This window comes from Tympanuchus pallidicinctus, unplaced genomic scaffold, assembly GCF_026119805.1.
Source record: "Tympanuchus pallidicinctus isolate F22 unplaced genomic scaffold, pur_lepc_1.0 scaffold22, whole genome shotgun sequence".
NCBI lineage: Eukaryota > Metazoa > Chordata > Aves > Galliformes > Phasianidae > Tympanuchus > Tympanuchus pallidicinctus.
Window position 1 is genome coordinate 6,923,218 of NW_026294739.1, and position 121,896 is coordinate 7,045,113.

The 121,896-nt window shown below is 43.9% G+C and overlaps 1 protein-coding gene across 5 annotated transcripts; it reads right to left on the reverse strand.

Annotated features, from left to right (window-relative positions):
• Window positions 1-31,979: 31,979 nt before the first annotated feature.
• EPHA4 (EPH receptor A4) lies at window positions 31,980-121,003 on the reverse strand. 5 transcript variants are annotated; one of them, XM_052685790.1, is made up of 17 exons: window positions 120,878-121,003; window positions 120,274-120,341; window positions 115,850-116,513; window positions 85,343-85,498; window positions 71,861-72,199; window positions 53,310-53,434; window positions 51,982-52,141; window positions 50,831-50,942; window positions 45,607-45,665; window positions 44,736-44,849; window positions 44,369-44,554; window positions 41,253-41,314; window positions 40,488-40,697; window positions 37,824-37,973; window positions 35,309-35,502; window positions 32,736-32,891; window positions 31,980-32,455 (listed from the first exon to the last, which is right to left on the reverse strand). In XM_052685790.1, the coding sequence occupies exons 1-17, from the start codon at window positions 120,984-120,986 to the stop codon at window positions 32,341-32,343; spliced, it is 2,979 nt and encodes a 992-aa protein (XP_052541750.1). In that variant the 5' UTR covers window positions 120,987-121,003; the 3' UTR covers window positions 31,980-32,340. The 5 variants fall into 5 exon arrangements, with proteins under 5 accessions (XP_052541750.1, XP_052541751.1, XP_052541753.1 ...); XM_052685791.1 differs by lacking the exon at window positions 85,343-85,498; XM_052685793.1 differs by lacking the exons at window positions 120,274-120,341; window positions 120,878-121,003 and adding an exon at window positions 120,091-120,191.
• Window positions 121,004-121,896: the final 893 nt, after the last annotated feature.

Here is a 121,896-nt window from a genome sequence, read left to right on the forward strand (position 1 = left end):
CACGAGTCTTAGAAACTAACAACCACACGTGAAGATTCTGTGCCAGCCAAAGTATCTGAATCTTAGCAATTGTTCTTTCCCTATACACTGAATGTTTTCTGGGTTTCCTTCTTGTTTCCACCCTCCTTAGTATTTTTCCTGCTCATTGCTACTAGTTTCTTAACTATTGAAAAATCTGTCCAACTTCTTTGAAGAAGTCACAGTCTGTATCCCCTCCATTTGTTTTGATCTTACTTAATTCAACTCTCCCAACCTTTGCCTCTTTCACACACTCAAGATTCTTTCCTTGTTCTGAAAGGTGTTGTTTGCAATTGCCCTTTATATAGAAAAAGCTTTCTAGAGTTTATCAGCTATGACACTGTGCCAAAAGAACTATTTGTTACACCGCAGAACTTAGTAACAGAAACTTAACAATGAATTTTACATGGTTAGATTTAGGGATGATTTGTTTAAAAAAAAATTTGTTTTCCTCTCTAGAGTATCATACAAAGTAGCTTATGTCACCTTTCTGATAGAATCTTTGTACCTTCTTGTCAATAATATGGCTGCACACCACTGGTATTTAGCATGGCACTCAGCAAGCAAAGAGCTCTGTTTCATAGGCATAAGATGTATATGCAAAAAAGAGGATGCAGCAGCTGCTAGAAATGCAACACAGGCTAGGTCTTTTGGCAGTGGATCAGTGACCCTACTTGCCATGGTTAGGTTTTGTTTCCTTTCAAGTTTCCTAAGACACCTGCAACTCTCCTCAGATCACATTGTGGACCACTGGAGAGCAGAACATAGGAGTGCTACCAAGCAAAGTTGACTCAATGATCAACCTTAATCAGGTTTGCAATGTGAGAAAAGTGCTACAATATGCTCTCTTCTCTACTGTCTCTTGAAAAACAGTCATGTTCTTTCAACTAATTTAGTCGCAGCAGAGAGGTATTCTCAAAAGAACATTTCCTGCAGATTTCTGTCAAGTTAAGAAAAAAGAGGAATGTTCAAGACTTCATTCTGAGAAAGGCCACATCACTGTATCTCCATATTAGACATTAGTGAATATACAGAATGCACAGAAACTTTATTAATGCCCAGATATTTAAAGAAATCGTGCCAGATATCAGACTAATTTTTTCCATTTTGATCCTAAGTTAGTTACTATTTTCATTCTCCTTTAATTCCTTTTATTAAAAAAAAAATAAGCAAAATCCCACTGGTCATTTTTTGTACAGGGCTATGTCACACTATTTGAAAAAACTCCATTCAGAAAAGAACTGTTCTCAGTACACTTACTAGTACCTTCCTGGTTATTTTATTCTATAGATAGAGGCAAAAAATACCTGAGGAACAACTTCTGTGGGTAAAAAAAATTGCCAAGTTCAACCTTCACCCTTAACAAATGGGAAAATGGAGTGAGATCTTAGGATGAGCTTTTCAGTGTGCGTTCTTCACCCAGTGCTATCAGTTTTGCTTTAGATCACACAGGGACAAACATTAAAGCCAGTAAAAATCATTCATCTTCATCTCCTTCCTTGTTTTTCTTTCCTCTGTTCACAATAGCAGCATCCCTGGTGTGGGATAATTCCCTATAAAGATCTGTCTTGCTCTCTGCGCCCTGTGCTGTTTTCCCCCCGCTTTTCACACCACAAGCCTCCCTTGAGTGGAATAATGCCCTGTAAAAGCTTAATAGGGCATGTGCTACACATTGTCTATTTGTGTTTTAAATGCCTTCCCTAGTGTGGTATAAGACCTAGTAAAAATCTGTCCTGTCTTTATGTTCAGCACTGTTGTTTTCTGTTACCGCTGAATTCTGCAGCCAAGCAGCATCTGATCCTTATAAACAGCAGCAACATAAAACAGGTACTGATGTCAAGAAAACAAATCTTATTCTTAATTGTAGAACAAAGTATGCAAGTACTTCAGCTGGAGGAGACCAAGAAACCAGCATGCTATGAATTCTGAGGCAGACATTCAAGTAGCATAGGCGTACAGAACTCACACCTTCCCTCAGCCCAGCTTCTGCAAATAACAATAAGCAGCAATTAAACACACAGATGTGCTTTCTCCACCTAGAGAAAAGAAGAGCATCTGTTCTGGGATGGCTACATCTATCTGCTATCGTTTCCAGCCTGCTGCTCAGGGAATAGACAAGTTAATGGCAGGACTGTACACAGAGAGCTCTCCATAATCCACGGTAACAAGAAGCCTGGATATGGTAGATAATGGTAAAGTATGAACTATACAGGTGCTATTTTTGCAGAACACAGTATTATGATGCCAGGCAAGCTCAGGTCCAAGCTGCTCAGCACTTGCTCAGCTACTCCTCATGTCACTTCCATCCCACCTTGCTTTTTCCCCATTGTCAGCACTGTTCACGCTCATTCCATTTTAGCCAGAAAAGTGTCATCAACCAGAATCGTAAAAAACAAATCCCAGCAACACAGGAGCTCGATGGTCATTTTTAGTCACATATTACTGCTTTATATATTTTCTGTGGCAGACCAGCATTTATTCTGAAGTAGCTTTCTGGCCTAAGCTAATGAGGACTGAGTGTGACAAATACTGCTGTTAGTGATTGTGCATTTTAAGGCAATTTTAGAGAGCATGATCTCTGTAGAAATAGCCAAGCACATTTTGCTTCTCGTATATATAACTTCAATCTCAGTCATCGAGTCCCATTAAAGATATCCTACCCTCTTGACTGGGGTTTTTTATCTTTGCTAATGTAATGCTAGTGGCTCTGATGCAATGTGAATGTCCTTGGACTGATTTAATTGGGCAGAAACCTTTGAAATATGCCACAGGCTAATTCATTTTGAGGGTTAAAACAATGAATCCCTGTAGAAAATAATATATTAGTGGATAAAAAGATGAATTAATGGCAGTACTCTACAGCAACCAGAGCAGCTGAATTAATAACATAACAAGGTTTTATTATGGCTTGAAAATTACAGCTGTGATGACACTGTGAGTAGGCCAGCCTTCCCCTTTATTGGACCTCTGTAGACACAGTAATCCTTTGGCCTCTGCAGAATTTGTTCTCTCAGCATGATCAGGCAAGGTTACTCCATTTACAGGATCATCTCCGCCCTTTCTGAAGCACCTGTCCATCTCCATTTCTTGCATTTCTATCCCTCCTCCCTCCATCGAGCTCACACATGGGTTACACACCAAAATACCCACATTATACCTCTGCTCGTGCATATCAGTAGCTTGGAATTTGATCACACCAACTTCAAATTACAGTTTTCAAGGGAATAAACAAACCGTCATTTCTTGTGGCAAAATAAACAAGTAGAAATCATGCAATAAATAAGTAGGCATAAAAAAAATCCTACATTATACCAAGAAGTCAGAAAGCAAAATCTTCTGTCATATTCTGCAGCATAAAGCTGGAATGGTTCTCCATACAACAAGGCAAAAGATATCAGATTTATATTCAAGTGACAGTGGACAGACTGCATTGCGTTTCTGATTTTTCTATCTAATAACACTATTCAACAAAGACGAAGGTCTCCAAGCTCTACTTGTGGACATCTGATTGAAATATTCATCTTAGCATACCTCTTTTTGTTTTACAGCAAGAATTTCAGGAGGAAAAAAAATCAGCTACAACTTCCTAGGATAGAAGCGATATTCTGTATCATAGAACCAAGGATAATTTTTTACCAGCATTTCTACAAGTGCAAGATGAAGCCGCTGAATACTGGACACATACACTAGTGTTGTCCATGATGTTCTGACAGCGTGGAAGAGCTTTAGAATGTTCTATGAAAAAATGGTTCAAATGCAAACAAAAAAATCCACACAGAACATAAGGCTCTAAAGAGGTTCTGATCAACACAAGGGAGCAAAGTAGAAAAAAATTCACCTATCATGCTTTTTAAGCCTCACTTGTTCGGTCTGATGGAGAGCAGAAGGACTCCAGGTGGGATTAAAGGGACTACTACGCTTGGCTGGTTTTCGGTTCTGATTTCAAGTTTTTATTTATTGTTTTTGTTAATGTAATTAGCAATTTGTGTAACTATTTTTGACCAACTCTAAATAATAATAAAAACTGACAAAAATCAACATTCAGTTTCCAAGTCCCTGAAAGAATGTAACTGGAAAAGAAAGATCTGTAAAAAGAAGCAGGTACCATGGTGAAAGACAACAAACAGGACAGGCAAAGAATTCAGTGCAATAGCTTTATCCTTAAATCTGAAATTGCTTTCTACCATACTTGAACTTTCTTTACCTCACACACAATGATCACTTGGCTGCATTTTCTGGATATTTCTATTCTATTTCATACACATTTCCTGTAAATGGGGATTAGGCCATTTCAATCATGACCTGCTCACACAACAATTACTCAGGCAAAAGAGCTATTAAAATCAATGGGATAGCTTGGCCCATTTTAGAGAACACAATAAAATTTATTACTGCTGGCATTTTCCTAAACCTGTATTGTTACACATACTGAAAGGACTCTTTTGCTGTGCAGGCATTCATAGGCCATAATCTCATCTGTAAAAAATTGCTATGTTGGAAAAAGATCAAAATGATTTGGGCAAAAGCAAGGCCTGGAGCTCTCAAGGTGAGAACATGGAGCCTTCAGGCTGTTTCAGATGTATCTACAGTGTCACTAACGTCTCTCCACACCTGGATCCCTGCCTGCTTTACACCAACTTTGCTCACTGGGACTGGGACTTCAGTCAGAACAGTGTTTGCAGCGTAGATCAACAGGCAGAAGTTTGAATCATGCATAGAAGTACCCACACTTCCTTATTTACAGGGGTGGAAAGGAAGCACTGGTAACAACTGCAGCAAAAAGAAAATTAAAAAACAAGTGAAATGCAAGGGCTAGAAACTAGTAATTCACTTAATTTAGACTAGAACAAAAACGCATATTTTCTAACAAAGAAGCTAATTAAGTCATTAGAAGACATTAGCAAAGAATGGTTTAGTTTTTCAGTCACTTAAGTCTTTGAATTCTTTACATTTGCATATGTTTCCAATATATTCCCTAGTGTACCAATCTTTCCAGATGCAGTATCACTGAAACAGTGTGGTAGTTTTAATGCCAAAATTGCCAGTTCAGGTGGCAACATCAACATGATGTCAGATGCATATTAATGAAGATCTTCTCTTACTTCAGAAACTAAAAATCTCCTGATTCATTCCCAAGCAATATTCTGAAGATCAAGCAGAAAAACACGCAATTGAAAATTTTCCAATTAAAATTTTCAAATTTTAATTGAACATTGCTTCATGTTTTGTCAAACTATCAGAACTGAGGGTGTTGACGTTGAACATCACTTTAGCAAACATCCTTATGCAAGGAAATACCTAGTTAATTTCAAAAAACAGGATCAGTTGAGTTGGAAGGGACCTTTCAAGGCCATCTAGTCTAACTGCCCTGCAATGAACAGGGGCACTTACAGCTCCATCAAGTGCTCAGAGCCTGGTACAACCTGATCTTAAATGCTTCCAGGGACGGGGCACCCACCACCTCTCTGATCAGCCTGTACCAATGCTTCACTACCATTACCACAACAAACTTTTTTCTCATGTCCAGTCTAAATCTCCCCATTTCAGTTTGAAAACATTTCTCCTTGTCCTATCACAAGAGCCTACAAAAAAGCCTATCCCTTTCTTTCTTACAGCATACATGCATGTGACTCAAAACTTAGAATTGATAGTAAAAGCCCAACAGAGACAGTAAGAAAACAAGTCCCTTACTTGAGATGGAGCAACAAATCATTATTGCTATTGGAAAAACTGTTTGTGTCAAAGCAATGAAATTATATACCTTGAGCAGAAATGTGAGTTTTCATGAATCTCCCTCAGGCCAGTACACTATGAACAGTGCATTGTCAGTTCCCAGAGTGTGGTAGGAGCCAGTAATCTTCAGAGATTACAGGTGAGGGGGCAGGCCTGCCATCTCATGCTAAGAAAATGCTTGCTTTCTTTAACTTACACTTCTCCACAAACACTACCTCACATTCGTTTTCAAGCCATCATAAATTGGACCCCCAGAATCAGGTTTTTCTTTGAGGTTTAAAGGTTGAGTTATCAGCACTCCTTGGGGGAACAGTTGACTAAACTTTTGCATCAGAGTAATCTGGAGTGTTTTGCATGCTGCTTTCAGATCAGCTAGTTTGTCTAATGAATGAGATGTGAAATGAGTTCCTAGGGCTCAGAAGAAAGCTGAAGGAGGATTTCCCAGTCTCTCTGAAACTCGTGGCATTAGCCTTGCATACCCTATTGCATGTCAGAGTGTAACAATCACCTAGACAAACCAATCCATCACCAAACCTTCTGCTATGCATTAGCAGCCAAAAGCAAGGGAGAGGGCTGGATGAATGTTATTTGAAATCCAAGAATTTTTAAAGAAAATAGAGGCTGACACATTAAGCTTTTGCCAGCATCTGCTGGAGTTCTAGTTTTCTGTGCTGAGAAAAGCCCAGTACAAATGCAAGGTAAGATATCCCTAGGGCTATTGGCTGTTTCTAACCCAGAACCATACAAAAGAAACTGGCAAATGCACTTTTCTACCAGTATAAAGGGAGTCCAGACTTACGTCTGTTTGCCAGCACAGGCATGTCAGTATTGCTAAAAAACACTGAAGGTGCTTAAAACTACATTCACATACCATAGTCTGGACTTTTGCCACAGGTAGATCATTGCAGGAAATGAACACAAACTCAGATTAAAGGAAAAAAATAAATGTTTCTCAGTTGCAAACTGCAAATGTTCTGTCACTTATTTGCATACATAAATGTAGAGCAGAACAACCGGGTGCCACCCTAATATAAGTGCTTTTTATAAGCTATAATATTATGATTTCCATATATAATGTCCCATACGTAAGCTCTGAAGAGTTTCCCCACAAATTTCCCAGGCCTGCCACTACCAGCTGAGCTGAGCTCTTTCCTGCTCATGCAAATACTCCACAAAAAGGGTGTGAATAGAGCAGGGACCCACAGTAGAAAGCTTCCCCAGGCCAAACTGGAACTTTGCTAACCTCTAAGACAACCTCTAGTTTTATGCCTGTAACACTCCCCATGTTGCTGTTCAAAGATGCACACTGTGTAAGAATGGAGGCCTGCTCTGGGTTATTTCTCCAGGGCTAACACAATTGATAAGGACGAAGAGTTTACAGAATTCATGGACAGTGCAAATGAGGGAAGTCATCAGATGTGTGCAAAGGCTCATTTTTCACATAGAACAGAAGAAACCAGGCATTCAAAAAGCAGAACAGCATAAGCTTTTGGAGAAAACAGAGGGAGCCAAAGCTGAGCCAAAGCCTCAGGTGTTGTGCTTCTAATTACCAGAGAAATTCTTCCTATTAAATGCCATCAGTCATATTTATGCATCTATATTCCTAGATGAGGGAGATAGCCTACTTGACTTGGGCAGCATAATAAAAACAGACTGTGTCTTCACAGTAATACAGATGTCTAAGAAAATGTTTCACAAATAACAGATGATGATGAAAACTTAAAAAAAAAAAAAAAAAAAAAAAAAGTCACTCATTATCAAAAGTCCATCTCAAGAAGAACACTCAGAGCTCCCAGTGATCAGCACTTTAAAAAAGCAGAAGCAACAGTAACTGCAACTATTCAGAAGTTTCCCAGCATCTCAGATACACTCGAGGTTCAGATCAGAGATTCTCTCATGGCTTACACAGTATTTTAGTGAGCTGCATTCTGATGCAGAGCTCGAGAGGAAACAAATCACATCATTCTGTGAGCAAGCCTGAAACCAAATCCTTTGAGCATTGCCCAACATGTGAACTCTCTCACCACATAGTTCTTCTGCAAACAGCCTCTGTTACTAAAGTCACAGTTAAATAGTGATCCTATTTGTCATTTACACTTCATAGATATAAACAGATATAGATAAAAATCCATCAGTACTGCGTGGCACCCAACCACTATTCACTAGCAGTAATTAAATCCTGATGTAAAACTGCTACAGATATTTTTCAAAAGAATAGGTTTGGTTTTGTTTTTTTGCAACCACACAATGATGAAAACATGACAAGTTCCACAAAACAAAGCAGCATGCATTTCACAGAAAGCTTCCTCTACAATTTAAAACCATGCTATCTCAATTTACCAGCAGCATTACAGAGATAAAACATAACCATTTTCTGATATCACTATTCTTGTCTATTTTTGTCTTCAGTAACACAGCATGTATCAGGTGAACTGTGGAGTAAAGAACACAAGGACTGTGATCATGAAAGAAGGCTTAGTAGTCTGCATTTCTGTTTCCAAATCATAATAAATTAGCATAATCACATTGACTTAGTTACAATTCACAAATCATATCCTCTTGTGTTTTTTTTGTTAATAAACTATTACTCTAATTACTATTTGTACTTTAAAGCATCTCCTGGTTATTCAGTAGCATCATTTCTTTTTGGGGATAGGTATTTATATTCAGTTACACTCTGAGTTGCTTTAAGCTGTTCCTGAGCTATGAAATAGTTCAAGGTATTTGAGTGCACGAGGGGGATACATTCTGATTTTTCCTGGTTTAGGTCTGCTGCAAAGAGAACCCATATCTTCAAAACATGCTACTAGCTATCCTGAAAAAACTGCTTTACAAGGAAGAAAACCTCCCCTTCAGTCCCAGAGTATGCATATTTACCATGGAGTTGGTCATGATAGCTTGTCAGTATGACTGAGAAGAAGAGAGCTATTTGGTCTGCAGGGGCATAAATTGATACCAGTTACCATGTTCAATCAAGAGTCACAGTGGCTACTGGAAAGCAAATTCTCCGTCAAGCTGGCTTTAAACCAGTGAAAAGCAGTTCCAACTCAGGGGGAACAGACAGACCAGATTTCTAAGAATTCTCCGCACCCCTGGCTGAGGGGTGCTATTTTTAAAGAAACAGCCTGGATCTCAGATAAGCACCTGTGAAAACAAAGACTTTTCCTCAGTGTCAAGAATTTATGAAAACTGGGACATTTGGACTAAATTTCTGAACAGCAACTGAGCTGCCTTGAATATCTGACACATAAATCACCCAGGAAATATAGTGCCTACATAGGTTCCCTACCAAAAGCACAATGACACCAGCTACCGCTTACTTAAAACCACTGCATATCATTATGTCAGAGCAATTGCTACCCTGGTACATCTCTTATTAGCGCTTATTTATTATCAGTGTTAAGGAGGGTAACTGCAGCGCTGTTTCCTTTGCTACTGGGCTTTATTGCATGTCTGAGGCACAGAGTTCCGAGTAAGCTCAGGCAGCAAAGGAAATAACAGAGGCTGTAGCTCAACAATAAATATCCTCTAAAGGAATATAGCAATCGGGCAGGGAAAAACAAAGCAAATTTCTTCAGGGGAATATCAAGAGAGGAAAACTACAGCTTTTACTTTGATGAGGATTAGATGAATAACTCACAAGGGTCATTTGCCTGAGAAATTTAATTTTTCTGTTGCAGAATAACTGTAGAGGGTGTGATCTTCTCTTGTTTGGCAGTTTCCCAGAATTCTTCCATTTAATGTTATGGGTTGATTGTTATCAGTTGCTGTGGAAAGTCATTTCTCATTGTACAGGTAACATTAATTAGTTGCTGCCTGGTCAGGAAAGTTACCATGTAGTACTGCTGATCTATCATTGCATTATCTCAAAAGCATTTCCACTACAGTTATTCATAGTCAATTGGAATGTTCACACATTTAAAAGCTTTCCAATCTCACCTTCCAACACTTGCTGAAGTGATTAGCAGGGAAAGCGGTATCAATAGGAATCAATCTCTCAGAAAATAACTGCATAGCAAGAAAAGAAAAGGTGTTGCAGCATTCACAAAGATATTCCTGCATTATTCAGCCACTTACCTGAAAGTCTAGTACAACAGTACAATATTCAAGCTACCTGCACACCAGTAAAGATGCAATAAATAAAGCATAAGGAATGGAGAAAATTTAAGTGGATAACTATGATGCTAATCAAACAGCAACCAAACAACTGCAATTTTCTGTGCATTTCTGTCATTGCGTGTACTACAGCCCCAGAGAGATGAGGGACAAATGCATCTGCACTCAGCCAAAATACCCCAAATCAGGGAAGAGAAACACCCTGGTAGACTGAGATAGCACCCAAGCAGTGCTGCATCTCTCTTGCTCTCATGTACAACTCTGTTTTGCCTCTGGGCTGCTTGATTTCCCTGTGAGTCAGAACAGTTTTGTGGCATTAATTTGACCTCCCAAATAGCCCTTACTGACTGAAATTGTTACCAAATAAATAAAGAGGCAGATGCGAGGAGGTGGATGGTTTGTGCAAGTGAAATTGCCTCTGACCTTTCCTTTGCTTTTCACGTACTTTCAGCAGCTTGGACAGTGCCTTCTGAAAAGGCATTTGATTTCTGAGGGAAGCACTTCCCCAACCTCCAATTGCTTTTTTTCTAAACCAGAAGTGAATAATGTACTTGTGAACCCCAAACCAAAGAGCTTCAGCCATGGCCTGTTACAGCCCAGCGTGCAGGAGAGAACAAGGTGCTGTGGGAACAGCTGAGCTTCTCATCACCCAGCCTGCGCAGCACCTCAAGCATAGGCCTGCAGACCCGGTCTGCCTCACCTCCACCATTACTTTTCTGACAGAAAACTCTCTCCCCTCAGCTTTCTTTCTCCAGGGTAGAACAAATTCTCTCATTTTTGCAACAGGCAAAGTTCTATTCTCATGCTCATCACTGCCCTGCCCTGGTGGGAGGGGGCTGCCATTGGATGCTGTCACAGCACCTGGGAGCAGCCCCCCAGACCCTGCTGCCTCTGCTCCACTGTGCTCTTGGTCCCTTAGTGTAGCTCATGGTGGAGCACCACATTTGTACATTAGGGTTTTTTCTACCCTCAGATGCCTCTTTTCTCTTCCTTTTCCTGTCAGTCCCTACAGGGTTGCTTGACCTGACACTTCACTGATGGAAGGTTGCATTGGAGACATTGCTAGAGCTTTTCATCTTCAGCCTGCACAAGCCAAAGGTGGTAGAGCCAAAAAATACTGCACAGATCATTAGGGTAATCCTTCCAGGAAATAAAAGATTGCAATCTATTGCAGGCTTATTGTTTCTTTAATTAACGTCTATCAAATCAATTTTCAAGAGTCCCTTATAACCTCATGTAAGATACCATTTGAAAGCTTAAAACCAGACCAGAAGATTTCCCCTAATATTCAAATTACTTTTCCTTTTTATTTTCAGTCTACTGCTTCAAATTGTATCTTCTATGGAGTAACTGAATCCCTGTTCTCCTTCTGTAGCTATCAATTACATTATCTTGCTTTCATACCCTCCTTAGCTGCTATCTTGCTAAGCGCACGTACCTACAAATACACCATGTGCTTACTTCTATACAGCAGTCCTTCCAGTCCACTTTAACTCTCTGCTATTAATACTTTTCAGGTCACCAAGATCTATACGGTAAATTCTCTACCCTAAACACAAGTAAAAATAGCTGCATTCAGAGATACCAAGAACCCAAGATGCTATCATGACAGACTGAGGGCAGCTAATCTAGGGAAAACCAGATGGCACTATTCATCCATAGACAGAGCTGGAGCAGGGTGGGTAATGCAAAAAGTATTCAAGAAATATAGCAGTCCCATGGGAAAAAGCATAAAAAATTTAAATAAAAAGATGCTCCGGTCACATTTGCATCTGTAATGCCTTCACTTTCTATACATCGAGTTTTATAAATTTTCTTTGAATAATTGAGCTCTGAACTTTCCTCTACATGACCATTCCTACTGGAATCTGATTACGTTCACTCCATTACAAATTAAATATAATACTGTCTTCTTTGTAGTAATCTGTGCTGGAGATCCATGCAGAGCTGTGTGGAAGTCAATTCCCTTAACTGCAGGACTGAATGCAAAGTGAACAAAACAGCCTGATAGGGACTGCTGAATATGGAAATAGTTAAGCGCAAGTACAATTCATAAAACATTTAGTCAAATATTTTAAAATATGAATGAGCTTTAAAAGTAATCAGAGATTGCATCCAAACACTGTGAAAAAGGGAAAAATAGATGTTGGAAATATACAGTTTTTGCTTAACATCTTCCATGTGAGATTAAGTTGAGTTACACAGCATTGGACGACAATTAAGGGAGAAAAAATATGAGAGGATGAAGTTGGAGAAAAATAATTTGATTGACTTTATTTGGATGAAGACAGGAAGTTAAAACAGATGGGAGGAAAATCCTACTAGAAGTCTGGACAAGCAGCCTGCAAGTAGCTTTCTAACCACAGGAGATGTCCAGCCAAGCACAGCAAACTTTGCTAGCATTGCAATTCCTTTCCAGCCTCAGATGTAGGAAAAGGGAAAAATCTGTGCTCTGAATGAAAACATCTCAAAGTTCTTTCTAGGTGCAGGACCTAGACTTCTAAGCGTCTTCTCTTCAGGATGCCTATGCCTTTTGTATCTCATCAAGCCGGCCGACTTCACAGTTGTTTGCTGCAGCTGAAATCCTGTTTTAAAGTAACAAATCTCTTCTGAAATGATGCAATAGAAAAACAAATTTGGATGAAAATTGCTACAAAGATTCAAGGTTTTTCTTTCAACAGAAGCAGCCCAGCTGTATCCTGAGTCCAGGCGTACAGACAGATTGATCGTATTACTTTGTTCTCCTTCCCTGTTTAAAACGGACACTGGATATGGCAAACATATCTCCCAAGCCATTATGGATACTATAATCTGTAACAGAATACTATTCACATTATATCTCAAAGGGGATAAGAGATAAGACTTTCTTACTATTCTTAGGTGACCATTGTTAAATAATGTATAGGCAAATGGATGCATTGTGATACAACAGGGGAGGAATTTTTTTTTCTATGACTTCCAGAGTTACACCAGTGGAACACTCAAATACTTAGGTGCTTTCACCTAAGTGAAAGTGCCCAAACTCCAACAGAAAAGGAACAAACCAGCATCCTCTGGAAAAAAAAGCTCCTGAGCTATAGGGTAATGTCAACTTTAATGGAGTTATGCTTACGTTCACTATGTGTCCTGCAATTTTCTGCCTTGCTCTCCTAGTGGGAGTGCTTTGCATTGTCATTCAGCTCATTCCAGGTTTGATTTTCATTTCTCCTTCCCCATGTCAGATGAAGGTGCCAGATCTCCTTGAAGATAGTAATCAAAACCACATTCTCACTCCCAAACCAAATTCTTGTCTCATTCAGCCTTAAAAGATCAGCATACCCTACTGTGAGGTCGAATTGGCACGGTTTTTAGGAAAAGGCCTGGCAGGATGAGAAACACCCTGTTCATAATAATCCAGAACCTGCCAGTAACAGAAGCAAGAAGAAAAGCCCAGGAAATCCGTAGCAGCTCTCAACTCTTCTCAGGACTTGTCTTGCACTGTGCAGTGCAGAGTGGAGGAAATGCTTGCTCGGGGGCCCAGCTGATAACATACAGATTAATCACATGGCAGTGCAAGAAAACAAGCAGGTGCATAAATTCTTTAGCTATGCTATGCATTTTCTAATGCAGACTTCTTTCACTTTCATGCTGACAAGCTGTTGATTTTTCATTTTCAATTATGAACTGAAATTCCTTTTCCTATTAGTTATAAATATAGCAAGCAGTCTGCTGTTTAACTTCAGATACCATACCACTCATACTAGTTGCAAGTTTAGTCAGCTTAGTTATCACTGCTATAAAATATGTGCCGGCAGGAAAATGAAAGGTTATCTTGTATTAAATAAATACAGAGTAACATGACTTCCTAGTGAAAATTCCTGCCAGATGACTACTGTTAATCTTGTAATACCATTAAACAAACCCACATTCAAAAGGGTTTCTCAGCCTATTTCAAACAGTAAAGATGAAGAAGGAAATATATCCTTGTATTTAAAGCACAGGTTTACGAATCTAACGATCTGACTTCTGTTCCCAGCTTTGTCACATACCATCCAGGTGACCTTTAATCAGACATCCATGTCTCAGTGTACAAAGCAGGGGCTGGGGCTAACTGGGAATTATACAGCATTCCCTTTTTATAAACAGGTGGGTGTACATTTGGCCGAAGAGCTGTCACCTATGTGCTTAAATAATACAAGACAGACTGAGATCTCCTGACATCCTAATATGACTAACCTATAAAAACAGGAAAAAAAAAACCCATTGTTTTCACCTGGAGAGCAAGGGGTTGCTAACTGTAGATGCAAGCTGCTAAATGACTTCTTCTGCTCAGTGCATCCCCAAATGTCAGCCTCTCAGGCAGGCTGCTCCATTCTGCAGCTATGGTGCTCACTTCTGCCCTGTGCCAGGGTGCTGCTCTGAGAACCAGCCCTCCTCCTGCACCTTTCCCTGCCCTTCCCTCAGGACTTTCATCTCTTTCCCACCCTCTTGTTAGCTCTTGTCAAGACTGTAAAGGCTACAACAGGTTCATTTTGGACAATCTCTGACACTCCTAGAAGTCATAAAAAGGTGCCTCATTTCTGCAGAGAGGCAGATTATTCTTTGTTTTTCTTAGTACTGAAGTTTTATAAGAACTTGCTTTAACAAACCTTGCCAGCTACAGGGATCAACAAATATTTGTTGTGACCAAGTATGTCTGACTGGCCTCTTTTTCAAGGAGGAAGAACAACAGGAAGCCCAAACTTACTGGAAGGAAGAAAACACCTCAAAAAATTAAGCCCTGCTGAAAGACAGGGCAACACCTCACAGCTACAGCAAGTCCAATAGTCAGCATGCAGGAAAACAAGTTTGTCTTGAACTCATGAATTGACAAACTGGTTTCTTACAATAATTATGAATCATTATAAACTTCAAACTTCTAACTCATTATTATATTATTAACTGCTAATTCAGCTCTTCTTTCTTGTCTTCTGTCTCTTGAGAGAAATGGAAGGCATTTCAGTGCTTGGAACCCATCCCTAATGGTTGATTATTTCAGTGCTTATCCCCAGGAGTGTCTAGTTACCATCTCAAATAGCATTATTACTCTAATTTAGAATGGTATTAGAAATTCTGTTAATCCAGCAATCCTGGGGAAAAAAAACTGTATGCAGATACTAACTGTCCACGCTGATAAGGAAGCGCTCATTGCAGAAATATGCTTGCATACCTCTCATTCCATTCTGAATATTCTTGGGCAGTGTAAAGCTGCCGCTTTGTTATAGCCTTGAAATGGGAAATTCAATATTTACTAAACAAAGGCAGGTCTTCCTGGAAATACACATTTATCTTCCAGCCTCGCCCTACCTCTGGAAAATCAGTGTCACAGAGCAGTTGAATTCTTATTTGAATGAGAGACTTGTCAGGTCCACCAGTCCTTCTATAACCTCTGCAACATCTGCAGTCCATAGCACCATACAAGAGCTGCTCCAAAAGTAATGCCTCCTTTTTTATTATGTTGTCCCATGACATTGGAGGCTGCTGTTAGTGGTATGGCAGTAGCATTCACACCAGTATCCCATTACATTTTGTTGCCACGTGACAGATGACAGCAGAGGGGCAGTATGACAAAACGGCGCCTGACATGGAAGTGTGTACAAAGCAAAATTGTGTCACTGAACTCCTCCATGCAGAAAAATATCACCCAGTGCCATTCATCGACTTTCACTGAATGCTTCAGGAGAGCCAGCAGCAGATGTGGACACAGTGAGCTGGTGGATGGAGTGTTTCAGCAGTGGTGGCAGCAATGCAGTCATTTCCACTGGTGCAGAATGTTATGAATGTAACATGCTGGCTGCTGCTCATCCCTGGTGAAAATGCATAGCTAGTGAAGGTGACTGTGTTGAAAAACAGTGTTTTGTAGCTGAGAATTTTTGCTATCAAACAGTGTTATCGTGCTCTTTGCATAGAATGTAGATTCCACGGAAATAATTAGGAGGCATTACTTTCAGAGCAACCTACACAAATGTACAAACATACATAAACAAAACCAATTATTTTTAGTAAAAGTGAATTTATTTTCTTTAAAAAACTGTCACTTGTAAGTTGAAAGTAGAATCTGTAATTCTTGCACTTCAAAGAAGCGCCACAACAGATACACACAGAAGGCTTTTCTGCCACCGAAGCCAAGAAAAAGAATACTTTCCAGTAACTTCTGTGAAGGGAAAGCATGACTTAAGAGTGAATTTCAGCATCTATCCCCTATACGCTCACAAATCCAAGTTCCCTAGAAATCATGCAGGCAATCAACCTGAAGTCATGGATTTATAAAGGAACATTTCTAATGAGAGAAGCCATTTGGGTTCTTCCACTATTCGTATTATTTTGTAATGCTGTACTTGGTGCAGACCTGGTTAGAAGGAGACAGAAAGAGCACCACTGACTTGATTTCTTTTAGTTTTTAATTCTTTTTTACTCAAGATTGGACTCCTGCAAACAGCCCATTTAGACAACATTAAACTTAATTACAAGTGCTTCTCCCCTCCTTTCAAAATGAGCAGTAGCAGGTAGTCCTTAACCCCCCAAGCAAAAAGCAAAATCAAAAAAAACAAGCCCTCCTCAATTCCAAAATCTCCATTTTCAGTGTAACACACTAAATTGCAATACTAATATAAACATATCAATTGCAACTCAGGTACAGCTCTTTGAGCAACTGGCATAATTATAGCTATACATCTACAGATTAAGCATTAGAAAAAAATGCTTTATGTGCTACTGGGCAGGCAATTTCTGTTGCAGCACATCCAAGATCAACCTTTATATTTCACACGATATTCATCAGTGTGTTCAGGTAATCTACAGCACAGGCCAAACAGCGAAAGATCAGCAGCAAGAAACCAGTGCTCATTTAAAAGCGTTAATGCAATTTGTCATACTTCTTCATTTCCAGCACTCTGTGTATTTATACATCCCTGAAACAAAGTAGCTCAAGTGGCACGCAACAAAGTGCTTTGCTTATAGTGAAGCTGGGTGAAAACAGAGAGGAAATGAACCTAGTTTATCTTGTTATGAGTGTGAGCCTCAACTGCATCAGGTCACAGCCTTGCCCACCTGTACCAACATTTCTGTAATTGATTCCTACAAGTCCTCATACACTATGGCTTCCAGCTCCATTTAAATGCAGATGTGAACTAATGGAAGGGCTGTACATTTCTGAACAGGGGCTGAGGGAACACATTACTCGCCAATTCAGTGATCTGAAAGCTTTTATTCTTTTCCCTAACAGCCTTTATTTTGTTGTGTGCATTTATTATTATGATTTTTTTTTTTAAATTTAAACAACATGGGGCTTTCTCCATGCTAAGTTAAGAGAGGAAGGGGGAAAAGAGCTAATTATATCTGAACTGAAGTGTAACCATGGCCCTATTAAATAGGTAGCAGTTATGGGCTATTGATCGCAGTTCACAGGAAAAGCTTGTCATGTAGTGTCAAGAGGTTAATGTAATTACAAGAGCGGGCAGCAGGATCAGCTGTGTCCTCAAATAGGCAAATAACTAAAAGCTGCTTTAGAGACATATAATGTTGTCAAAGCATAAATAATTCATCCCAGCATTCGAGAAGAAATTACTGCTCCGTTTCAGCGTATTATTCAGCCATTAAAATCCTGCCCTTGTAAAGTCTTTTGATGTACTCATATTTTCAGTTCTAAGAGCAATTTTGGAGGATTCAGCTTTTATTAAGCCCTATGTAGTGCAGTTATCGAAGTATTAAAAAGGATATGAAACGGACTCACAATTTGTTTAATAACTGTGTTGCAATCCAGATAAGAAGGAGCGAGCCCTGTGGATTTATGGAGTGCCTGTGCAGTGCAAAGCCATGGCACAATGTGATGGAATTCTCCAGCTCCCGTAAGCTGGCCCAAATTAAGTGGGCTTCGGCTATTTACTAGCACTGATAGCTGCTGCAGCCTTCAGAGCATTTGGTGATCTATTTCTCAAGATCCAGCTAATAGAAGAACTGCAGGAAGCATCAACATGCCCAGCTATTCTCCCATTACAGCCTCTCAACTCTTTGCTCGCCCTTCTGAAAGTCTTTGGGAATTCGAAATTGGGTGGCTTTCACTTTTTGCATCTGTAATTGAGCTGTGCCTTGTAGCTGTTTGAATGTCTACAGTTGTCTACATTTGCTGTCAGGATTTGTGATGTTAACATATGTTAAATTACAGCAAGACCCTAAGCAGCTACCAGGCAGCTAGCCCCAACAAGAGGGGCAATTCAGCAGAAGGACAGAAAAGAGAGAGAACTGACATTGTGCTCGGCCCACCTACCCATAACCTAAGGTTTGCTGTGGCTTCGGCAATATAAGTGAAACTAAAAAACACCGAGTCTGAACAAGTCACTTTGGTATCTCTAAAAACTTTTCTTCTTTTTAAATAGCCAAATATAAAAAAAAAAAAAAAAAAAAAAAAAAAAAAAACCAACAGCTACCAAACAAACTTCACAACCAATTACTCATCTGAGAGCTTTAAGAAGAGATGTGGCTTGACAGAGAAACAGGCTCTCATTTCAAGCTGACCAAAAGGAAAGCAGACCCCCAAAACACAAACCCAGCCAAGCTTCCCCCGCAGTAACTATTTGCCCCACTTTCCTGCCAGAGGCTGCCTCATCTCCTGCCCAGCTGGCATGGCCAGGGCTGGAAAATGGAGACACCAGCCCTCTGCTCTGTGAGCAGCACTGCTACAGGAACACTGCCAATATCCTGAAGCCTATCGTGCGCTTTTAGATAATGACGACTGTGAACTACTGAACGTTTCTCATAAAATAAAAAGACAGGCTGTGTTTGGTGTACAATTACAGAAAACAACCAGAATGAAATACGACAGCTCTCAGATCACCACTGCCTGTGATTGGCAGCAACCTGACCAAGAAAGGAATAAAAATTTAGTTACAGAGCCATTACAGGAGAAAAAGGGGAATAAAACAGAAACTGAAGGTGAAGCTGAGCAGACCACTGTTGCAAAAAGAAAGAATTTCAGGGAAAAGATTCATCAGCAGAGTAGAGAGAAAATATGAAGAAAGCAGAAAAAACCACCTCGCCTTATGGAAGTCTTTAAAGCACCACAATTCTGACACAGCAGTTATCCTTCTGGCTTGTTGTTGAGAAGAAAAAAGTAAAGTCCTCCCAAAAACTACTATTCAACTTATGAAAAGGCCACCCCCAAAAGGAAAGTATTCTGATAACAGCACTTAAAGTGATAAAAAAGAGCTATTTTCTCCCCAGATAACCTCTCTTAAGCAACAAAAATAAGAGAGTTCTCAGGACAAAATCTCAAAACAATCAAATTGGTGCTCGCTGTGAACGTCCTCATCTTTGAACTCTGTGCACTGCCCTTCCTTTTCTACTTCCCAAGTTTGGTGCTCAGATGTTTGTTGTGCTGTGAAGGGAGTTTGTCTTGGCTTTGTGTGTACACACAAGTGTTGACAGTGGAATTCTGATGTTTCTCACTGTTTCATTCATAACCTGAGGAAGAGAGCCCAGTTTACTCCTAAAGGAAGTTGAATTCAGTATCTTAAATTCACCGCACATAAATAAGATCATTAGGAGTGTGTCAATATTCTGTATACATGATTTACACCTCCATATAATTAAATAACAGAGGAAACAGTGTTTGAAACCACTGAAACAAACACAGCTTTCTGATGGCTCCACAGTTCTGAATTTAGAAAAAAGTAAAGGAAGAAAAAATAGGAGCTTTCCTACACTATTTTCCTGTTCTTTAGCATTTGCATGGCCTGCCCTGTGGTAGCACTGAGACCTCAGTTCTGAAATCACCATGCCATTGATTCCATCAGGTGGAGGTTTATTCCAGCTTGGGGCTGTATTTGTCCTCATTCCTACCAGTAGAATCAGCCAGCCCATTTCATGACTTGCAGCCTTTGTCTTCTGTGAACCTACCCTGTGATAAGCAAGGCTCGATGCTTGCTTTTCACATGTGCCAAGTGGTAAAAATGAGATTGATGCACATGCTGCTGTGTTTGCTTAGCAGTAACTCAGTGGTCTGCCATGACTACATGGAACAAAATTTTTCATTGTCTCAAAGCCCTTATTAGGAGTATAGTGAAAACCTGAAGTTTTCACCTGGCTTGGATTAGAAAAGTTAGCAGTTTTGCACTTTGGGTTAATATCTTTGGAAAAACATAGATTACCAAAATGAAACAATCTTATTCAAAGGGTTTTTGTCCCTTTTCCAGAAAGCTAGCTCCACATCTCTGGTTGATAAAGCAGTCTGAACCATGCCTCCTGCAGGAAAATGGTGCTTAGCTGAGCTCCTTGCTGCCAGGAGCTTCTCTCAGCAGTTGGATAACAAAACAGGCAGGTTGAAATCTCTCCTCTTTGAAGGCAATGATAAAACTCCCAGTGAGGCTGGGATTTAACTTGAGGATTACAGCTGCTGCGGATCAATCCTCTACCAGGTTTAGAGAAGTTAGGCCAATTAACACCAGCCAAGGGCATAGCCCCTTCATCCTACCCAGAAAGTAATAATATCCATTATTGCGCTTCCCAGCCAGTGCTCTGCTGTTCTTCTTTACCACAGTTTTCCTATCTCCCACCTTTTCTAGTTTCCCAGTTCTGACCCTTGGCTTGTAGAGCCCTCTGAAGCTTTGAAAATATTTGTTCTCTGAGAAGTAATAGAAAGAAAAACGTTCAGATTGTTGGCTTTGTCAGAAAACTGTTTTATTCGTGTCCAATTAAAACAAAGATAAAAAGTAATCCCTTCATCTTTAGTCAGGAAAGAGCTGGGTCCTTTTAAATATACAAATCCAACGAAATAGCACACAGACTGCCAGCCCCAAATCAGATGTGCATGGAGGGATGTATGCAATGCATTATGAACATCTGCCCTGCATCTCAGGTCACAACCAGGACTTCTCAGGGCCACTGTCCGTGTTCTGAACTCTTTAACACACAACAGACTGCACATTCTTAGCTTATTTTTTGCTTCAATAATTAGTTGTCGGTCCTTGGAAGCAGTAAGACTGCTTCTGGTAAGTTCTTTGTGATACCAGGCAGTGTGTCATTAGGAAAATAAATCATACGTAGCAAAAAGTTGACTCACCCAACTAGCGACGAGGGTCTCTGGCCACAAAACACTTCTCTGAAAGCAGCCTTTGTCCAGGAGATGTTCTCCCTTCAGAGGCCAGCCCTTAAATGAGCCCAGGGAGGGCTGGACCCTGGGCCCACTTTGTCACATGGGAGCACAGGTGAATTGCTGCACACATGCTAGCCACCTTCTCACCAGGTGCTCTATCAGCAGTTCAGGTCATGACAGAACAGCTCCCCTACACATAGCTGTGTGTGCTTTTAATTCATGAGAGCAGACTGAATATTGTTAATGTGACTTCACTTTTCATTATGACAACTATAAAATCATGCAAGGGCTCTTTGATAAAGTTCTCTTTTCGATATCCTTACATTACCTGCAGCTCCTCTCCTCCTTTTCCCCTCCTCTTCCTCAGCTCCTGTTTCCCTGCTGCGCTCCGCTCTGCCTCCCTTTGCTTCCAGGCAGAGCTGCTGCAGCACAGGACGCAGCACAGGGCGCAGTGCAGCCCCCTGGGGCAGTGCAGATCTGTACCTGCTTGCCAAGCTGGGGCTGAGCCCACGCGCAGGAAGACAAACCGAGCCAGATTTGCGCTATTCAATACCAGGCAAACCCCGGCTGACTTCTTAAACCATCTTTAAGGCTGCTTTGCACTTACAGAAATCTGTCCCTTGGAATATGAACAGGGTTTTTTGTTGCTTTTTCTATAAGTGATGGTTTCTTGCTGGGAAGGTTTGATTGATTGAGGCAACGTAAAAAAAATCCCGTGCAACTCAGTTGCCCAGTCACACACTGGGTTTCAAATAGCAATACATCAAAGAGGACAGTTCAAGAGCTGAATGCTTGGCTGCACTCTTCAGCAAATCCATTAAAACAATCCAGTTTGCTTTATGAAATGATACATAAACAAACAGAGCAACAGCGTATATATCATATGCCATCCACAAATGAACACAGCTGAAACTTGGCTTCTTCAGCTGCATTTCACTTGAGCTAAAGCCCCAGAATGTAACACAGAGACCAACGAGAAAAGAAAAAGGCACCAAATGGAACAGACGAAGCAACGTAGCTCAGCTCACCCCAGCCCAGTACTGCCACAGCTAAACACACAACTGCAGTTCACCTCATCCACAGAGATAAATGCTAGTTCACAGCAATACATATGGAGGAGGCATGCTTTTCTGCACAGACTCAGACATCACTATGGGCACAATTTGTTCACAAATAGGACCTCCAGTTGCTCAATTTAAGATTCCATATGTTGTTCCTGCTAATAATGAGATTTTAAAGATTATGAGATAAACTAACTTGTCATTCTGATTCAAAAAGGTAAGCTCATAAGTCTGCAGAAATCCCTTTTTAATGCAAGCAAAAAAGGCTTAGCCTTGACATACATATTCAACAGCAAATAAAAATTAGAATCAACAATGAAAAGGACGGATGGACACAAGGTTTGTATGCCAGCAGGAAAACAAGGCTTGGTGCCACGAAATCGGCCGGTGACTTGGGACACTGAGAAGCCAGGAGCACTGAGCTGCTAACAGCTGATGCCACAGATTTCTTGGGAGAGGAGAATTTCAGTAAAACCTGCAAAGCACACCAGTGATTCTGCTGGCAGCTGAGCCAAGGCCCTTGCTGTACTTACTTGTCTATCTGGTTCCTTTGATCAACGCTGTACATATCTAAACATGGGGCCCAAATTGACTGTATGTACTTGTGGAAGACAAAACCATTCTGTTGAGCTTTTTCTCCACCGCTGCAAACAATAAAAACTTGTTTCAGTTGGCTCAGTGTTTGATAACAAACAACTTTAGAAGGAGGGAATGCAGACAGTATCATTTTATAACATGCAAACTACAACCTGTAAAAACAACATATCCCTCTCCTCCCGGCCAAAGAGGCTGCAGCTGTGGCTGGCACTTCAATGAGATGTGCAGCAGATGGGTTACACCTGGAGTAATTCCTGCAGCTGGCAATGCCTGGGTACGCATTGGCCATTAGCAGCCAGTTCACCTGCAAAGGCAATGCTGAGGGTAACTGGTAGCATTACCCCAGGTGCAAGCAAAAATAACGTAGCTGAAGGCAGGGTAGAAGAATGATGCAGTGTCAATGGAGTGCTCATCTTTTCTCCTTAATCAAACTAGCCCTATGAACAAATAAAAAGCAGACTGATAAATCAAGTTATCAACCAGATCTTGTAACAGTTGTAATTGTCACAAGCAGTGATTTCATCCACGACCCAAAATGCACAGGTAATTTATAAAGAGACTACATGCTTGCAAGATGATTCACATAAAGATAACTTAGGGGTAAATGATGCGAAGGTGCAACGACTGAGAAACTATTTAAAAACAGTAACAGAAGTTACAATTAAGAATAACCATCAGCCTCTAATGCAGCAGGCAAGGCTTCTACACTGAATGAGAAACCCAGCTCCACACCAACACCAAGCAGCTCTCAAGTTAGGGGATGAATTCTCCCAGAGAATTCATGGGAAGTTCTTGAATTTTCACTGAAGAACAATGTAGGGAATTTTCTTCTGAGAAACTTAACTCATAGCAAGAGGAAACAGTGTATAATTTTCTACATGGCAAAGCACTGAATATCCCAGTAGCACTGCTCAGCTGTTCTCCAGTGAGTAAAGTTTCAAACCCATGTTGTCTTGGACAAAACAAGGCTACCAAGAGATACAGATACAGGAAAATACATAAATTCAAGAAAATGCAATACTTTATCAGAAAGGTGCTCTCCATGCTTCTGAATTCAAGCCCTGAACTTTTTATCTCTGTAGAGCGCTTCATATATTACCAGTAGAGCAAGCAGCTGCACACGTCTCCAGGGCACGGCTAACACAAGTGGCTTTTCCTTATTTATCATCAGCATCATCACACCAGAAATGACGGGCACCACACGTAACTGCAGCACTCCCAGTGCACCCATCCCCATTCCTTCTTTCTCAGCCACCCAGACACCCTGTGTCCCACACTGCAGTCAGCACAGCCCCAATGCTCTGAGTTCAGCTTGAACCTCAGGGGCAGCTGGTGGGACTTAACCTTAGGTTCCTTTAAATAAATAAGGGGTTACTTCAGAGAAAAGTTTTCCTCTTACTGTTATCAGAGGAACGAGGCTGAACCAGGCAGAGGCCTGTGCTTCACAAGGAAGGCAGGTGAAAGGAGCTTCCTTCCAAAAAGCCATTGCCACACGCTACAGGAGATAGCACAGGAGCCTTTCAGTGAGGAAGATTCCTCACAGACTTCTCTAGGGATCCATAATCTTATTCCTCTCATCACCGTTATTAAGCAAGAGGTAAAGACGTCCATTCTAATCCAGCACAGCTCTCATTTGCTCGAATGCACAGCACCATTGAACTCAACCACAGGTTTAATACTCAACTTGCAAGTTGTTTCAGTTCAAGACTTTGTGCCAGAATAACGAATAACTCCTTCACAGAAATCCCACAGTCAATCAATTAAGAAAGCTTAAAGTAATCAGTCACCCACAGCCGATTGGATTTAGCAGTCAGTGAATGCTTTTTGTTCTTGGATCAACTACACCCACTTCTAAAGCTGATTAAAAAAAGGTTGATGATCTCTTCCACCTGGCTGGGATGATAACCTGGCTGCAGCACTAATGAGCTCTGAACTCTGCAGAGGCTGCAGCACCGGCAGGTGGAAGTGAAGCAGCACCTGTGCATGGAGAGTTTCCTGACATCAGTTTTAGAAGCCAGTGGCACTTGGAAGGCAATATCCCTGAGCCTGGGAGGAGTGGCTCTCCTGCCCGACGGTACCACAGAGAAATGGTGCTGTGGTGAATCCTCCAAACACGGCAACTGCTCTCCTGGCATCTCTGGGAAGCAGCACCCAGCTTTTCAGGTTGTTCGTCCCTTTGTATGTGGTCACAGCCCAGTACAGTACAGGCCCTGGTCTTGGCTCTGCTGCTCTTGGCAGCCCCATGCAAAGCAGAGTGCATAGTGTCCGTGCGTCGCTGCCCACCTGGCACTCACTGAATGGAAGCAGGGGGCTGTGGAGTTTTCCATTTATTCTCTCCATCTGTGCATAGCAGAGATCAGAGGTCAGTGAGCACTACGTGGATATCCAGAGGCATCCTGTCTCTTCCACAGACACAGTGCAGCATTCTCACACTCTTCAGAAACGACAAGAAATGTCTCTGAGGACACAATGTCATGTTGCAGTCCTAAGCATCTGGCCAAAAAAACCCATCATCTACAGCCATAATATAAACCAGAGAACAGAGCTGGCAGAGAGGAGCAGTGGGACTCCACAGAAGCCTTTGTGCTGCTGTTGGTACCATCATTTTGTACTGTTAAACATGTACTGTAATGTTTGAGGGTAACGGCCTTTTAAAAAATACAACAGATGAGAAGACCAACATGAATGTGCAATCACCGCTTAATCACTGCCAAACACACTTCTAAAAAGTTACTTTTGGGGAGAGAAGGGACCTTAAAGGTTCACATAAACACGCTGCTAAGATCTTCCAGGTGATTCAAATCCAGACAGCTCCAGTGAGATCAGTTCAATACCACTGGGGAGCCCAGATCTGCTCAGTTATCCTCACTGCTTATTGCCAGTGCCACCTTTTCCATGCCTTCCACACTACACTGCCTCCATCAGCTCAGCAGCCTCTTCAAGCATGGAAGAACATCATTCAGTTTTAACCCTTTTTTTTTTTTCTCCCACTCCCTGAGAGCATTTTTTCTAGGAGAACTTTAACCAGTATTTAAAAAAGGATGAAGAAAATGCTCTCCAACTCTGGTCGCACAATGCTAACCTGCATGCTGGAAGCTCTGGGTGCACTCAGCAGATGTGCTGGGCACTCCCCTGCCCTCCCTTAGGATTCCAGCACTGAACTGTTGAGTACCCAGGTGATCCCATTGGTACACAGCAGTGAGATGGCACCAAAATGCTACCAGCCATTTAATTCATGATGAGGTTTCATAGAACAGAAGCTGAAGTTCAAGAGCACCATAAAAAGCAAGGATTTCACTCTCTCTTGTAGGTCTGGTTAGAGGTTAGTCCACAGCAGAGTACTGACAACAACTACCAATATATATAGGTATAGAAGAAATTTACTGTAGTGCATTCCTATGGCTACTCCTTCCATCTACCCATGGAGAATGCATTTTACTAAGCTGATTAAAAAAGCATGCTTTAGCTTCTTGTTTTTTGTTTTTTTTTCTTTAAATAAAGTTTCTACATATTCACTTAACTTTCTTAAAGGCTGCTGTAAACAAAGAATTATGTTCAGGGCCACAGCCAGAAATCAAATACATCAGAGATCTGTAACCCTGCCTGATTCTCTGTAGAGTATGGCCCAAGGGTACTTCCATACACAAGAAAAAGTAAAATAACTGAGGTCAAGGCCTCAAACACAGCTCTAGTTTTAATCATGTTGTTGATTTAGAGCATAACAAGATTGCTTTTCTTTTTTTTCTTCCTTCCAATTGTTAAAACCCATTTTATTTTTCTTGACATGTCTAAAGTGGCCCCAGTGTCACTGTATGAATGATTCCTCACTGCTCCACGCTCAGTCCGTGGGCAGCTACATACATTGACATCAGATGCAAACATAACTCCCACTAACTAGAATCTCTATCCTCATGCTGTCCTGTAAATAGATGGACAAAGGAGGAGTAGAGAGAGAGAACAAACGTCTTTCCGTAAGGGAATACTTCAATAAAATCCATATCACTTGAAGAAAATGGAATAGTTGTGGTAAAGCTTGTAATGGAATGACTCCCAAGGTTTGGAAACAAGAACTGGAAAAGAACAGAGAGACAAATACCCTGACAAACAGCCTGACCCCTGCCTGGACATTTTAACAGCGACTTCTGAAAGAGATGTGCAGGTTTTGCTTTCATTTTGCCATAAAGCTGAACTATTTGTAAAAGCTTTTCTTGGTGTGAAACAGAGTCTGTTTTTCCAGCCAAGTCATGTTTCCTCTTAACACTCAGCCTGGCCAAATAAAGGCACCAGAGGAGCACGCAGACTGCTGCTTTTCCCAAATACAAAAGGGCACCGTGAAGCGCCTTTAAAAGCACACTGCTCCCATGCCATCCGCGGGGCCTCCCGGTGACCGCGGCCGAGAGGGGCAGCTTCATCGGATCCATTGGAATCCCTACCAGGAAGAAGAACTCGGTTCAAAGCGTTTGTTGAATAGACGAATACAAAAGCTTAAGGAAACATCCAGAAGAGCCACCATCCCTTCTGCAGTAACTCTGGGCCGCGTACGTACATAATTCATACAATTGTAGTGCAAGAGTCCATCGGCCCTCAGTTAAGCAGGGCTGCTCAGGACGGTTTGGTTAAGAGCACAGCATCCCGGGCGCTCCCATCACTCAACAACGCCTCGTACCCAACAGCCGCTCCCAGGTCCGCTCGCAGCGCTCAGCGTCCCGCCCAGCGCTCCCCCTCCGCTCCTCCTCTCTGCCACCGCGTCTCCCCTGAGCACCAGCCGCGTGCCTTACAGCCGAGAGAACGCCGCGATCCTGCAGGACGCGCCGGGACGGGAGATGGCCGATACCCGGCCTTTAACCAGTTTCGGATCGCCCCAAAAAGTAGCGGTGACGCTTCAGTAATAAAGAAGGAATCGCTTACCCTTTCTGAGCAGTAGGGCTTGCCGGAAACCCCAAAGGGAGGCAGTCTCCAAGCGGAGATGTTCCCCCTTCGGCTGCAGCCCCCAGATGAGGTGAGGATGGGCGGCGCGGCTCGCGCCTTTCGCTGCACCTGTGCCGGGCTGGGCGCGTGCCTGCAGCGCGTGCTGCCGCTGCTCCGGCACCGAACGGCGGCTGGGCGGCACGGAGCGGAGCGGGCGGCCCGAGAGCACGGCCCGCCGGTTCACGTGCAGCGGTACCGCCATCCTACAGCGCTTTGCTCAGCCGCAGCAGCCATACGCAGGGCGGGCTTCACAAGGAGAAGTCATGGAAGTTATTAACGAGGTCAGGCTGACTGCAGCACCCATCCCACATCCCACTCGGAGGTGATCCTGCAGGTGGTTTCCAACGAGCCGTGTCTGTGGCGTGCACGTGGCGCGACCCGCGCCGTGACAACAAACTAACGCGCATGGGAGCTGCACGGCTCAGACAAACGTGGAAGCACGCTGCAGTGAGAGCTGCTGTAGCGCTGATCGCTTTGGGGCAATGCCACAACTACTGCTTTGAGTTTTGGATTCGTATTGGATGTGGATAAGTGCTACATAATAAAAAGATGCGATAATTAGAAATAGGTTTGTACAGCAACTACTTTATTATTTTCAAATGCAAATGTTTGCACTGTTTGCTATTTTACAATTTTACAAACTAGGTATAAAAGACCATAAATAAATGACATAAGTTATGTGTACCTAAAATTCATGGAGGGGAAAAACATTACAAATTAAATCAAAATAGAAAATCTATCTAACCCAGAGATCGTTCAAATGCACGAACCAAGAAATGCTGTTAGATTTTTTCAGTATGAACTAAATTATAATATGCCTCATACATTCTAATTTTAACCACAGTCCTTGCATATTCCAACATACTTGCAGTGATACAAAAAAATAAATGCACTCTCTTTTTATTCGTCTGGTTAGTATTTCAGGGTTTTTTTGTGTTTTTTTTTTTTTTTTTCTTTCTTTCTGGTTATGAAAATGTCACATAAAAAAAAATACTGCTTTTTAAGTCCCGTTCACTGGTCGCTTCCAGCCTTCTGTATTTTATACATACATATTTTTAATACATGGAGCCATCACAAAATGAGTACAGCAGGAAACCCGGACCAACGCGACCGCGCAGGGGGCGAGCAGGACAACCTCCTCCCCAGCAGGCAGTGCTGCGGCCGGCCCTGCGCTGGGCCATCAGCTGGCAGCAGTCCTGCACCAGCTGCACCAGCACAGCCCCGGGGCGCTGCGCCCAACCCCAGGCCCGGCTCCTCCTGGGGATGGTCCCGAAAGGGCCGGCGAGAAGGGGAGAGGCTTTGGGATGGCTGCCGTGGCTGCGGCCTGTGCTGCGCTCTCGTTCAGAGCGGCGCACCCATATCCCTGTCCCAGGACGTCTCTGTGCTGACCAGTGGGGCGCTGCAGTGTGTGGCGGTCCTGCCCCCCTCAGAACTGGCCTGCGTCTCCAAAGGCAGAAAGCTGTGGCAGGCAGCATCAGGGAGCAGCAGCACTGCTCCTCGGCACTTCCCGTGCTCCTACGGCAGCCGCAGCTCTCTGGCTAATGACGGCAACCTTGGAAGTGTTGTGATTTCATTCCTTAACTGTGCAGGGAGCAAACTGGTGTTTGGGTTATTAACTTACAATTTTCACAGCTTGCACGCAGAGCAAGGTGCTTCTGTGAATGGAAGAACTGCATGTATTTGTTCGCATTCAGCAAGTCTTTAAAACCCCACTTCTGCAGATAAAAAAGGCTACTTAAGAGTTCAGGTCAGGGTTATCACTGGATGGATATGCAGGTGCTGCCTCCATCACCTTGTCACTGAGAAAATGGTTGCTCTGGATCATGAACAGAACATCGGGAAGAAGAAAAAACATTTAAGAAAATCTTTAGCACCCTTATGGATCCTGTAATCCACAACTTCAAAACTAACTTGAAACTGTCCCCATTTTAGGCTGCAGAACAACTCATTACACGTAGCGTGGCAGTTACAAGCACACCTACAGACACAGAAATTTCAACACTTCTTAATGCGTGTTCCTGTCACCACTGCAGAGCTGAGCTGCTTGGCCGTGCTCAAAAGGCAGAGGGATGTCACAAGGCTCCCGGGGATGCTTTGGGCACATTCACAGGCAGTTGTACACACAAGGTGATTTGCACACACGCACGCACACGAACACACATACGCACCTTTCAGAGGAGATAATAATCCATTATCCATTCAAGGAAAAAAAAATATATTTATATCACTGCAATGGCACGTTTCATGTAAAATGTCACGTCAGCAATGTATATAGGCAGCTCACAGCAACTGGGTTCTCCACTGTGGCACCTGGCCCGGCGTCCATAGTAAGATGTGTGATGTTCTGCCACCTGCGTCCATCTCAGATGAAGCAGCAGCAGGCAGGGGAGTGAGGATAGAGAATAACAGAATATATAAATAAAATCCAAGGTGGGAATAGAAAGCAGAAGGGAATAAAAAATCAACAAGTCTGCGAGGCTCTGACACAGTACATTCCTCCAGTGACAACTGGGTGCTGAATCTTACTGAGTTAGCTATCTTTCAATGAAGCAAAATTGGAATGAGTGGCAAGGAAAAAAAAAAGTAAAAGTCACACTCTTTTCAGGGCCTGACGACTGTTCAGTGCGTGGTTTCAAGAATCAGTGCTAGGGAAGACGCAGCCATGGATTCAGAAGGCTTCAGGATCCAGTCTGCGTTCCTCCATGGTCAATGAGATCAACAGGATGGGCTAGGAGGCCGTGAAGGCAAAATGTAATTTCCCTGCACAAAAAGAAAGCATTAATATTAAACAGTGCTACAAGACAAACACGTACATCTGCCCCACCTCCCCAAGATTTCCCAAGAGAAGCACAACTGTATCTTGGGCCAGCCAGCATCTCCTTGGCAGGTGCAATTCCTAATTCATATCAGTGGAAAAGAGCTGAGATGGGAGCAGGCCGCGGAGTTAAATGTCTCCCTGGAGAGGGGAAGGATTTCCTAAAGGACAGGAGAAAGCAGGAGGAGAGGCAATTCCAACATGAAAGGGGGCTAGATGGCATATGCCACAGGCTGCAGCCTCTGCTCTCCAGGGTGCTCAAGGGGAGCCCTTCGCCCTTTCAAGTCTCGTCTTCATGACACGCCTAAATGGGGATGTCAGACACATGCATGTGCCACCTTCTATTTTTCAAACCTCTCTCCTCCAGCTAAAAAGACATTCAAGTGCACGTCCTCTCAATGGATACATTTTGCAACAAGAAAGGCTTCACTAGCAGTGCTGAAAATCAGCCACCTGTGCAGCCTTCTGAGTTTTCACTGTCTATGGAGAAAACTGTTCATTTTGTTTGGAAAATATTGGAGTGGTTTGAATTACTGTTACTAGACTTCCAACAAATCATTTTTTTTGCAAATTGGCCAACAAATTGGGCGTATTTTTTGTCTACGTAAAGGGATAATCTCAGCAATAAGGCAACATGTTTGCAGCAAGGGAAAACTTAGAAGTATCTCTGCGCTTAAGCAGAAGAATTTTTACTGCTGCAAGTACAGGTCTTTAAAGTGATGTCTGCTGGCAACAGGACATTAAAACATGCTGGTTTAAGACATTTTTTAAAAGAAATATTAAAGTTCTGCAAATGGTAAAGCTCTTATAAGTAATACTGCAGAACAGTTTTTACTAAGCTGTCATGCGATGACAGGATCTGAATTTAGCATTCCATGTTCTGAACAAGTTGTTTTCTAAGAAGGTTGGGGGTGAGGGAAAGTTATGGCTAAAATCAGCAAGTTATTGTTAAAAGTGAGAGAAGTGATGTGAGCAACACTGTGGGTACGCTACGTGTGATTTGTCCAACTGAGGGAACTGTTGGGGATTCAGAATGACAGCAATGATTAAAAAGAATTATATGACATACAAGGCCCCTAAATCATTTCTGAATTTGCTCTCAGGTGCAGTATGTGACCAAAACAATACCACAGCACCACGAACATGTTGGACACTGTAGTTTCACTGACCTTCTCCATGTGGCAAGTTGAACCGCTTCTTGACAAAGAAAACTCTGAAAGCTCCACAGCCATGACTACCACAGCTGACTGCTGGCAAGATGGTCATGAAACCTCTCTAAGTGGCAGAATTCAGCACAGCAATAGCCAACAGTCTTCCCAGAAGTCCAGTTCTGCCCAGTAATCCATGAGGTGTGTCATTCCATGGTCTCAAACCCATAAATGGGTAGATTGCTAATCGCCAAGCACTGATTAGCCAAATGATATTCTCAGTGAGGTTTCTGCAAGGTATCAGCGTTGCATCGAGTCTGCAAAAAATATCCTAGGGCAGATTCTTCATTCCAGTGAAAGATGCACAACTGTGGTTTCACCCACAAATAAAACACTATGGTTGATAATCCTACAGGTCACAGGGAGAAGAAAAGTAATTTTGTTTTTTAAGCACAGTATCTGGCAGCAAACATAGCATCAAAACTTGACTGTGACATTATATTTATATAGATACATGTATTTTACATATCGTTGATCAACAGAGAAGTATGTTCCAAGAAACAATTTGTTCCAGGTCTGGTTTAAAATGACGGCTTGTCATTTCTGGAGGCCCCCCTCCCAACACACGCTCGGTTTCCACAATCTGTACATCAAGCAATGCTGCAGATCTTTATTTCAACGGGCGAGGAGACGAAGTAAAAAAAGTGCAGTTCTTCAATTAAAGTGCATGGATGAGGTAAACTAATTTCAAGAGTTTTGAGTTTATTCAGTACTGGCTCAGACGGGCACCATCCTGCCGTGCATCTGTTGCATTTGGGTGCGCATGGCTTGAACGCTGCTCAAGATCTTGTTCTGGTGCGCGATGGCAGTGATCCCAATCCTGGCCAGGTCGCTGGGAAAGCAAGAGAAGAAGGCTGAGAACTGTGGGTCAGATGCTGATGCAGAGACAAATATTAAAAGTCAGCCACATGCAACACAGCAAAAGCAAGGCAGATGTACAGAAATGTTTAATTAAATAAGTGAAGGCATTGTGGAGGCATTTTAAAGTCATACTCCGTCCAAATGAAAGGCATTCCATTCCTTTAATGAGTGTAATGATATGCAGCACAAAGCAAAGGAGGCTGATTAAATCCAGATTTACCAGTTTTTTTGTTATTGCGCTGAGTACTTACTCCTGGTTCATATGCACCACAGCCTCTAGGGTGGTATAGCCAGCAGCTGTGAAGTTATCCTTGTATCGCTCCATTTTAATGGCTTGGAGCCAGTCACTGACAGAAACAACCGCCGAGAACTCCGGGGAGCTGGGATCCAGCAGGGCTGTGCTGGGTCTGCATGCCAAACAGTGAAAGGACAGACAAACCATGTCAGCTGATCATGACTTTCAACCCCAAGTCTGGGCTCTGCAATGATTATTCACAGTGACTAAGAAAAGTATGGGCAACGAGTCGTGCCTAGAGAAACTCGTGGCTCTCTGCACAGCAAAGTGTATCAACTGCAAGAATCTCGACCAAGTGCAAGGTAACAGGCCAGCTTTAGCCAAGAAAGAACTCGACCCTAGGCTTTTTTTTTTTTTTGCTTTCAGGTGTGTTTTGAATCACAGCACTGTCCACAGTTTCTACCTCAGTCACAATCAGGTTCACAGAATTGCTTTTCTTTCAAAAAGCAAAGATGGCAATGCTGCAGCACGTTCAGCCTACCAAGTCCGCATCTCGCAGGCAGCAATGGAAATCCATGCCAATCTTGCATATGTCAGACCTCAGCTCAGCAGCTATAGAAACACCACTCAAGTATGTGCAGAGGGAGGGTGAGCTCACACAACCCGCCAGACGGGTTTGGAGAGCAAAATTCAGGGTGGGTTCAGATAAGCCGTGTTTCTAGCCAGGTTCACAGGCAATCTCCTGCATTCAATACAACTCAGGACAGCAGGGAGTTAATCCCTGCTTTAATCAACCCATTCCTGACCAGCACATGTGCCAGGACTGGTGGGACTGATGCGAGCTTTGATCTTTCTTCGCACTGTGGAATGTGCTTCTCGTTTTCTCTTGCACAATTTGCAAACAATTATTTTCACAAAATTCACTCCACTTATTAGTATCTCATTTATTATTTCACGTATATTATAAATCACACTGTTTCATTAAACCATTAAAAATTACTACTGTCTATCTAACCAAAACAATTATCATCCAGCAATTCATTTGAAAACGCACATCATCAAAGATTAGGTGTGCAATAGCATAGTTATGTGTTGCCTAAGGCACTGGCTTCACAGCAGTACCTCTTGGTGCAACTCCTACTGTACTATCTAACACAAGACCAATGATAGCAACCTAATTATATACAATTACGCTTCACTTATAAAGCCATATATTAATAATGCTATATGCAAATTTGAAATTCACATTCCAAAGGGAAGAATGAAACAGCCATTAATATCCATTCATATGGAATGACCTCGAATAGGCCTTGAACTTCTAAAAGATACATTTATTTTCAACAAGCACCTCTAAATTGGAAACAAAGCAAAATGGAGTAGGTTCAATCAGTGATTCTTAAATCAAATTATCACAGCAGATCCATATTGCGTTCTCACCGAATGAATTATTTAAGCCTCAAGGGTGGATACATGTTTTCCAGGCTACCATTGCAATTAGGGCAGTCTGGAAGATACGCAGTGACAGCAGCCTCACAGGATTAATAATCCCTCTTCTGATAATGTAAATTTTAAGTAAGAGCCACAAAGGGACCTTGACTTTTAAAACTGCAAATACCTTTTTCTGGTACGTGGCTCTGTCGGAGGCTGAATCAGAACCTCTCTTACTCCTTCAGTGCCATCAAAAACCATAATTTTGTATTTCCCGGTGGCTATCTTTGCACCCTCCCTTCTGCTGAAAAATATTTTCCTCTTGTTTCTTTCTGTCCTGCTAAGTTTTATTTCCGTAATTCACTTTATGAAGCCAAGTTATTTGAAAATAAAAGAGCAAACTTAGTGTAAATTAGTAAAGCTCCTATTACTTCAGCAGCATTTCGCCAGCTTAAACAAACTGCTGAGCTGTCCCAACAAAGATTTGTTGTTTCTCAAACTCTGGGAGTTTCCTTCCTACTGTGCTTCTTTTGCACGTACTGGGTATACTGTGCTCAGCAAACAAAACAAAACACAAATGCAACGCGGGATCAGTGCAGACATGAAGCTGGCTTTCCACAAAATTAAATTCAAATTCACATAAAAATTAATCCACACCTTCCCAATGCCCGCGAGGCGTTGGCTGTAATGCCGTAACGCTCATTTGCAAATCCTACACAAATCTAGGGTTTATAAAACTTGATGATGTACTTTTCCTGCAGAAAACCACATCACTTTTGTTAGCTACACTGCATTAAGGAAACCTCTTGAAGCCTCTTTGCTGAGGTGGGAGAGAGAAAGATGCTGCAAACAGGGCTTGCCTGCATCAGAACCTTTTTTGACATACGACTGTATTATAAACCTGGTCAGCTCTGGTGCGATACAACAGCAGCTCTGCTCATTCATTCTCCTTCTCACAGAGCTAGCAGTCTGGGGTACCCAGCTGGGTTCGGCAGCGTGCCAGGATGACTTCTGCTCTCTTGCACAGTGCAATGCCTGCTGTGCAGTCTGGCTCCGCAGAGTACACTTTAATTTCAGTGCAGAAGCTTAGGTGACACGAAGCTCTGCCTGTCACCTCCGCTGTGCTCCCTCATAAATCACCATTATAAAAGTACAGCTGACCTGGAGCTCTCGCTGCCTGTCCTCTTCAGGCTGTTAGGGTTGCGGATGAGTTTGTCCAGCATGTTGACAATCTGTCCAAATTTAGGTCTGTCGCTGCGTTCCTTCTGCCAGCAGTCTAACATCAGCTGATGGAGAGCAATGGGGCAGTCCATTGGGGGTGGCAACCGATACCCTTCCTCAATGGCTTTAATAACCTATAAATGGCACAATTAGGAAGACATTAGAGAACATCAGACACTACTCTCATCTACCATCTGACTGTCATTTATCCTACGGCGATCTGAAGTATGGAAACAAATTCGCCATTAAATGAAACAATATGAAAATTGCACTCTGAATCAAGCAGTTGGTGGTCTCAGTACTGCCATTTCTCCTTAACAATTCAAAACTAAAAGGGTAAAGCATCCAAAGCAGACATCAGATACAGCAGGGCAATGTATCACAAAAGAGCACAAGGGATAAAGGAAAAGACAAAATAAAAAAAAGAAAACCATCCTTGACATTCTGAAGGTTGGCAGATCTTTAACATCTGTCAGTTTTAGGTAAGGTATGTTGAGATGAACATTTCCCATCAGTCCTAGGGGACAGCAGATCACCTCCACCCTCCCCTCTTGGGCTAGTCCACCTTTGTCACAGGCCTACAGAGTACCTGCTCTCTCTCTGTTATGTCCTGAACTGCACAGATGGGGACCCTTTTTTGCAGCTTTATCAAGGAAGCTTGCTTGTGCATCTCATACTTAATAGGAGCCAGAAAAACTGCAAGGTGAAGCCATTTGAAACCCTCCAAAGACTGCTCCGAAACTCAGTATTCTGACGGCTTATTAGCTCTCTCAGGAGAACAGAACAGAATCAGGACTCAATTCTGAGACAACAGGGCAGAAGCTTTCCAACTTTAATTAATTAATGAGAGCCTCACAGCAGGTCTCACCAGGAGACCAAAGACCAGGAGTGCATAGAAACTGAACTGAACTAAATTCTTTCATTCTGGTCTTGTCCATCAGTAGCTAAAATCCACTGGGAGAACAGGATGCGGGATATGCTTGCACTATGACTGGCTCATCGGAGACCACAAAGAAAGTGGTTCTCACTAATTCAGGAAGTAAGATCCTTTTTGCAGCCTCCTGATTTAAAAGACATCCAGAACAATTTAAAATCCACTTCTGCTCTGATGTGAAAAGCACAGCTCTCACTATTATAAAGGAAAAAAGTATGGTCTGTCTACGCCAAGTACTAAAGAGTGGATGCAAAGACAGTATTATTGGCTTTGACAGCCCTGTTCAAACTAGCCTTTTGACACTTCTAGCATTGTACATTAGCAATGTGTATTGGCCTAGTACACTAGCTCTGCATTTGTTGCACTGAGGTCCTCTGGGTTGTGTAGACATGCCTGATACAACTCAGACACATCTGGTGTTTTATTTTCTTGCTAAGTCTTGATGACTTCCTGTTAATAGAGGAAGGCAACACTGGGTGCCAGAACAGACATTTCACATCAGAAGGAAATTAAAATTATATCCTCCTGTTTAGATTAAATGCCATGCACATCATCTAGACACTCTTTGAAAATGTTCAGCTCTACATAACAAAGCAAATGACTTGTCAAATCACTTAATTGCTCTCATGACCATATATTCAGATTAACATTTCCCTCTTCCTTTGTATATTTGTAAATCTCCTGGGAAAAAGTATTATAGATAATCTATGCCTCATTTTAACTGCTGGGGCTTTTTTTGTTTTGTTTTGTTTTGTTTTGTTTTTTTTTCATTTTAATAAAAATTCTATTAGCAGAAGCTTATTAATAGTGTTATTAAATACTCTTCTGGAGTAGAAGCCATTGTGTACAGTCCCTCTTGGAATACAATGAAGCAGTCCAGATGGTACGCTTAAACAGGACATACATAATTTAAGAATGGTCATTTAGGAAAGCTGCTCCTTAATGTCCTCGGGGGGCACCTATGCAATTGTCACAAGGATGCTCTGACTGATAATCAGAACTGGATTTCATATATGTTGTTTCAGATAACAAATTTCTCTCCAATAAAATCCTCTCCAGGCATATTTAGGTTTTAAGAATTAACTATTATAAGGAAGCCCTATTAAAATTCAAGTGTTTTTTTGGAATAGACTTTCAATAAAGTTGAGATTTAGAGTCAACATTCAAATTTTCCTTCCTTTTGCAGTATTATGATTTAATAGTTTAAATACATTCCTTTCCTCCATTCTTTGCCTTACCTATTGGTAGGTACGGCCCTAACTTGAGAATCCCCTATTCCCTGGACATAGAGGAGGGATGAATACATTTGGGGTATTCAGTGCAGTATTTATACTGGAGTGGTTCCCTGGCAAAACAGGAATCCACCACTCATGATAACCTTTTAAAAACCAGGAGTAAATGTCTTGCAACTATGTAGCAAATTAACATGGAAGAACATCAGCAGACATGTAAGGGAAAAGCCAAAGGCAAAAGGGAAGAAAGGGAGAGAAAAGGAAGAGGGAACCCCAGAGGAAGACTCACGTCTTGATTGGACATATCCCAGTAAGGTCTCTCTCCATAGGACATCACTTCCCACATGACGATGCCATAGCTCCACACGTCACTAGCTGATGTAAATTTACGGTAGGCAATTGCCTCTGGTGCAGTCCACCGGATAGGAATCTTGCCACCCTGTAATAAATAAAAGAAACCACAGGCTAGTGAGTTGCTGACCCAGTAATGTGCATGGCTGACACTGTTCTACAATGCCATTACAAATCTAAAATGGCTTCCTGCACACCAGTCCAGCATCCTTCTTAAAAAGGCCTTTCCTTCTTCTGTGCCATAAAACTGTCAGATACAACCAGGAGGCAATGCTGCCCATCTGTTTTCTTAAGCCACAAGGAGGGGAACCAGTAAATTGTTAAGTGTATTTTTATCAGTCCTCTACTAGATCACTGCTTAGGGCTATATTGAAGCATGAGAAAAAGACAGGGATTTTACAAAGTATATTTCAGAGATTTGGTTGACAAAACAAATAAGTATATGCTGTTAATTACTATTTCCTTGCTTGCCTGTCTGGCCTGTTAGGCCTGTTTCAGAAAGAAATGGGATTATAAGCGTTTTGTTTTTCAAAAAGTTAAAGAGAGGATAAACTGGGAAGATTTATGAATACCGTGCTGTTTCCCATGGGCAATATCCCAATTCCTTTTAGAGAAGTGTGAAGGCAAGCAAGCCTCTGGGCTCTCCCAGTCTGGCTAGGAGGAGCTCCAGACCAGACCACACTTTCAATACCTGCTGGAGAGAGCTGCCTTTTGCTGCAATACTTCATTTTAAAAGATAAAAATGCTTGGGCACCTGATCTGGGCCATTGAGGTCCTGTACTCTTTGAAAAGGAACTCGCTCCATCCAGTTCATCTGATTTTGCCTCAGCTGAGCAGACCCCAAGCCAGAGATTTCTCCTTTTGTTTACGCTAGCACACAAGGTGTTTTTAATTGAGCTTTTGGATTCCTGCTGTTCCATTTGGGAAATGGCTTAAAGAGAACAAAGTTTTTAGGGTTTTTTCATTTGCTTTTTTGACTAAGTTTATTTTGATCGGCTTTTTCTCAGCAATCCTGTAGACAGTTTTTATCCATAACTGAGTGCAGCATGTGCATACTTAATGGTTTACTGTCCCAGTAACTCTCTCAAGTATTTAATATGGACTTGTTCCAAAGGCAACTGAAACCAAAAGGTGTCCTCCTTCTGGCTCATCAGGCCCTTTGTGAATCAGTTTCTAACTGATAAGTAAGTGCCTCAGGGGGCTCACTTTAATGAGCTATACTGCTAATGTGGAGAAAAACATACCATTCTCTTAAGAAGGAATGTTCTAACAATTGCATTTTACTGCATTATCTCTGGTTATGAAAAAGCTCTATTCCTCCTTTCAGAAACAGATGCACAGATACTGCTTATACGTGGCTGTCATTCTAAAAACTGTCAATAAGTTCTTTTTATTTAGCTGCTTGAGTACAGTGGAGTTTATCCAAAGCTTCCTGATCCTTCATTACTGATAACACATGAAGACAATGCACTGTAATGCAAATGCATCGATTCCCTCTAGTTTACTCAAGAAATAGCGTCATACTGTATCTGCACTCACTGAATTCAAAGGGAAGCTTTTCAATCATTTCTTTCTTGCCTTTGTACCTTTTTTCTAAACTTTTATTTCCCTGAATTCATCTTCCCAGACCTCTGCTTATGCTTTTTCCACTTGCCCACTCTTACGAGTGAGAAATATCAAGGTTGGCCAGCATTTAATACAACATGAGTCTATCATTCCCCATAATGAATGTGAAACCATTACAGGATGAGTGTTGGAATTAAACTGCAAAATGTGAGCACTGCAAACAAACTGTGCTAGGGAGAACAGATGGAGAATAGTAGATATGTAAAAATGAAGAAAACAAGGAATTTTAAAGAGAGACTTTATAAACTCTGACTCTCTTTTCCACAAACATTTTAACTACAGGGATATTGGTACAAAGCTGGTAATGGTCAGGATGTTGTTTTGTGGCCAGAAGTACTTGCATTAAGCACTATTCCACATGCAGCATATTAAAATGTCTTAGCAAAATTAGTAACAGTGGGATGCTGAAACACAGGCAAAACAGGAAAGAAACAAACAAATAAACAAAAAGTGAGGCAAAAAAGCATGTACCAAATCTACTCTTGGGAATGCAGGCCCCATACTTTTTCCAGCCCAAATTATTTGGGGTCAAACCGAAGACCAGCTATGCAATGGGCAAAAGTGGATTTTTTGGGGGATAGCATATCTGCCCTTGTTGTATTAAATCTCAGTGAGACCACACACTTGCAAATTATGCATGTCTGTAGATATCATAAATATCACAAGAAGGAACAGAAGCCCAAGCTCTAATTCCTGGAATCAGATTCTTGTCACAAACTCCTTGCACACTAAAAAAAACAGAGGAGCACATGGGTCATATTCTCAGCGAAGAAATACCAATGCTGCCACTGATGGAGCAATAACACTGCATCAATTCATGCTAGCTATAGAGTCCGGACTGATGTTTACTTTTATATTCCAGTATACGTTTTCATTTATGACTGAGATTATTTTAAAACAAACCACTGTTATCTCCCACACAGAAAAAATATCAGTAGGCAAGAAAACTCACAGGGCACTTCCTTCCCCTCCTTACCCGTGTGGTATAAGCTGCCTCAGGGTCATCTTCCAGGACACGAGACATGCCGAAGTCAGACACTTTGCAGACCAAGTTGCTGTTGACCAGTATGTTTCGAGCAGCTAGATCCCGATGCACATAGCTCATGTCAGACAGATACTTCATTCCTGAGCCGATGCCACGAAGCATCCCCACCAACTGGATTACTGTAAATCTGCCATCATTCTTCTGTACATGGGGAAGGAAGAAAATCACAGAGCATTAAGCTAAAAGCTACATTATTGCCACTGCTGAAATTGGCAAAGAGCATATCTCTGGTTCCCCATCTTATCTCAAATAAAATGCAGTTATTTCCTCACTCTCCAGACTGGTGTCCATAATTCACCAGTAAAGTACAACTCAGAGGTTTTGTCACAGCTTCTACTGATGCGGTATCCGGTTTGCAATACATCCAGTTTTAATGAGCCTACAGCACTGCAATGCTTTCAGAAATGGAACACATCAAAACTGTTCCCATTAAACATGGATTATTTAAGGGCTTGCTATTTTAAACATCTTTAAACATCACATTTGTTATATATCCATTGACATTACATTTATTCTGTATTTTGATAGGAACTGTATCAGCAAAGAAACAGAATTTTCCAAGTACAAACATAATTTCTTTTAAAATACTGACTTTTCAGCATCTCTTTGTAAAACGGAACCAGAAGAAGAAAACAGAAGACAGAAGATGCTTCCCAGTATAAAATTTCCTTGGCTTATTATGAAGAAATCACCTACCCGGAGGAAGGCATCCAAGGAGCCGTTCTCCATGTACTCGGTTATGATCATCACCGGTTTACCTAGAGAGTGCAGAAAGAAAAACACAATTCCTTGACCAACACTGATGTTAATGGGATAAAAATGGGTTGCACATTATTTTACAGCCAAGACACCTGTCCTGCACAATCTAATTTAATTTGAAAACCACCAAGCTCACGCCTCAGCTGTGGGGAGCAAATGAATAAATATTACAGGTTGGGGACATTAAAATGGCCCCATCTGGAAGGTTATCTCTACAGATGACTCACTGACAAGGTCTTCAACTGAAGTGGCTCCCAGACTCTAAGGAATATATGAATTGATAATCAAGAGCTAGGAAACAAAGATCTGTTCAAACCTGACAAAGATCTTTAGTGTAATTAAATTGCTTGCAGAAAAGAAAGTCTTCCTTTTCCAAAATAGAATTCATGAATGCTTTGGTCTCCCCGTCTCTTTCGAAAGATCAACGCTTTAGGCAAGTTAGTAGCTGTCAGCAGCTACAAGGTACTCAAAGACAAGGAAGCAAAATACAGACAATTCCTCTCAACTTTCCCCGTCTCAAATTTGTATCGTGTATCTCTTGTTATTTATGAATGAGCCAAAGCCATTTGCTTCATGAAGTCAACCACGGGAAAAATGATTCAATGAAATGTGTCATATGTGGGGCACAGAGCTTCAGCAGCATTCAGTTTTCCATGCTGCAATACAGAGAACCAACTCTGGGCAATCCGATGAGAGATGTGATGCAAGTTTGCTAACATGGAGATGCTTTCTAGACATTCTGCTACCTAAAAGTAACACCAGATATATAAGTAATGCTTGATGTTGCCTTAAGAGCTTTACAAAGTCATATGATGCTGAAACTGGGAACAGGTACATACAAGTAGCACTAATTATTTAAATGGGTTAATTATAGTCCATATTCAGCATCTGGACAGTTGCAGAAACAGGTCTAATATCAACTCCATTCTAAAATTGAGTAGCAAGAGATATAAAGAAGTGATTTGTCAAAGGCACAATGGCAAACACACAGTCCCAAGACAAACACTGTCAAATCCACCTGAAGGGAACTCCAGGCTGGCACAGTAGCCAATTGTTTGCTTCAGCTATCGGAACTATTGAGTTTCTTCCTACATAAAACAAAGTGCCCAAGAGAAACTTAGCTTTTGTACTTATTACAGCAGCATATTTTGGTCACAAGCAAACTGGCACGTTTGCCTATGAAATGCCAGTCTGGTAGCTGAACCCTTTCTGATTTGCATGAACAAAGCAAAGGAGAGATAGTATGACATAAAGCAAACTATTCTGAATGTAGGGCTTAGTGACCTTTAAGGAAAGAGATGTGATAAAACAAAATCCTTCATTCACCTTTGCCAGCATTCTTGGGTAAAAAGAGAAAAAACTCCAACCAAATCTGCATACGTCGCTGTTTCATTTATCCTTTGCAACTGTGACCAGAACCCTTCCACTGAACAAATATAGCTAAATGAGTTTTAATTAACCTTCCTCAATCAAAAGGCACTATGTCAACACAGAAAGGAAGAAAGGGAGACTCTTTCAGTGCATTAACACGTAATTTCATTACTCAGGCACTTCTTTAACAGAGTACAGGGAAAAAGAGAGGAGAAGTTACCATCAGTGAGTCAATTATTAAAGTACTTGACTAGCAGCCAATAATGTATTCATGGTTTTTTGCTGCCTCTCTCCCCTCAACCCCCATCCACTCCACTATTTATCTCACTTTTTAATTTTCAGTTTATTAAATGCATTCATTTATCACAGCATTCAGAAAACCTATGGAGAAATTGAGATAGATGCCTTCTTAAGTAGCCCTGTTTACTGAACACACCAGCTCTGAGGTAAGCAAGCCGGCTTGGTGCAGGAGCAGTGCTTGCTGTGAGCAAGGCAATGAAGCGTTCCTGGGTCAGGCTGCCACCTCCTCAGTGAAATTTCTAATCATTTTAATCAGTGACAACTGCATTATGCAAGTACATTTAGTCATTTATAACTGCTAGAGCTCGAACAGCTAAGGGAGGGTTCAAGCTAGGGGGGATTCAACATAAAAATTCTCACATTGCCTCTTTTACAGAGGAGAAGGAGCACCAATGTCTAGAAACATAAGTAGAGCAAGCATTCAGATCTTGCTTTAGCAGCAGCTTACAAGCTTACTGTTTGCTTTCTTTGCTGCCCTAGAATGAGGCTCTATATATTCAAAGGGTCTTTCAGGATTAGCAACCTGTGTGAGGTTTTGCCAACATGCTACCTAGTGCACTTGGAGTACAGACAATAACCACACCATCTCAGTGGCACTTTATGAAGTCACACCCGAGTGCATCTGTCTCACAGGTGTATTTTCAGTTCTACCCTGGAAATAGAATTCAGTAAGCTCTGCCACTCTTTTTCTAAGGCAGGGTTCATGGCACAGTGAATGACAACAGACTTAAACACACAGACAAACACACACAAAAAACGAGAAAAGAAAAAAAAAACTAAAAAAAACCAACAACACAAAACAACCAAACAAAAAAGATCAGCCAGGTAATTCTTACAGAGAATTATCACACAATCACAGAAAACAAATAAGCAAGTTTCACACTAAAACAGACAACTTCATTTCAAAGGCTTGCTCCTTACATCTGTGCTTTGTACCTTAAACACATGACTCGTTAGTTTTGTTTTGGTATTTTTCTCCCAATTATTTTAAATTCTTTGCTCACCATCTGCTTTTGCCTATCCTGTAACAATCAGCTCAGGCTAGCAAAGATGTGAAAGATGCCTGCTTGGCATAGCAAGAAGGGGAAAAAAAGCCAACCCCTACCATATTAATTCCCCCTACAAATCTTCCACAAGCTGCCTACAGATAGAATATCAATTGAAACCATAAAACCATTTACAGCTGACAACAAGATTAATGACTTGTCCTGCGCTGATTTCCTCCTATTAGCTATCAGTGGATCTGTTCCATCTGTCACTTCACAGGAAAGACGGCATAAACAAACAACAAAAAAAAAGAAAGAAAGAAAAAGAAAAAAACCAACCACTCTAATTTCCCAGTGACTTCCAAATTGGCCTTGTCATGAAAATGACCTACTTACATTTAGTAACAACACCTTCCAAGTGGATGATATTGGGGTGGTCAAATTGTCCCATGATGCTGGCCTCACTCAGGAAGTCTCTCCGCTGTTTGTCAGTGTAACCAGCTTTTAGAGTCTTGATAGCCACGCAGATCTCTCTTTTTCCTGGAACTTTCAGTCGTCCACTGCATACTTCACCAAATTCTCCTTAAGGAAAAAGCCACAAGAAATCCATGGTCATGAGCATGAAGCATGTGCTTTTATTGCCAAAATGTTACAGCAGTTCATTCTGGGGAACTGTCACACAAAGATCAAAGGACCTCACATTTCCAAAAGCAAATTTAAAACTATATTTACTGCAAAAAATGCAAAAAGTTCTGGCACTTACCCACACCAATAACTTTCTCAATCTTTATGCAGGAGGCATCAATTTCTTTGGCAAATTCCCTCACGGCTTGATTTGGATCCTCATATGTAAAAGGATCCACATATGTTCTGACACCTGCAAGGCAGAAATGTTTTATTTGAAGTCACTGATCTACATGCTGCTGAACACAGAACATATGAGACTGAAGTCTTAATGATATACAACAGCAAAAGTCTGCACAATAAAAGTGTACAGTAAGCCAGGAATGACTGATTAGAGAAGGAAGGACTTAATGTATTTTTCCTCAGTGTACATTTTTTTAATTATTTCCCAATACTGACTTAACCAGGCTTTTGCCAATAAATTAGTTTCATAAATCACTGCCATTTTAAGAGGCGATCAGCCTGGCTATACACCTGTAAGAATAAAACACATCACATTTCCTTTTTTGGGAATCAAGCAATTCTAAGACAGGTCCCAGGTTTGGTACACAGATGACTGATATGGAAGTAGGAGCAGCATTCAGTCATGGAATGAAGGCAGCAAAGCTCACATCTCTTCTCCCGCAGGACCGCCTCTTGCCCATCCAAAACCTGCCTTAGCAAAATATTGTGGGGAAAAACCATGTCTAGACAGCACTAGCCAGGAACAGAAATATTTCAGTGGAAATGAACAATGGAACAATTTCGTGAACTTTTCTCCCAGCTCAAAAAAGTTTTACACAGATTCTTCTATTTTTCCTGTTACTAAAGCATCTAATTTTGAAAGAGGATGGATGCAAGTAAGGAAAACAGAAACACATTCATCTCAAGAGGAATGTCATCCCTTATTTGCCTAACATCAGAACATGGGACATGTTTTCTGAACCAAATCAAGCACCACTGCCTTTTACCTTGGTTCAAATGCTTCTCCTCATCTGCCTCTTGTTTAGCCTTACTGTATTTGCTGCGCCTGTCAGAACAAAACAACAAAAAAAGGGCATTACAGTTCAAATACCTTACTTTGAGACAAGCTCTGTCTTCTTGACCTGTTTGCACATGACAGAACCTGTGCTCAGCAGCTTCCCTACAACAGCTCATGACACAACTTTCCAGAGGAGTAACAGACTCCTCAAACTGCTGTTAGTGGCATCAGCAAAGCATCCAGGGAAACACAGACCTCTGTATTTGCATCTCACATTTAAACAAAGAAAGCCTGAGTTCCAGCTACCTTCTCTTCAAATGTACATTTGCAATGCTGTGCAAAATGGGTGCTAATTGCTTTTTAGCACTACCATATATAGATCAAGCCGTTACAAGGGAAGTGTTTTGGTAGACTGATTTTAAACCTAATTAGGCAAATGCCAATACCAACACCCTTCTCCAACTGCAAATTTAAAGAAGGAAGCAGTCTATTAACATAGAAATCAGTATGGTGGGGAAAAAAAAAAACCCTATCACAAATGCAGGTCCGGAAGAATTGTTTATTCTTTTAATCACTGCACAGTTGACTGAGATAAAGAACTCTGGTTGCAAAGCTCTTCTGATAAACTTGAGTTGGATTCAATAATGCACTACATTATGTTAATCCTATAGATTATTATTTTTACACTTACACATATGGTTTTGTATCCAGTTATGTATTTAATTAGTTCAGCTTTAAACATCAATGGACAAGTTGCATTCAGAAAAGTTAACACAAAAGGTTAATCTGATAGGGAGGATATTGAGGAGCCAGTTCCAACAGTTGTGTACTGAAATTTGAAGCTCTCCAGCCTCTAATGATAAGTAAGTAGAGATATTTGATTTGAGGTACTCATGGAAAATTCAAAACCAGGCATAAGAACAGACACTGACAAAGAAAAGGCATTGCTGTTGCTTACTCCTCAGCAAGCTTGGTCCACTCTAAGTCAGAAGCAAATCAGACCCTAGTTAGCTACTGTCAGGAGTCTGGGCTGGAGTGAAGACAGAAAGAAAATGGAGAAACCGATCCCCTACAAAGGGCAGTGAGACTGGCACTGCCTGCAACATGCAAGCTGCTGCCCAGGGTGGAGCAGGAGCCCACTAGGCTGCTGGGGTGAACTGGTTAGGCCTCTGAAATGGGTCGAAGAGGAAAATGGGAGTGGATGAGAGAAAGGCTACCAGCAGATATAAGTTAGAAGGGGTTAACATTTGGAGAAAACACGACTTTAACAGTCTCAGTTTCAGCAAATCTTCCAAGTTTCACTGTTCCCCTCCTGCCAGCAAAACGTTTCTGCCCATTAGCAAGAAGCCTCTCCTTCCTGCCCTGCGCCTGGCCTGCGGGAATGGCAGCTTCCCATTGCTCTCAGCTAACAGGCCACGTCCCAGCCCTCGTCTCTGCAACCTTTTGGTGCTGGCGGTTAAATAAGACCTATAAATTACTCACGAGCAGAAGGAAACAGATTTGGTTCAACATACTAAGACTACCTGATGTTTGAACCAAGCCTTACAGCCCCCAACAACATCAACACACCTTGTGTTCAGACATAAAAATGCAAGTACACATCCAACCTTAAGTGGCTGGGAGCTTCTTATCTTGATGAAAGTCAGTTAAAAACAAATGGCTCCAAATCACAGAGAGCTTCATTAAAAACCACTCTGGATCCAAACACCAATGTAAACTATTTTTTTGCCTGAGGACTTGCAGCACTGGTGCAACAGAGCTGAGCAAAGCAGGACTGCTCCCTGCTACTGAATGGAATAAGGAGGGCAAATCTCACCAAGTGTCACGCAAGGCCAGGTCACTAAGAAGACTGCAGAGATGAGACTGGTATAACAGCCTCAGAGGAAAGAAAAAAAGAAGAAAAAAATCCCTCAAGATTCTGCATTTTAAGCAGGATCCCTTCAAATTCATAGCATTACTCTTCAGATACAGATGGAAAAACTAAAACACAAGCAGGTTTGCACGAATGTCTTTTAAGGATGTGAAGATGCTTTTAATCTTATTTTTAAATAAGATGGTCCTAACAACAGATGAAAATAACTCCCCCATGAAAACCCAAAGAATCCAAAGTGCAAAAAGCAGAGGGAAACAAAGGGATTACTGTTCAAGCAATATAATTGTAGCTTATTAACTTTAAATAATGCCTTCCAAACCAACCACCTACTTCCACTTCTGCCCCTGTCACCTGGTGACCTTTCCTGGCTGGCCCACGGCAGGCTTCTCCTGTCTGCCATTGTCTCCAGGCTGCCCAGCCTTCGTCAGCCTTCGTCCCCACGCCATGGGGCAAGCGGGCAGCTGCTCGGGGCAGCTCACCTGAATGGCAGAAGGGAGCCTTTGTCACAGGCTTGAATTCCCTAATTACAGGGATTTGGGTGGTGGTGATTAAATAGAGGTATTCAGGAAAAGAACACAGAGGCTTTCAGAAGCTGCAGGGGTCAGAAGCATAAGGAAACCTACAGGTGGGGCCTGGAGATACAAAGGGGGAAGGTCTGTGCCCAGCCAGAGGCTATTAGCACACACTGGGGTGAGGCAGCAGGGAGCCTGTGCGCCAGCCAGCACTGCATTTCCACCTTCCCACCCAAAACAAGAGAGCTGCAGTATGCAGCGCTCAGGCACCTGGCTGGTGGAGCATGCTGAGCCAAAAGCAGGAGCAAAAGAGAGGCATTTGTATTCAGCTACCTTTGTGAAGCACATGGTAAAGGAATCTGTCACAAGAATTTCTGATCGAAACTTTTGGATGGCCAAAGGATTCTGTACAGCCAACTTACTCCGGTCAGTGCCCTCCAGCAAGTGGCTCTTACTGTTTTACACTTCCCCAAAACTTCCTTTAAAACTCTATTTTGAGTACTTCAATTTTATTTCTTGTTCCTGTAGCATAGGACTTAGAAATGTTTGCACTCCTGCTGTATCACTCTGTCCATTTTAACCTCAGTAAACTGAAACATTGAGGCAGATTAGTTCTCACATTGACACAAACAGGTTGGAGGACAGACCAAAGCAGCTTGAGCTGCCTGAAGGCAAAGTCCTTTGACAAATTCAGTTGAAAAGATGAGTTTTGGGATTTGAGTAATTGCTTGAATGCTAAATAATGCTAAATCAGTAATAATAACCCAGGGTTCAAAACTGGACATCACGAGCATATGTCCAGTTCCTACATTTGGCACACGGATGCGGAGAGGCCATGTCTACAGGCCAAAGCACCATTCTGATTGTACAAATGTGACTTCTAGGTCATGGAAATATTACCAAATCTCCTCACGGGGACTTTATAGACAAAGAAACATTTTCTCAGCTGAAGTAATTTTGGAACAAAGTATAATTATTTTGCTATTAACTTCAGCTGGTACAGGAACATCATGAAATGTCCCCAAAGCGCACACCTCTAAATGACATTGGTAAAGTGGTTAAAATCATTTGTGTAAAAGTGAATATTAAAACAGATTCTGTTTATTGAGAACTACTTACAGCTACTGGAGAGCAGTGTATTGAGGAAGGCTATTAATTAACACAGCACATTAGTATGCACAGAGCAGTTTCACTGCCCTAGTATTTCATTCCTCTTGCTGTCTTTCCCCTTCCATAGCCTCCCTGAGACCTGCCAGTAAAAAGCTACGGGACATCTCTGAATCCATTACCACCAGACCACTTCTGCCACCTCCAGTGCCTGGACCAACCTTACTTCTCTACTGCTCACCTCCTCTTCCTCTTTTTTCTTCTTTTTCTTTTTTGTCCAACTTAAACACTTGTGGGGAGAGAGAACCAAACAGACAGCCTGAATGGAGAGAAGACCTGGTTGAGCAGGCATCCCCTCCAGCAAGTCTGTGAGCTACCTGGCTCCTGGCAGCCTTTCCTTTGACAGCTTTATGGCCAATACTAAAGAGAATCAATATGAGGGCAAGGGGTTGACATTTCATTTTCTAAGAAGTGATCCATTGAGGGCCAATCACCAAGCAGTGTTTATCAGCCTTGAGAAGTGACAATTTTTTTATAGGGGGAGGAGGGAAAGGAATCATCTCAAAGCAACTCGACAGGCTCAATTCTCCAAGGTGGCGACTCATAATTAGAAATCCAATGTATCCTGCTATCAATCCTGCCTTAAATAATGAAGTGATCAATAAAAGCAAAAGGGAGATTAAGTCATCAAGCTCAGTGATGCTATTTTCTGTTGCAACGGCTTTTAATAAAACTGTCTCTCTGCATTACGTTTTCATATGTTCTGCTCTTCTTACTGCCAGCATGGAGGCTTTGAGGTGAACACCCACAGAAAGCTATTACAATGCTTGACTACGTTCCAGATATTATAACCATAGTGACTTAACTGCTCTTTAAGTCAATTTAAGGTAAGAGAGTAAATCAAGAGGAGTTTGTGCACATTTATAGCTGATGCCATTAAACTGATCATCAGAGATTGACAAAACTTGTGTCCCTCAGATCCCACGCATCAGATGCAGAAACGATATGTCCAATTTTATCTCTGAATTAAACTGAAGCAAAATCATGCTGATCTTCTTAAATGACATTGAACACTAAGTTGAAGACAGAAACCCACTGTGTTTCTGCTACACTGTCCTCCCATTTGCAGGGCTGCTCTTGATGCAGTATTTGAATGGGGGGGGGGGAATAAATACTTGGCAGATTATGGTTCTGCTTTGATCAAGTAACCATCGACTCATTCTGTTTACGGCCTATGATACCGAATGACTGTAGCTTCTGTTTTACACTCATTTCCCCACACACTGGAAGGACTAACCCAAAGGTAATATAGATTCATACAGATTATGAGAAAATCACAAGAACGGCAGCCTGACAGCTTAGTTCACAACAGTGTGGTTGTTTATTCCCTGTGTACCAGGAGTCAGTCCAAAAAATCTACTATACCATATCCATTAAACTTAACTTCAAATTACACTAACCACAAATCTCTAGCTGGCTTGATTCTCCATGCCAGTTATTGGAATCAGCTTTGCTTTTCAAGAGCAAATAGAGCTGGAACTATTGCTATTACATCACATGCGCTGTGATACAAATGTTGAGAAGATCAAAGCTACATGGGAGAAGGCTTGTAATGCAAATGTACTGTTTATGATGCTAATCAAAGAATTTAGCTTTGTTTGGAGGAGACAAAAAGCTCCCTCATGAAAGAAATAGGGAGAGAGAGAAGCTTAAGTTCTTACCTCCTGCTGATGACAAAGGCTGCAATGAGAATGACCACAAGAACAACACTGCCAGCCACTGAAACAAGCAGCACTGTGGGATTGGTACCATCGCCAATGATGGGGGAAGGAACTGGAAACCAAAACGATAGCATTAGTGTCAAACAAACTCAAAAAAATCAACCTAGGAAGCACGCAGTGAGCCCTTCTGTCCTTTGGAGGCAGTTTATAGTCCCACTCAAATCTACTTTCATACCATTATTATATAGTCATTTGACACAATTTTCCAAGAGAGCCCTAATTAGCTGAGACACGATGTTTGATAATGATTTTGGGAAGTTCAGTTCACTGGGAACAGGGACTCATTCTCCTTCTTTCTTTCGGTGTTGCTCAGAGGGTATAATGGCTATTTCTTTTCACCTTCCTAATTGCTTTTCACTGTTCTCTTTCTTTTTCTCTCAGTGGGGACAGATGATCACTCCCCAACTGATAAGAGAATAAGTTGTCTTAAAATGTCTTCTATCTTCCTGCTGGATTGATTATTTTCAGCTGTTAACATCCTGAAGGATGTTGCCACTGACTGGCATGACCTTAAATAGATTTAAACAAGCCCCTTTCCAAAATAATACAGGCTTGGTCACATCGCCTTCCTGACACTGAAAGTAAACATTCTGGGGGGAAATCTGCATGTTCCCTCGACAAAAAGAAAGGCTGTACAGACAACATAATTCAAGCATTCTGTCTCCACACGACTGTGCAAGGGCAAATGCAAGTATGAGAGCTGATGTTGGACATCTTACTGATCTATGCCAATAGCTTGCAAAAGGTATTAGATGCTCAAAAAACATGTGCAAACATCTACATTTACATTTAACAAAACAGGTACATAAATCTCTCCAGCATCGATGGCTTCTAAATATTTACAGAGCTCGTGTCTCCTCCTGCCACACGGAAGTACTGTCATTGTTAGTGTTGAGAATATATCCGAATGGATGTTTAAGGTCAGATTTGCCACATTTTTAATAGTCATGTGGCCATGGAGGAACGCTTTCCCAGAATAAATATACTATAATCTAGGCAGCCAACACACTAGGAAACTCTTCATATGCAGCTCAGTTACATTTCCACTCTTCACTCAAGGAAAAGAAAGACATCAGCAGGCATGTTATTACCTGTGTTAGTTGTGAACTCAAACGGCCCACTGAAGTCTCCGTATCCTGCTGCTGTCCTGGCCCGCACATGAAATACATATGAAGTTAGGGGGTTCAAACCTTTGATGTCAGTATTCCTGGAGGCTGTCTTCACAATGCGATAGCTGCGCTCGTTTTGGTCCTAACAAGAAAAGAACACAGTGGTGATCCAAGTAAAAATGCCTCACTGCACCGTGAACCATGGAATCCCACTTCCTTGCCAAAAGGATGATGAAAGAATATGAGTAACAACCATGGAATTCTCAAAATACGTCCCGAGGGCTGCTGCTGTCCGCCTTGCTCAATACCCCCAGCACTGAGCAAGCCAAAAAAGGAGTGATAAGATGGTAGGTGTGATGCTCATATATCACTGATTACTTAAGAAATCACACAATGAAATCCTTTGGAAAACAGCCAAGCCTTCAAATATGAGCCTCCTGATGAGCAAACGTTTTACTCATTGGCACTCTCTTTTTCTTCCTACAAGCCAGAAGCCATATAAAAAAACTGATAATAGAGTTAAAAAAAAAAAAAAAAAGGCACAGAAAATGTCTTCCAGAAAGCCCAGTCTTTAAAATTATTTCATTTTTGTCTGGAAAATCCATCAAAAAATGAATTAATCTACCTTCCCTGAAAATCAGTTGCCTTTTCCTGTTTGTGTTAGGGAGGCAAGTAAGTGATTACCTTTATTAAAAGGAAAAAAAAAAAGTATGCATGTGTGTGAGAGAGAGCATGTGAGCAAGAGCAGGAAATTGTTCACTTTTGCAAAGGACCTTCAAAGAAAATAGCCTTTTCCATAGTTCCATAGCTGAGAAGTTATTTGTAGGAATAACTTCTCCTTCTAACATGGAAAGTATGAAGAATGTAATTTTCTTTCCTTATTCTCTATTAAAAGCCATCCAGCCCACACCATCACTTTGAAGCAGAACCTATTGGCAAACAGATTGTATTATTATTACTGTCTTATATGCTTCATTATTATACTTCTGTCTATGATGTAAAACTAAAGTCTCACTTCTGCCCAACATTATTGATTCTCATTATAAACACGCTTGCTACAAATGCTTAATTCCTAGGTAAGAAAAAATAACAAAATAGACTCATGCCATACAGCTGCAACAGCTGATGAGTCTTATTATGTCAAGCAACCATTCAAGTGTATGAAATCCTTAACTGAATATTATTAAATTGAATCTAGTTGGTTTCAAATGATGGAATTCTATCTGGAAATAACACCGAAACTGAACAAAGTAAAAAGTTCTCCCCAGATCCAAACAGAACTCCTTGTTTGTCTATTTTTTTAACAGTACCTTTTCATAGTATTTGACTTCGTACTCCAGGATGACTCCGTTTGGCCTGTCAGGTTCCAGCCATGCCAAGGCAACACTGTGCCTCGTTATCTCTTTAGCCTGGATCAATGCAATTGGGGATGGTGCTGACAAGGAGAAAAAAAAAAAAAAGAAAGAAGAAAAGCAATAATTTATTTTTAATGAGGCAAATTTTTTTTAATTGCAACATAAGCAGTTTCAGAAACTGTTTTTCTTGTGTGGGAGTTGAAAGTATTTAGTATTTTTCTTGTTTTCTCCAACAAAACTGCATTTAATTTCTAATAAAGCTCGTTCTTGGATTCTGAGTGATACTAGACAGGTAAGCTTTGGACTAACAGATTCTGCCTTATTTTTTTTAACCTTTGCTAGGCACAGTGCATAGACTTGTCTTCATGTTCTGGTCCACAATGATTCTCCTCTTCCATCTCCTGAAATTAATTGGCGTCACTTGATTAGCTATTCGTTCTACAAGAACTGTGAAATTTCTGAAGGACTAATGTCCTTCCACCCTGAGAAAAGTTTGCCTCTGAATTTACAGCCTCCCACGAAAACCAGGAAACTCATCTTTCAAAGAGTCTGGGCCACTTTGTGCTTCCTGATTTGCCCTTGTGCCCTTGTTTGTATACAGTGTCTGCAAACCAAGGCCAGATTTTGGCTCTGATCGCTCCTCCCTTGTCAGAAGATATTGGAGATCAGTCCCCATGCATGAAACTGGCATAACCTGGTCCTGCCCCATGTGATACCATATGGATGTGATGAATAAAAAAAGCAGGATGGCACTGACAAGGAGAAAGGCTGCATGCTTTCTGGGAAAACTCTACTTATCAACAAGCTTTACTCAAAGATCCTTTAAACTGTATCTACGTGCAGTAATAAGGGCTGCAACAAAGATGATAATGGAAAACATCTCACTGTGCACCCTGCACTTTCAATAGAGCCCCTGCTAATGCTGAAGTTCAGGTTTTTGGCTGGTGGGAGGACAATGCCATCTCCCTTTGACTGTGACAGCAGCAGGCTCACGGCTGTGCTGGGGGAACAGGTTTTCCAAAGATTTATGAACACGGCTGCCCCTCTCTTGCTGTTGTGTTGCTGTGTGGTCACGTCTCTGGCCAGCTGTTATCAAGCTCTTTTGATGCTGACAATAGCTGGTATAAATGGCAGAATCCCCAGGGATAAGGAAGGACATTCATGAAATTTTTAATCTTATCTAACAAAGCTGTCCTGTATAACCAGAGATTAGGGGTCTTCCTAAATTGAATATATTTCTTCTTTTGTCTCTTGAAGCTGGAGACATATTGATCTTTTTTTTTTTTCTTTTTTCTTTTTTTTTTTTTTCCCCATTTTTCCCTTTCTTTTTGTTTCTTTTTCTACCCTGAACTTTGGGACGAGAATCCATGAAAGCGTTAACGCTTCCTCTCTTTAAAGAGAGGAAAAAGTATCCTTGAAACACATCTCCTTGAAAACTATCTAGAAAGACAAATAAATAAAACAGTCACAATAAATGAAAGGAAAATTGAATGTTGAAAGCCTCAAACCTACTTGACCATATCAGACAGTTCTGATGGAAGTGAAAATAACCAGCAGACGCCACAAAGTCACAAAAGGGTGTCTCCTCTTGATGTGAAACCATCAGGGAGCTGCTTCCTGATTTACTATTTGACAGTTTGGCATCTCTGTTAGAAATGCCTCCAGAACCTTTCTCTCTTTTTTCTTGCCTGTCTCTCACATGCAAAGGCAAATACTGGCTGACAGAGGAGACTATAAACACAGCCAACAGGGAGGATCCAGGTGTGCTCCATCAAGTTGTATCTGTGGCATGACTGCAAACCTCCTTAATAATCTCACAGATCCTCAGCAGAGGACTTTTTTTTCCCCCTTGCAGTAAGAACACTGCTCAGCTAATAAATTAGAAATCGGGTTTGTTACCCTACACCACACATGACGTTACTGATAAACCAACCGGAGAGCAATCTGCTTAGTTAATCCGTGCTTCATGCAGGGCAGACAGGCAATTCTTTTTACCAAGAATCTTCCACTTATGCCATACTGACCTCAGGATTTGCAAACAGAAAGTTCACTTTCCTTCCTTCATCCTCTTTTTTACCCTCCCCAGTTTTCCATTTCATTTCTGCATGCTTTTAGATTGGAATTTACCGAATCCTTCAATATTGGGCTGGTAAGTGCTGTACGAAAACACATTTCTACTCTGCTGTAAAATGGCCGTTTACCACCCAAGAATATATATTAACTTCCACTGCTGGTGGAAGACGATCAGGTTCATAGTTTCAAATGTGCTTCCTCGTATCTCTCAAAAATGGACAGCTGATGTAAGGCACTACTCCATACAGCAATAAATGTGCTTCTGGCCTCTGGGACAGGAAAGAGCTTGAACATCAATTCCTTTCTAAATTCTCACTATGAGAATTGTAAGAATTGACCTACTTCCACCTTCCTGTCCCTTGCATCTGTCAAACATTAATCATTATGCAACTTTATCCTATTTTAAATCTATTTTTCTGTCTCTGCTGATGACCAGTTTCCTTCCCAGTTTTTGTTTTGGCTGTATATCCTGATTCTCCATACACTGCAGAAATCCTCAGTGTTGAAGTCCAGCTACGGGACAAAGGAATATATGATAAGAGGCCATCTAGGAGGCCGTCAGCATTTCTGCAGTACAGACCTATACTGGTCTATCCTACAAAATAGCACCTCAAGGATCTTGAGGAAATGGGCTGATTAACCACAGTTACTATAGTTGTTATTTGTGTCTTCCATGATCCACCAGATGGCCAGTCAGTAGAAGGCCACACCAGAAGACAGGCCTTCTTAGACAACACCAGCTCTGGGTCTCCTCAGTCCTCTACACACAGAAGGCCTCAGCAGTGTGGTGGACAAACAGGACATCACCATGCCAGCTCATCACAGCAATCCCTGCAGCAGGAACAGCCCTCTGCGTGAGCTCGTGCAAAATATTTACATTCTTTGTTCTTCTGCCTTATACCTTCAAATGGCCTTTTAGGGATGATGTGAAGATAAACGTGTAACAGATTGTAAAATGATTCTTTGATCACGAGCAGAATCAGAGGCAGAAACTTCTCTTATATGTGCATGGACAACTGTTCATTATAGACACACATTCCTACACAAAACACATTGTGGACAGCCTGACCCAAATGAGCAGTGTACGCAACTAAGACGTTCACAGAAAGATCCCATAATACTTTTCCCTTCAGAATGGAAGGCCTCTTTGTCTTTCACCTTTTGCACTTTCTTCTTCCCTACTCCCTGATATTTAGAAAGGAATACTTAGCAAAACTTTGTTTCCCAATTATCACTGCTTGTAACAGCAAATTATTCCACTCCACGTGCAGGCAGAGTACGCAGCACAGCAGTGCCACCAGAGCAGCCCACTTCCCAGGGAAGAATGATGAGGCATCTTGGTATTCCAAGGGGGTCCCCTTGAACAAGCAGAGAGTGTAACTTTCTTAGTTCAAAGCTCAGCAGTTCCTCTCCCTCAAAAAAAATCCACTCCCTACTGATGTGAATGTTGCAATTTTCTTTTATCTACTTCCTCAATAACCTGCCATTAAACACCTACTAGTAGTTTTATTACTGCAGTTCTGAGCTTGTGGCCTACAGAGAGAGAAAGAGGCACAGATGTACTGCAAAAACTTCACCCAAATGCCATAAAGTCATATCCCAAGGCTAGTAAGTGCTGAATTATAACCGTTTTTGTGGCACTTTAAAGGATGGAAATGGCAGTGTCAGTTTTTCATTACCGGTTCAAATTAAGGGGGAGACGGGGGGGGAGGGGGGAGAGGAAAGAAAAGAGCTAACTAACTAAATAAATGAATAAATAGATGCAACAAAGTCTCTGGCATGTAGGCCATGAGTGAACACAGCTCTTGACGAAACTACACAGAACGCAAGTGCTCGCACATCACAGATACACAATGCCCGGTCTTCTAGTGAAGATGCCTTCTTAACCACAGCAGGGTTTACTTTCCACTCCCCATGATTTGAATTTAAATGGATCATGTTTACTCAAGGGGTCTTTCACTGATTGAAAAATATACCCACAGTTTGTACATTATCTCAGCTACATTCAAATAACATATTTAAATTTAATTACTTGAAGCTTAGGGGTTTTCATGCTTTTCTTTTTTCCCTCAATTGCACACAACAACACTTATTTGTTCTTATCAATGGCCATGTGCTTTGTCAAGCATCAAAATTAAATGCTTGAAAGCACTAATGATGTTACTGTGATTAGGGGTTTTTACCTTCCAGGGTAGATACTAAAAGCCTGCTCCATTATTAATTACTTTATAAAAAAGAAAGATTTCTGAGAATCTCACACTGAAGAGAAGTCCTTTAGAAATCAAAACAAGAAAATAAAAGATCTTGTACTAATTGGAACAAAGCATTTAAGGAAACCTGGCACATTCTGTGTTTTCTCTTCAAATATTTACTTTGCAATACCGTGGGTTTTCTGCATGGCATTTTGTAAATTATATTACCAAATAATCTCACAGCAGGAAAAGGATATACAGCACAGAGAATCAAATATGTTTTTAATCGGTTCTAAAGACCATGTTCTCCAGGCCAGATTCTGACACTTCTTTTCATGTAGGGAGCCACTTATTCTCCTAACTGCCGCAGTTGCTTTAAATCAAGCGTGGGCAAAAGCACCCAGCCCCTCTCAGCTACACGTACCAGCCTAAATGACAAAGAAAGCAGCTCTGCCCCTTCCAAAAACCCCAGTCCTCCTTCTTACCGTGCCCAGGCTGCTCACCCCACCTCCTGCCCAGTCAGATCACTACAATCACTACTGCACCCCTTACTGGAGCACAGGGGTGGCGGTGCTCCCACCAATCCCTTGCAAACAACAGAGAAAATTTTACCACGACCACATTTCCAAACATATGTATAGCATATGCGTAACCCATATACGCGCATAAGGATGAGCTCTCGAAAGGTTTTCACACTTGTGAACCTGTTTGCACGCACAAAGCACATCTGAGGAACTGAGCTGGAAGCTGGCACCATTCCTTGCTGCTGGATGACAGCTACACAACTCTCTGGGGTCCAGCACAACTGCAGGCTGGATGTGCACTTCAAAAATGAACCGTGTACGTATCACAATTTTGTTCATTAATCTCTGTGCATACGTGGAGCAAACATTTGTACAAGCGATAACTGGGCCAGGACGGGATTTGGAGAAGGACTCAGAATGCCAATCGCTCAACTAAGCCACTGGAAGCCTCCCAAGGCTTTCCCCAGCCCTCTGCCTTCCCAGCGCCTGCCTCTCCCTCCCCAAGGAATGACAACCGGCAAGGAACCGCTCCCAGCCTGCAGACAGGGACAGGCCAGGAGTTGGGCCAGCCCTTCCGAGCCTTGGCACTTAGAGCACAGACTTTAAGTCTGCACCACTGGAGAAAAATGCCCAAGGTTATTCACCCACATCTGACAGCCCTGGCTGCCAGAACGTGAAGTGAAGTGACAGCTGAGCTCAGCCTCTTTCCTCAGTCTCTCTAACCAGCCACAGCACTTCTGCAACCACACCTTCCTTCGTACTAGACATGATGCTGCTCAGGAAAAGGATCAGCTCAGCCACAGGACTCCCCTACAACATCTTCATCCCAAAACACATCTTTCCTTTCTTCCAGATTCCACCACACAGAACCTTTGAGCTCTAAGAAAAACAAGTGACAAGCTCTCAGACTTAGGGACCAGCCCACATCACTTACATTTATAATGAAGTATTCATAAAGGAAGGGGCTAGAAAATGAGATTTTAAAGACTGTTAACACTGCATTATTACGTTTTAAATATTTCCTCTGTTTTAAAGTTTTCATTTCTTGCCTCTCCCAAAAGAACCTGCACTGCAAATCGTGCCAAACCACAAAAGCTGGCTCTGACTTGCATCAAATCGAAAGCCTGCAGAAAAACCCAGGCTGTTAGCAGCAACAAATAGTAGCAGTTGAGAATTATTAGAGTGCTGTATATTTACCATCCTACTCCAGCTTTAGTTCTTGGAGGCATGCAGCAACTGCTGAGGATCCATAAGGAGCACAGCTATTTTCTGGGCTGTGTGTGTCAGTTTTAGCACCAGAACTACTCTCATTTTGATTAAACCCACTATAGGAGCTGAGGGCTGACCACAGTTCCCTATGGATCACATCAGAAACTGCATTGAGATGAGGGTGACGAAGACTTTGCACAACCAGGAGATGACTTGCCCTGGCTGCTTCCTGCTGGGGACCAGCTCTTGGCACCAATATCTTTTCAGGTGCTGGCCCTCCAACTCTGAAAGCCAAATCATGACGTCTGTTAATGCAATGCAGGCGTGGAGTAACTCCAGAGATCTGAATCTGCAACCCACAATTCCAATGATTGCTTTCAACCAGAAGACTACAAAATCTACACAACATTTAGCAAGAGATCTGTATTGCAGCTCAAGTACGGGGTCTGTTTAGTCTGAGAACTGTTTGTTTTCTTCCCACTAGCTTGCTAAGAAATCCTGTTGGCATGTTCTGACAAGGATAACTTAATAGTTGCCAACAGAAACATGGCAGAATACTGTGTATGCGTTTCCTGTATGTACGAATGCCAGTTCAAAGCAAACAGGAAAACAAGGCTTTCACTGGAAAGCAATTTATAAAAATCTGCCTGAACATTACAATCACTTAAAAATCAGCAGCATTTCTAAATGCTTAAACTATAATGATTAAAACAAGAAGGGTGAACGTACTTTGTGCTGTAGATTGCACCAAGAAATTCTACTGCTATAAGCAATTTGTTAAGATTTGGAATTAGTCAGCAGCTGTCTGACCTGAGCAGGTTTAGAGCCTTTGGTCACAAAGCAGGTCATGCTGCTGTTACTCTTCCCTCCAGCTGAGGTTAGAATCTGACCTGTGATAAACAAAAATAAATTCTGTAGCCTCGAGAAGCTAACAGGGATGCTCTGCTGCGTTACAGTGGATTGAGAGCAGTAGAGAGAAGGGGCCACCCAGCCCCGTCAGAGATTGCTGGAGCTCTCAGAGCCCTCCTTTCGGACCTGAACCAGGCACATATGTGTAAGCAGGGTCCTGTGACTCCAGTCAGGGCTGAAAACTTTTGGGAATTACTCTGTTATTTCCCAGGCACAGGTCCAGCCAGCACCTGCAGAAATCCCCAGTGCTGGGACGCAGCACAGCTCTGCGGGAACCTGAGCAAGAAACAGGAGCCAGTAACCTCTAGTCATTAAAACAGATCATGATGTTGGAAGCAGGGCTTTCCCCAGCCTCTCAAAATACCTGGTCTGGAGCAATCTAACCACTTACCATCCCCAGGGCAGTTCCACCTCACCCACACCATTTGCTGCTCCCCTCAGAAGAGCAGCAGCCCCAGGAGCGAGTCTCACCATACCCCTTGCAGCAGGCTGTGCTCCCCCCGTGCTGCTGGGTGGGATGGGGACCTGCTGAGCTGCCAGGACAAACCAAACTCCTTCTCCAGCTCCTTCCACGGGGAAATAAAAGCTACCAAATCAAAGCAAGGATGCATGAAAAGCCCTCAGCTGATTCCCATGTCCTGTTATCTAAGCCGTTCCTCGAGTCAAGCAAACACCCAACTACTGCTTCTCTTTCTCCAATCCTTCTGCCCACAGAGAAGCTGGGACATGTCTGCATGTGCTTCAAGAGCTAATTGATGAGAGAAGTCACACCATTCTTAAAGTCTGCAGGATCAATGAATTTACTTTCTGCTTCTCTGCCCTGCAAATCTCTTGGCTTGTGCAGCTGTTCAACCTCATGTAATAACACATCAACAATCAATGAAACGATACTGAATATTGATTCTGCTCCTATCAGTATCCCACAGGGGCAACCCTCCCTCTCACATAGTGAAGGACAGCTGTCATCTGACGCTTCATGCCTATACCTGTTGACAGAACCCACTCCTGCTCACTGCTCCTTTTTCACGCTCACACCGCGCCACCAGGCATGAGCCACTAAGGGGCAAATGTGGGACTCATTACCCAAGGCAACAAATCTTAATGCTGTTCTCTTTCAGTCTCACACAGTTACTTCTTACTTTGAACACAGATATCCAGATGATGTATATATGTATTAAATAACTTCCTTCATCGCTCATTCTCAGCATTAAGAATATTAGATTCTGTAAAGAATAGCCTTAAAAGCTTCTTTTTCAAATTCAGATAAATAAAAGCCTCTGCCCCATCACTTACAAGCTTTGGAAATACTGAAGCATCTTCTCAACCAAATAAATAAATAAATGTTATGACTCATTCTCCCAAAGCAGCATTTGCTATTTTAACAGATAGATTTGGCCACATTATCTCATCCTGGCTTCTGAAGTGCTACAGTAATAGCAGAGTTAGAATTTGCCAATTGGGTTTCTCAGATCAATCACCCACCATCCAAATGCCAAGAACCTCGGAGAGAGAAGCATGAGCACTTTGCTCCCACTGTGATACACCAAAGTGATGAGCTCCAGCAGCACCTGTGGGCTGGATCCCAAACGTCCCTCCTGAGCCTGCAGTTCAGATGTCCTTTGTGGAGGACACTGCTCTGACAGCACCCGGACATCCACGGCTCTAGGGTACTCTGTCAATGATCCTCTTCTTGAGTGGAAGAAAAGATGCTTTGTGATTTTGGAAAAGGGGCATTAACAAGCGGCACACCAGGTTCTGCTGGGCCTTCATACTCACTGCTCTTCTCACAGATACACTCACCAGAACTGAACTGAACCCACCTTCCTTCACTGCAATGTGCAGACTTCTCAGGAAATTAAAAACCATAAATAGAGCTGAAGAGAAAGAGAACTATATTCTGCACACAGTGCTGCTGGAATGCCAAAGCTACCCCAAGTTTGTTAGGAAAAAAAAGAAAAAACAGACGAGGGACAAACTGGGGAACAGCCTTAAGCTTCGCCAAACACACAAATCCTGAAATTAAAATCTTAGCTCATGGCGTCAGTAACTGATTACATCATAGGTGGCACGTAATTAAACTCACACAGGGGTTTCATTAGTTTGGTTTTATGCTAGATACTGGAAAGTAGTGCATTATTCATTCAAAAGGTGTGTCAATTAGCAAAACCCTAAATGGAGTAACTACTAGATAGGATAGTGGGAAGGACAGTTGTTAGAACTCCCTGTGCAGTGCAAGTGCCATTAGAAATCCTGGACACAAAAAATTAGCAAAAAATCAACCTGGGAAGGTTCTGAAGATCGGGGTTGTACAAAGAATGCTGCTCTGTTTAATTCCTGGAGGAGTATCGATCTACAGCGCTGGGCAAACCAAATCCTGGGAAAGCAACAGTCCCAACTCAGCTCAGCCAGAGAGCCGCATGCCGAGTTCTTCGTTGACCGTCAAACTTGCAGCACAGCAGGGGGACCCCAGGAGCACCACAGTTCCCTCCTGCACCAGCCCTCCTGGGGTGCTTATGAGCTGCAGCCAACTGGGGATTGCAATGAAAAATACAACTTTCATTCAAAACCTTCAATTCAAAGTCATTTCTTCTGACAGCATGCAAAGCGCTTTTTAGATCATTTTATCATCAGTTCACTTTTATATTTGAAGCAGATGAATCTAGTAACTTCTATCCAAGGATCATTCTGGACCAAAGAGGGAAGCCCCCGTGCTGCAAAGCTCCTCTGACCAGTGATGGCTGCAGCTCACTGCTGCACATAAAATATTCTCCGCTTCAGGACAAACTGCACATTTGCAAGAAGTGCTGAACAAGTGTCCCTCTGCACTCAGCCCACTCTTCTCCAGCAGCCCTTCCAGCAGGTGCATAACCGCAGCAATACCTTCCAGCAGTGGCAGGTGTGCAAGAAGAAATGGAAAGGAGGGAGCACTGTGGGGCCGCACATCAGGCTGGCAGCACAGCATCAGGCTGGCAGCAGAGCAGAGCCCTCACCTCTCCGCAGCCCCTCATGCCCGCACAGGGCAGCTCAGCCCTAGAACAGAGCTCTGGGCTGCCCGCACGTCCCTCTCGCTTCCTGCCTTATTTATGTGCGCACGGAGTATCCTGATAAACGAGAGGGAAGGGTGCAGCCATTCCATCCGCATCCCCCGTTATGCTAAGAAAGATAAATTGAGGCTGATTCAGAGGACAGATTTAAAGAACGCACTATGTTATCTAGACAAGTGCAATCTTCCCAGGGAGCCGCTGGAGTGGGCTGTCTTGAGATCATGCCTTTATTTGTTTGCTAAAATAAATGGACAATGCACAGAACTCCATTCATACAGGAGGTACCTTTTCCAGCCCACTATTCCTTCTGATTTCACTCAGCTGAAACTGCCTTATTCTATTATTTATTGATGGGGCCATTTAACTGCACATAGAAAATTAAAAATAATAAAAAGCTAATTAAAAGCTTCAGCACTTTCCTTTTAGTCTTCAGAAATCTACAGAACTGAAAGACATTTATATCCAAAGCTTATAACAATTTCAAGTTCTTGTGTTTTTTTTTTTCTCTCTCTGTAATAATCCATGGATACTTTCAATGGATTTTAATGTGTACAAAACCAAAGAGATTTTATTGAACTGTAAAAGTATTTAATAAAAAATCAGAATCACTCAATCTTCTTTTTAAGACTGAGTAATAGAATTCAATAGCAGGGATAAAAATCCTAATAAATCCTAACGGAAGAGCTCAGAGAGCTGAGACAAATGTTATAATTTCCTTTTGAGTTCAGTAGGACTTTTCCATACGGGAAAGCTTACAATGTAAATGACCAGAGGCATAAAATACAGATGCCACAGCTTCCTATACTCTTCTAAACTACATTAAAAAATCTAAAAACCTTTTGTCACCATCAGGTTACAAATCCCAGCTTTCACAGCCCCTCAACCTGCTGTCCGAGCATCTTGCTAAGGCTTCTGGGATCCCGGTTCCCGAATTTAGTAATGAAGGCAGATTACGTTAATCTGAGACGACGCCATGAAATCCTTCGCGTAGCGGCAGAGAGAGGCTCTGCGTTTGCCTGCTTTGTTTGGGAGGGGAAGCCCACTGGAGCCTTGCCACGATAATAAAGTGCTCCCTGCATGCCAGTTCACATGTGGGGCTAAATCTGAAGTGACGTTTCTCTATGAAAGGAGTGGTATTCACTCGTGTGCTCAGCATTTTGATGTCCTCCAGAACCTGGCAAACATGATTATAGAGATCCAGCAGACATGCCACAGCTCTATTTAGTCCTCATGGTTCAACGCAACGCTATGCAAAAAAAAAAAAAAAAGCAGGCTGCCTTGGGGTGGCATTCTGGAAATAGCATTTCCTGCATATCAGCTCAACACACTTTTTGCACCTCCTCATGCAAGGACAGAACATCTGCACCATGCGGGGCCACACTGCCCATCCCTGCCAGGTCAGCTCAGCATCCTGCCCTTCAAACCAAGCCGAAGCAGAAACTTTGGGACTCAGGGACTGGCTGTGTTTATTTGTGCTGCCCTGCATGGCATTTTAATTAGTAACTGTGCGGATTTAAAGCCTTTGAATGGACACACAGGGGCAGTTGTGCAGCCCGGCTTTTGTATTTCCACTCTCTCAAAAAAATCCTGTTTGAGGACACCAGCAGGGGGTTAATGGAAGCTTTGATAAAGTTCTCCGGAGCCTTTTCTTGTTGCTCAACTGCAGACTGGACTCTGCTGTCTTTCTGGCTGTTTTCCCATTAATTTAGTGAGCTGCAAAAGCACCCAGAAAATTTAGAAGCCCAGCTAAACATTTGGTAGTCACAAGTACTCTCGGGCCAAGTCTCCTTCCACATCGAAATATTTTCTTGCAAATTGCTTAAGGGACACAGCTCAGACTGGATGCAAAGTTAGCTAGCGAGGAGCGGCACAGCGCTGCTGGCGGAAGGAAACGAGCAGTTAAATGCTGTGGAGCAAACCAGAGCTCCAGGACCACACCTTCAGCCCTGACCATTTACCAGCTGTTCATCTGCACCTCCATAACTGAGCGCTGAACTTGAACACATCTGATGCCGTTTGAAAGTAAATTTCTGTAATTATAAATATGGCCAATGCCAACCAGTCCTCAAATTAAACGCCTTTTTCCTAAGGTGGATATGTAGCAACCCTCACTTTGCACAGCAAACATGAGATCCTTTCAACAGTGTGACCAAACCTTTATTTAAATGCTGCAATTACTTCTTGGCGCTACCTGACACACAACTTGTCTGAGCTGCTCACTGAACCCTGAAGCTGGTTATTTACTAAGGATCTTTAGAAAGCATTTTTTTTTTTTCCCTTCAGACCAAGACTTGTATCCCCCACCTTGAATACAAATTCATGGAAATGGGTGGTGCAGACGCTTTGCCAGCAAGCAGGCAATTGTTATTTTAATTATTATTTCTTTGTGGAAAGCTGCAGTTACCTTAAAATAATAATTTAATCTCTCCCAACAATAGTTTTCCCGGTTTTGTTTTGAAGACCGCAGCACGTATACCTACAACTGCACATTTATTACAGGCCATCAGTTAAAGCCTGTGCAAGAACAGAGCTGTTAATACAAAACTCCCACTTGCATCTGTCAGCTTGGAGAAGCTCCTTACGCAGACACATGATCTTACACACATAATTAAAGGTGCACGGAAGAAATCTGACACAGCCAGCAGTTGACATCCCAGGGACACTAAGGAATCTCACGCTAAACACTAAAATTTGGCAATCCAAGAGCATTCCTGACTGTTTGCTTCCATACAATTCCCAAATTTCTTATGCTGGGATCACTTATCTCCATGGATCTCCCATCACATTCCTATTTGAAAGGCCTGTGGTTTCCCAGAAGACATTACTTGGTTTGCTTCAGCAGTCCTTGTGGTAACTCCCTCCGATGCAAATCTCCACAGCGGGAGCCAAATTCCCCGGAGAAGCCAGGCGAGGACGGACGAGGCAGGTGGAACCCCAGAGCAGCTGACAACTTGTCCCAGCCCTTCTGCTTGAAAAACGAGGGGAGGGGTTGCTAATTATGTCTAGCAGATAAGTGCAAAGCCTTAGAAACCACACTGGTTTAGATTCAAAATGAGAAAGTTGCATACAATTAGCCTGGAATTCTGCAAGATGCTGCAACAAATCACTCGGAGTGTCACGCTCACATATCAGCCCTGCTTACCAGTTTTGAATCTCTTTCCCTATTGAATTCATGCCTGACACAGCCCCATTTGAGGAACAAGGAAACTGCTGATCCATCACCCTCAGTACAAACACCTTAAAGTAACATAAAAACATCCCTTCACAACTCCCATTTTCCATTAGATGGACATTTTGCATAAATAAACTCGCAGCAGCCAGAAATATGAAGCACATTCCATGCTCCGGACATCTGGCCCACACCCAGCTGTTTGCCAAGGGATTATTTTTAAATCAGGCTTTTGGGGAACAGGGTTTGGGGGCAGGGTGCTGTGAGCACTCACACGTGCCCAGGTAGCAGCACGAGTTTCCTGCCGGACAGTGCCTGCAGACAGGCCCCTGGAAAGGGCTCTTTGTATCCTTTGGCCACAGGGAACCACTAACTGGAAATGGTGGGAAGCAGGAGCTGGGCAGCACACCCGCCTGGAGCTTCTGCAGGTCCTGGGAAGGGCGATGTCCATCTTCAGAGCATCTGTTAATTTTATTTGCTAGAAGTAGTTTAAGGGTATTCATGCTGTCACATAAAGAAAATTCTGCAACAGAAATCTAATTAACAATGTCTTTTGATGTTTTGCTATAGAGTGATTCTTCATAGATAGTTATAAATATCCAGGAAAGGAGCATATTAAAAAGAAAATACCAAAAGCCTAGGTTTACTGGCTTTGGCATGTTTTGCTTTTGATCTGCATAAGCAACTATTACTTTGTCGATATATGCAGTGCACACTGACCAAGGGCAATGCACAGCCATGAATTTTTACTGACTGCAGATTCAGTTCTGCACGGGCAGAATGTAAGACCCTATATGCATTTTCCGTGCTGTTCAGCACAACACATGAGGAATGCTAATCAACATTTGAAAGGAAACGTGGGCTCTCAAAGGAAACCCACTGAAATACAAAATGGGAATATATTCCCCTATTAACAAGACCAGTAGAACCTGTGAGCCATCAGAAAGCTAGAGGCTCCTGTTTCTTCCACCTTCCTTTCTAACCTACAACATGCGCAGCCTCCAGGGATCCTTCTGATTTTTTTCTTTTTACTAATGGAATTAAGAACACAAACAAACAAAATTAAAGGCCAAATAGTAGTAGCAGCTGACATTTTCCTTCCCGGTGCTGAACATCAGTATTTTGGGTTCACCACGCTTCGGCTGCCCCAGGAGAACCCTCCATCCACGCAGGCACTCCCGGCAGTGCTCCGGGCGGCACTGCAACCCACTTCTGCTCCTGCCCAGGAGTGGGGCTGGGCTTCAAGTGGCACTGAGGGACCCAGGAGTGTCCCAAGGGGGAAGACGGATGGCAGTGTACCGGCCATACCGCATCTGTGAGATGGACTGGGGACAGGCAATAGTCAGCTAGACAAGCACACGTGGGGGTAGGAGACAAAGGAGGCAGAGGGAAGCGAGAACAGAAGGGGAAAAATGGGACAGGGAGCCCAAGACATTCATAAGATCAGTCCTTGATCCTCAGCACAGGAGGTATGAAAATAGCTGGCTTGATGCAGTGGGAGAAAGAGTAAGTTTATTTACTTAGCCTGCTTTTCTCATCCTAATTGGCATATCCTTGTCCACCTAACTGAGATGGTTCACTTAAGAACGCACTGAGCCCAAGGTAACTAACAAGGTAAAAAATCACCAGGCAGTCTGTTCATTCAGAAACATCAAGCATTTAACTCCTGAAAGCAAAGGAACAAGAAGGAAGCTCGTCCCTCACCAAACCCAGACCCAAATCCTGAGCCCTCGGCCATGCACACAGCCGGATCCGGACAGCCAGCACGGCTGCGGGGCACCTGGGCACTCAGCTGTTCAGTAACACACAAAGTGTTCAGTGCCCCTTCGAAAAAACAAAAGCTTCCTGCTTGCTGTGAACAAGGTCTCTCTATTGAGAGATTTACTTTTAATTTTGAACAGCTTCAGGGCATTATTCTTAGTGAAAAGGAAAAGAAAAAAAAAAAAAAAAGGAGCCTTGAGATTTCTGAGCTGTTCACTCAGCTGCCTGGTAGGGCTCCTCACTGCAATCAGCCTCGGAGCAGCACCGTATGGAGGAGCCGGGCTGCATCTCCTCCACGCATCGTTTCAATTTGTTAAGGGTGGACAAAACGCTGACTTCATTTAAGCAAAAAACAGCCAGGAGCAAAAGTCGCTGCTGCTGGGAGAGCCCTCGGTACCGGTACTCCCCAGTACTCACTGGGAAGGTGCTGGCTGCCAGTTCCAACAGCTCGGGGCTCCATCCTTTGCTTTTTTAATTACTTTTTTATCTAATGCAGGAAAAGAGTGGCAGCTCTAATCTCAAAAACCTCAAAAATATTATTATATCTAGTATGTATAATAGCAAGCTGAATTCACCATTAAAAAATTCCTAAAATGTCATCTATCTCCTGGAGATATAAATGTTTACTTGGTTCTAAGCCTGAAATTTAAATTCTCTTTTTTTTTTTTTTTTTTAATGCCATAAACCCCAGAATCTTTTCAAAGGAAGCAGCAAAAATACTTTTTCAAATGCTTTTTGATTCCACTTTGAATGGCAAAAGCTTATTTTCATTTAAACATTTTTCTACAGTACTGGAAACTGAAAAGAGTTTCTAAACAAAGGTGGAAAGTAAACAGCCTCATTTCATTATTTCCAGGAGTAAAATGGCAAAAGCAAACAAAAAAACACCTGTGCCTTTCAACTGCACCTTTGTGTCACTGCAACACGTTTCTTCAGTGTCGTGCTGAATACACCAGTAACTGATTTCTCATTGTTTTCCCTGTGCCTCCCAATGCACTCCTTCCTTAGGGGTTGGCACCAATGCAAGCGAACAGATAATGGGATTTCTGATTTTAACATTAAAAACCATGCTCTAAAATTTCAATATATTTTTTGTAGATTATATGGTTGTGTATCTGGGAGGACAGTTTGAGACTGGTGAAGCATCTCCTACTCTCTTGCATACTCATCATATCTCTACTGAATTTAAGATGTGTCTCTTGCAAACAATGACAGCAATTCCCCAGGATGTGACCCAAAAGCACTGCTCACATCACTATAGAACCAGGCTAACATGGCTTTTTTCTATCAAATGTTGGAAAGCACACAGACAGCAAAATGACAGCGCACTTTACAGATTTTCCATGTTGGTAGCTTTGTTTTGATCAGCAAAACACAGAAGGAGTTTTGTGAAAAGAGGAGTTTGACTCTCATCTTTCTTAGAATAAGAAATTCCTGCAATGTAACTGAGGTTGCTTTACATTAGTATGAGAAAGGTGTGAAATCAAAGCCACGTCTATGGCAGAGCTCTATCATGACATGATTTCTTTATAATGAAATACAGTGAAAGAAAATGAGTGGCACTGGAATTTTACTGCACCCCAGACACACATTTACAGTGATTAAACAGATCGGTACTTGTAAAACCCAAGGGCCCAACTTTACCAATCTTTACTTGGGCAAGTAGTTTCACTGAAATCAGCGGGATCATTTGCATACTCAAGTACTGTTTATCTTAGCTGAGATCTATGGGTTTAGGACACAGATTTCTATTTAGATCTTTTATGCAGAAGAATACACAAAGTTGTGCAAAGAACAGGAGAAAACGAGCACCTCGGAGTTAATTTTCACATATACCAGTGGTTTTCTCCAGTCCTCTGAAGCATTTGATAGACTGGGCCTGTTTTATAATTGGAAATGTTGGCAAAAATACAAATTTCCTGATGTGAAAAACTGCTACTCATGGATAATAAACAAAATCAATTCTTATTTGCATATTCAATCAGATCTCGGTTTGCATATTAAAGCATAAGATGGTGGAATTTTCACACGGTAGATGGATGCCACTCATTTATGCATATATGCATCCACTAATCCTTACACACGCCAGAATCAGTCAGAAATACTCTCTGCTAAGCATTCACAGCACAAAAACTCAGTCCCTGCTGCCATTCTCAACCCTTTCTTCTCATATAGCATATGACAGCATTCTCCCAAAGCTTTCTCCTATGGCTCTGTCTTTTCACCAGACAGTTTTGATTTTTGAGTTATAATTTGAAAGGGATACTGTACCACTGTACTGTCAACTGCACATGTAAAGAACTAAACAAATGGACCAGATTTTCAAAGGAGCTTCAATTGGGACTTGACAATTTTGTGTGCAACTGTGACTGCAAAACTGAACTCACCTCTCACTGTTAATATTGAAGTGCAGTGGGCTACAGCTTGGATTTGCAGGTTTTGATTATGCATACCTAGTTTACATGTGCCTCTACTAGGAAACAGAATTCACAGCACACACAGTCCAGTATTCTCACAATATACATTATTCATATTGTCTCTTACACCATAACTCTGCAGATAAATGATAGCCCCGTAAGCTACGCTCCGAGGTGCTGAATGCCTGCAACGTTTGTGGGACTTGAAGGCAACGGGTGCTGTGAGCAATTAGATAACAGGTTTGACAGTCCTGTAGCCAGTCTCACAGTCTGTACATTTAATTTGCAAATAGAAGAGTGTCACATTCAAATGTATATAATTCTGTTCATTAAATTAAAAACTGTACCGGGATCCTGTGCTTGAAACCCTAGCTATGTGCAAACAAGAAATATTCTCAAGTAATTAAAGGAAAAAATCATGTAAATGATCATCAAAGCTAAGCCCTGTTCTGCTGCAACCTTTGTTAGGTCAAGCACAAGGAACTGAAAAAACTGGGAGCACTTAGGGTATCTGAAATAATCAGGTATAAACAGAAAGAGCATTTCACTCTTCCGGATGAGTGAAATGCAAAAATCAGCCAGCACGAAGATGAAAGCTCATATAGGATTTCTCAAGTAATGCCAGATCTGATCAATTGAAATATTGTTAGCAGCAGGTTAAGGAGGTATTTATTTAATAATGGGGCAGAATCTAATTGACTTTGCAGGGAGAGCAAAGCTAAACATGCAGGCTAGTGAGCACCTACTCGCTCTTTCTGAATCTCACCCAGTCCTTTCTGGGGAAGGCAGAAGTGCAGTGCAGGGCTCCTCAGTTGTGCTGTGCCCTCTGCCAGCACCACGGGCACATCTGTGCTCATGTGCTGGGTCTGCTGAGGAGGGGCTGAGCTGCTAAGCAGCCCTGGCTCTGTCCCCTCCGCATCCTCCACAGCAGCCGTGCTGTCCTGCTTCTGCAGAATGCCTCCCAGTGTCCTTGCAGCACGCTGCAGCGCAATTCTGTAACCAGCTACACCACTCAAACCCTCCTCGGTTCTTCTAGCTCTAAACAGTTTAAACTATCCATATAAATAACCCAGAAAATAAGAGTCTGACCTAGCTTCGCATCTTAGGGTACCTTGGGTTCATTTTCTCATGCAAAATTTAATGGAAACCACAGCTTTCCAAAAACCAGGCAAAAGAGACCAGAATCAAAAGTGCATTTAGGCTCCTACCTGCTTGGTTAGTTGTCACAGTGACTGACACGGCTTGGTCCTGGCTGGGGTTGTGCTTGGACACTCCATTCACTGCCCAGACCTCAAAGGTGTAGTTGGTATGTGCCAGGAGATCAGTGATGGAAACCTTAGTGGTTTTCAGCCCGTTCTGCTGGGGGCTGAAATGCACACCACTGCCACAGGACCGGCAGCGGCTGGGCTCCCCGGCCCCGCAGCGCTTGCACACCACGTTGTAGGAGATGTCCTCCCGTCCTCCCTTGTTCTGCGGGGCGCTCCACTCCAAGTTCACCGACGTCTCGTTGACATTGGAAATCAGGTTCTGGGGTGCAGATGGAGGGCCTAGGAAGAAAAATTCCACCTTTTTAGTTACTGCAAGAATGTCACATAGTATCTTCAGACCTGTGGCCCTGTGTGGGCAATCCCAATGGAAGCCAGTGACAGCAGAGATCATGCAGAATTTTACTTCTCTGTGTTCTTAATGAAGATGGAAAATTAACCAGTAGGACAATTTTTAATCTCTTCATCTGATGAAGAAACAATATTTTCCAGCTCTAAATTAACTTGAAAGCCTCAACTACAACTGAACAAGAATCATATTTTTCATTTGTGTTACTTATACTTGATTTGAAATCTAAGCCATTCATTTGGTATATTTTACACTCATTTTTCATGATCTCCTGTGCAAACCATCTAATGCACAAACCACCGCTTTGAGATTTTCATGGTCCCCCATTAGACACATGCAGACAAGCACTGAAACTGTTGATCATTCAGTATTACACCGTTGTTTTTTTTTTAGGAACAGAACTGCCATATTTTCCACACAAATTGATGTCAGATGACATTCAGCAAAAACTGAAGCCCACAATGCTCTCGCACCACAGGACAGGAACAAAGACCCACATCTTGTAGGTGCGCTGCCTGGTTGGCTCCAGCATGGGGGAGAGGGGGGCAGTCAGGCACCAAGTAAGGTCCCCCACACTCCTCATACAGTGGGTCTGAGCCAGGTGTGGGGCAGAGGCCCACTGCAATGGAAATGGCGGCTCTTACCAGCCCAGCACCACCGGCTGCTTCACAGCCCAGGCACAGGCACAAACCTCATTTATATGCTTCAATCCCCACAGGCTCCGAACCAATAAGTACACTAAAAATGCAGAAGAGCTAATCCTGTGATCCTTGATCTAATTTCAATACAGTTGAGGTGAGACACATTTTTCTATCCTTAAATTTAACAAGAATGATTCCTGGCAACCCCGTGAAACAGATGAAGGATTTTATACAACACAAAAAGCTCCGCAGCCATCAAAACGCAGTCCCTTCTGGGACTGAGCACAATGGCTCTCTGAACTACACACACAGTACTGTGGGACAGGACACAAGGTGAAATACAGTACCCAACAGAAATGGAACAGAGAGAGAATGAAGCAGGCAGAACGTAACCATCCAAACCAGACCGCAGTGAAGATGGCAATCCTTAGTCATTATGCACGGCTGGAGCTGTAAATGCGGGTGTTACTGCCAGTAAAATACAGGAAGTAATTTTGTAGGAAGTCACAAATTAAGTTTTCATTCAAGATACTGGAGAGCTTATGAAAGCTTCTTAAATTTTTCAAAATATTATTGGTGGTTGGAATTCAAAAGTGTTCAACTAGATCTGCTGGCAGAAAGGAAGGAAAGTTCTTACAAGTTTCATTCCAGATTTTCAATTCTTATTATTCATCCAATGTTAAGAAATCGGAAAAAAATAAAAATAAAAATAAGCAGCACCAATAGTCTGATTAACCACATAAATAAATTAATCTCAGTCTCTCATATGTCAAAGGTACAAAAGCATCCAAGAGGCTTAACTGGAAACTGAATAAATAATAGCGAAATCCTGCTGAAATCATGAAGTGACTCAAGTGTAGCAGCAAGGAAGTCAAACCATCAAAAGGTAATGGTGGTGAAGACGAATTGTGGCTGCCTGGGTTCATCAGCAGCTACAAAGAAGGCTGAGCTCTGAGCACAATGCAGAGGGGGAGGCTTTTAGGGCTGCATCATGTCCTTGGGCCTGTGCTTGAAGCTGCCAGGACCTAACACATGTTAACTGGACGCAGTATTTGGATTTGGGGAGAGGCATGTAGGTAAGGAAAAAGTGTTAAATTACACAGAGGTCAAATGTACCTACTACTTATCATCAGTGCCTAGATGAAAGCTTCTGCTGCAAGAGCAGCTGAGCAAGGATCGCTTCTCTGTGCTCAACTTCACAAATACAAAATTAATATATTCATTTTGAGAGGAGAGAAATCCTCCCTTCCTGCCAAACCTTTGAAGTACAGTCTCTGGGCTAGCCAGGGCTGTAAGGCAGATTTACTGCCATGAGCAGACATACCACAGCCCAACCCCTGCAACAGGGACAGCCCCTGCTGCTGCACCACTGGGCTGCAAGCCTCAATTTTGGTCTCTGCACCAGCAATGCTGAGGACATCCAGGGACAAAACCCCAGTATGCAAAAAGCAGCTACTACATAGCGAGACTCAGATGGGAAAAAGCAAAGAGCTTTTTCGTGCAGAATGTTACCTTGCTGCTATTGCACTGCCACAGCTGGGACTGCTCTAGGGCCAGGCTCTGCACCCTGGGAGTTGCTACACTCCCCGTCCTAAAGACGTGCCTGTTAGCTCAGACACAGCAGCCAATTTGGGGTTAATCTCAGACTTACTCTGGTGTCCATTAAGATATTTTCCAAGGCTCTAGGTCCAGTTTCACGTGGGAAAATGTGCCAGAATGAATCAAGCTCCTCAGAAGCAAAAAGTCAGTAATTAGTATGTGGGACAGGGCATAGCAGTGTCTAAACAGAGACGCAGCGAAGCGGAAAACCAGGGAAGCAGATGCTTGCAGGTCACAGAGATGAGCGCACCACCTCCAGCATGAAAAGGAAGATGCGGGGGAGTTTCCAAATGGTGGGCTGACATGGCAGCGAGGGGAAAAGCAATTTCCTTTCTTTCTGGAGCATAGTTGTTAATGGAGCTGTTGGCACTGGGAGTGGGGAACAGTTTCAGATTGATGGGCCTGGTTTCAGATGTTGAAACACAGGGCGTATCTGCTCCTTCAATAGTGATCAGGATTTGCTTTGTTTCTGACAACAGAGACGCTGCCAGAGGAGAGGAAAAACCCTTTCGTGGCCGTGGGAGGCTGCAGGCACCGGCAAAGCAGCACTGAGAGGGACCTGCATAAGGGACATACAGAGAGGGACCTGGGTATCACAAGGAGAACAGGGTATGAGCACGGTTGACTGAGAGCAGGATCCTTCAGCTGCCCATTCACGAGCACCGCAAGCAGGCACAGGGGAACAGAGAGGACAGAGGTTTTTCACTTTATTCCCCTTTTGGAACTCACAAACCTTGCTTCACAATAAAGCCATCAAAATAAGTTGAGCCACGAAGCAAATGGAAGGCCTGGGGAGGAGCAAGTTCAGTGTGTCTGTGCTTGGGGAACTGAAGAGTCTGTTTAGCAACAAACCTTTGTCAAGCTGATCTTGCTATCTTCCTCAACCCTCCTATTAGATTTACTTAAATGCGTTGTGCAATGCAGATTGTGTTTGGCTTTCTCTTGCTGCAATAAGCTATAGGCTTTGCATCTATTTGTCTGTCTCTTTAATGACAGACAGATTTGGCCAGCTGGCAATACCGTACCCCTGTCAAACGAGTATTCAGGAAGAGTACAGTTTTTAAGGAGTTAACAGCACAAGCACTGATTTGTACTAAAAGGGCTGATGCATTTTAGCACCCTTACTACAATCTCAGGCTGCATTTTCCATCTGCCACTATCTGCTACCCTCTCTCCATTCCTACAAGGCGCTCAGGTCCCACTCCCAGCCAAAGGCCTCCTGCAAGCCCCTGCAAGGCTGATACAAGGCTGTCGAAATCCCTGACAAAGATAGGAATCATCACCCGACCGGCTCCCTGCTTCCTGCCAGATCACAAGACACCTCCCTATGCTACCTTATCCGTGCCATCTCTGTGGATGACAGGCCTCCCCAGGCAGGCTGCAGGAGCTTCCCTGTCGCACAGCAGGGCCCAAGTGGTGCGATGAGCCCGGGGTGGCCCTGCCAGAAGCCCAGCTCCTCTCTGCGGGACTGAGGGAGCACCCATGCGGCACAGGGCGTTTCTTTGGACTGATATTTCCATGAGAATCGTGTTCAGATTTCAGAACAGATGCCCTCAGGGATCAACCTCATCCACAAAAGGAAAGCACCACACGCAGTGAGCCCCACCGAGCCACTAGGCTGAAGCACAGAGCATCCTGCCTGACAGACTGCTCACGCCGCTATGCTGGGACTGCTGCTGCTGCTGTGAGCCCCCAGACAGAAGGCACAGCCTGCCAGGCACACCGCCACTGCCCTGCCTGCTGCAGCCAAGCCCACAGAAACAGCTGCCCTGTGATCTGAGGGCAGAGCTGCAGGTGAGCTGTGCTGGGGAACTCCACTCAAATGGCTATGACAAAGGTTTTAATATCACTGGTTTTACATCTTCCTTTTTTATTACTGATCTGCCCAGCACGGTGCTTCTCTGAAAGCCTCTGTGGGTGTATACAGTAAATTCAATTACAGTTTTCTACATCCAGACCAGACAGACTTGTTTGACATAGAGAATACTGTCTTCACTAAACCAGTTAATTTAGTTCAGCAACAGTGTATGGTTAGAAGGCGTGGATTAAAGGGCTGTGAAAGGAGAAGAGAAATAAATGATTCCAGGCAAAACAGCTCCTGAGAGACTCTGCTGTCCCACAGTATGACCAGACATGCTCCTCAGTGCCCCAGGCTGACTGAAGCCAGAAGCCCACTGCTGAAAAAAGCAGCCCCAAACTCTGGGCAGGCATTCAGAGCAGCTTGCAGAGGCCTTTGCTCACTAAAGCTGCAGATGAATAAAAGTTTGTTGCTCCTATTCTAAGATGCCCCATAAACAAAGCATTGAAGATGAAAGCAGTGGGCTTCAGTCTGGCCAATTTTAATGGACCTGAGTAACCACAATAAGCAGCTATGTCGGGTAGAAATAGAAAAACACCACAAAACAAACCAAAAAGCACCTCAGCACAGGGTTCTGACACTTACTGCCTTGAAAGGAAATTTAGGACTTTAAGAGACCCACTCTGATGACACTGAGAACAAAGTTCTCCCTAGCCAGGCATAACTGTCCCAGCTGTCCCTGGCAGAGCTCTGTGCCAGGAGCCCCTTCCTTCGTGCCACTCCATCCTCAGTCACTGAGGGTGGCAGTGGATCGTTTTGGCAGCAACATTACCCAGTAAGGGCTACACTGATATTATCAGTATTTGGACTGTAACCACATTTATGTACTATTAACCTATGGTACGGTTAATATTTATTACGTTGAAAGATATATCTGTGGGAGAACATTTTTAAAAACACAAGTTTAAACCCACACTTTCCAAGGAAGTGCTAATGGAGATATTTCAAGTACATACCCTAAAGAAGCAAGCCTTCATTATGAGCATCCTGTCAGTCACCAGATCAGTGCATTTAAAATGTAACCCTTTTTAAAAAGGAAGATGCTTTCAAAAGATATGTATGCGGATGGTAACGAGCAGGATGAGGTTTTTTAGCCCTGGAAGGAGAAAATGATTAAAAAAATAATTCAGTCTGCGTGTGCATGTGTGTAAAAGCACATTTCTCTATCGGGTAACGGATGCCTCTGCAGCCAGGGCAATGGATAATTATTTTCAAGTGGGTTGTCACCCTGCATTCAGTCTGCATTTGCCTGACAGTGTGAAATCGGAAGGAAGCTTCATTGGCAATTCCCACCAGACATCAGAAAACCTCAAGCATGTAGAAAAGACTTTAATCTTCTTTAACCATTCCCATACTCTCCTTGAAGAAAATATCACTCTTTTTGAGGCAGAAAAAAGCAGACCTTAGCTTGATATGGTTTAAAAATTCTAACAAACAATAAAATAAGACGATAGCCTGCTACAGTTGGAAGCTTTCTCACTTCACCCTCAAACAGAAAAACCCTATACACATACTGCTAAATGCAGCACAGTGCCAATGCCGTGTTTGTTAATCAGTCAGACAGGGCAGTAAGCTTCAACGGCTTCCTACCAAGGCTGACAAAAGCATCCTCTTCATGAGCCTGCTTCAGAGAAATGCTGACCCTCTGCATCTCCAATGATCTCAAAGGGAAGTTGGGATATTCAGAAACCTTGAGCTAATTTGCTAAAAAACAAACAAGATTCATACAACAGAACAGACTGCTACAATTCACTGTACCGTAAAAGCAGTCTAGTATGAACGGGCTGATTTGAATCAGCAGCTTGGCCTCAGTTATTCTACAGACAAGCTGTTAAAAGTTAAGTCTTTGATGAATTACAGGAACAGCAGGCACAGGAAAGTAAGCTTCCAACTGTCTAATGGCAGGAAAGCCTAACTGGAAATGTGGCATCGGAAGCAGTGCAAAGTTTAGCACGTCTCTGCTGTACGAGATCTGAGAGGCAGCTTTTGTGTACAGCACAGCAAGAATAAAGGGGACAAATACAGAGGTGCAAAGAAGAAAAGATCCGTACAATGAACAACTCCGAAGAACTTTGGAGTACATATACAGAGAGCAATGAAATGCCACTTGAAGTACATCAAGTGTCTCTGAAGGGTTACCTGAAGTACTTGGGCGCTGTGGCTGCGCGAGGGCTTTCAGCTCTCCTGTCAGCCAACGTGACCACTGCTGCTCTCCATGCGACCTCCCGACGCCGTTACTGTACAGATAGCCTTTAATGATTCTAATCAATATCATAACTCAATCATGACCTGAAAATTTGTCTCCCTGTAGGCAAGGCTGAGTGTGAAATAAAGAGCTTACTATTTTTAGAGTGGATGCAAAGAAAGCAATTACTGAAGGATCGATGTCTTTAGATTCTTTAAGTTGCCTCACTAAAACATCTGGCAAAGCAGTGCCAGGCACAGCTTCAAGAAAAAGCACCTTGGCCTCCTTTTTCCATTTCATCAGGCCTCATTAAACATGGACAACTGTGGAGCTGTCAATAAAGCTTCAGTGTGTGAGCTGTGAAGCCCTTCAGATAAGTCTTAGTTGTTGATCTTCACCCATCTGAATGTCAAGTTATAATGCAGAGTAAACTCCTGGGCCGTGTAAGTTTGGGCTCAGAAATAAAGCACACACTTTCCTGTGACAGTTGTATACGTTGTGACCACTAATTGCTTCTTTCAGCAGTTGTGGATAGGTCTCCTGTTCCTGTGGCCAGTTTATACAAGCACCAACACTTCTTGTCTGCCCAGCTGTTCCCAATCATTTATCATTATAGATCAGGTGTTCTTACAGCCTGTGAGACCAAAGTCAACAGTCCACAAGACACAGCAGCCACTTGAAATATCAGTCATCTGCTCCTTTCCCTGTCTCTTCTCCTTTCTGTGCATGTTTAGCATTACAATGGGGTTTTAATAAGGCATCTGATTTGGTAAACAATTCTTAATTTATTTACTCGGGCAAGACTCCTTTGACTTTAATGGGAGTTCTGCCAAGCTAGGGATCCTGGGCCAGTGCCAGTGATAAAATGCCCATTTTATTGGCATGTACAATTTCCTACTTAGCTGCCAAAGAACCCTGGTTACCAGCTTCACAATAGGCTTTGTTTTCTTACCACAGAGAACAATGCAATGGATATTTCCTCTTCTCTCCAGAAGGGAGTTAAGCAAAGAGGTCCAGTTACTGCTGGCAGAGTGTGGGAAAACTGATGCTCGCAGGTGCCATTCTGTGGGCTCAGAGCTTCTCTTCCAAAAACTGCCTTGTAAGAACCCTGTGCAGCACCACGTACTCTGACACATTATCGTGTCTTCTCTGGTATGCTGCGATGCAGACAACATCCCATGTGTCCACTCATTCTTTCAAGATAAAAAGAAAAACTCTACTGTGAATACCAGAAGGTTGTCTGACAGTTTGACAGGGAAGAAATCCAACCAGACAAATATGTCATTTTGTCACTGGCCCAACTGCTGGATTTCTTACCCTGGTAGTCCTCTAATTTACTCCACTGACTCTACAGAACTGGGTCCTGACTAACCAAATCAAAGCCCCCGCTTAATTGAATAAACATCTCAGTTAATTTAAGGCTCTGGAGAGAGACAATCAGAAGACAGCTAATAAACAGTTGCTGTATTTAAAGGAATGATGAATTTAAGCTTACTGATTATAAACACACATTGTCAAATTACTCCCGTCTCCTCTCTTTAACCACTTCTCCTTACGCAGTGTTTTCTTGATTCCCCCAGTCTGTCTCCACAGACGAAAGAAAAGAGCCTTTTCCTTTGGGATCCCTGTCAGCCAAAAGCCCTTCCTCTCTGGCAGCAACTGAGGAACTATTTCCCCAGCACACCTGGAGAGGAAAAATCACTGTCTCCATGCTGTCTACCCACCGCTCTGATGCTGCAGCTGCCATACTGTACCTTACAAGACATTCTGACATGCTGCTTACATAATGAACAATCTTCTATGATGTTTTAGGAATGAAATAATTTAACAAACGTGAGAATAGATAGAAAGGTGCGGAAGAATTATTATGCCATAAATTTTGCATCAGAAGAACAGAGACTGCTTTGGCAGATACTTCACGTTACAGAGAGCAGGCTTCTATGTCATGGCTTAGACTGCCTCAGTGCCAAAGAAGCGTCCTGGGGAGAAAGCATGGCACAGTCAGTACACAACTACCTACAGCATACCAGCCACCACAGGGCAGTGCACTGTATCCCACTTTCTTACTCTTCTGTATAAAAGCCAGAACAGTGATAATCAGTGTACGTTTCAAAATTTAGAAGAGGCATGAGTTAAGCTGTAGGAAAAGGGCACATTTGTTTATTTAAAAGTCTAAGCAACCATAATAAACATATGCTCAAATAATCAGCTCCTGTGTAATTACTCCTTCACAAGCACAGTTATTAGGTAGGTAAATTCACTCTTTTTTGAAAATGCAGGTCAAATATTTCTCTCTTAGATAAATTATGTGCCACAGAAGACTGAGCTCAGGGCATGTATTAGACTAACATTTATGAAATCGAAGTGTTGAGACCTTTCCGACCTTTTTTAAAACCCCAACCTTGGGAACAAGTAAGGACAGTGTTATTTTAATGTGCATTCAAATTTTAACAACAGTCACACAGCTCTAGTGGAATCCACATCGAGTTTCCACTGTAGATTGCTCATCATTTCATTATGGCTCATTACGCTGATAACTGTCAGAAAACATTAGAAGCCGGGGCCTTGAGTAATAGCACTGAAATGGTAATTTAAAAACAATATACTTTCTGGAGGAAATACAGCACTGTGCTAAATTCAATTAGAAGAGGCGAATGTAAAGACAACTAAGTGATGTTTGCCGTTTCAAGTCAGGTTCTTCGATTTCTTAACCTGAACTGGAGAAAGCCCTTTTAAAGCAGGCACTTTTCTCATGCATCTCACTGAATTTACCCTCATTATCTCTAAGCTTCTCTGGTATAAACCGTCTTAAATGCAACGGTTTCGGAAATATTTCAGGGCACGCCAAAATACCAATCAACCAGTGACTGTTTGGGTGGAACAACAGACTAAATGTTTCAGGGTCACTTACTGAGACAAATTTCAAGCTGGACAGCCTGGTAATCTCTATTTTGTAGAGGACTCCCAATTAAAAGTCATTAATAATCAGAATTGAACAGACAATATAAACAATACAAAACCATCCCATATTTGCTCATAATGTAAGCATTGTTTGTTAAGAAACAGTTTGAGAACCTGACTCATTAACAGTGGGGACGTGGGACCAACACCCATTAGTCTGGGTGGGAAGTGCACCTGCCTGCATCAGGCTGCGATTGAGGGAGTCTCGCTGCCACATCTTTACAGAGAAAGAAAGTCCAGAATGAGGATCATGATTGAGACTGACTGTTAATCAGCCTTATGGATCTGTGTCCTGGTAAGGCAGTTTATTCCCCATTGGACTGCTAACCTTATGAAAGGCCCATTCCCTCAGCAAGTACTAAAATACAAAGAAGGTTTGAATATTTGCCCTAATGCAACTTCTGCAATGCTTCCAAAAGGGAGAATTTCTGTGTTTGCCACAGTTTGTGCTCAAGTGAACCCAAGGTCAATCATAACCACCTCCACGCCCAAGCACACAGCTGACAAGTCCACTGTGCTTCAGCATTCAAAGTCTAAACTCCCAGCACAGGTCAATGAGGCAGATCCAGGGCGGCTCTGCAGCTTGGTGGTGACAGACACAATGATTATTATTCCCACAAGGGAAGCGTGAGGGAAAAGAGGCATCAGTTAAGTACGTGCAAGTCAGAGTGTCTATGCCTGCCTGGCTTTCCGACACAGCCCACTGTCTCTTACACTCACGTCCAGCCACATTCTGCCCTTTCTTGTAGGAGATTTAGGGCAGACATAACCACTCACTTCAGCAGAGCTAAACAGAGAAGAATGCTAAACAGAGAGCTTCACCTATTTGTTTAGATTGGATGCCTGACTGAACTGAAGGTTAAGCACAGTTTTTACAACTCAACAATGGATAGAAATGTCAGATAGTGGTGCTCTGGAACCAGGAAACTCTGAAGCACCTCCTCTGACCAGCACATCAGGAAGGAGGAGCTGCTTAGTACGTACCATGCGAGCTGTGAGGAAGGAAAGGAAAGGGAATTCACCAATTCCCTGCCATCCACTGGCACAGACAGCCTAATGGAAAGTCATAACAGTCCTCCTCACCCAACCTAGAAGGCAAGATAAACGACGAGGCCAGCCAGCCTATTAGCAAAGGAAATCAATAGCCAAGGGTCAAAGTTTTACAAAAACACATCCTAAGAAGCCTGAAGTTTTTCATCTTAAAAACTGTTTAGAAATAAGAAAGAAAGGATCAATCCTCTGTCCATTCCAGGTGTTGTCTCCAAATTACCTAATGTTTCTTTTATTCACCTGGTCTAATAGCTCTCCAAGTGAACAGAAAGCTGATTTTACAAGCCAGTGGAGCACAGTCTATCTTTTTGCTAAAAGAATGGATCTCTGATACTGTGTTTTATTTCTTCATTAGTGTGCCGTCACACTGAGCGATTACTAAATGCAGGGCCGAATGAGAATACCAGGGTTAAAGAGAGCATAATGAACAAAGAAGGTGCCTGATTATTATGGCTGTCAGCACAAGGGAATTGGGTTTGTCACCTGGTTTAACCAACTGGTAAGAACTGATTAGAGTCTGAATCTATCTGAAAGAACTTTTGATGTTTACGGTCCCTTCTGTCTCCACATCTTGTCAGGAGAGGCAGACAAACAGGGAGTTTCTTCCGGAGGGCCTTCCTTCAACACAGGCCTTTCCAACGATTCCTGGCACTTGCCTAAAACCCGTGGGAATAAGGCAACTTGGTGTGGCAAAGGATGGCCCTCCAGGAGCCTCCTGACCCCATTCTTGTACAAGGCCCCATGGGCTGCACCCAGGACCTGCACAGTTGCCACCATCACAGCCACGCTCCAGCAATGAAGAGAAGGTGTGAGTGAGCAAAGCAGCCCCACCAGCCAACTCCAGAATAACTTCTGAGTCTTACTTCACGTTGGATCACAAAAAAAGCAGCTCTTAAGCTACTGGTGAAAATTCAGAGCTATGAAATGTGCAGAGACAGGCCTGCTTCCCAGGGCCAGGCGGCCGTGGGACTGTGCTGTTGGCTTGCCTCTCTGCACATCACATCTGCAGAGATGAAGACTGTGGCCAACACCATGGCCCTTGCCCTCTCTTTTGCACTCTCCATATTTTCACTATAGAAGAGCAAGACAGGGGACCTCAACTTTGACTGACCTCCAAATACCAGAAGGGGGAAGGCTGCCAGAAGCAAGTCCAAGACTTGACAAAAAAAGGCTAGGCTTGCAGGAGTACATTTTGCAGTGTAAGCAAACATACATATCATTTGCTCACAATTCCCCCATCTGGAATTATTTTGCTCTCTCCTCATACTTCAGTCCCACACGTGCCTATTTAAATTCAACCAGCTGATTCCTAATTTGATTTCTATTTGGTCAGTATGTCAGCTGCTACAACCAGAGCTTTATGAGAAAATTTTTGCTGGTATATTTCGAGTGTATCTTCTGAACAATAGTTTTATTGTTGCTAAAGACATTTTCCCTATCAAAACGGTCAAGTTTGAAATCTTCTAGTGTAAACAGTATTACAAAAAGCACGATCCCACTCAACTTCAGTGAGGTTTCACATCACAGCTAGACTTCTATCCCCAATCAGCATTTGGCAAGAGATACAGGGACTTCTCTGCTTTCCTACTAAGCTAAAGCAGCTGCTCCTGACTATACCCAGACCTGATCAGCCACCACCCAGCAAAACTCCCAGCTGAAAGGAAGGAGATCACTGAGGAAGAGCTGGAATCACAGGGTGTGGGAAAGGGATGAGTGCTGCTGAGTTATGGACATAGTTTGTTTCTGCCTTGTAAGGGAGAAATTAAGATTGAAACAAATGTGAGTCATCTCTCTAAAATGAATTTGGAATATATTAAAATGTTACAAAAGAAATATCTCAGCCTTCCCTCACAGACACACACGCTACATAAATATACAGTTGAACTCCGAAAATCTGGAAGCATTTTCAATAGCTTTCAGAGAAAGTCACACATGGATATCCCCCAGTAAAATACAGCCCTTTCACTTACGGTTTCAAACTACTCTGCTCCTACAGAAACAAAAACCAAGGCAGTAGATGATCACGATTTAACACCAGGGCATGTCTAGAGTCTCAGGTCTTTGGCTGCCTAACCCATTAACCAACACACAGGACAAGGAGCTGTTCCAGTAACTCGGCGGGTGTGCTCAGCGTGCTACGCCTTTTGTTTCTCATGCTGAAAATGTTCTGGTGGAACTGAAGCATAATTCCATTTGCTGTGCATGATGTATTTATATACAAAGGATGTCTTTATATACAAAGGATAAAGTAAACCATACTTTTGGGGAGGTTTTATTCATTATGGTTTAAAATTTCTTATTACCATGCCTTTTGGAGGAACACTCCTATATTCCTAAGGGGCATCAGCAATAGTTTGTGCAAATTAGATATTTAATGAATAAATAAATACTATATATTTACTCCTTATCGTATAATTATGAAAAAAAAGATGTCACAATTTCTAGAAATACCAATAATTTAAATATGGAGAGTGATGTCATCTACTAGACAGGTCCTCAGACTGGAAATTAGACCTGTAATTACTTCCATTGCTGAAGCTTGCAAGTCTTTAGACTGTAATCTCTCAAGGGTCAGTGCAACCATATCACTGTTAGGAATTCAGGGCTGAAAACTAGTGTTTTCTCTCCCAGAAGCGTGATCCAAAATGCAAACCTCCTCTGCAAAGGGCTGCAGTAGCTAATGGACACTGCTATCAGAAGCAGGACTTCTTAGACACAGCTCTCCAAGCAGTATGAGAAACAGGCGATGGAAAGGGAAGAAAGTGTTTAAATACCAACTTACGAGTGCAGGGCATGGACGCAGCATCATTTTCAGCTCGGAAAAAGCCCCGATCGCAGGTGCAGGAGGTAGAGCCTTCCCAGATGGAGTAGCTGTGAGGCGGGCATTTGGCACACGCAACATCTGTCGAGAGCGCCTTGTAGTATCCGATTTTGCAAGCTAGAGAGAGGGACAGGAAGGGAGAGTGTTACTTGCCCAGACTGTGGCCATAAATCTCTGCCTTACTTATTCAAAATCAAGGCAGGAGACATTTCAAAAGGATCTAATGATGTCCTCTTAGCCCCAGGTGAAGAATTAAAATCATCATACTCTTAATGAGTACTCCTATGTCAGGAGATACCAATTTCTAATTCCAGCAAGAGCCATCTTGGCTTGGAGATGGCAAAAAAAATTATGGACTTGTGTTGACGCTGCCAGAAAATCAGCTGCCTCTTTGTGCTTACTGTGGAGCTGCACGCTGTTTAACCCACGTCCACCTGCATTCACAGACACCAGAGCATGCAACAAAAGGGTGCAATTGCTTCATTCTATGACCGCTTAAGGAATGGCAGCTGACAGCCAGACCCTGCCAATTTTTAAGAGGGAATGGGACAGGAACCCACTGTGATTGGCAGTGAGGCCATGTGCCTGACATGCCCGGAAATGGCTCATCTCCCTCCTGGAAAGGCAGAATTAATTTGGCTCCCGATCCCCAGCAGAGGAAATCAGCAGTGCTCTCCCCTCCCCGAAGCCAGGACTCATCACTGACTGCACCACTGGCATGAGGTCCCATGTGCGGCTTGGCAAGCTTTCCATGACATCATCTTTGTAAGTGCAATGCTTACACGGATGGGTACTTTTACATCACTTGGAAAAAACTCATTAGTATCATTAATAACACATTTTAACAGTGGCTAACGCGTATGCCATCTCAGAAATTTCTCCCTTGGCTCGAGATAAAAGCCAACCACCACCCTGCTTTCAGCACTATGGACAAAGAGAAAACACGCAAGTAGACAAACATGTACAAAGGAAAGGTAGTTCCAGGCATTTGCTGCACTACTCCCACTCATGTTTGGCCACTGATCGCTGCCCTAACACCAAGTCCCCTCACACGTTGACATTTATCACTGCCCTAGCACCACAGTCCCGTCTCCCTGCCCAGTGCAGTGCACAGTTCCCACCCGGCCCTGTCCAGCCCAGGCTCCTTCTCCTGCTCACCTTCCATCAGCTGCTCTCCTTTCCCTCCCCTTCTTTAATGAAGCTGTCCATACTGGGAACGGGGAGGGGTTTAGTAACACATTTATAAACCAGCAAGTTGCTTTCCTCATTAACCAAAGCCATTTCTGGAATTTCCCTAACGAGCCCTAACTTTACGACGTGCCGTGCACCATCTGCACGAGCGCTGGGAGACCGGCTCGCTTTTGCTCGCTTTGGCTGCCACTGGACCAGAGAATCTTATAAAAACACATTGCTCAAATGACTGAGATTTATGCTTCCGGAGTTTACACACATCGTGCAATTAGATAAGGTTCAACTCGCAAGGTGCTTTCTGGCCCTGCTTCAAATGGCCCTGGGGCTTCGAGGAGAATCAGAAACCGTAGTGCTGGCAGGAGGAGTGGTGGGGCCAAATCAGCAGCGTGCCCCCAGCACGGCACAACCCTGGGCACAGACTGTCAGCTGGGCACAGCCATGGCTCCTGCTTGTGAAGTGAATGGATCAGGAAAAGGAAAAAAAAAAAAAAAAAAAGAAATTAATTTTCCATTCTTTGCAATACGTGGTGAACGAGCTGTGCTATTGCTACAAGCCCTCCTGCAGCCAGCTGAACAGCAGCTGGTTCTGAGCTGAGATCTCAGTCCTGGTTCTGCTCTTCTGCCTCAGCCCAGCAGCACAGTCAGTACAGTGGGAAACAGGAGTCCAAGTGGAGAGCACACTAACTGCTTCCGTCTGCTATTCAAGGGTTTCAAAGAAGAACACATGAACTCTAACATTATTTTAATGTGAGCATGATTGTTCACAGAAGTTATTAAATGAAGAGCTACATTTTGCATTTCCCCAGTATCAGAGCACTCTGATGGTGTTGTTCACAGCTGCAAGCTCTGCACTGACTCCAGTGTTTTACTGGAAAGGTAGAAAAACGGAGCAGGGTTGAGGATCCTTCCTCTGCTCACTCCCTTCACAGGTAATAGATGGATGCAGTGGGTACTGCAAGGTCAACAGACTGTAAGTCAAGGATTTTTCCCCTTTGTTTGAAGCACTGTATTTTGCTTTCTACTATATTAAGCCACAATCATTAATATTTCAAGACCTGAAGAAGGCTCTCCCAGTGCAGTGACTGCTCTGAAGCGCACACAGCCATTTTGCTCCAGCTGCACAGAGCCATCAGCTCTCTTTGCTTCTGTGTGCTCTGAGATTCACCACATTTCAGACCGTGGCACAAAACTGCATTAGAGAACACGCTGCACTAAGCCAGCAGTCTTTACTCCCAGAGCTCGGTGGCACTGTCACTTCTTGGTTAAATCTAATCCTGCTAGGGCAGCTCCACACAAAGCCCTGCGGCCGCAGCCATGACCAGCAGAGCCAGGGCAGGCAGCAGAAGAGCTGCCTAGGAGCTCCCTGGCTCAGAGGCCAGCACACAGCCCATGCAGAACCTGCTCCATGGGCATCCTGCCTGGCTGCAGATCTCCATCCCGCTGCTGTCTTAGGAAGGGCTTGCAGGGCAAGGCGGGCCACGAGCAGCGCTCTTACACAGCTTTCAAAACATTCCAATGTGAGAAGATGAGTTCACGTGTGCTGTACAAACTGTGTTCCTTAGCTTTGCCTTAATTAGCTCTTTCTGTTAGCTTAGAGAAACAACAATAAGAAAAACAAACAGACATCTTCTCTCCCATTCACCTCACCCACAGCAAGGTTACGGCCCTCTGCACTGTATCCAAAGAAAATTCTGAAAAATATTTTCAGTATCAAAATGCTCACAGTTTCTTTTAGAACAAATCTCATTGACTCTAAATGGACGTCAGCTTGAAGTAAACATGCTGATATCTTGGAGTTGCCATGTTACAATCTATTTAATTTCTATTTCCCCTAAAGGCAGGCGGCATTTGTCCAGCAGTGCCAGCCAGCACCACAGGGGTTCTTTTTTAGAACAAAAATGACTGAACTGATACACGTCAGAGCTGCAAGAAGCGCTCAGAAGAATTACAGAATTTCAGTCCAATCTCCATGTAAATTTTCTCAGGCCGTTTTTCAAACTTCATTTTTCTCATTAAAACCTGATTTTCTAGTTTTTATGGCTTTTTTTTTTTTTTTAAAGGAAAAAACATGTGTGGGCTGGAAAGTCTGCTTGCAAGCTCTTGCCAAATGCTGAATTCTCCATTAGAAAATTTCAGGCAGCAATTTCAGAATTTCATAGTGCATGGAGTTCTAGTCACATACTTCTATTTTACTGCAACTAAAAAGAATTAATATTTTTAACAACTATTTTAAAATAAACTTTGATTCTTTTTTCCTCTGATTTCTGGATAAAAATGAGAAAAGTCCCCTTCAGCATTTTAAGTTGTTCAAGAAAATGGAGCACGTGCAGCCTGGGCTGCAGAGCCATCCCTTACAAATCCCAGTGCTGCGCGTGCCACCGTCGAGGTGCTCTGCATGGGATGGGTTCCCCCTGGCCGGAGCCACAATGGGGTCAGCAGTGGATGAGAGATGCTCACGGTGCTCCCGTGTCCATTGGGCACATGGGTAATGCTGCTGACAGTCTGCGGGTGGAAAGGCACTGGAGCCAACTTTGAGGAAAAAAACAAGAATAATATTCCTGGTTAAATGAAGGACAAAACAAATAATTTCAGAAAAAAGACATCAGTGTTTTTCTTATAAGTTTCAGACCAAAAAGAAATTTGTGTATCAAATACTTTGATAGCACATTATATGTTTTGTCATCAGCAGTTATTTTTTCTACGGCTCCTGTCTGTGTGAAAATATTTTAAGCTCATGCTTTAATTGCACCCTTAGGGATAAGAAGTTACTTTTATTTTCCCCCTCTAATGTTCCTCCTACTCTTTAAAAGGATGGATTTTCTCCCTCAGATTGTAACAAAACCACATCTGCCACATAAGTAGGCAGCATCTTCTCAGCTCTCTTTTACTGTTATTACCATTTCTGAGCAGATTTTTGTGTGTTAATTATAGAACTCAATTGTTTGGATAGTCTCTTTTGATGAGCTTTCTGCCCCGCACCATGAACTCCTCTGTTATTGTACAGCTGTTTGAGTTCCAAATGCTCATCAGGGTTTTCTAATTGTCAAGCTGTCCCAGCGACTAGTTCTTTTGACCTAAAAGTCAAAGAAAGGGAGTCACCCTTGTCTCCCCAACATGAATGCCAGGGGAGCCCCAACAGCCCCCCTAATGCCTACGAGACAATGCCTTTCCAGATCATTGCCACTACTAGCATAATTGGTTTTGGGTGAAATGAGAAGATTTTAAATAGGATGAATTAATGAGTTTCTTGTAAAATTAAGTCGTTCTCCTGGTCCAATCTAATTACTCACTGTAATGCCCCTGAGGGTGATAAATAAAGATCCTTAGAAGCCAGAGGGGAAAAAGAAAAAATAAAAGTGTCTTCTCTTCAGCCTTTCTTACAAGTCAGGTTGTAGAATTAGATGCAACCTACCAAATAATGTTTCCAAGTAAGGTCACATTCCTTTGATGTTCATGCTGCAACATCTTTACCACCTATTTTACCTCCTTTTAAGAACAACTGTATAATTTCTACACATTGAGTTCCACGTCTTTAACCCCTCTCCAATGAGCACAGCAGTATTTCCACACGCCAAGCCCATTTTTCTATTGTACGAATGACAAGCAGAAGCACAAACACTCTTGCTAAAGACAATTTTGGGACTTTGGAGCAGTTTCCCTCCTTGTGCTGGCTCAGCCTAGATTGAAGCCATCACAAGGTGAGGACAAAGGATGGTGTCAGTGACTGGTGGATGGATAGTTCAGTTTTTGCACCTGGAGAACAGGAAGCTCACCTGCTCACACCTGGCAGAAGCCGAAAGATGTGAGGAGCAGGTAGCCAGGGAGATCTCTGCTATGGAATTGGCCCACCGGTACCATCCAAGGTCTCCTTCTGCATCCTTGGAAGAAAAGGGATGAGGCGCAGACCTCTAACTGCAGCTGCCAATTGCCACAGCACATCAAAGGTGTCAGTGCATGGCTGCTCCCTGTCAACAGGCAAAGCCCTCGTGCTCTCAGACACATCCCATCGGTATCATGTACGCCTGTTAACTTACACAGGTGCCCCTGTGACAATTCCAGGCCTGGAAGGCCAGGCAGCCAACCCAACCTGCAAAAACCAAGGCAAAGAAAGTGTTCAGGACCTCAGCCCTTCCTTGGGCACCGAGCCACTGAGCAGTGGCACCACTTTTTCCCCAGCCTACCTTCCAGCCTCACATTAGGAGGTTCAGCTGGGAAGTCTCTATCAAGGCACTGTAAAAGGAAAAGGAGCCCACTATTTGCTGCCCTTTTGTTTGGTCTGAAATCAAAACAAGAAAAAAAAAAATTGAAAGCTAAAGATGAAGGGACTGGGTAAAAAAAAAATAAATAAAAACCCTGTCTTAGTGAGAAGTCAGCACTTTGCATGAGCAACAAAAATCCCAGGCTGCTCTGCTCTCTGCAGGAAGAAGTTTGCTAGGACCAGCAATGACAGGCGGAGCGGCCAGCGTTCGGGCAGCGGAAATGGGAAGGGCTGCTCGCTCTGCCGGGCTGCAGGACGCCCTGCCCTGCGCACAGCCATGCGTCCGGCCCAGCAGAGCATGACAGGCACACACAGCTCCTGACGCCCAGGAGATTTAATGCACAAGGATGTGCTGCTGAGCTGGGGAACCAGACCTCAACGATTTTAATAAAAAATTCAAATTTTCATTAATTTACGAATTAATAAGAGCTTAAATCAAGATACTGTCTTTCTCTAGTGCAGAAATTGGGCTGCCCTCCTTTGTTCAGTGCAGACAACCCTAGCGTTGCCAGCACGCCTGTGCAAGTGCTGAGAGCACCTTTAACATGGTAGTGAGCTCAGCATCGGGTGCTCTCCAGCTCCAGCTGCTCATGCTGTCACTGCACTCTATCACAGACTTCATCCAGTTTTGAAAGTTTAATCACCTTTCTGCAAGCTGGGAGATTTAGGAGATGAGTCAACTAATCAGTTTCAAATAATTACTCAATTAGAAAAACAAGTTGACAGCCTTCCTTGAACAGAAGCAGCAAGAGGAGAATCGCTAAACTAACAGATTTTAAGTCAATTTAAGAGGTTTTTTCATATTCTTTTTTAAATAAGAAGAATGATGGCATGACGGTTTTGTTTGTTTAAAGCGACTAGATTTTACAGAAAAAAATATGAGTGAAGTGTTAAAATATACAGTGAAAGCTGGTTAATTGCCCTGAATCTCCACATTAACAAGCCCTAATCCTGCTTACAAGCTCCTCTCCCCAGCTGTGTAAAAGCGCTGATGGGAACAGAGATCCCTATCTCGAAGCGCTGTCCGCCCAGCGGGGGATTATCTCTCATCTCCTAAATCTTGACAACTCTGTAAAAAGGCAGTTAAACTTCCTAAATTAGATAAAGCCTGAGACAGAGTGCTGTACAGTTTGACACTGAAAGGCCTAAAACTACTATCACGTATCCCCAACATCACCAGTTAACACATATGCTTGCTCCTAACTGCCATCATCTGAAGTTTTGCACTGAAAATAAGTACTGATTAAGGCATTAAAGATAAATAAGAAGTTATTTTCTATTATTTAATAATATATGCTAATGAGACATTGCAATTTGCCTTAAGTAATTATTACATTAATCCCCTCCAAGGAATTTCCTATTGACAAGAATTTGTGGATTCATTCTGCACATAAATCCTTTAATGCTGTTTCCTTTGTGCAAATGGAATGCCACTCACTGCAGCAGAGCTGTAATGTTTTCTGCTACTGTTTGAACTCCTATCACAACCACAGGAGCCAAGTCCTTCCAGCTAACCGGAAAGCTGATAGCTCTAGAGCTACAGCAAGATGCCTTAATATGGTTTAATCATCACATCCTCTCTAAATGGTCGTACAGCACGTTTAAAAAAAAAAAAAAAAAAAAAAAAGCTATTTTTGTCTTCCTAGAGAATTGCTTGACACAAAGGTTTTGGAAGATGCCTAAATATAGACAGTTCTGATGAGATCAGGGTCTAAGCAAGATAACAACTCTGCACTATTTTTGACCATTTCACAAAGACACTGGAACACAATGGCTTCAAACAGATGCTGCTTCGGCTTTCCCCAGCACTTGAGGAAATAGAGGAGGTACTGCTGAGAGGCTCCCATCAACAGCACTGTAAAAAACTATCAATCCTCTACTAAGTAGTACATCAATCAAAATAGTGCAGTGCAAATCATGATCCATTAAGTACTTCACACTTGATTACCCATGACATTTTAGAGAGGGTCATACATTGATGAGTTGCTTCTCTCTTCTTTGCCCTTTGCTGTTTGGAGTGCATGACCACTTCTGGTTCATTACTGATGCAAAGATTATCATGAAGCTTAATTTCAACAAGACAGGAAAACAGCAGCTCAATTGTTTGTGCTTTTCTCCTTAAATTTCCCAAGCTGTACATTTCTCCATTCTATGCAATCACACTTTGCAGAAGTGCCCGAAATGGCTGCTGTGCAAGTGCACCTTATTTGAACTCGGCATTCTCTACCAAAGATTTTTTGAAAGCAGAGAAGAATGACTCAAACTCCCACCATTTCTCTAGATATCTCTTTTTACCCAGTTCTGAAGATGAGGTTACGGATTTGTTTCAAACTCATATCCAATTCAGAAAACAATATACAATATACAGAGAGGCATCTTGGAGTTGACCTTCTATATTTGTTCTCACCTAAGGCCCGGTGCCTCTCAGCAATGTGTGATCTCATGGCTACAAGGGCTGCAGGGTTTCTGCAGGTCTCTTTACTCCAGTTCCTGGCTCTGTCAGATACTGAGCACAGCTTCCTAACCTTCCTCTTCCATCCATAGTGATGATGTGTATCATCGTTTGAAGAGAAAACATCATTCTTTTGCTTTCCAGCAAATCTGGCCTCACAATCTGCTAAGTAAATTTCAGGTCATCTCCCCAGGGATCATGGATGCACACAGCCTCTTCCCGTAGGAGGTACTGGTAAGAAAGCAGCATTGAGGGGAAAGCAAGGCTGCTCCTCTGGGACCACTTCATTGACCTCTACTTCACAGACACCCAAAGTATAAACCCAATATCGCCGCCTCAGTTTATGCACTTATAAAGCAGCAATAAAATTCACAATAGAAATGCTGAAAAGCTGTTTTGAGGTTTAATTAAGCAATGAGTGTGTACAGAGCACCCTGAGATCTCCAGATAACAAGGCATCCACGTGAGAGAGGCGATTACTTCCAATGAAACAAACCCACGGCAGCAGCGTGGCACGCTCAGCAGGGAATCTGCTGGGCTGCCTCTGCCCTCCTCTCACAGTGAAAACGGAGCCCACAGAAGCTGTTTACCTGCTCTCTGGCAGGATGGTTAGGAGCAAGGCAGAGAAATACCAGCACAGGCTGTATTGCTCGGAGCTGTGAAACTGTCCCTGTTTGAAAATCAAAGGAGCTGGGTATGCTCCTGTCGATGAGCCTTTCAGTAGGGAGGACTAATTTAGAAAGAATAAGAGAGGAATAATTTAGCAAGAATAGGTGGAATCCCCCACCTTGGGGTGATCTGGTGGCTGCAAGGGGAAACGGATTTTGGCAGTTCCCACATTCTTTTGTCAAACTCCTCTTGTCTGGGAAAGAACAGAGTGCCAGAAGCCCTTGCAGGTGAATACCTTTGCTGTTTTAAGTTCACTTGATTTAGAGAGATAGCACGTTTATCTGGATGTTTGGAAAGTTATTAATGAGATCAGCAAATCCTTTCCATGTATAAATTATAAATCACATTCAGCAGTGCCATGCAAATTATCAAGTCAAGTGAGAACATGTCTATTTATCTGTGACAGTCTTTTATCACCAACAAATAAAAGCAAGAGAGGGAAGCACCTGTGGAGAAAAACATCACCAGCAGCACTGGGGTGCAGCGTCAGGTCACGAATAGCAGCAGGACCCCTGGCTGGGGGTCATCTCTAGCAATGATGTGAAGGAGGTGCCAGCCCAGGCACAGCCACAGCCCCAGGAGAGCAGCGGAGGTGCAGGTTGCACTGCAGGGTGCGGCAGGGAGATTTCCACTACAGCGCAAGGGCAGAGGAGGGCAGTGCTTGCAGGGCCAAGGGCTGGGCCGCAGAGAGCCCAGTATCCCCAGCACTGCAGCTATGGCTCCTCAGGAGCTGAAGTAACAGCCAGTGCCACTGAAGGAACGAGAAGCCTCTCTCCCCTGTGGAAGGCCCCAGGCCATGCAGGAGCTCCCATGGAGCACTAGAGCCAGCCCCGGCCCGAGTGGCGGCCAGGCCCTGAGTCACGACATGGGGACAGGCAGCGCCAGCCTGCAGGGCCTGTACCCACATCATGGGGATGCAGAAAGGCCTCGTGTCCCATTGCGGTGTGATGTCACGTGGCTGACAATTAGGGGAAAGCGGCAAAACGAACACAGTTTTGCTTGTAATCTGGAAAGGCATCCATCTCCCACAGAACTACTGGCAAATAAGCTTACCAATAACATCACATTTTTGGCTCAGAAGCCCTCGTGGCTGACACGATTGAGCTATTAATTCAAATATCTACACAATACGTAGATGAGCACAAGATAATAAACAAAGAAATTCATTGCGGTAAGCAGCAGCTGTTTAGAAACGGCCAAAAGCACCACTGACTTCAATCCAGGCCACAAAAATTCACTCTGGGAAAGAAACCTAGCCCTGAGTCTGGCCAAGGCCCCAGCGCTCTGTGCTGGTGCGTGACTCACATCCTTCCCATCAGCCACGCTCTCCCTGGTCTGATAAGCTCTATCAGTTCATGGCTCTCATGAGCACAACTTATCTAGTCTCAGTACATCATATCAAGACTTAATTCTGCCTCGACAATTAACAGAATGCTATCAGTAGTATCCCAATTGCATCTTGGATAGCCCAGGAGGCTGAGGCACTGTCAATTAGGTAACATCGCACCTACATGACGCAGACACCTGGGTGCACAAGGCCATCATCTCTTTTCCACACACACATTCCACTTTCCCATGTCACAGATGTACAGAGTAACTTTTGCTTCCGAACTTCAGCCAAGCAGACATGTTCCCCCTCCTCTCCATTTGTTACTATCTGTCAGTTCATTTCAAACTAGAGAAACCCATCCTGAGGAGACCCAGTGCCTTCGCAGTGTTTCTGTGACTGTCAAGTTTCACACATTAAAAAGCACCATGCAACTACAGATGGATGAACACTGTGAAGAGCCCAGCAGCCATCCCTGGCCATCAGAGGCTTCCCCCCGGTGCACACCCCACCACAGCACTATCTGCTCTTTGCCACCCACCACCAAAGCCTTCTCACCATCAATTTGTTAGGTACCCCAGACAGGACCACTGTTTGCTTCAGTTTTCAAACAGCATCACTAGATTAGCAAAATCCATATTAGCCTACCAGGAAAACACAGGAGAACCTGTTCTTTTGAATACTAATGCTCAGACCAGCATATTGATTTTCTGTGTTCTTTACTTGCAATCACTTCATGAACTTTTCCTTGCTTTCATTCTATTGTTAAGAAATAGACATGCAAACACACAAATAAGAATTTTCTATCAACCAAAATAAGTATTTTGTGCATTTTGGGACAGTAGAGCAGCACAGTGAAGGACAAGCAGGGCTGCAATGCTCTGGCTGCGGTGCGTCTGACACGTCAAGTTTATTCTCAAGATGTATTTTTCCTTTGTGAAGGTGCACTCAAATAGCAGCCACTAATGGGCCAGTAAATTTGCACTATGCCAGGCTGAACTCTGGATGCATGAGATCAGCCACTAACATGGGGAGGGGGGGGATGGATATTTCACCATGTTTTATTTTTATGCATTTGCTTACATTTTGCAAATGCGCCACTTAAATTGAGCTGTTTTTTTAAATTGTGCCCAACTCATCTTGGTACATAAGCAATCTTTCAAAAGACTCATATGAATCACCTCTGTCAACAGTAAGTGGGTTTAGACATTGAGAACACTTAGTGACATTACTCAGAAATACACAAACATGCCTGTCCCCTGCACAGTCATTTCAGGACATCAGAAGGGTATAAAGTTTAACATATAACAGAAGGAGAGAAAATTCCAGGTCTAAATTGGAAGTCCCCTACCCCAGATTGCCCTAAACACCAAGGAAGCTCACTACCATGTGGGAACATTTGCACTGGGCTCATCCTTGGTCTTAAAGATCTGCCTGTGTCATCCCTATGCTCCCGAGCCATGGAGATGAGGCAGCAGCCTGCTGCCAGGGCTCTGGCTCACTCCAAACCCATTCCTGATCCCACTCTGGCCCACCATGGCATACCCAGTGAGATGCCACGGGCAGAAGTGGCCCAGGACTGTTCCTGTCTCTGCAACATACAGGGTACTCAGAGAGCAGCCAGATGCTGAGTACACAGGACAGAAGGGATGACTGTTCCACTAAAAGCACTCCCAGAACTGCTAAGGAGCAGTCTCAGCATCCAAATACTTCCATAGTTACCTGAATATTTGCAGAGTTGATGCTGACTCAGAAACCAACTGCACTCAAAATCCTGCAACTGGGGATTAACTGTGCTACCTCTGAGCTCGTCCACCCTGCTACATGCACAGCAAATTACAAAAAGCATTTGCAATTCAAAGCACTCACAAATTCAAGGTCGGAGTTTTCCCATTTCAAGAGTTCTCCATGTATGCAAAATGTGCGGATTCTGACAGATTGATTTTTTAGAATCTATTTCAGGATAGCAAATATGAAAGCAATCATTATTTCAGCTTCTTGAGGGGGACTTCCCTGTCAGTGCGCGCTGGTGATTTGTTAAACAAAATGTTTTGCAGTAAATCACATGGAAATGTGAACTCAGCAAATGCCAGAGGCAATGACAGGCGGATATAAATGACAATTAGAAAGGTGTGTCCGGATGCTTGAGGTATGAGCAATGATAAAGCGCTTGTGAAATTTCACCTGCCTGGATTGGGACAGAGGTTGTGGCCTTGGAGAAAAAAAAAAAAATCAGATGTGCTAATTAAAAAGAAAAATATATGTCTGAGTTGACATCCAAATATTCCAGTCTCAGCAGGGAATAAAACCTACAGATTGTGGGAATTAGTCTGAATCAGACCTCATTAAATGGTCACGGCAAGGTTGGAGAAAGAATACAAGCCAATGGTTACTGCAGACATCTCCTCAGCTGGTGAAAAGACCAAATTCTTTTCACATAATCACTCATTTGCACTCACAGGCTTCTAAAATGGATTTAACAGATCTCTGTTCACCTTCTCTAAGCTGCTTTGGACTTTTCAGAAAATATACGAAACTGATAACAATCCTCTCAAATTCTGAGAAAGAAAAGCAGGCAGACATATACTTCAGCTGATTAAATGTTGAACATTAAGAGCATCCATTACCATCACCAGCAGCTAGCGATGACTAACAAAGAAGAACATGAAATCACATTACTGCATTCAGCAAACCTTCAGAACGCACCACTTTTCAGTCAAAAATAGCTTACCTTCCAAGCTCAGGCTTCATCAGCCCATTCTGTCAGCAGTAAAATCTGTTTTCTAGGCCACAGCACTTTCCATTAGTGCAATGTGATTTGCCACTGCATTTTTAGAAAGCTGAGGTGAACGTGCAACACAGAGGGGCAGTGAGTAATCCACAAATGAAAGTCTCAAACTCCCCATGTAGGGCAAGGTCAGGGAACAGTTGCTTTTGGAAACCCCCACGCAGAGTCACCTGCATACCACACACAGGCTGTGTATTCCTAGCAGCTTTTCACTAAGAGTATTTAAATAAACAGTGATACATCCTCACCAAATGACTTAAAAATGTGGACATAATGACTTCTCATGTGGCTTTATATGCTTCTGCTTATGAATGCATCACCTGGGCGGTTTTAGCTCCCACGTTAGCTGATTCTTGAGAAGTTCCAATTGTTACTCATGTTGTTGGAGTGATATCTGTTCCTGGTAACAGGGAGAGGAAAACAAGGCAAAACAAAGCTGCCCAGTATTTTCAAAGCTGCAGTATAATAGTTATCTAGAGTAAAGTCCTGCCTGAATATTTGTAGGAAGCGTCGAACCATACAGAAGCAGTGATGAAAGAACTGGCGGCATTTTTTGATAGAGAAGATAATCATTTACAAGCCACCAGCAAACTAAACAAAAATTAACAAGCTCCATAAAGCAATTAAAATTCAAAATGTAAAATGGATATAATGACTCAGCAGCCTGATCACTACTCTCATAAAACCAGCTTAATAACATACAGGACGAGTCTTCTCACATCAGCACCAACATAAATTTAAGCAGCAACTTGAAATTCTCATAATTAATGGTGTTTCGCTGATGTAAAAGCTAGAAGACGGGAGAATCAGACCCAAGGGCTGCGTGTGGAGAAGACAAACATGAAATGAGATCTGAGCAATGCACTGTGCTGAGGGTGGCTGGGCTCAAGTCTCTGTGCAGGTTGGGGGCCAGCTGCAGGAAACGTGCTGCAAAGTCTGTGCAGGAGGTGCTGCACTACCAAAATCTGTCTGAACACAATTAAGTGGGCACTGTCACTCTCATTTAAGCATCAACACACATTCTTCCAGGCAGTGGGAAAAAAATCCTGGGATGACAGCCTAAATATTCTCCAGTGTGTTTAAAAATAAAATTTAAAAAAAAAAAAAAAAAAAAAAAAAAAAAACCAACAATGAGAAAACAAGCCCAGAAGGGACAGAACACTGTGTGAACTGCCTGTTTCTGCATTCAATCCAGCCTCATTTCTAGGGAGGACAGCCATCCTTCCTCTGACCCCCTTTCTGCATTTGCCAAGTGACACTACTTACAACTTGCTGTATGTAACTCAGGCTTGAAGAATAATTCTACTTCTGGACTTGAAATTTCAAACATGTTGCAAGTCTGACTACAGTGAAGCACTGTCAGCCTCCCCCACAACAAGGAAGGCTTTTTCAGTGTTTAAAGTCATGGGTAAGAACGCTGTGCATGTTTGAAGCCATCTCTGTATCATTTCCTTACAAAGACAACTTCGGCCCTCACAGGAGACAGCCTTAAGGTAACACTGCATGTACTAACAGGGCAGTACCCCACACTTAGGGTTCTGGGTTTTTTGGAAAGGCCCTGGCTGGCACTGCACCACGGGGCCTCTGGTAACTCCCTGAGAGTCAGGAAAACAGCAGGGTGTTCACAGGATGAGTTTCAGGCACCCTCAGTTATCACAGTATGGTTTGAGCAGTGCCCCAGAACCACAAGGCGATCTGATGTGCTGAGATTCAGCCATCTTTTTTACCTGCCAGACGTCACTGACTGTTTGAGAACAGCTTTTTTTTAATTCCAGGTGATGAGAGTTCAAAAATCAGCTAGGTGCTGCTCTTTCAGTGCCTGCTGCCAAAGCTGTGCCACAAATAAAGCAGCCATTGCTCATCGCTCACGCAGCCCCTATCAGAGGTAGGAACTCATGATATTATAGCTGCGCTGCATGGCAATCTGGGACGCCACTCACCTTCAGAGAAGGCAGGCAGGATGTTCAGGCGAATGGTGCAGGACATGAATCAGAAAGCCTCCAGAGCTGGGTCTGAAGGGAGCAGCCGGCAGGGTGGAGGCCGCAGTCTCTCCTTTGCTCCTCCACACCCTCCCTGGGGCTGTGCCTCGAGCTGGCGAAGCGGAGCCAGGCTGAGGAGGAAGCACAGCCTTGCCGCAATCAGGGGCTGCTCAAAGAAGCCCCAGGCTTCAGGGATTAAAGGAGCCGGCCTCGGGCTCCTCCTGATGTGTACTCACCGGTGCTGCCTCATCAGAGCAGAAATCCTGCTGAGGGCAGTGGCAGCAGCCTGGGAGCTGGGAGCTGCAGGTGCTGCCCTGCAGCGTGGCGGAGCTGCAGGCACAGGACGGCCTGGCGGCTGACACAGGGCCTGCACTCCTGCCACACCTGCCTCCACCGGCACCTGGCCCGGGGCCCCACAGCCTCCTCTTCCTTCTAAGATTTTTGGACCAAACCAGCCTATCCATAACAGTTCAAGTGCTCTGTCTGCCATTTATGTAACTGGTGGCTGTGCTGCACGAGGTTCCCAGCAGTCAGCAGCTACATATATGTCCGGCAACACTGCCCCCCAATGTATTTACCACACCTTGCCTTCCCTTCTCAACATGAAATTTTCTTAGGTCATTGCAAAATAAATGCAGAGAACCAGAAACACATCTCTTTCCTTTAAAGGCCTTCTGCTGACAACAGGAAGTTATTTTGGTGTTTTTTTCAGGGTTGAGCAATCACACTGGTTTACAACAATCTCCTTTCAGTTTTCCACTGTTCATACATCCCTTCCTCACAGACACGAGCAGACCCAACCACAAGCAGGTGGGAGCTCCCAGCCGCTCTCTCCTGGCACTCACCCCACCCTACAGCCCTGCCATGGGCTCCCATCACTTCTCAGGTCACTGCTGCTGCTGACCCCAGCTGTCTTCCTGCTGCCACCTCCTCGTCACAACCAGGCTCCCAGCAACAGCTCCACAGAACAGCCTCGGGTCCGAAAGGCGTTTCAAGTTGTACATGGAGTTCCCCTGACACGCAATGGCTTCCTGCATCACTCTGTGTAGCTGACATTTCGTGTCTCTTCAGAGGATGATCCTACTCATGTCTTCAGGCAATTAGAAAAGCAGATTACTTTCCCCTCTCCCCTCCTGCTGCCCCAGGCCAGCAGTCCCCATGAGCACAGCCCAGCTGCAACGCAGGCCAAGCACTGAGGCATATGTGGCTGAGGAGTACTGCAAAAGAACACATTTAGTCTGTTCCAGCTCTAGACGAGTCTGTATCAGCTAAGACACCTAAAAATGCTCATATTAAAATCACTACAATCTGTCACTTATAGTTTATGAAAACCTAAGACCTTGCTAGAACTCACTCATTGCAAAGAATAGCGCCTGTGGCTCCGCACTGAGCTCCTGAGTTCATGCTACCAAACAAAATCAGCACTGCAGACTGAAGTTACTCTATCTGGTAAATAAATAAATCCATAGTGATTCAAGTTCAATTACAGTGTTTAGATGTATGACTGTAGCAAGTTAGCAACAAGTGCCACTTTCACATAGAGAACATGCATTAACATGCACAAGTTACAAAAAAGGTCCACTGGCTCTATACAGGTTTATCAAAAAGTATTTTGGCAGCTTTATGCAGGCTTTTATATGTATTTGTCAATACATTCCATTGCAGCTCTAGTCACTGTGAGCAGCCCACTATGACAAAGAAACTCTTAGCTTCATATGCTGAAAAGCAGAACTTGCTTTACCGATATCCGTGTGTGTGTGCTTCCATGCATATTCACAAATGCAGTTGTTGCTACCGCCAAACTTTCATTTGCATGCAAAATACCTCTGGTGCAAATTACCAATAACATAAGGGAGCCCATGAAATGTTAAAGACTTCAAAGGATGAGAGAAAAACTATTTGCATTTTGGGACTGGTCCAAAGCACATTAAAGTCAAGTGGAATCTTTCCATTGGCAGCAACAGATGTTCTGACTTGAGGAAGTTTTGATGCAAGTTATTGACATAACAGTAGCCAACAAGACCACAAAATCCATTTTCTGAAGAAATTGAACTATTAACTGAACTGTTAACTTTGACAAATGCTGGTTTACTGCTTTTTGCCACGGCAGTTTTCTCCCAGTTTCTCCTGGGACAGACTTTGCTACATCTTCTCCTGCCTGCAATGCATCTTTCTGTCCTGCTATCCCACGTTCATTCCAGTTTTTACACCTACATGTTTTTCTGTTATCAGTGACTTTTTAACTCTTTCCACATCTGCAGAAACCTAACCTTGCAATAGCATTATCTAATTTCACAAAACTGACTTATGAGACAAGTACTTACAAAGGATGACATTACAACTGCCAAAATAGGTTTTGTAAGATCCCTATCTATAGGGCATGCAGATATCAACTGCTTTCAGTTGCTAAAAAACTGCTAGTGGCTTTCAGGACAAGAACAGACAAGAGCAGCTAGAGCTTATTTGTGAATGATCAACTTAATCAATATTGCTTCAGTGCTCTATGTTCCATTCAAACAACAATTTAATGCAACCACTCATTTGGTCAAACATAGTAACGCCCTTTACAGCAGGGCAGAAATACTGTCCAAGGACAAGAAGGAGAATGTAGTATAATAAAAGAAAGGAACTGGACTTGCATAAATACAGGCACTAGGTAGAGAAATAATGCCATGTTTATTTAAGTAAGCTTGAATAATTTATTCATTTTTGAAAGGAACATTTTTCCTGGCATGATCCAAAAGGAAATGGACTAGTAAGAGGGGTATTTCTCTAGCAAAAATGCCCTCAACAAATGCCATATCTATTCTCTGCGTGTAACCAGTAAACAAAGTCAACCCCACAGCAACAGAAAAAAAAAAAAGCACTAGGACATACAGTGTACATTTTTCTTCCTCACTATACTTCAAAGTCATAAGCTCTCCTCATATTTCACAGTAAGAGGTTTTATTTCTTGGTTCCCACGGCTCAGGTAATGATATCGTAACTCAAAGGAGGTGCAAGGCTCACTATAGCTCTGACCTCGTAAACAATCTTCATGTCCCTTCTCCACATCCCAACACATGGACATGAAAATGCCAATGTGAGCAGCCAATGCCTCTTTAGCAGGTACCTGTTCGTCCAGCTTGTAAGTAAGCACATGCTGAACATCAGAACCAACCTGGGTGCACAGAAAAGGTTGCCATCTGCAAGCAGGAGGCCATCTTTCAACAAGCTGAAAAATTTGCCAAATACCTGAGCTGCAGGGGAGGGAATGCAAAATTAGGTCCAAACACAGCACAGACTAACAGAGCAAGGCACACAGCACTGCATCTCAACAAGGTGGCAGAGGCATCAGCACCTCCACGCTGCCCACTCTGGCTCCAGTCAGTGGGAGCCACCCGCCCAGGGAGCTGGGACACCTGAAATGCAGGGACAGAGCTCCAGAGCCAAGTCCTGCTCAGACTGAAACTGCTTCTCTTGAGGAAAAGGAGCTGCGAGAGATTGAGATCAGGTCTCTATTTCTAGGTCAGACCTCAAAGGGCTGCATCGCAGCTACATAAAGATACAGATGGAGGGATCCCATAGCAACTGTGCAAGAGCATTCAGTGCAAAAGGCAGATGCACACTGTGGCTAGTCTATTCCCCTGTACCACAGGAGGACAGCCTGTACCCAAACCATGCTACCAGAAGTTCCACTAGCTTGTTCTGAAACCCCCGCAGTACACTGATCATTCCATGTCCCAGGGCAATCTGCACTGGCACTACAGATCTCCATGACTGTGTTTTTTCTTTTTCCCCTCAGATCTCACTTAATCCGCTCTTTTTGCTACTCAAGCCCACTATTTCCTGCCCATTACCAGCTCCATCTATACAACAAACTTGCACACACCTCTGCTTTAAGAAGTGAGGCATTTCAAGATCTCTTCAACTCTAAGCAAGTCCAAAATTCAAACTCCTTTAAGTGCTAACACAGCCCTCGTGCCCTTTTGGCCTGTGTATCCAGGAATCAAGATCTGGTCTAGTTAAAGACACCGCCTAGCATTTCAAGTATTTCCTTCTGGAATAAAGCCAAAATCATGCCAGGTGATATGAGCAGGAAAATCAGAACCCACTATCTTCTGAAAAAAGTTTCTGAGGAGCAAAAAGGAAAAGCACTCCCTTGAAGAAGATTCATCTCCCCTTATCACACGTATTTATCTATTATCAGAGGTGTACTTGCAAGATTCATGTCTGCTGAATTCAGGCATTAAACAATTTCCTTCAAGAAATTATACGCACGCTGGATGAAGGATGCAGGAATTATGAGCTAATACAGAAAGAAAAGACAGGTCAGAGCAGTGCTGCACCATCCTCACAGTAACTCCACACGTTGTCAGTAACGCGTACATTTTGAATTTAGTTTTATACCAGGCTTTTGTTTCTTCAAAGAGCTTCCAAGAAAAAAAAAAAAAAAAAAAAAAAAAAAAAAAAAAACCCCACACAACTGAAGAGAACAGGGGATGTTCTCCAAACACAGCTGTGAGGTCTGATTTTCCGAGTGTTTCTTTCACACAACTCATCCATGCCCCCCATGCTGCAGATGACAACTACTTCCCAGTCAGGAATCCATCAGGGCAGGGGCACTTGCCAGCTCCATGCTTACACATCGTGGAAAAACTGCTGGGAAACATTAAAAGCCTTGTTCCAATTATTGCCAATGCTATGGTGCAGGAGAATAGCAAGTCTTTGGTCTTTTTGATGGTAAGGAACACTAGGTAAGTTGCCAAGTATCACATACACATACTCCACATTGTTTTATAATGGGCAAATGCTGCTCTTTGTTGTACTCCAACACTCCCCAATAACTCTGTCCGAGAAATAGAGCTATAATATCTGATCTAATTGCTTTTAAAAGCCCAAATAAGGCTCTTGCAATCTAAGCTGAAGCAGGTAGGTTTCTTCGTGCCCTACCCACAAGTTGCTGTGAGACAATGCTTACAATACATTGCAAATTTCTGAAGAGCTACTCCTTCCATACACCTATCTTCCTTGTTACTCAGCTGACTGAAGGGCAGTTTGCCATCATTTATACAGAGGCACAGAGACAACTGAATGGCAATTACTCAGCATTTGTTAAAACGAATGCCTCACCTTTAATAATTGCACAGTCACATTTCTTTGTGCAGGGTCAACCAGAAGTCCGGAAGGGAAACTTGCTGATTGACACAAATATGTTTGTATTTCAAAGGGCAAACTACAAAGTCAAATAAAAGGCAATGTTTGCACAAGAGTTAACTGAAGCCATTTGGCATTCGCAAAGAGCTCAACAATCCCACGGAAAAATGCCTGTCCTTTGCTCTGCCACAGTGCATTTTTAACTCAAACTTTAATACAGGTGTATGGAGAGGTCACATTACCATGATCCCTGCAGAAGGCTAGCTAAATGCACAACCACAAGAAAGGACTTAATAGTGACCTTTGAAGAAGTAAAGCAACATGGTGGGCAAAGCTCCGAGCTCCTTCTCACAATCATGCCCACAGTGAGCAAGCAGCTGCTAAAAGCTCAGTGCAAGTTCCAACTACAGAGCATCTCCATTCACATGGAAGAACAAGCCAGATGCAAAACGGGATGAAAGACGGAGAGGAGACCTTCTTCCTCACACTTCTGTACACCAGTTACAGCCCACCCTGAACCCAAAAGACCAGCCTTTTCCAGTCACCGTTCAGTGCAGCCTTGCAGGAAGGAGACAGGATACTCCATAAGGCCACACTCTCCTGGGATTGCTCCGCTCCTGCTAGAACAGGGGCGCGTTGCTGTGATCACAGCCTTGCAGTGCTGGATCAGCCCTTAGGTGCACCCGCTCCATTCAGCCTCCACCAGGGCCCTCGCAGCTCGCTGTTCCCAGCAGGCACTGCCTCCTGCCCCAGGGCTGGCAGCTCTCCTTGGCAGTGCTGTGCTCAACTGTCTGCCTGCCTCTGCCCCAGCTCTGCACACAGAATTTTATTCTACTGTCTCTCACAAATCAAAGTGCTTCACCTACCTTAAAGCTCCAAATGGGTGCTTTCACAGTGCTCCAAATCCTTTGAGCTCTCTTTCCCAAGCTATTAGGTGTGTGGAATTCAAGGTCACTGGATACATTAATTTTGGGTGCATTAAAACTGAATACCAAGCGCTCGTCTTCAAATGAGGCACTGAGAATTCTTAAGGTGAATCAATTAAATGGATTAAGCATCTGCATATGGGTAGATTCAGGCAAAAGAACGGAAATATTCTCACAGGTGATTAATGGTGCACTTCAATAACACACACAGCCTTCACATCTTTGTTGACTCCTCTCAACTCTCCCCTTACCTAGACCGGCCTTCAAACCAAAGCGTTACTGAACGACGCACTTCATCAGCCACATCTGTGCATACACATACCCACCCAGCACTCAGTTGTGTGCAGCCTAAAGCACTGGAACCAACACTGTTGTCATGGCTCTTCAGGACTCTTCCAAACATACGTCAGCATGACAGGAGCGAGTATCTGGGATCAGCACGCAACAAGGCTGCCAGCGTGCCATGGGAACAACTTCAGTAACAAACAGAAAAAGAAGTTCTTTTGCATTAAGTGTAACTATTGCTACTCTGAGATTAAATATTACCTGGAAAGTACTCATTAACTGCAGAGTCCTTGATTAATGAGCAGGTGGAGCGTGTAAAGGGACCTGGTCTTGATTTCAGCTTCTTATTAGCTCTACCCTGGACACTTCTGATCACCACAAAAATAAATGAGGAAATCCAAGAACTAATTACGAGTGGACAAGATGTGCCAACCTAATAGCTGTGTTTCAGTACTTCAGAGATTAGGAGGATGTTGGCAGGTGTGCAAAATGCAAATACCAAAGCCACTAAGAAGAAACAGCAACAGAGCTGAGCTAATCTCCCAGCAGCTCAGGTGCACAAGACCACAGGAAGCCTCCCAGGGAACTGTCTCCACTTCAGAATGGCTCAGGTGACAGCTGAAGTGCTTGCACTGCCTGAACATCATTAGATGCAGGAGTCTTCGATCGGCACTGCTACTCCTGGCACAGGGGCACTCCTGGCACAGACCTCATGGGTGCTTCATCAGAGCACAGGGGCTTATTGAGCAGAAAGCCATGGGCAGGGCGGCAGCCCACAGCTCCTGGCAGGTACCAGCACGGGACTGAAGGTGCACACAGCAGGCTGCGGGAAGCCAGAACCATCTTCTTCAGCTTGTCAGCAAACACGGCTGTATCTAAGCACCTCCTGCTATAATTATCCAGCAGCTACTGCCCCCGAGCATCTCTGTGAAGCAGTAGGGACTGCCCACACACATGCTTCTTAATTTCTGTTTACTTGTCTCTTGAAAAAGCCCAAAGAAATCTTCTATATGGATTGGAGCAGTTCAACAACGTGCAGTACTCCAACATCTGAAGAGAAGTTCAGGCAACTTGTGCCCTCCTACTGATCTCCTCGCCTTCCCTCTAATCCACTCCGTAATTACAGGAGTTGTAAGAAGAAGAAGAAGGAAAAAAAGCAAACTCTTTCCAAAGCCATCAGTTCCCGGAACCCATTTTCCAAGGGCCTTCCTTGAAAGAGACCAGGCCCAGGACCACGCCATCCCAGCTGGATGCGCCCCGCGAGCAATAGCTCCCAAAACCGGTTGGGGCAGCACTGCACACCGGGGAGCTGGGCAGGGAAGGTATTGATCTGTGCTTCTCACATGGTACCATGCCTGCCAGCTGCCCCAGGCACCGCCAGCCCCGGGACTTCAAAGGGGAACTGTTTTCAAAGCAGCCACCTCTTTTTCAACTACAGAAACATTTAAGCCCAAAAACAAATGAATTCAAGCTCCAAGTTCACAGAAGCCCTGGCTGACAGCGCTCCTCCTCTCCCCAGACAGAGATGTTTTATGTATGGAAACGCAGACTCGTTAATTAATGCCATTACAATGTGGCCTGGCAAGAGGCCCCTGGGATTTAAAATAAAAAAATCCACACCCTTTAAGTGCACATTTTAATACAGAGATAGCTTGCACTAGTATCAGAAAACAACACCAAAACCTCTTCAAGTGCTCCACTGCTTACCTTCCCCTACCCCTCCTCCGAATAAAAATGAAGTCTACTGAAAATTAAGTTTCTGTAATTCAATTCATGTAATTCTGCATCAGTGATGGAGAACATTTTGGCCTTTCTTAATGCTGATAATAGGGAAAATAAAGCTGGCTGCTCAGTCCATTCAGTGCTGGGGGGGTGCAGCCAGACAAAGCCCTGGCCATGGCTCGCCTGCCTGCAGCGCACAGGAGAGCCACACGGCATGGTGGATACCTCTGCCAACCCATCAGCTTGGACCACAGGCTGCCTGCAACTTAAGGAACAGATATGATGACAGGATTTCGTTGTCTGGGGAAGTTCCCATATATGCTATATCCATGATATTTACAGACAGCAAAGAAATCAGTGGAGAGCTCACAGCTTGTGTTATGCTTATTGCACAACCGGAGAAGAGCTGTGAAGACCAGGAGAGCTCTCCAAGCGGGAGATGCAACCTTGCAGCTCTACCACAGCATGCAGTCCAGCCTCCAAAACCTAAGGTCAAAGCGGAGCTGGACCAGAGGCAGAGGAAGGCCATGACACCAAGCCGTGGTCTGCAGGGGCCATGAACCTGCTGGAACCGTGGGAGCATAGCCCAACACAGGGCCACGTCACGGCAGGTCAACTGCTGCTCACAGGAACCAGGCATGGAGTGATAATGCCATAAAATATGAACAAAATGGATCTTGTTTCCTCGCCACTAAATTGTTAGCTTTATGGGACTTCATGCTGAACGGTATGAAAAAAAATCCAATTTGCTTTGAAGCGCATTAGTCTAACATCCTAATTATTGTTTACATTGCCATTTGCCTTCTATTAAGAATTGAATAATTACCCAGCGCTTCATAGTTTAAAAATACAAGCAAACAGGATTATCTGAGTAATTAAGACACTGTACGGCAGCTTTGAACTGTGGCTGTACAAAGTATCCACATGCACAAGGAGAAACGATAGCTATCGATCGCCTGATTTAAACGGCATCTTCAGGAGTTCCAGCATGCAGGACTGGTAGCTGATTAGAAGGTGACCAATTCCTTTTGATGAGTAAAGGGGAGGGAAGAGAGGAAAAAAAAAAAAAGCTGTCTTGTGGCGGGACACCAGGCAGAGCCAGACAAGCTTTCCTCTGGCCCACTTTGCCACAGACACCCTGCGTGCCTCTGGGACACGGCCTTCCTGCCATCGCCCTGCCCAGCAGCGCCAGCCTGCCCACAGCACAGCTCCTGCAGCACATCCTCAGCACACCTCTGCTGCTACAGCAGCCCTGCAGCACCGACTGCAGCTCCACAAACCCACTGAGATTGGAACCCACCCCCAAAAACAAAAGCACAAACAGGCAGACCTGGGAGCTGGCTTTTCTCTAGGTACCCACAACTCCTGGAACTAAAGCAAACAGCAACTGCACAGTATGGCTTTTTTTTAAAGCCTTAATGGCCCATCCATATTGTACTTTAAACAGCATGGTCTCTCTTTCTGGGTGACTATTAGGGCAAAACCAAAGTTTTTGCACGTTCCTTTGTTGTTTTAAAGAGCCTTTCCTCCGTTTAATTATGCCACAAGGTTTCACACTGTGCACTTTACTACCCTTGTGAAATTACCTTCAAGTTAAACACTAATTGGGCATCCAGAAAAAGAAAGAAGCAAGAAGAAAAAAGAAGGAAATAAATGAAAACCCCCACAATCTCATTTCTCCCCTTTGTTTGTTATAGGATGTAGCCCCAACACAATCAGGGTCCCAGTTTCATACCACTGATTTATAAAGACACAAAATGAAAAATGGTACTTTAAAGAAATACGGTACGTTCATGCAGCATGTGTTCTAGCTTATATCAATAAACCTTTCAACAAATCTGTTCTGAACAAGCCCGTGTTTTGGGAGCACTTAATGAGCCTCAGCTTTATTTCAAGCCAAAGGCAATTTTAAGTAAAGTTGAAATAAAGAAAAGTTAAAAAGAACAGAAAGCCACTAAAACCAAAAATAAAACCAAATACGGGCTCTTGTGTAATCACAAGGCTTAGGAGAGCAGAACTTTTCCTCACAGACAGTTTTCTTTCGGTAAATACAGACCACAGATTCATTTGTGCATATTTACCCAAGTGCTACCAGCCGCCTCGGCCCCTCTGCTCCAGGCTGCAGCCACTGGCTGGGGCACTCAGCAGCCGAGCTGGCCGTGCCAAGGGCACTGCACTGGGGCTGTGGCACAGCTCAGCTCCATGCTCTGCGAACACTGCGCAGTGTGAGGCTGTAGGGGACACGTGTGTGCGTACGCTTACAGGTCAGAAGGGATCCCACTGCCTGACTTTGCCTGTTACCCCAGTTGAGCTGGAGCTAGAGCAGGGCTCTGAGGCCACTGGTGAATACCCCGAGAGGATCACAGCCCGGAGCTTGCAGCCCCAGCAGGCAGGACACCATCCTGCCAGCACCTCTGGCAGCTGCTTCTGCAAGGAACGCTGTGCTCCGGAGCTTGGAGCTTTCCTGCACCAGCTGGAAGCAAGTGAGAGCGCTGCGGGACTGGGAAAGCGACAGCCAGACACAGCCAAAGGGAGACCCAGGACACAAGGAGCACAAAGCGCAAATATTACACTCTCTCTTAAACAAAGAATTTAAATCAAAACAGAATCATTTGCATAAAATCCAAATCTTTGAGCCCTGCATAAACAGAAGGAGATTTTGGCTGGCATTTCCAAAGGAAGCTCTTATCTCCTTTGTGAAATGGGTGTGCTACTTTGCATGAGGGTGTATACAAGAGATGGAAATGAGAAGTTTGCTTGCATGCAAAAGACAAGTCATCCGACAGCTGCCAATCCCCATTCACAGGGAGAGCTTCCTCAGTCTCCAGGAGAGGAAAGAGAAGGGAACCAACATGTTTGCTTCCCAGGGAGGTGAAACAGGCTCTGAATATTCATAAAATGAATGTCCATTTAGTCATGGGAGTGCTAATTGTCTCTGATTCACAAAAGTGGGTGACCTCACCTGCTCCTCACAACATATCAAAAGGATGCGGCATAATGCAATGAAACCAGATAAGATCCTCATCTCACAAGTTTGGGGGGCTTTCTGATGCAGCCTCTGAAGACTGAAGCGCACTGCTGAGCATTTCTTTAATCACTTCTCAAGTGCAATAAAGTCCAAGCTCAGCGGAGCATGTTATTAGGCAGATAATAACCCCTCCACAGCCAAGATCTAAATCCTGGAGTCATCACACACAAGACAGGTTGTCTGGAAAGTTTTTGTTTACCTTATTTTATTTAAAAACAAAACAACAACAACCAGGGTGTACACACCTCACAGACTGCCTAGAACTGCCATGGAATTCACACTACAACAGCTCATCTCTCTTCAACTGAGAGGACCATACCCTATTGAGCTGCCTCTTCTCCAAAGCACACAGAATAAGGAACAGATTCTGCTCTGCCATGTAGCAGCTGAAATTCTGGCAGCACTTTGGAAAGAAGTGGTATGAACCCTTCCCCAAGGAATACATGAAGTCAGAGTTGCTTGATAACAGTTGTGGCTTGACTTCCTGGGAAAGAAAGCATTACAGAGTCTGCACAACATTTAAATGGAGGATCTTAAAATATCCCACTTGGTACAAAAAATAAAAAATAAAAAAAACCTGGGAGCAACCTTTGGAAGACCTTTTGAGCTCCCTCAGAACATAGCATAACCAAATCAGCTTTTAAACAGAGAGAAGCACCAGCTAAGTTTGGCTCAGACAGGCTGTGTTTGGGTACAGCTGCCGTGCCCCTCCTGGTAGCTTCCCCTCTTCCCAGCTCCTTTAAAGCATAACGTGTTCATCACTGTTGTTCTGACAAAAAAAACAACAACTCGACTGACTGAAACGGGAAAGCACACACAGATTATTTCACTTCCCTGCCCTGACAGAACCCACCATCCAAAAATCTTATCACAGAAAAAATATATAATTAAACTGTAATCTTCTGATATAAACCAAACTGCTGCTCTCAATGATCACAGTCACTCTTCAAAGCCTCTGAGATAAAAAGAATCTTATCGTTCAAATTATTGCTTCTTAGGGATGCTTTTATCAAAGTTAGAAGGAAAATTCTAAAAACAGCAGTGATAGGAAAACGGGAGCTAGCCATATTTAAATGACACTGGATTTTCTGCCAAATTGGCTGATCCACAACTCAAAAAAGCAAGCGTAGATGAAGACAAAGCTGTTGGCTCTCATAACCTTTACAATATCACAGTAAAAATCTCAACTGTCTCACATATTTATATTAAATGGCAGGTCTAAAATTGAGATTTGTAATTTCACAGCATCAAAACCATCACAGATGGCTACAGTTTATGGCTTCTTTAATCTGCCTTCTCTCCCTTCCTGCTTGTTTCCCCCTTCCTCCAATCTGAGTTTAAAGGATGTGTTTTATCATAAGGAAATCAGAACTAAACACAAACCACAATATATTAATTGTGTAACAAAACCATCTGCATAACAATGACGCGTACAAGCAAATCTCAAAATTATGTCTCAACGTTGCCCTAAAGCACCTCAGCCGCGAGATGCGTCACGAGTTGGGACAGCTTCAAGCTCCATCAACAATATTCCACGTTTGTGCTCTCCTAAAGGACAGCCATTAGCACGAGAAGTTCTGGGAAGATCTGTACAACTAAAGATCCACAGCAAGTTAGAGTTCACAGCATACATCAGCCGTCAGAAATCAATCAGCGCTCATCTTGTATTTCCAGTGAACAAGACAGTGCTGAGGAAATACTCCCAAGGCACCTCTGAAGCGAAATAAGCAGGAATTAAACACTCGGCTCTCTTCTGTCCCTGCTCTGGGCTTTTGTGTGTCTACACGTGTGCATGTACATATTCTATACACACTTTCCCTATATTCATATTCCATACGAACCCTTGGAAGTTCAGTGAGGCGATTTATCAAAGTCAGCAGAAAAAAACAGCAGTTGTTTGACTGAAGGACAGGCTTTGTGCAATCGTTTCCAAACACCTCCATACAACACACGCCATTTTTTCCATACATCCTGGTCAAGGTCAGAGTGTCATTAACATCTGCTACGGGAGGCGCTTTAGCAGGGAAGCATCTTCCCATTGTGCTTCTCCTACACAGAGCAGATATTAACTAAATGCAGCTCAAGGAAATATCTCTTGTTTAAAACCCAGAGGGCTGAATGAACTTGAAGCCCAGGCAGCTCTCAGGGGCCGTGTGGGGGATGCGGGTCTGGGAGCACCGACGTCTCCCGTGGCTCTGCAACAAGTGCGGGCCCCGCTCTGCTGCCCTGAGCCTCTTCTGCCCAGCAAGCTTTTGTCAAACATCTAAAGTCTTAATCAATCCTAACTCTGACCCAAGGATCACAGGGGAAGATGGATGAGGAAACGGACAACCTCTGACCTCCCCTTGTATTTGTCCTGCCATAGCCAGCCCATTGAAAAACAATTGGGGTGGAACCCTCTCACCAGCTCCAGGCCCAGCCTGGCATCCTTTTATCGCCTTTCACAAGCTCACATTCCCCTTCCTCCCCCGTCCTTGCTCCAAACCCACAGGAATGCTCCTCATTTCACGCCCCCAGCCCAGTGTCCGGCCAAGTGAGACCCAGCCCAGCTGCGTGGTGGCAGAGGGCAGGACAGGGGCCGGCTGCGTGCCACAGCCGCGGCGTCAGGCAGCACGGGCGGCAGCGCGCCTCGGCTCTGCGGGGCTCCGGCAACCAGAGGAGCTTCCTGGTGAACCGTTCTGGCTGGGGAACGGCAAGCGCTGAAAGAGGAAACCACAAGTAACCACTGATGAAATGGGTTTAGCACTTTCCAATTACTTGCTGGCTCAAGTCCTCCGAGAAGAACTGGCACGGGCCAGCCTGACTCTGGCAAACCCAGGAAGACAGAAAGTTTCCTTCTCAGCTGCAAACGTGATGCAGCCTGGCCCTCCTCCAGCCGTACAGACAGGCTGCCCGGTTTCCTGAGCCCAGCAGGTACCTGCCCATGCACATTCAGCCCCAAGGTCCAGTCCAACGGCAGAAAAAGAGAAAAACAGCCCACTCCCACCACCGCCCACCAGCAAAACCTGAACACCTTCCCTTGCAGAAGGCAGAACTTGTCACACGACAAGCTCATACCACGTCAGGGCCGCTGGCGAGGAAAAGCATGAGATGTGTGTCAATCGGTGTGACCTGGGGCTGACCTAGCAGGCCTTCAGAAGAAGGCACAATCATTTCCATGCAATAAACCAGGATGCTTTTCCCCCCATTCGCTTCCTCCTCTCACAGCCCAGACTGTTAATGTGTCAAGATGCTTTGCCTAGAAGTCACCAATCTATCTGAAGACAGCAACACCTCCTCAGCCTCCCATGGCTCTCCTAAGCAGCGCCCCCTCAGTGCCACATCTGCAGGTTTGCATCTTCAATTGTATGCAGGTTTTTGAGCTTCTGTCTCACAGAACTCCAAAGGCAGTCCCTTACCCCAAACAGGACGCCCCTTCCTGATGCTGTTCATTTCCCAATGCTCACAACAGCCCATGGTAATTTCGTTGCCAACAGGCACTTAAGATTTTTTCCATCTAGCAAACACTCAACAAATGAAGGCAGAGGTTTGCACTCAGAACTTCTTTCCTGCCAAAACTTAATTTCAGTATGCAGTAATGAGCTTCACGTGCAAATTATGATTTAAAAGAAATCAAGTAGGCCGTTCAAAAGACAACATTCTCACAGGAGTTCAGCACAAAGGCAGTCAGACGCTTGCTTTGCTAGCTTGTTCTCAGTCCCCACTAAATAAGGACCTGCTGGATAATGCACCAATGGGACGTGAAGCCAAGACGTTTAGCTCCAAACCACCTTTTCCAAAAACATGGGTACAAATCCACTAAGACTTGCAGCACCTTCAATTCAGCACCTGGCAGAATTCAGGCCACTGAACTGTGCAAAAGCATTTCAAATTTCATCTTCGTTTATGCTTACACAAGCAAGAGTTTAGAAGCTGAGGCCAAAGATTTTTTATTTATAAACTCTTCTCTCCTTCCTTAACCTTCCACTACTTTTTCCAGAAAGGAGAGATGAAGAGAACCTCGGTTTTTGAGGGTGTTTTTCCCCCCCTTTTAGGACAATTTGTCTTTTATATAAACTTTAATCCCTAATTCACCAGTACATAGGATGGGGGGGGGGGGGGGGAGAGCAGACTTTCAGCATTTCTAAGAGTATCCTAGCACCTCCATTATTAAGCTGACAATGGAAACCCTCTGAGAAATGAAAATATTGAACAAAGGCAGCAGTGTCAAATATCAAAAGGTTATTTAGCACTAAAAATTTGCAACAAGTTAAACACCAAAGACTTCCCCTTCTCAAAGGGGGAAAATAATGCAGCTCAAACTGCTGCTGTTCTTTTTTTTCCCCTCCTTTCCTCCTCCTGACTGGTTCTTATCCCACTGCATTATCCAAGGGAAACTTAAAAGAATTGTCACTTTAAATGATGGCAGCTCAGCTGCACTGCTTTGCAGTCACACACATTTTGGTGGCTGTTGCAGACCAATGCAAATTTAGGTGCCTGCTGCAAAATGCATTTTGCCTTCTGCCTATTATGGCAGTATCATTTGTTTTGCATTACATAATTCTTAGCCTTGCCACCTGGAGCTGTTGGACTCCTTCATTAAACCCCTCTGTCCCACTGCATCCCACAGGGGCTGCTAATTACTGGCTTTACTCCATTTACTCTCATCTCCAATCCAATTATGTATTCAACTAAGCCCTAATGAAAAGTACAATATGGCTCATCTTACCTTGGCATTCACCATTGCGTTCTTCATAGCCAGCATTGCACAGACAGTTGCCAATGGGTACCAGCCATTCACCATCTGCCCCGCAGTACATTTTTGGCACGTCCTTCTCTTCCGAGTTGTTGACACAGGAGCCACGAACCTCCACCAGAGAGGATGTATCAGCCCCAGTAATGGTGTCTGGAAACTGTGCCAGGTTTCGAACTGTCAGGGGGCACTTCTTATAGAAGACACGAACAGACACCAAAGCAATGCAGGCACCGACGTCCTGGAAAGCCAAGTAAAACCCTTTCTTGCTGAGAGGGCCCACGTCCCGCACCTCTGTGTTCAGCTTCATGATCCTGTCGCCAATGTCCACCTGGGTGAAGCTCTCATCAGCAGCAATGGTGTCGATCTTGGCAAACTGGCTCTCTCGAATAAAACGCTCCTTGTCATTATTTGATTCATAGTAATAGAGGTTGAAAGTCTCTTTGCAAGTTCCCATGACACCTGGCAGGCTGTTGCAGTCTCTCAGTGTGAACTTGATTTCAATATATACCCTCTGAGCCCCCTCACGGGGAATCCAATCAGTTCGTAACCAATTATTCTGACTGGGCTCCATCACATTGCAGACCTGGTAGGTGCGGATCGGAGTGTTTTTCTCATCCATTATGCTTACTTCCTCCCACTGTCAAGAAGAAAGAGCAGAAATGCGTCAGTGTTCAAAAGAAGCAACAGACATTCACAGTAAAACTAACCTGCCCTTCCACAACTAACAGGGAGATGGCATTTTTTTCTGCTGAAGGAAAACAAATAAATAAACACATCTATCACTCCAAAGCCAGACCTCAACTACTCGGACATTCAACAAGAAGCCCACTGGAGAGAGGCAGGCTCCAAACCCGGTAAGACTGAACAACTCAGCCCCCGGGACCCAACTTGGATCAGGGCACATGCAGCACTTCACAGACCGGTAGCACAACAGCAGCCGTGGTGTTTCCTCTGCAGCAGATGTGAACCCCTCTTTGTACACGAGCAGCAGGCAGCAAAATCACGTGACAGAGATGGAGTAACATCCACATTTCTGGCATCACCACCATGGCTCTTAAACTGCTAAACCAGCCCTGGTTATTTCTGAGAGCATCCAACCACAACGCTGGGCTGGCACCACATTTTAGAACTCTTCCACTCTTCAATCAAGTTCAGGCACCTCCTTCAGAAGTGCCCAACCAACAAGCAACATAATTATGAAGCACCGATACCTGCAATCCAAGGAAGACATGCAAAGAAGAGATCTTGCCCTAAACCATTCCTGGATGAGGAACTTAAAGAGAAAGAAAACATAAGCAAGAGCTTTGGAAACAAACAAACCAACCAACCCCACAATGTTCTAGAGATTGCGATACAAGAAAGTTCACCACAGTGCTTTCCTGGAGTGGGAAGAAGAGGGGCCTTGGCAAGATACTTCTAGTAAAATCCCCACAGTGCTTTGGTTTAAGAGAAATCCTTCTTCACAGAACAACAAGAGCAACAACGAAAGGCAGCATGTATTAGATAATGCCCGCTTGAGTTCGGAGGATATACAAAAAAGCATATAAAAATCATCCTTAGAAAAGAGAAAAAAAAAAATCCATCAGAAACTTTAGAGAAACTTCCCAGAAGTGCTGTTCTGAAGCCACGGCTCCGATAAACAAAAGCCTTCTTAATGTTAAGGGCCTTCTAGTATAAGATCCTGCACTCTGCTCACAAGGACTGCTCATATGAGAGTGATTTTTACTTAAAGAGATTCCAGCTTAGCTGAATCCATTTATAGAAAGACAGCAGTTAGCACCATGAGTCACTAGGAGCAGAGCAAATAATATTTTATTCGCTGCCCAGCTATAACTGCAAATTAAAATGGAAGCAGGGACGGGGCGGGGGGAAATCAATACTCAGCATGCCATGACTTTTCACAGAAAAAGGAAAAAATAAATCTTAAAAAGCCATCTATCAATGTAAAGTGTGACACAGTATTAGTGAGAAGACAGTTATTTAATTTACAGCTGCCACAGAGCCAGTTTACTGTTGCAACATTGTCTTTATGATCCATCAGTTTCTATTCTGCTTGCGACCCGTCTACACTACCTATCCGTGTGTGGTAGAAGAGAAAGGAAGCAGCAGAGGGAAGCAATACTCGCGGACGGGATTTCCTTCAGCACGCTCATACAAAGGAGGATGCTGCACAGGGCTCCACGCAGAGCCCGCTGAGGCTGCAGCCACACTCAGCGAGCCTTGCTCAGGACCTCAGCACAGCCCTGCCTCCCAGCACACAGCAAACGTTTCTTACTTCGTGGACACACAAACCAAATGCAAGCACATCTCCCCGCCAGAGCTGAAAACGACCAGAGCCCCAAGACTTCCAGCCACTGTAAATGGTTTGTAACTCCAAGTACATGGGCAAAGGTTTAATTTCAGCTTGAAAGCAAAAAGTTAACTTTCATAATTCAACTCTTCTCACGGTTTAATGATGCAAAGTAAAACATTCTGGGCACAAAACCTGCTTTTCGACTGTGAAACGCAAGAGAAAATCATTAATGACGTTTATACTGCAATTCATTAATTCCTCCAGGGCTACTATACATTTGATTACAGCCAGGCGTTGCTAAATGGCAGCGTTTATCTCCAACCCGTCTTACTCACGCAGCCCTCACACCTCAGGAACTGGCAGGGGTGCAGAGGCACATCTCCTGGAATAGAGAAGGTGCACACAGATAAACTGGTGCTGAACGACAGGGTCTTCCCAGGAAGATAAAGGAGAGAGTTCACTGCTGCTGCCCGAAATAAATCTGCAGCACACGAAGCTAAAATAAACGCTTTGCAAGCACTGTCTCTCAGAGCAGACCATGTACTCTTAAATTTTTCACTACTGGCTTAAAAATAGAACACATGTATGTAGGTTTAGTGAAACCAGTCACGTCCACAAGGAGAGTGCGCGCTTCCTTCTCCAGCTTGCATGGAGCTTTCAGGGAAGACATGAGGGGAAAGGGAGAATTCAACAGTTAATAGTAACAAAGCCCTACCCGATCATCAATTCAACACTGACTTATTGAAACTTATACATTGGGTCCTACTTTCATCCACAGCGCAGGTTCCCCTTGCAGAGCTGCAGGACAGACCCTGCTCACACAGCTGCCCGTCCTGGGTTGCAGCCCTACAGCCCTCCCCAAGGCAGAGCTGCTCCTGGCAGCTGTGCAGGCTGAGGGCTGCAACCAGTGGGCACCGCAGCGCAGCCTGCAGGGCTGCCGCTCAGCACCGTGCTCCGGAGCTCAGTGTGCCAGGCTCAGCCCCAGCCGGGCTGTAGTCAAGTTCAGGCAGAACAACAACGGAGGAGCCAAACAATCCCCCTTTCTCCCATGCTATGGCTATTCAGAGCTTATGCATAATACGTCGCCAACCAGCACAACCTCAGATTGCTTCCACCCGCTGCTGTTTCCCTAGCTCTCTTCTAATTACAAGCAGGAACACACACACAGAACTAAAACCGTAGGTTCCCAAAGACCCCAGCACTCTGTTGTGTTTGGGTCTGGATCTTTCAGCACTTATTTTTCACCCAGTTTGACTTAGGGTGCTCAAAGAAAAGTAACTAAGCTGCTTTAGTCATCTCATATTAAAAGGATTTGAGAGGTGGGCTTTTTTAAATTATTTTATTATCGTTATTAACGATTAGTGTGCGTTGCCTGCTTTTCTTAAGCTGCTCTCTTTCAGGAAGAAAGCCCCTTCTAACCGCACACTGCGGTGACCCCGCCAGCCCCAGCGCCCCGCGTCCCACGGACCGCAGCAGCGGCTCGCACTGCGGGCACCCTGCCCTCCTGCCTGCAGCCCCTCCGCAGCGCCGCGCGGAGCCCCGGCCGCCTCCAAGTGAGGCTTCTGCTGTCACCGCACCGCAGGGAATCGGAGCGACTCTCTCTTACAATCACCTCTTTATGAAAAGCGCACCGAAGACCCGGGCGGCACAGGTTGCGCGCTGCAGGTACCCAGCGGGAGCCCAACGCACCGCGCCAACCCGACGGCAGCCCCGACCCGCGATGTACCCGCGAGCGGCAGCGCCACAGCGCAGCGCGGCCCGGCGGAGCCAGCCCCCAGACGCAGTAATTACAGCCAGGACCGCCGGTTCAGCCGCCGGATCGCGTTTCTCGTTGGTATTTCACCTTCAAATAGGCACCTAAGCCCGTGCCTGAACCGATCCCTTAATTCCGAAACCTCTTTTCTGCCCTTTTGGTTTTTACCTCTTCCATGACAGAGCCATCCGAAGGGAGTATAGAGTTTCCCCAACAAAGAGTAATTCACTCCGCGAGCCCGGGCCGAAACCCGACCTCCCCGCCGCAATCAGCGGTAATCGCGCCATTAGGGCACTCCGAAACGCACTAATCGCCCCCTTTGCCCCCGCGATCCGATAGCGGCGGACTTACCCCTCCTTCCAGCGGGCTCGCGATCCAGCCCAGCTCTCCCTGCACCGAGCGGGAGTCCAGCAGGGTCACTGCGGAGAGGCAAAACAGCGCGTTACGCTCCGGCCGCACTCGGGAACACCGCGCAGGGGCGAGCGCTCCGCGCGCGAGTCCCGGGCAGCTCCACGCGGGGCTCGGAGCGGGGCGCCCAGGGAAGTAACGCGGCGAGGGGCAGGGCCGCTCGCTGGAGCCGCTCGGGCGGCGCGGGACGGCAGGGGGAGCGAGCGGAGCTCCGGACGGTGAACGAGCGGCGCCTCGGACGCTCGGCGGAGCGCTGCCGGGACCCCGGCGCCCAAGGGCGGTCTTGCTCCCGCTCCCGCCCCGTCCCGCGCCGCGTCCGCTCCCCGGGCACCCGCCCGCCGCCGCTCCGGGGAGAGCCGCGCGAGACGGCGGCGGCGGCGGCCCCGGCCCGGGTGACAGGGGTGAGAGGGGCGAAAGGCACGGGGGCCGCGGCACTCGCGCTCCGCCCCGCGCACCTGTCCGGCCCCGGCCCGCGGCAGCGCGCGGCCCTTGAGGCGAAGGGACCGGCGCCGGCACCGAACTTTCCCGCGGGGCGGCCGCGCCTCACCTTCGTTGGCGGGGTACACGCGGGAGCCGGTGACGGCCCCGCAGACGCCGACGAGGAGCGGGAGGAGGGCGCCGACGGGGACCCCGGCCATGCCGCCCGGCCGCGCCATCCCAGTGGAATAACGCCCGCATGGGCGCGCGGGCATAGGCATTGCCAAGGGGCGGGCCGAGCCGCCGAGCCGCCGCCAATCGCCGCCCGCCCCGCGCCGCCGGCCCCGCCCCGCTCCGCCCCTCTGTGCGGTGGCCGAAGCGGGCGGCGGGGCCGGGAGCGGTGCGGCCCGAGGAGCCCGCGAGCGGGGAAAACGAAGGAGGAAGGAAGAACGCGCGGACGGACAAACAAATAACTGAGTAAAGAAATCACACAAAGTCGCGAGGAGAACCCGCCCCCTCCCGGCACCGCGCGGCGCCCGGGAACTGCGGGCATCGGGCAGAGAGCGGCCCCGCAGCGCCCGCGCCGCCCCACCGCTGGGCAACAGCGCCACCTGGCGGCCGCGCCGAGCGCCTCTGCGGCCCCGCTGCCCCGCGCCGGAGCGCCGCGCGCCTGGGGTCGAGCAGCCCTCGCACCCGCTGCGGTACCGTTGCTGCCATCGCGTTTCTGCCTCAGAAAAGTACCTCTCACTGCTTTAATGTGGGCGAGCTCCGGCAGCGCGCTCTCTGCCCGCCCGTAGCACAGCTCTCAAACTCGCCGCTACCAATTCGGCTCCTCCCGGTCGGGGCCCGGTCTCCCCCTCCCCACGAGCGCCCGTTACGGGGCAGCTCCGAGCGGAACCGGAGGAGCGGGGAGCGACGCCAGCCTCTGGGCCCGCACACGGCGAAAGTTCGGAGCGCCTGTCGGGGCGGGGAGCTGGAAGCAGCACGGCCGTGCCATTGTTAAACTCTGCGCTTCCTGACTTTAATTATCGATGCGAATTCTTGGCTTAATGAGGAGGAAGAGAAGGAATTGTTCCGTTATTATTACACCCCAAAGCAGGCAGAGCTCGGTTCCAATGATGTGAACCTCCCACCTTCATGCTAGGGTAA

What these genes read in the sequence shown, in the direction of transcription:
- EPHA4 (XM_052685790.1), bottom strand. Translation starts at nt 120,986, where the DNA reads ATGGCGCGGCCGGGCGGCATGGCCGGGGTCCCCGTCGGCGCCCTCCTC. An exon ending in TGTGACAACTAACCAAGCAG is followed by an intron (nt 53,435 to 71,860) that starts GTAGGAGCCTAA and finishes TCTCCTTGTCAG; the next exon opens with CACCATCCCCAATTGCATTG. An exon ending in AGGCAGCTTATACCACACGG is followed by an intron (nt 37,974 to 40,487) that starts GTAAGGAGGGGA and finishes TATTTATTACAG; the next exon opens with GGTGGCAAGATTCCTATCCG.